The sequence below is a fragment of the Hirundo rustica genome, chromosome 8 (genome assembly GCF_015227805.2).
Source record: "Hirundo rustica isolate bHirRus1 chromosome 8, bHirRus1.pri.v3, whole genome shotgun sequence".
NCBI lineage: Eukaryota > Metazoa > Chordata > Aves > Passeriformes > Hirundinidae > Hirundo > Hirundo rustica.
This window is the reverse complement of record NC_053457.1, coordinates 26,430,509-26,574,687: the sequence shown is the minus strand read 5'-3', so window position 1 is coordinate 26,574,687 and position 144,179 is coordinate 26,430,509. Positions and strand designations below refer to the sequence as shown.

Here is a 144,179-nt window from a genome sequence, read left to right as displayed (position 1 = left end):
CATGGGCCAGGCCAACAATCCCACTAAAAAAAAAGACTAAAAGTATAACAGAGAACACTCTGGGCAGCACCTCATTTGTCTTGACACAGCACAACACCAAAAAGTCATGCTGTAATAGTCAGCTCTTTTGATTGGTTTTCAAATCTGTCTATTTCTCAGTCTTGTATGAACATATTTTTCTGAGGACAGGAAAAAAAGAGACCCAGGAGCTTTGTTCTGAAATAATGCAGTATTTCCCAAATCCGCAGTGAGTAAAAATATTTTCATAAACTAACTTAATTAAACTTCAAATGAAAAATCTAAAAAAAAAAAAAAAATCCAAGTATTTTGGTAAGGTGGTAATACAATAGCTCAGTGAAAATTAATGTAAACTAATCAATATAAACTAAAGGGAGCACTAAAACAGATCCTCATCCTTACACTTCTGTTGCCAACACTGAATTCAAACAGGATCATGCTGGCAGCAATATAAAGAAAAATAACTTTTTATCCAAAAATTAATCCTAGAGAGCCAAAAGGCAGTATACATTATTGAAACAGAAGCTGACACATACAGAGCACCATCATTGGGATAATTTTATTTAATGTGACAGCATCTTGAATTATCAGAAAAACTATTTCAGTAGATAGGAAATTCCAAAACACACATCAGCTTCCTGAACTCTCACCACCTGTTTCTAAACTCATGAACATTTTAGACATACACAAGAAGAGTCTATTAGACTGACTGTAAATAGGAAAAGAACAGATTCTGACACACAGCTCTGTTTGCCATTTGTGGATGTGATTGAAAACAAGACCTCCCTTGCACTGTATTTGGCTGATTGAGTCCTTCAGTCCCTGTTTGTATTATCAGGGGTTTGGAGACCATTGGATCTGAATGCAGGGAATCATTTTCTCCCTGTTCAGATTCATTGTAGTTTAGTGCCAAGAGAGGGAAGGATAACTTTTGCATTTTTTTGCAGCATGGTAGAATGTTTTCACAACCACTTTCTACCCCTTTTTTTTCATCCCACGGTAGTGTTACAGCATTCTTAACTTTGATGACATCTTTTTTCCTTGCTGGTGGTGCCTGCTGCTTATTAATTTCTAGTTAATAGAAGACATTACACAAAACTAGCAGTGAGCAAATTAAAATGATCTATTAGTCCTTTCTGGCTTTATACTTTCTGAAGCCATTAGAGAGGCAAGCATACCTGTGCCATGGCAAGGGAAAAGATGCTGTAATCTTTAATCTGCTTGTGATTTCTGGGAACCTGTCCAATGATGTATGACTGCCAGGGGAAGACAGAATTGTGTCCCTGGGGACTCCACTGGAGCAGGGCTTCCAGATACCTCCTCAGCCTCCACTGCACAGTCCTCGTGCCCAAGGTGGCTTCCCTTGAAGGGAGACAACAGTGAAGGGACGTGGGTCCAAAGGAAGGTTTTGCCTGAACTTTAAGTCTTCAGAGATTTGACAGTTCAGCCAAAGGGCGGTTTTTTAAGTTTTACTTTAAAGGGAGGGAAAAAAAAAAAAAAAAAAAAAAAAAAAAAAAAAAAAAAAAAGGCATCTATTTTTCACACTTAAAAAAATGAACAGGTCGGGGGGTTTTGTCAGAAAACCGTTTTTTACAGATTTCTTTTGGCTGAAACGGTAAGTTCTTGGAGCTTGGGTTTCTGCAAGAAGCCATAATATTGTCTGAAAAATCAAACAATTAATAATAGTTAGCACATGGGAACAGCTCCAGAGTAAATTCTTCCTCCTGGTGTATGGCTCTTTAGAAGTTGTAGAGAATGTATCTCCTCCTACGGACAAGGGATCATTTCACTCCTCCCATTCTTGCCTTCTAGAAACACCCACAAGCTGAAAACTTCCAAACAGGGAAAAACAAACCTTAGACGCCTTTTTTTTTTTTTTTTTTTTTTTTTTTTTTTTTTAACCTGGTTTCGTGAAAGGAGCGGGCTGCTCTTCTGGCTGCTCTGCAAGCCGGCAGACAACACAAGAGGGCTCTGTGGCTGCACACAGCCGGCCCCACCACTTGACACTCGGCGGTGGAGTTCTCACCTGGTGCTTCGGAGCTGGTCACCGCTGGCTGCTGGCACCCCCTTTCCACGGCTCCAGGGTGAGCAGGACCCCTCCTTCGCTCCCTTCTCCTGCCCGCAGCCGGGCCAGGGCCGGGCCCGGGTGTCCCTGCACAGCGCCGGCTCCAAGGGAGCGGCCCGGCCCCGGGGGCGGCGGGCGCTGCAGCGGCCCGAGCTCGCTGCAAGTGCCTGTCCCCTCTTTGGAGTCTCCTTCTGTAGGAGCTCAGAACAGGCAAAGCTCTTGGTTTCGTTTCAGCTCTTCTGAGATCATTAAAGCTTCTGCTGCAGGCAGAGCTGGCCACGTGGATGGTGTCTGCAGTGCGTGACCAGAACAGTTCCCTCTTAGGCCTGATGCCTGTTCCCATCTCATCCCCGTCTCCATCCTGGGGTTTCTCCCTGGACCTGCAGTCACCACTCTTGCTGTAGGGAGCCACAGTCTGAGCTATGAGTTGGTTTTTCCTTTTTACCATTTTGCCACCAGTTTTTCTCAGGAGAACTTTCTGGAAAATTTCCCTGCTTATCTCAAAAATCTGTGGGATTTGTTACCGTGAGAAAAATCTCCCACTGACAAGCTGACATTTGCTGAGGGCTTACGCAGCCCCAGGAACATCAGGTATCTGCTCGCCCCATCACAGCTGTGGCATAGCTGGGTTCCTCCCTCTTCCTGCAAAAGTGCCACAGACAGCTGTGAATGCCCTCCTCAGAAAATTCCCCTGAACACAGGGCCATGGCTCTTGCCTTGCTAACTGCCCTTGCCTTTTCCAGCCATCAGAAGTCATATGGCATCAAAATGCCATAGATGGCTTTTTTTCCCAAGTCGCTCCTTTACTCTTTTGAAACTGACAAAAAAAATCTCAGCCTATTGCTGGAAAAAACCCATGATCTCTTCAGAGTGTGGAGAACGCTATTACAGTTACTGTCACTGTTTATTAAACATCCCTGGGCTGCCCCATGTCAAAGACAGGGTAACCCGAGCACATGTAACACCACCTCAGTTCAGACCACGCAGGTGCATCAATCCATGCGGGCAAGAGCAGCAGGAGCCTGCACTGGGGAGTCTGACAGCATTAACCAGCATTTTTTCTAAGGACAGACAGGCTATAACCACATCAGTGCAGGGCACTGACCTCTACTGAGCACTCCTCTGAGTGTGTGGCTGTCAAAACTCCTTCATTTCCTTCTGGTCTCACCTGAGCAACATGCCCAAAGGAAGACATAAACACCTCTCCTGCAACAGGTTCTCCAAGGACAACAACAAAACATTTCATTAATGTCATCCTTCTCCCCTGGACAAAGGGAAGTACAGCCCACATGGACATCTCCAGTTGGGTGTCTGTGGCACCAAATGGCAAAGTCAAGGTAGGGCAGGGAATCAGAGCTGGACTGAGCCCTGCCTGCCCACCATCCCTCCCACACATGCACAAGCCTTTTTCTTGGTCTGCTTTAGTGAGCACACTTGAATCTCTTCACTGCAGGTTTAAAAAGAGGATCCCTGGAGCCTGCTGCACTGCTAGGAGTCGTGCATCTTCTTCCCAACCCATAACATGTGCTAACAGTGTCCAGCAGGTGCCAAAGGAATGGGGAAAGGGGTAAGTTTGCCCCTTGCCAGCAGGGTGACAGCAGAGATGGCACAGCTGGAGAAGCGCAGGTCTGCCCTGCCTGCAGACACACATTCCCTATCAGCCAAGTCTCCAGGTAGCAGATCAGAGGAGCCAGCTGCTCCGATGGAAATGAACCTGTTTTCTCCCTCTCATACACAAATACAAGCCACAGATAAAAGAAGTCATGCTGGAAGCTGCTATTTATGAGGAGCAGTTTAACACAGATGACTTAGAGAGCAAGTGGAAACTGAGGCTCGGGCTGAGATCCCAGACAAGAGAGGCAAGAAGGACCAGGTCATTTCTAGACATAGATCTCAATGCACAATGAAGAGAATAATGTTGAGGCCAGCTCAGGTCTCTCAGAGGCAGATGCAGTATTGAAGGGTCTCCCCCCTCGCAGCTTGAAAGCCTGCTGTGGAAACCACAAGGAGAGAGATGGGACTGCAATGGGACACAGGGAGACACCAGGGAGGGAGAGGGGAACCCTGTGGTGACCGTGCCACCAAAAATCCATTTTTCCTGTGGCCAAGCTCCAGCCTTCCCTAGATCTTCTCAAATATTTCTAGACTACAGAAATAGAAATAACATCCTTAAACTTGATGGAAAGACCCTGAGATGGGGTGAATATTTGTTCAAAGCCAGAGAGGTAAAGCAAAGAGAAGTCGTCTTCATGGAACAAGTCACTGCTCTGTGCCTGTGAGCTACTCAGTGCCCAGTCCCTGCCACCCTCAGACCCGGCAGGGTCCCTTCCAGGAAAAAGTCTGATTGAAGCTTCTTTTCCTTGAACATGCTTGGAGAAGTGCTATGCAGTTTCCTTTCCTGAGTGACAGGATGTGGAACATTCTAGCTCAGAGCCCCCACAACCTGCCCTCCACAATGGCACAACCTCCTCCTCTCCCTCTCCTCCCATTCATGCTACTGTGTCCGTGACTGAGCTCTGCCTGCAAGAGACAATTCCATTTCAGTGCAACAGATTCAAACTCTAATTGAGTTTTCCCATTTAAATCCAGGCAGGAACAGCTCTGCCAGCCTGCAATCATGAGAGCTATTTTTGAAGAGAATTTTCAAACTAGCCAGGAAGTCAAATATAACATTTTTAAAACATTTTTAAGTGTGTGTGTGCACACGTGAGTGCATTTCCTTCTGCAAGCAAAGGAACAATTGCTCCCTGTGCATGAGAGAAGCCAGGTTGCTTTAATTGTGTGGCTGCTGATATGACTTTTCTGTGGCAGCCGAAAACAAAAAAATCCTCAGTTTATGTGTGTATTCCTGCTTTAAGTGATTCACTGTAATGGAAAAAGCATAATGCTGCTTCTCTTCTTTTAGCCCTGTCTCATCCCAGACACCATCTATCTTCATGCCTCTCTATGGCTGCTTGCATAGTGGTGTCCCTTCCCTTATGCTCCTTACTTCAAGTGCACAGTCTGGGGATTATTTGGAATGTCTTATCCCCATCTCTGTACAGCCCAAGGAAGGACTGTTTATGATGACGATATCAGATTAGGACTCACATCCAGATTTTGTATTCAATACTGATTCAGACTTCTCATGGAACTCGGTTTTTCATCTTCTATTATGCAAAAGTGCAAAAAAACTTTGTCTTTCATGCTATTCTCTTTCAAGGCAAAGTCCAAGCCATTTTCTCTTTGGCAAGTTTTAGCACACTGAACACCTATCAAGCTCCCATCACTAATTATATTGTAAACCTGTATTTTCTACCACTTTCCTTATATTATCTTCTAAATGTTGTATGGGTTTTTTTTAAAGATCTAAGTGAACGCTCTGATAGGTGTTTTGATCTCTAGTTTAATAGGCCTTTACAGCTGAAATAAGTGTCAGGAATAAAAGTTAACACTTGCATACTGAGATAGTTTCAATTTCATTGATCCTTTAGTAAGGACAGGAGTGCTTTGCAGCCTTTACCATCTTACAGATAAATTGACTGGAATGTTTTGAAAGTTCAAATACTTTAACAAAGATGTTTTTCCTAGGACAAAAATTTTTGCACAAAAGCATACATTTTGCTGTAGAACAATTAACGAGTAAATGATGATGAGCCCATCATCATTTTGTGCTATAAACACAAACTCTCAGCTACAGTGAAGCCTTGCTCTGAATTTCTCTCTAAGCAGAGCCAGTTTCACCCCATGTCATTTCCATTTATCCTTTCCCTACTTCATCAGCTTGTTTCTGAGGACATAATGAGCACTGTTTTCAGCGCTGAAAGTCAATCCCTAAAATTAAGATAACCAACATCCATCTCTCTCCTCTCATCCACTAAGCCAGTCACCTCACCGGGGAGGTTATCATCATCCCTCTGTGCAGTGAGGAAGAAGGTCTAAAAGCCAAGATCATGGCATGGACAGGCCAGTTTTATTTCCCCACTGCCTGCAATTGTTTATTCCTGGGATGAGTCAACTCTGTCATGAGGAAGGTAGATGTGATTTCTTCATTTCTGTTTTACATTAGTAGATATTGTTTAACCCAAATCTCAGGTATTTAAATGCATTGCAATATTCTGGGCCTTAAAATTGTGCTGTGACCTTTAAAAAAGGATCCTGAGGCTAAAATATCGGTTGTGCTATTCTAAGGACAGCTCATTTCCCAATACAGAGCTTTTTGTGTTGCTAACAGGGAGCCTGGTTTTTATGTTGTTCTTCACGAAAACAGAAGCTCAGCCTTGGCATCATCTCTCCTTGAAGTAACTGAGAAGTGAAATTGGCCCATGTTTTATGACAAATGCAGTTGAAAGCTTAGTTGAAAATTGGATTTGCTTTAGAATAGAATGCAAGGAGGACAAACGTCAGTGGAAATACTCTTTTTGGCATCCCTGTGCCTTGGAGCAGCTCTCTGAAGAGAGAGTGCCCAAGCTCCCTCTTTCCAGGGGAGAGAAACTATGATGAACTAGGCCCCAAAATTACTTCCATAGTCTAAACTCCTAAATATTTTACCACCACATTAAAGAGGAAGACTCTCCCTGCCACCCTTAGTCCTGGCAAAGCCAGTTCTCTGCAGAGATGTGAAGGAGCACGCAACAGATAATGCCAACACACCCACCAAGACTCATTCGGAGATCAGGAACTAAAAGTATAGAGGTGTCTGGATGTGGCCTACAGTGCTCAGAGCTCAGACACACCCAGTGTGTCACCTGAGCTGCATTAAGGGTCCCTGCTCACCACTGTGTGATAAGAGGAGAAAAGCACAGGGAATGCTCAGTCTGGCAGTGAGAAGCTTCAGGAAGAACTTGTTGCTGTCTTCTACTACTTGAAAGGGTTTTGTAAAAAATGAGCCAGGCTCCTCTTGAAGAATCCCAAGGACAGGATGAGGGATAAAGTCCACAAGGACACAAAGAAATAAATCCTTTCTGTGGACAACAATAACTGCTCAAACACAGGGCCAGTGAGTTAGTGGGCTCCCCCTGCTCAGCCCAAAACCCTGAGCGGCCTGACCTGCCTTTGGAGTTGTCCTTGTTTTGGGATGGAGATTTGGCTGGACAACCTCCAGAGGTCTGTTCCAGTCCAAACCACTCCTTGAGCCAGTCACTTACAGGGGACTTAATATAACTTAATTATCTCAGGCTAAGACAGAGTATCCAAACACTTACTGAGATTTAGAGATGCACAAGCTCAGTGGGAGTCCTGTCTACATCAAAAGATACTGAAAACTTTGGTTAAAAATTCTCTCAGCAGCAGTGAAGTTTCAGCAAGTCCAGGACTGCTACTAATATACCTAAACATTGAGATTATATATACATTTCAAATAAGCAGAAAATTTCAAAATTATTTGTTTACTCTTCACTTAGTTTCTCTGATAGCAGAGTAGTTCTTCCTAAATATGCAGGAATTCCTTCACAGAAGCATAGTCTAGATACACTGGTACATTTTTCTCTTGGGAGGTATATTTTTCAGATATTCATTATGGATATAATTTGAGAAAAATGCCTTTTTTTTTTTTTTTTTTTTTGTCAGCAGTCTGTGGTATCACATGAAGCATCAAATGCTAGGAAAGCATTCTGATAACTGAATATGAAAGTTATATATATATGTGTCTGTGTATATATGTATATACATATATATATGTATAAAAATATGGAATATTTCAAAGATACCTGTTTTTAAAGTCTATAACATCTGTTTTACAGACCACTCTTCCTTTGCATCTGCTGCTGCTTTCTCAATAATTTATCTGTAATTAATTATTGAGATACCTTTTTCTTAAAATTATAAGTAAAATCTTCACAGCACAAAACACAGAGTCATGAATTCATCACTGAACTGCTCAAGCAGAGACAGAGTAGAAAGGCAAAAGAATTGTTATTAGCATACAAATAGATGAGATAATGGAAAAGGGGATATAGAGCTCAGGAAGCAGCTTTAAAAATGTTATTTTTCAAGTGTTCTGCAGGATGGAAGTCCCCATTTAATAACAGCATTTAAAATTGTCATTAAAGCCTTAATCCTTTAATGTGCCACATGTGGGTGGCTGCTGTCCAAATGCCTAGTGAGGCTGGGGAGGAGGTGAGCTTGATGAGAAGGGGGAGTTCTTCAGATAAGAATCATATTGTCCTGCAGGCTTACAGATCCTCCCTGCAGCATGCCCCAGAGACCTCTGAGAAGATTTTCAGCGAAGTGCAACAAGAGAAATTTAAAAAAAAAAAAAAAAAAAGGGAAAAAAACCATATGAAGTGCATTCCTTTCAGCAACAAACTCAGATTTCTAAGGTTTCTCTATCACTTGTTAGCAAAGGTACAGTCACTGGTCCCCAGAAATCAACAATGATTTTTAATATTAATGTCCATTGATACTAATACATATTTAAAGAATTTATGTACCCTTAGCTGAACCACAGAAACTGAAAGCTGCTGGGCTTCCTGCAACCTGCGATGCAATGTAAAATGGATTATCTTAAACAATCTTTTCTGGAAATGGTTGGCACAAAGGTATGCAGAAAATTGCATCCTCACACCTGAGAGATGATTATTTCATTGCTAGCAACTATCCGACCATAATTTTAAGGAATTCTTTGTGGACCTCAAAAGGAAACTTGCATTGCACAGTGGATACAATCTGAACAAGAAAAATCCTTATTAAAATGGCCTTTTAAAAAACAGCTGCATATTCCCCCTAACATCTTGTATTCTTGGCCCAGTCTAATGAGTGTGGCCCGTATCTGAATCTCAGGAAACTGTTTAGATACCTGTGGGCGAATGTCGCATTGGCAAGCACATAGAAGAGCTAATCACTTTGCAGGATATTAGGCTAGTTTTGTCTCCACATATAAGTCATTGAAGCCATTGTAATGGAGTTCAGCAAGATGTGTTTCAGGCACAGAATTGTTAAATTATGGCTACTGCTCTCAACATTAGGGAAAAAAGTACAAAAGGATACTTCAAGGACCTAAGCTCTTTATAACCTTTGAAGCAGCAAATTTCTGACAATACTTCATAGAGTAAGTACTGGAAGATAAACAGCTGCACCAGTACACATTATTATCAGTTAAATTATCAGGTTCCAGCTGGCACAAAAGTCAAGTCAAACAAATAATTAAAACTTCCAAGAGGAGCTATGTGCCTATGGGGTTCATCCTGAGAGTCACTGGAGTGATTCACTCACAGAAGTCCTGATGCCTGAACATCTAAAAGAATATATTTGTAACTCGAGTATTCATTGCTCAGATTTTGGTCAGAATATTAAAAGAAAATTGGGACTAACAGAAAGCTCAGCAAAATAAATGTCACATGTCACTGACCTGAATATTAACAGCTGCACTGTATCTTTGATCTTGTGGGTGAAACACAAAATGTTTCAGGTTTTCTTGATCCTATCTCTAATGTTGGTATTAACATCTTTGTTACAATTACCCAGGCACTGTAACCTAGAAATGTGCAGTTAAAATAACTGGTGCTATTTTATATGCCAAAGCTGCTTTACAGTTGGTGTCAATAAAAGAAATTAAACAGTGTAAATAGATCAAACTGCCTGAAAGGCTACAGAAAAGGCAGCTGGGAAGCTGCTGAGAACCTGCGAGAGCAGAAGCTTTTCTGTGTTGCTGGATGATATGGCAGCATTCAAAGGAATCTCCCTTTGAGATAGATCATTGCCAATCCTGTTCCAATTCTCACCTTTTTGTTGAAATATTTCTTGAGCTTGAATCCCCTCCCAAATACAGGAGTGGGGAGTGAGGAGAATCTGAAAATTGGGGATTTTAATCTTCTGTGCTCTCTGTGTTGTCACTGGAGAGACATCTTTAGTACTTCTTCCCATGGCAACCTGGAGGTAAACTGGCAACACAATACTGAAATAATCTCTTTTCCACAAATTTTCACCTACATCTGAGATGACATGGACTGTGTAGTGGACAGATTTGGAGGCTGTAATAAATGAGGTTCCCAGGTGCAGAGCCCTAATGCCCCACAAAACAATAATTCAAAAAGATGTCCACCAAAACCACCTGAAATTTGTGCTGAAAAGGATTAGATGGAAGAAAGAATGGAAGCAGAAGAAAAAGGAAAGGGGAGAAAAAGCCAAAATAAAAGGAATAGTGAAAGAGAAGAGGAGCTCAACAGAAGAACCTCTGAGTCACTCTTAAGTGACTTTCTGTAAAATTCAAAAACCCTACTGCATTTTGTCTGTGAGCCTGAAAAGATGAAAGGAACAAGGAGCAGAAAGTTGTAACTTTCATGTTTACACACAAATGCTTGGAAGGAACCTACCTTTGCCTTACAACCTCATTGAGTACTTGGAAGTGCAAACACAAATTAAGCAAAGTCTTTGAAGTCCTCAGCTATGCAGAAGTCCCAGCAGAACAAGGAGTTCTGAGCTGAAAGGTGCGGAAAGGTGCCTGCAGTGTTGGAAGAAAATTACTTCAAGGAGGCAGAGACAGAAGATACGTCTTTTTATCCTCTGAGTTTTGCTTGTGCCAAGAGTCTCATTGAATCCAAAGGGGGAGTTTGTCTTGGAATGCCAGGAAAGTTGCTGGCCTGGCCTGTCAGCATTGTCTGAAGCCCCTCTGTCAGCCTCGGGTGCACTTGGTGAGCACACACTTCCCAGCTGGAAGCTGGGAGTGAAGGCAGCAGGAAGGGAGAGATCAAGCAGAGGAGGCTCTGCTCACATCCACAGTGCTGCTGTGCAAAGGAGGAAATGCTGCTGCAACCAAAACACCTGAACTGTCAGTGAAGGTACCAGATACCTCTACATCAGCTTTTTCTGCACAAAGTATCATCAGCTGAGAAACCCTCCACAGCCACAGGGCACCAAAAGTACCCCAAGAGAGTCCTCCAAGCAGAAAAAAACTCAAAATACTGGTATTCAATGCACTCTCTCCAGGATAGAGCATCACCATGGGCCATCTCTACTCCTTCCCTCTGACTATGTTCTGTCTTTGGTTGGCTTCACTCAGCACACTGCAGCACTGCTCTGCCCATCCAGACTTTACCCTGAAAGGTCTACTGAGCTTTCAATGGCTGTTAGCACAACTAAGGAATTAGAGAAAGGAGAAATAACCAACAACAGCAGGGATGCACCTTAAGTATCCAAGCTGGTAGAGAACACTGAAGAGAAAGTCAAATTATAGTAAAATTGTGTTGCCGTGCACGCAAGAACAAAAATTCTATGTCCCTTATGAGAAGCTAAAGCAAAAACCTGCAGAAAGTGAGTTCTACTTCTTGGAGCCTGAGGACTCCCTGTTTTGTTTATAAAGGGAATATTGACTTTGGCAGTACAGGGTACATCCTACAAGTCTCCAAGTCTCTTAAGCCCACTGCTCCTACTTCTTTACTCCCAGAAATTCCTCTTAAGAATGAATGAACTTAATTATTTTTTAAAAAAAATCTGCTTAATAAGTTTTCTTATATATGGCCAAGATGAAAAAGCAAATGTTTGGCCTCTGAGCTCAAGGCTAAATGAAGGCATGGTAAGTGATGAGGACCTGTTGCTCACTATTTATTTGCTTTAGAACAGTAACAATGTCAACATTTCCAGCCAGCACTTACCACTCCTGCTGGGTTAGCACTGAAGGGGTTTTTTTTCTCAGTGGAATCAAACAGTTCAGGGTTTTTCCCCTCAAGTTTACAAGATATCTCTGTAAATGCAAATCATCAAATTCCGGCTGATCATCCAGATGTTGCTGTTAAAATACATGGTCATATATACACATGTGAGTGTTTATATATACATAAATATATAAATATATAAATGTGCATATATAAGATCTATTCATTTAAGTTTGAAAAGTATATAAATATTTCTATGTCTGTTTGAATGTACACATGCAATGGAAGAAAACAGATCCTGCTGTTGGAAATACGGAAAAGTCACCTGGACATTGTCCTGTGCAACTGGTTCTAGGGGGACCTGCTTGAGTAGGGGGGTGGATAAGAAGACCTCGGCAGGTCTCTTCGCATTCCATACATTCTGTGATCCTGCAATTCTATTTTTCTACCTAAAAGCAATTATTCAAGTTGGCTGTCTTCTAATGGCATCCATCTCTGTGAGCATATGAACAATTTAGCAGCCTGTTTATCCAGCTCCTGAGGTCCCAGAGGTTTTTCTTTATATTTCTTTGTTTTTCCTTTCGGGACCTGCTGTGAAAAGTTCATTGTTTTACTGTCAGCAGTTCAATATGCTCCAGGCTGAACGCTGAGCCCAATGACAAAAGTTAAATATTCCTACATTCAACAACTTCATGGAAGATTTTAATCTCTAAAGTAAAATGCTTCTAACTGCTTTGCCCAGAAGGACAGAGTCTGCAAACATAAATTTTAGAAAAAAGTTTTTCTTCCACTCAGTGGAGAGCTTTTCTTCCTTACAGCTGTCTCTAGGTTAAAATTAGATGGAAGAGAAAACTTTTCTAAGCTTGTCATGAGAAATGTTGTATCCCAAGTTACTGAGAAATATTAATGAGTGTACTAATGGATAGAATTAGGAGCTTTAATGACTTACATTCAGCTGCCCGGAGCCTTACAATCTATGAAGGACTGAAGGAAGGCTCCCAGAGGGTCTCATGATGTGCTGATTCTCATATCAATCCTTGGATCGGTTTCCTGGGAGTGCTCACAGACTTAGCAGTTTCAGGCACCAATTCAAGAAAATTGTCTTATTCACTATCTGCCATTGCAGATACTCCAGAGTTTTCAGCACCCAGCAACTAAAACAGGGAAAGCTCCTGATTTCTAACAATTTTGTAATGTGTTTAAACACACGCATAAGTTTTTAATCCTCGGATTAGGCCATATTCCCAATAGCTTTCCATAGTTTGACCATTTTTGGGACAGGGTTGCACAGTCCTAAATCTGGTATATTATGCCTCATAACCAAGTGAATTCCAGATTCTTGTCATTCCAGCTAGGAAGAGATTTTAGGTTGATTTGGGGGCTTTATTGCACAAACTCTATTTTGTGTCTACTTGAAGACAATTTCGGTTTTAGTTGCTTTGTAGCCTCAAATAAGATAAATAGTTGCCGTTATTTACTATTGACTTTTTTCATAATTTTATTGCCCTCTAGCAGTAAATGCATTTTGCTTAACCACAACAAAGCCCCAGGGACTCCACTGCAAGATCCCTGAAACCTTCAGCAAAGATCCCATCTTCTTCACATCTAGAGTAGGGTCCAGCATTACAGTGGAGAGGAAAAAGTGACACTTTGCATTTTTAGGAGATTTTCATGTTTCATCTTAGCCGTTTGAAACCCCATTGTTCTCTGTCACAACAAAAGGGTGTCTTGAGTTCCTACAAAAGCAGAAGCCTGATAGGATACTTGAAGGGAGAAAAGCAGGTAGTCCAAATCGTGGTCTTGCAGTGAGTGTCAAGAAAGAAATCACACAGCTGAGAGGAAAGCAAGGTAACCTTTATGTGGTTGAAAGGATAAGTCTGGCGCCGACTGCCAGAGAATAGTACAATCAGTGGCACCACCAGCCTATGGAAATGGAAAAATTATTTTCATTATGCTGCATAATGATAAAAGACTGGCTGGATTTGCTGCTTGTGGTTTCTTATACTGAGGAACATAAGAAATGCCTCGACATTTTCAGCACTTCAGACAGAAGTCCAGGTCATGGCAGACAACAACTCAGCTAATTATGAGGAAGGTAGGGGAAAACAAAAAGAAAGGCTCATCCCAGCATGTCACAGCTTTTCTCACTCAGGAGTTATTGTGACATGAAGAAGGTGGAAGAAGCAAATTTTTCTCCCTCAAGTGTCTGGTCTCTGAGCTGGCAATCCTGTTACAGGGCTGTGGTATCCCTCAGCCACGCTCACTGCTTTGCTGAAGCACTTTCTGTAGCAAAATAAAGACATAATTCACTATGGGAAGCTGCCAGCATGCAGCCATTACTGCAGGTTTGCTTTCTGATTCCTGAAGACCAGAGTTTCAGAGTCCCTAGGAGGGTCAGCAGAAAGCTCAGCCCCAACATTTCCTCTATTCCTGCTCCATATCTATCGAGATACTGGATGAATTCCCTGCAGCTTCACTTCATGGCTCCTCTGACATCCACCCAGGCTGGAGAAGATGCTCTCAGTTAAGTTTTCAATCAGCTTTTCAAACCTCTGTATCTTTCTCCAAGCCTTGAGATATCTGCTACTATATATCGTCAAAGAACCAATTCTGAAGGCTTGTAATGAGGAGAAAATCTCTGAATTATTCTTTCTTGCACAAGATGAGGCATTTAATATGTTCCTTTTCTCCCCAGAGGCAGTACAGACAAGGGAACAGTGACATGTAAAATGAAAACAAAAATACAGAGCAATGTATTATCTCCATGAGGTGGAATCCACTTGGGTTTTTTCAGTTGTTCACATTGCAGACTGGTGGGATCATCAACAGCCACTGAGCTCCTACATGCACATGCACATTTGTATATACAAATATACAAATATTGGTGACTGCACAAAGGCTGGAGGTGCTCACTGGCCAGCACATCTCCCTGGCTGCTATTTAAGGACTGAAGGTGTGGCTGACCCTGGTTAGGCTGTGCCGCATTTCATTTCGGTGTTACATGGTGGGGTTTGCTCCTTTTGTATTAAGTTTCTGACGTTACAGAGATATCTCTAGTGGAGACCATGCTCCCCTTTTACTTCATTTCTGTGGTATTTTATGAGGCAGAATGTTGGCAACGTAGAAAAGCTGTGATTCAAATCATCTCACAAGTAACATTGCTCTGCCATTGAGGTGACTTTGGCCCATACCAGAGAGCTAACCCAGCTCTAATCCTCCAGTATATCAGCTTAAAAGCGAGTCCTGAGGGCTCCTCATTTCTTCTGAAACTATCCTGCAAGAAATATACAACCAAGGAATAAATACAATTTCTCAAAGTGCTTAGTTTTCCCTTTGGCACAATCTGTAGGTGCTGTGTTCCAAAAACCTCATAGGAATTGAATTATCCCAAGTCCTACGGTCCTGTAGCCCTTCATCTGAATTAGCTGAAATTGGCTAATATACTTGGAAGTATAAGATATAAATACAAACTATACTGAACCAAGCAGCTGTTGTCCTTCTGGGGTTCCTTTTAGTGACTAGGATTGTCATTTTCAAGAGTCAATTAAAAATGTTAGGGAAGTCTCTTCTAGAAAATCAGCATCTCCCTCTGTGCTCCCTGAGTGATGCTTAGTGCTTGCCACAACCACCCCATCTGTGAAACATCCTGACACCCTGATTTATGTGAGAAATGGGTAAGTAGGTCCTTTGGATCATGACACAATACAGGATGAATGTGGTTAACCCAGCTCTTAATGCTATTATTATTAGAGTCTATTTACACAAATCAACGTCATCTCTCTCAGTCCTCGCCATCTTCCACCGTACTGTTGGCACAAGGCGTCACCTTCCCTGTAGGAACCCCCAGGAGACAAAATATGCTATCAAGAGGATAAAAAGAACACCCCCCCCCCAAAAAAAAAAAAAACCAAACAAAACAAAACCCACTCCTGAAAACTTCTGCTAAGGCCAAAAAGTGTTTGGGGACTGTGAATCCACACTGAAAAAAACCTCTGCCTATAACTCTCAGTTCCACCTATCCCAGGCATACAGTCTTTTCCCATGGGTTTCCCTACTTTTGGTAATTGTCTGGATACTATAAAATATAATTAACAGCATTAAAAATATCAGCTTTAGTTCAGATAACACCTCTGTCTTTTAGTTCTTTTAAAAATTGGGCAATAAAAACTTGTTTCATACTTATTCAATTAGTTGAATTCCACCATGGAACTAGAAAACAAATTGAGTTTCGTTTTTAATATCTCTGCAGTTGCCAAAAAGAGGGCAAGACAAAGAAAACACAATTTCATAAAGCAAAACTTTCCCAGGTTCCATGTTCAGTAAGCATTTTTTCATAGGAGCTAATGGAAAAAAATTTTGTTTGCTCCTCCATAATTGCATAGAATTGACCTAGATTACCATCAACCTGAACTCTAGAGAAAACTGAGCTTCTGACAAAGCAACCCGGATTTTAGCCCAAATAACATGTACCTGGAGGTACCCTTTGGAAACCACTGCTGCCAGTCTTCATGAACTGAAGGATAAAAGGCACTAAGTTGACTTCTAACAGTTCTGAAATATCAGGGAAGCGTGGGTGTTTAAATGACAGATGCTTTTGGTTAGAAATACATCATCATCATTCATTTCATCAGCTGCAGGAAAAATTTCATAGAAACCCAACAGAGATGATAGTTTAATGGTCTAGCAGGATGTGTATTACAAGACACTGAAAACACAAGCATTGTTTAAATATGGAATGATGAATATGACCTTATCTTACTCATGAAGAGTCAGAACAGCTGCATCCTGATGCCAAATGTAAACAAAAGCAAGGCAAGATGTGCAGTGAATAATCTGGATTTGCTTCTCTATTCAGCAGTGGAAAGTAAAGTACAACAGAGACATCTCAGTTTCCCACTTCTCCTGTATCTATACATAAATATGAAAGAGCACAACCCACATGTTTTTAAACATAAACTCAAAAATGTTTGAGCTTCAGGGAAGCTTAAGAGATGTCCTAGAGATTCTCTCAGGGAAAAAAAAAAAACTTCAGAGCTCATTTATACTAAATGCACAAAATTCCCAGCTTTATAGCTTCATTCAAAGATTTTTCATTCACAGGAGGGTATAACTTGTGAGGGAGATCCACAAATTTCAGAAACACTGTGATTTTTCAAGTGATCTCTCCATGTCCATTCTTCCGTTCTTCAGTATATCCAATACTCTGACGGAGAAACTTTTTTTTTTTTTTTTTCTTTTTTTTTCTTTTTTTTTTCTTTTTTTTTTTCTTTTTTTTTTTTTTTTTTTTTTGGAAAGGACTGATTTTGGAAGTAAAAATACATGTTGACTCTAGAGAGCTCTTCATGAAAGAATGAACTGAAAAGCAGGAAGGTCAGTGAGTACAAGGTAAACTTCATCGCATTTTAAAAATCATAAAGGCAACAAGAATATGAGCCTTTTTAGGAAGGACGAAAACAGAAGGAGGTAACTTAGACGAATCTGTACATTCTAAGAAATCCTAAGGTGAGAAGGGAAAAAAAAAAAAAAAAAAAAAGATATTTCATCAGAGGAACATGCTCAGGTATCAAGGAGCAAATAATTTGGAGGGAGGGGGAGTGGGGAGGTGTCTAATGTCCCGACACCAGCTCAGCAAGGCTTTGAGAGATCTCTGAATAAGACAAGAAACATAATCATTGTCATTTCAAAGACAATTCTGTAAAGAGCCTTGAAGAGAAGAGATATTGACAGGAGACACAGAAATTCTGCCATCAGCAACCACTCCAAAGCAGGAAAATCTACTCATCAAAGTATACAGAATAGTGCCATAAGCTATGTAAGGGAACAGATTGACAGGCAGCTCAGAGTCAAGATTAATGATGAGTCTCTAACCATCTAATTGCAGCTGAATATCTGAGTGCAGCAAATCACACCAAATATAGTGAATATAATCAAATGCACTTCCCGTGCTGGAAAAATATCTCTCTAGTGCTCCTGTACATGCCTGGTTCCCAGATGAATCAGTCAAATTCCTGTTTCAAGCTTGCAAGACCCAGTCAGAGATGCTGTCTGTGTGAGGGTGGTTATTCACAGAATAACCCATTTACCTGGGCTCCTGCTGCCCTGGCTGATCCATGGCTGCAGTGTGATGCAGGATCAGAAGCCCCAGTGTGGGCTTTTTCAGCAGAGGTTTCTCCTGTACTGTTTTCTCCAGCATTCTGATCAACACCATGAATTCCCATCTCTCTCTGTGCCACCAGAACACAAGATATAGTCCTGCAAATGACCCACACATAAGCTGGAAATAACTCTGTAAAAGCTGCCCCTTATTTGGGAGGACTGAATGGCAGCACTGACATTTTTCCGGGGAGAGACAAAGCTCACACACTCTGACTGCTGATCCCCACATATTGTAGCAAATTAAACCTGACATGCACTCCTATAAATCCAGCCTGGCAGTGGAAGAGCTGGATCCAGAGCTCCTCAGCAATATACTATAAAATAAATAATATAATATAAAAATCTAAAGATCTGGTAGCCCACCTGGAGAAGGAGGATGGGATGGGACAGGACCTCTGCTACCTCTGCTGCCATCTTCTCTCAAAAGAAGGGAAGAAACTTTCCTATTGCACAATTCAAGGAGTATCAGAAGGGTTACAGGCAGCTTTGTCTCCAGGGTAGCCCTTGGCTTTGGGAACAAAACTGCCAAGAAAACATAATTTTATTGCCACAGTTTGCAACACAGTGGTGAATGCTAAATGACGCCTGTTCACACTCAGGTGCCAAGAGAGTGCCTTAGGTACATTACCTGTCTGTCCTCTTCTAGGGAGCTAAGAAAAATAGATATTGGCAGTTACTTCGTTTTGTGCAAATATTCTCATTTGTGTTTCCCTGGTATTCAGTGCATTTTAGAGCCATGAAGTGGTTAGATTTATCCTAGAGGTATTCTGTCTACACTGGGTACACTCCTAAGCTGCTTCAACACTGTCTTGAACTCAGATCTTCAGCAAGACTCACCACACCCTGGATGATCAAGGCAATATTATACTCAGTTCCTAATGCCCATCTAAGGAGACTGCTGGCAGTAATCTTTGCTTTGACCCATGTGCAGCTCCAAGGTAGCCCTTATTATTGAAGAACCATACATAGCCCCTCTCTTATACAAAGCAAAACCCACTGAACTCTTTTCAGTTCCTCCTTAATTCACATTTGTCAATGTTATAGACCACCCTCAGAAAAATTATTGCAAGACAAATATACACAGATGCAGTGATATTTGCTACTGCACTATTTTATGAGTGTGTACCGCAGAGCCTAACTTCAAGGCAAGAAGACTTATGATGCAATTACTTTAGTATATTGTTGTACAATTTGCAACTAATGGAAAAGAAATTTACTGGCTCCACTTCAGCTGTCAGAAAGTCTGTCTGCAGAATAAGAATGGAGGGAATATATGCTTCTCCCCATGAGTGAAAATGTTAAATGACAGGCATCGCTTAACCCGATCAAACATTTTAAACCTGATCAGCTATCCATATCACAATAAGTAAATTTTCCTGTAAAGAAAATTAATTATTCTTCATAAGGAAACAAAAGCATGTGATATCAAGAAGCAAATAAAAAACTGCCCAGCACACCCCCTCCCAGGGGAGTCAAGCCCAGTCAATCCACTTTCTAGCCTAGTGTAAAAATTAAGAATTCCCTGTCCTTTTTTAATTGCTTTAATTGGTGGTGTTTCCCAGTGGACTTTCATGTTTCACTTAGCCTTTTTTTCCCCAAGTTGAAAAAAATGCATCTAATTAATATCATGTAATTGGATTTCCAGTTCAATGTTTAATGTCTAACATCCCATAATTAGGAAGAGCAAAAGCAGAGACTTGTCTTCACTTTTGACGTAAGACCTTTTTGATGGAGGAAAAGATCATTCATATCACATGTTTTGCAACTTACATTTCTTAGCAGCTTGACAAATTTGTTCAAGTGAAACGCCTGGTAGTAAACATCCCTTTCATTAGAAACACAGAAATTGGAGGCATGAAATTGAATGGAGAAGGACGGAAGAGTTCAGTGGCAGTTTTCACTGGCCCTAATACTCAATTTAGAAGGAACCTAAACTCAAGTCCCTTGGAAATAAAACCGAAGTTTCCTGTTGCAGCAGAGATGAAAAAGCTGATGTAATCTGATGGATATCTAAGCCTAAAGTGAATTTAGCCTATATTAAATAGCAGTGAATGTGAAGATTTTTGTTTGATCTTTATATTTGGGACACTTGCATGCTGTCTAAAGCAGAGAGGCTGCTGTGGCTCTCTCTCTTCCTTTCCCCATTTTCTACCCTTTGCTCACTATGACTACCATTGTTTGGAGAATTCTGATTAATAGTTCTGGACTCCTGTTATAGAGATAGTGATATAACATGTCTTCATCATAAAATTTTCCTTTACACAATTAGAATTAGAGCTATTAAAAAAAATGAAAATAAAGAAATACCTTTGTCCGTTATCGAAAATGCAATGAAACCAAGGAAAACTTGAAATGAAAATAAATCAGGCTGCCATCCAACATCGTACATAGTGAGCAGGTCTTCATATCCTCAACTTCAGCCTATTTCCTGGCCAATTTAATGTAATTATGAAGGTATTAAACAAATCTTGAAATAAGGCAGGGTATGAAGCCCCATAACCATGTCCATATCAGAAGGAAACCATGCCAAAGTTTCCAGTCCCAAATACTTCAGAAAAGCCTTTCCTTTTAAACAGTCAGCTATCAGCATCTCATCACAAGTTCAGCTAATGGGAGCTGAAAACACCGAGGTGCTGCCATGTTTTGAACTGAAGTATAGTGGTGATGATCTGCTCCTTGATAAAGTCCTCACCCTACTCACTAGTTTTCAGTCAGGACCCTTCAAAAGGCAGTGAAGTGTTTACCTTGACTTCTTATTTCTTGTTCATCACCCTGCAAGTTTTCAATCTCTTCCCACATATGAACGTTCCACCAGCCATCCTCTGCCCATGCCCTGAGCTGGGGGTCACACCTACACAGGAACAGAGGCGCTCCAAAAGGACCCAGTGAGGAATTCAGTCAAGAATTCATAGGTAAAATAAACTAATACCTGGTAATAACTATAGCAATAAAAATCATAATAATAACAAAATGTCTTTTTATTGTCTCTGGGCACATATTCTGTATTCCCTTAGAACATCCTGAAGGCACATTTAATTGACATACACAGAGGTGACTGTACTACTCCAACTTCTTGCCTCCTCCCAGAGTGATTTCAATTTGAAGGCATATTTCTGGAGCAGGACTACAGCTCATACAGAAGAAATCAAGGCAGTACAAAGGTACCTTACCCTGCAGTATGAGACATGGATATTTAAGCATTTTTTGGTGTGCACAGCACATTGCAGGCAAGGGGCAGCCAGTGACCCGAGACAGTCCAAAGCCCAAAGGACAGCCTCTTTTCTCATGCTTGGTCCTTTTCCTCTGCTCCTGTGCAACTCCAGGGTGCCTAGAACATTGTTCTCCAAGGTCACATCTGCCAGTATATCCCTCTCATCACTACTGTAACACAAACCAAAATAAGTAATTTAACCTCTTCCTTGACTGATTTTTCCTTTTGCGTAAAAAAGGCAATGGTATTGATGTCTCTTCTAATATAATGAGGGGAAAAAAAAAAAAAAAAAACCACTCAAATGTTTATGCAAAAGAAAAGGAAATATTTTTGTAGTAAAATGGAAGATATTCTATAGAAAAGAAACTCTCATTATGTAAGTAAAAGGCAACCAAAAATTACAGGACCCTAGTGGAAAAGGCATGAAACAGAAAAGCCGAATCATTTCTTACCCCTAACAGTCTTAACAATAGCTTAGGGAAAAGAATTTATGAACCAATTATAAGTCTCCATAGCTCTATAAACCTAACTGAGATGAGCATTGACTAACATATTAACTTGGTAGGGATTGGATTGTTAATGGGGACACCAAGATACGGCCACACCGTTCAGCAGCCAGGACTGAGAGACTATTGTGGGCTGCTTTTCCCTGATTTAGCTCCCACCTGTGTGCTTGGTTGGGTTTGGGTGAGGAGCCGTATCTTTTTCATGCTCCACTGAGCTGGAGACAAAGAAATTACAAATGAAGTTAGACCCTCCCAAAGGGTTACTTTTTTAAAAACTGCAGATTGGCTGTGAGGCAGCCTTTTATATGTGCAGTCTTCTCTGCTTCCTATGAATTGAAATATGGCTTTTAAAATTAATGTGAGTTTGGGGGTGAGTAGATCTAATAATCTTGCCCTGATGAAATTATTTACATGACATTAGTCAATTCCTGAGCATTATACTAACAAGCAGTGTGCAAAAACAGGGAATATCTATGTATGACATATTGACCTGAATACCAAATACCTGAGATTTCTACATTAACAGGGTGATGGGTACTATTACAGCAATTATGTCAAATAAACCAGAGCTGACTTTGAAGGTCTGCCTACATAATGAGAGCCAATAACACAATCATTGATGAGTCTGCAGCTGTGCTGAAGCTTATTCTGTATTAAACACCTCATATACTTTTATTTTGGAATGGCTTGTAGGATATCTCCAATACCAAAAAGTTCTGCTTGTCCCATGATTCAGAGCACTCTGGCTGGTATAAATGGGAGGGCAAGCAAGGAGAAAACTGTCCTTGGCTGGGATTTTCATGCTGATGTAGCTTCTGAGCCAGATCTCAGGGGTACACTTTGATGACCCCATTTGCCCACAACTGTCCTTTACAAGTTTCCACATCTACACAGTGAAGAGGTCAACAAAACTTTTTCATCTATGCTACCTCCTGGATTAACCTGGGCTGTAAGACTCAGAGAGGGAATTTTCTACCTCAGGAGAGGAAACAGCTGCCCTGGCTTCTTCTCACGAGCAGGCTGCCTGGGAAACAAACTCCTTGAGATGAACCCTGGGGTGATGAAGAGTTAATAAATCTCCTGACCACAATGGCTGTATCTCTTTAATGTAGCTGTGCCCACCAGATAACGCTGTGCTCCAGGAGGAGCAGCTTTTTTCTGCCCCATATCTGATCCAAGCTGACTTACCAGAATGGGTCTGACTCACACGTACCAACCAGCCTGCTCTCCTGCAGGAGCGAGGGATGAAGACAAAGCTTCCCTCAGAAGTGTGTTGGTGGGATTGGAGCCATTTCAAAAATATTGGGGTGCTAGAGACATGTACTTTATCTCATCCTGCATGCAGTTTTATTTTGATTTTCTGTCAATTATTCAATCCAGTAACCCCAGGGCAGCATACAGACTCTTTCCATGAAATTCAGGTTTCCCATTGGATTACTGTAGCTTTACAAACAAAATCTGTCAACCAAAAATGAGCCCTTTAATCCTTTTTTTTAATTATTATTTTGCTTTCCAGATTGCAATACTGAAGGCCATGCTGTTGCCTTTCTGTTTTATCTGTCCAGAGTGAGTCTGAAGACAGCAAATGTGATTCCCATCTATAAGAAGGGTTGGAAGGAGGATTCAGAGAACTACAGACTTGTCAGACTGACCTCAGTCCCAGGGAAGGCTATGGAACAGAGTATCTTGTCTGTTTAGACTAGATATCAGGAAAACTTTTTCACCAAAGGGTTGTCAGGCATTAGAACAGGCTGCCCCAGGGAGAGGGGCAGTCACCATCCCTGGAGGTATTTAGAAGGCTTGTAGATGTGGCACTTAAGGAAGTGTTTTAGTCCTCTGCTTCTGTATATCAGGCTCTAGATTCGCTTTGTGCTATTCTGCTGTTATCCAAGTGACATGAAGGCTACATTGTTTTTTACATTAGCTGTACCCGGGAGAGTCTGATACACAGAAATGTAATTTAAAATCAGGCAAGAGGAATTCTTGATTGATATTCTTCCCTCCTCTTTTGTATGTACATTACTTCAATTGCAAGTCTGGACATTGCCCAGTGTTACCAGGATCCCTGCAGATTTTCTTTACACATTTAATTGACAGAGACCAGATTCTAACAGAAGAAACAGCAGTGTGCCATTTGTCATTCCACAAAGGACTTTGGGAAAGCAAGAGATGTGAACCGTATTCCCCAATAATTCAGCAAGACTGCACAGTCTGTAACTTCCTGCTCTGTTTGCAACTCACTCCCTTTTGTAAGCATATCAACATCCATAAAGAGCTTTGTGATACTTTATATAACGGGGGACACCATACAAAGGGCTCAGTTGCATGTAGCCAGTTTATATCTCCCTTTTTTTTTTTTTTTTTTTTTAACACTGGCTTTCCCTCCCTTTTTCCTGCTGCTAAATCTGGTCAATATTAACACCACTGATGGTCAATGAACCCAGAATGATCCGAACTGGTAATCTCATTCACATACACACAACAGCAAAACCACTCAGCCACCAGCCCATCTTTCCACAACGTCCCCAAATCATTCAAGTCCCCCCAAACCCAAGCAGAAATTACATTTCCTAATTAAGTGAAGCCTATTACTTGTTTCTGACAAGGTAAAAAAATGCCCATGAGTCACCATCTGTTGCACTTCACTACTCCCCACTTCTCACTAAACCATTCCTTCACACAGTTTGAGAAATCTGTCCCAGGTCAAAAGTATCACAAAGCTGGAAGAGAAGCATTAAATTGATTTTCCATGACAATTTAGGTGAAGGTCTGCTGTGGTACGTTTGCACGGCACTTTGTGTAGCAGAGCCATGACCTATTTTAATACCGGATAAACTGTGATCAAAAAGACAGGTAGCAAGACAAAATGCTCCTGGGATTCCTTAAGTTTTCCAGTCTGGTAACATAATACTACTAATAATAACCTTTTCCATCTGTTGGTACATCGTACCTATAATTGTGGTATCAATAACTGACATGATACAAGTTCATGAGAAAATAGGAAAGAGAATTTGCCCAATGCCTCTTTTCTCCAACCTTGTTCAGATGCTATTGCTCTCTCTGATTTCTTCTTTACCTTCATATGATACATCCCAATTGATATTAAATTGCTGTTTCTTCAAGACAAAAAAGCAAAACCTGTGGCTTTATTTCTACTACTCAGTACTACAGCCTTCCTGTTCAAGACAGCTCCAAGAAAGGATCCTCCTTCACGCTGCCCTGCCATTAGTCCCTATCAATCAAAGCCCTGTCTGCACTGAGTGACCAGCGCTGAATGCCGTGGAAAAGGTTACAAAACTTCCATAATTGTGTAATAATTCACCTTAGGGAAGCTTGTTCCTAGTGACAGGATGCTAGTGGGCAGCTTAAGCACTCATACGCAGAGCTAATGGAATTAGAGGCTATCTGCAGTGTTTGGGAGGCAGCAGGCAACACAGAGAAGAAGGAAACAATGACATGATTGAAAAGGATCTTGGACCGCAGACACATGTTCTTGTTTTTCATCAGTCATTCTGTTCCTTACAATAATTCATGCCAAGGTGATCAGAGTGCTCAGAATTTGTATAGCCAGAGATGAGGGGAGCTGTAATATGTACAATCTAAGCACCATAGAGCAAGGACATATATTTTAGGTACTTATGTCCCCATAAAAGGTCTTGCTTTTCCCTTCCTGAGGCTGCCATATGCCGCCATCACGTGAGCTGATAGCCAAACTGGTTTGGAGAAATAGTCCATCTAACACTATAGGCTGTCACCAACAGCCTTGAAGTTTTCTCAGTGCACCTTCACAGCCTCTGGTAGTTTGGTCCTGAATGCATGTACACTTCCAGACCTAATGACACCTTACAGCAACCAGTCCAACAGCAAAACTCCTCTAACTTGTTACCTTTTCTTCAGTGATGACAGGCAACTAAGCTAAGGTTTTCAAGGGAAATTTGAAAGGCTCAAATTACACACAAACTATAAAATGAGTGGTACACACTTATGCCTCTTAATAGGACTGCCAATGGCCAATTTGTTGCACTTTAGACCCCAGGTTTCACAGGTAGCTGAATAAAATTTACTTCCCTGGAGTGTAATAACAGCAAAAGAGGACTGACCACAGGTGAATCTTTTTCATCCGAGTCACTCAGTAACACGCAACTACCCTGTAAACATAACAGTAGATGTTGCTTCATCAGTTCCTTCCAAGCTTATCTGCTGTAGAAAAGGTTAAGCATATTGACCAGGTGTTGCCTTTTGTGATATGTTTATTTTATTAGTGCATGTCCTTGAACTAACGCTCCATTTCATGTACCTGCCAGATAAGTGACTGAAGGAGCTCAGGGGAGAGAGGACGGGAGGCAGACGGGTGCATTTCAGTACAGATAAGGAGTTCCAATTCTCATGCTCATGCAAATGGCAGGGACAGAAGTGGCTCACCTTGTAGAGGACAGATTTGCAAATACTTTACTCTTCAAAACTGATCTTGGAGTACCAGGAATCAGGTCCCATTTCAAATTCCCCCCCTTTTATTTCCCTAATAATGCTGCCATCTACTTTAGCCTGTGAGCTATCTCTGTTAGGTGGGACATTCAGGGATAATGAGCAATCTCCCAAAGGCTTATCCATGGTCTTAGACAGACAGGTAGGTAAACCTGAGGAATTCCTTTCTGTGAACTGTCACTGATGGTACTAATCCCAGTGTAGACTGGTTTGCCATCTGCACACACCACCTTACATGGATTCATTGCTTCCAGTGGAGCCTTGGACTGACCTGGGCTCAGGCATGTGCCTTACCAAGCTTAGAGACAAGAACTACTCTAGCACAGTAAAGGTTTAATTAAAAGTTCTCAGCTATAGAGTTGAAGACTTAAAAAAGAGACTCAGAGCCATTGAAAAGCATGTGCTTTGCACTGACCTCCCTGTCCTGTGGTCCCGCTTTGAGCTCCAAGGCACTGCTACAAAAGGAATTCAGCATCCTCCATCAGCTGAAGGGTCTTCGGGTTCAACCTGGCAATCAAGGACCAGGTGGGTCCAGCCCCACACCAAGAGGCTCCCTGCAAGTCAGCTCTTTGTCCTCTTGCTCAAGACAGACTTCTCTTCCATTCTTGACTTCTGCCCCTTTCTTCCTTCAGGAATGCAGCTTCAGCAGCCCCACGCAGCAATGACAGCTGCAGCTCCTCTGGTCTTTTTTTTCCTTTTGTGTGTGTGTTGCATATGGAAGCATAGCAGGGGAAACCTTCTCCTCACAAGTGTCTCTCAAATTGCTGCTTTGTTCCAGAACTAGCAAAGGCCTTTTGTTTTAAGTAGCCTTTTTGTCAGACACATATTTTAAAGGACGCTGCAACACTTTGTGGTTTTAAATTATTTCCATTGCACATGCCCAGTTGGCCACCAGAGTGATTTTCTCCTTCCTATCACTCCAGTTGCCCACGCCTACTGGCCTCACACAGATTCACTCTCACTTTACTCTGAGGGCTTGCTTTCACAACTCTCCAGCAGAAATTAAAATAGATATTGAGCAGATCAGCTGGGAATTTCAGGACTTCTGGTTTTGCAGCAATTCACTTCTGTTAGAAGGTGGAGACAGAGACCATTGGTTCATCTCCTCTCTGTTACTAAATGTCTCAGTAGGAAAACAACATTCCCTAACAAGTGCTATGGAATCTGTGGAATGTGTTCTCAGCTCGTCTGAATGCAGATGCTGAGGTTTGATGCTTATTATAAACCGAGCACAGTTAGCACACAGGCATCAGGTCTGTGATCCTGCAGCCTCAATAACTCCACAGCTTCTCTCTGGTGTTCCTCTCTTTTTTCTTCCTCTGCCTCCGCACCATTTTCTTTTCCTTACACTTTCTCAAACCTTAAAGGGCCTCCTGTTTTAGTATTTCTGTCTGCTTTGGTTTTCTTTATCAGGGATTTGCGCTCCTTCTCTCAGTTCTTCTCTCCATTTTCCTCGTGTGAACCAAGAAATCCCTGACAGCTGCGCTTCCCAACTTTTGTTTGGCCATCGTCGTCATTTTGTTTGTGTGCATGTAGGAAGAGCGTGAGAGGATCCCAGCCAGCCAAGTGACATGGTTTGAATCCTACAATGACTGCAGGTGGAGCCAAACACTCCATCCATCCTTACGGCAGCTGCTTCCCTGGAGAACAGCAGCCACAGCTCGGAGACAAAGACCAAGCTCAGAGCTCCAGGAGCACCTGGGAGAGCCCAGAGCTCCGTGCCTTGACACACACATTTACCACCAGATTTGTTGAAGCCGTGCAGCTGCACTTGCCCCTGCGTGGATTTGCTCCTGCTCTGCTCTAGCTTTTTACTTTTATAGCAGACAGCTGTGGTCCATGAAGAGACTGGACAGGATTTAACCAGTAAATGTTAGAAAACTGACCATTTTCCCCCTTATTCACTCTCCAGACTCTCAGCACAGCTTTTCCCCCTACATGCACTGCCTGGTTTTTTCAGTCTCTCTCTCTCTCCTGCCCTAAGACCTGCACCAGCTGGTGCTGTTGCTGTGACAGGGTCAGATTCTCCCCCACACTGATCAGAAATTATAACTGACAGTGATTCTGGACAAGCACGAAGCATTGGTGATATATATCGATGATTTTGAATAAGGATAAATACTGAATCCGACAAGCTCTATCCATAATCCATTACCTCTGAAACATCTCTCTCTTTATGACTCAGCATCTGGTAGTCAGCTGAATCCAAACTTTTATAGTATTGCATTAAAGCCATCTTCAGAATGATTTCTTCATGTTCCTAGAACGGTACAAAACCACAGGAACAGTCAAGTAAAATATGCAATAATTCGTAATTATCGCAGCAGCAATGGTAAAATATGTGTTTCCTGCTTGATTTGGGGTGGGGGTTTTTGTTTGTTGGTTTTGGTTTTGATTGTTGTTTTGTTTTACTTTTGGTTTGATTTTTTTTAATTAAGAAAATTATTCACATGGCATCAGATGTTTGGAAAGAAATCCATCTTGTGGTTTGTTAATCAGAACAATATACTCTAGACTATTGAGAGAGATAACCCAGGGCTGAAAGGCTCTGCCTTATTTCCTATAGGAAGATGATAAGGATCTACGTGCGTTTGTTAGCCTGAAATTTGATGCTGCCTATCCATAAACATTTCCAACCCGAAAGCACTTAAATATATGGTTAATTTTAAGCATATAAGGAGTGACAAAAATTTCAAGCTGAGCACTTATGACCTGGAACACAAACTGGATGAGTTGCTGAAAACCCTCAAAAACCCACAGTGGCCAGCATATCTCAGAGATTTCATTGGGAAGTTTTATAGAGATTACTTTTTTTCTCATCCTCTAATATTACGCTAATATTTTGCCTTTATCATTAGCACATGCATGTGACATCCCCAAGCACTACAGTGCCTCCCTTGAGGCATGGCTGCATTTCAGCTATCTCTGCATAGCTTATCAATTTTGGTGTTCCTCTAGGGCTCCTAGTAAAGCTGTTCCATAACAGTGTGATCTTGTAAATAATCCATTATAAATTATTCTTTGTCTGCACGCAGGCAAGCAAATGTCTCACACCTTGCAGATGTTGTTAGCTGAGGTGAAAAATCACCAGCTGGCTGTTGGTTTTAGCAGAACAACCAGCACAAAGTACCAAAAGGTGGCTGTGTCTCTGCCCTATTGTGTGGTGTGATCAGCTCGAGGCTGATGCGTTTTTTAGGTATGTCCTTTGTTTAGCAAAACGAGACAACTGAGGACAGGATGCAGTCCTAGAGGCATGGTGAGCAGATCACATCCATCTTGTTCATCCATTTTTCCAGCTTCTAAGAGATCCACTGGAACACAGTATCACCAGGAAGATACATGTTTTATAAATAAGCAATGACAGGCAAAAAGCAATTGAATTAGATCCCCAAAGCTTTACTAAGACAGATGATCCTTGAAAGCACAGCTAGGATATTAAACACAGTGAAAGTATAATTCTTAATTTCTAGGCATCTGTGAGAATAATTACCATTCTTTTGGGAGCATTGTAGTGACTGTGGCTGGTAGATGTCTAAATGAGACAATATTTCCTTTTGATATTGCACCATTAAGATAACTGATTCCTATACCCAGACAAATGTTTCATATATCTCTTTCCTCCCTTTTCTTAATGTGTGCAATTGTGAAAGAGGAGCACTGTGGGGATTTAGTGGCTGTATCTCTTTATGAGTCTGAACTGTGACATGGTGGACTCGGTGAGTTTATTGATTTTAATTTCTTATATTTGGGATTTATCTTCTCAGCTTTACTTAACAGCTGAGAATACTCACAACGTTGATACAGAAGGCTGGCTACCCAAGGGCAAATTTCAGATCCTCATTTCTTTCTCCACCTGTGTACTTATTTTTCTGCTCCTGGATGCATACTGGCTGCCAGGCTTTGATCCAGACTTTGATCAAGAGTGGCTGATGGGTACGCTGTGAGAGAGCATTCCCCCCTCTCAGCCTTCATAACCAGAGCTGAGAGCATCAGGGGACCTTAAGTGGATTTCCATGAGTATCAGAGGGAAAGATCAGGCATTCCCTTTGAAGATCTTTTGCTATTGAAATCTAGATTATGACCTCAGATTTGGCTTGAAAACCATTGACTACAAGGCATGCAGTACTTCTAGGGGGTAAAAGGGTCTGAAAGGCAGGGATTGATAGCTGGAGGTGCCAAGATATTTCTTTTTCCCAGGAAGACAGACAGAATGGTCCTGAAAGCAAAGACAGAGAAAACCTGGTGAGAAATCCCCTTTTCCAGGCTGTTACCTAGAACCACCATCCTGCTTTGCAGTAGTGAGGAAAAATTTAGAGTTTTCATTTTAAACCAGACTCAGCAAATCTCAGGCTGTTTCAGTATAGGAAGGAGTGCTGAGTTAGGTTGATTTCCTTACTCGACCATTTAACGACCAAGCTAATAAAGAGCTTTGTGACTGAAAAATCATGTGACAACATAGGAAAAGTAAAGAGATATGAAACAATAGATGGAGCATGTCTGTCATCCTCAGAAGAGGTGTTTCCTCCTGTGGATCACTGAATTTTGGTGCCAAAAGAAGCAATACCTGTCAATGATTTGTGGTTCCCCTTACTCACTTAACCGTTCCTTTCCCCATGGCACCATTTTTATCTTCTTCATCCTCCTTGCCATCTATGAGGAAAGTATTTGTGTCCTATCATGCATTCCAGCACTCAGAGCCATAGCTTGGATATTCCTCCAACCTTAGCTATTGCTGCCAAAGAGAATTAATGGCCATAGGCTGCCAGGGGTAATGAACTCTAATGACTTCTCACGAGCCTGTCTTGGTTCAGTAACGCAGGGATTGATGTAAAATTTTCTTTAGAAGGTATTTTACTTACGTGATTCCTCACCTTCTTTGGTGGCTCCCTTCCTTTCCCTTCTCTCTGCCAGTACTGCCAAGCCTGGCAGACCATTAGTGCTTTCTCCATCTCCTGTTTTGAGGTGGGATCAACACCAACCAGCCACAGCACAGGGCTCTGCCCAAAGCCTTTTCCAGTTCTCCCGCGTGCGAAGGGCCAGCACGCATTCATGCCCATAACGGTGCTACAGCGGACTCATTCATGGGCTCACTTATTCCTGCTGTGAGATTGCCTTGCCCCAGTGCTGTTTTCCTTGGCACAATCCATGAGACAAGAAAGAATTTTTGCATCGAGATTGCTCCATCTCTGGGAAACATTTCCCCGTGCGCACGTCCCAGCAAGAGATCTGCTGCATCCGTAATCACACTCAGCACTTGGAATGTGGTGACGTCTCCACATTTCATGACCAAACATAGTCTTTGCCCTTGCCCAAGGGTGGAATAGGCTCTACCAGCATTACCCTATGGTCCTCTATCTCCTGCATTCGTCACGCTCATTTTTATGTATTTGGAGGAAAATTGCGTTGTCTGCTGCTATGATGCCCCGCTGCCTGGCAAAGGAGCCTTGCTGTATTTGTGGTATTTCTGCTCTTCTCCTTTCAGCTTTTTAGGCAGCAGCAAGTCAGCGTCCTGCTTTGTGGTTCTCTCCTTCTCAATGCTTCTGGTCTCATGGAAGTCTTTTCTAAAATTCATGAATGCTCATTGCAAGCTGGCCCATAAGAGGCTCAGCGCTCCAGCTTTCCTTTCTTCTGAGACAATTTAAGTAAGGACAAGACACTGTTTTATCTGATGATAGGATAATGCACAGGGGTGCAGTTCTACCACACAGTACTCAAGCCTGGATGCCATGCCAGCTGAGACCAGCGTCACAGTAAGTCTATTGTCAGAGGTGCCAGAATGCACTTTTGTACAGTAGCTTCAGATTAATCCTGGTATTAGTGCGTCCTGAAAACAATCACAGAAGGTTTCAATCAACCAAAGCACAAATAGTTTCCACCCGGGGGGGGGGGGGGGGGGGGAATGATAAGGGTGATGTCATCCCTTCATGTCTAATGCAGACTATGACAGATGGGGGAACCACGGAGCATACAAATAAAACGGGATAGGAAGGAGAGCCTTCACGGTGGGAACACCTGACTGCTGAGTTATCCTTCATCCCAGGTGCCTCCTGGGTGTTTGAACAGGAGTTGCTTCATTTGCAGTCATGAGCACACACAGTTCCTCCCACAGACTGGTCATGCACTGACTCCTGTCCAGCTCAGTGCCTCTCACACTCAGTGCCTTTCCTTGGGTAAAGCTACTTCAGGTGTCGCCACACTTAAAAGTGAGATTCCTATTTCCAGCATCAGACTGGACATGTTCACTGCCAAGGGCTCTCTTATATCTCTGTGCCCACAGCAAATAGACCCCACTGATTAACACAGATGCAAGCTATCCTTTTTTTAGCACTGTGATTAGTAAAATCAGAATTAAGAAACAAGAGCTTTCACATTTTTCCTTTTTTCCCTACTCCACGAATAAAATCGATGGATATAAAATATGAATAATTCTATGGAGGGTGTTTGGTAAAATATTAATAAATCTATGGAATTATGGATTTATTCAGGATAGTTTTTTGGTATCTTCTGGAAACTGTAGCTCAGCTTGAGTTTTGGATGAACATATTCATTGCACCTACCAGATTAAGATTTGTCTCTGCTGATTTTCTAAAGGGGTAAATGAGACCTTTAGCAGCCCCATGGCAGCCTGGCTAAATTGCTGATTGTGCTAACTAAATTAGTTATGTTAGTTTGATAAATCTCCACTACATCATGCAATATAGATAAAACTCAAGACAATGGAGCGGTACTACCCTTTAATAACTGCACTTGAATCAGATTGTAGGTGAGTTCATGAGCTGCAGTCCAGGAGAAGCAGTTTGCTCCAGGCATCTCTGCAGAGAGATGGAGGTTGAATATGAGAATAGAGGTAAATAATTCTGAAAGAGTTTTTAGAGGGGCTTCAGACAGAAGGAAGAGAAAGGTTTGGTAGCAGAGAAGATGTACAGGTGAGGGCTGAAAAAAGAAGGCAATCACTGTCAGGAATATTCCCACAGCCCAGCAGTCAGCATCAAATCCTAGTCTCTTTTTCCGCGCTCTCAAGACTCCCAAAAAAGCAGCAGGAGCTGTGCACTGACAGAGATGTTTCCTTGCCTGAGCACACCAAGGCCTGATCCCTGCACAGGGACTAAATCCTGCAACAAGGGTGGGGCAGCCCAGAGGTTGGAGTAGAGGAAATGTCCTACAGGGAAGGACTGCATCACTAGATCAGACCAGCACTCGTGCAGGAGGCATAATTAAAACACAGTGCATTGACAGATAGCTGCTTAATGAAAAAATTAACGGACCAGCTCTGGAAGATACAAATCTAAGGAAAAACAAACAACACACTGGTGCCCAGCCTGACAGTCAGGCTACCATAAAAAATTGCTTTTGTTATTTAACCACTGTTTTGTCCTTCCCAACACACACTGTGCTGCGCTTTTTTTTTTTTTTTTTCCCCATTTTTCAAGCAGTTTGCACCCTTGAAGCCCAGTTCCATATGGTTCTGGGGAGAAAATGTTCAGCCCAGGCTCCACCTGCAGTGACAAAAAATTGTTTCCAGGCAGAGGGGGGGAAAAGGGCACACATTCCACTTTTCAGGTTACTTGCCGGCATCAAAAGAAAATCTGGAAGAGAATGATACAGGAGATGAGCTAAAATTGGAGATGAGAATTAGCACCATCTCACTGGGGAAGGAGATTTCCAGCTGGCCTATGCAAACAAAGCCAGGGGTAACTTCAACTCATTAACTCAGCATAAACCATCTACCTCTTTTCTGTTGCACTCTTTTTTCTGCCAGATTAGTGAGCTGAATCAGCATAGAGAGGGTCCTACAGGTGCCAGAGCTTGGATAAATGGCAGGATCTTAAAAGACTGGGGAGAAAAGAAGCTTAGTGAAGAGTAGGCATCAAGGAGAAGATCTTACCCCATCTGAGGATAATGGTAGTCTGTAAATTTGGTGAGACAGGGATTATACTTCAGCACTTCTGTGCACTTTTTGATCTGTACTTACATGTCTGGAAGGCAGAATTTATAATACCACCAGAATAAAGTAAAAACTATGACGAACACACCACCACCTCTACACAGGAGTATAATATAATCTCTACAATATAATTCGTAAGTGGGTGTGAAAATGGTGACCAAGGTTATGCACGGGAGCTGCTGTTCCTGCAGGACCAGTGACATTTGTGAATTGTGCATGGATTCTCCCATGTCTAACATCTGGTGGGTTGGCTCCAGTTGAAGCACAAGCCATTGCCATTTTCTGCTCCTGTGGTTACAGCCAAGTGTACTGGACAGAGATCTCCTCCAGCCTTCACAGAGGACACCTGGCCTGCCTAGGACCAGCTCAGCAGGATTGTGCTAATCCTGATCTCCTGCCTGCCAAGGGGAATGGCACTGTCCCCTACAAACACCTCCCCTACTTACTGTACCTACTGTCAGTGGGAGAGAGATGCCTCAAAGGTGCACAAAGGAGAACAGGCTGGTTCTCCAACACCAGCTCGACACTCTCACACTGCCAAGCTGCCCTGCAGACTGGCCTGGGGCAGGGGCCACAGCCACACAGCCACTTGCATCACGAAACCAAACAGCCTCCTTGGTGCCACCCAGCCCTGGTCACTCAGGAATGAGTCACAGCGGTGGCCATGGCTTTCCCCTGTTCCAGACAGTCCCAGCATACACATTTGTCACTTGCTGACCATAAGCTCAGAGATTTTCTGGTTTTCCGGGGGTCTTTTGTTTGTTGGTTTTTTGGTTTTTTACAAGATAGGGAAGCTTATGGTGTATCTGATTTGCTAACATCTTCCTGGTGCCTGTGGGAATTACTATATCCAATGCTTTTAGGGAAGGTATTTGTTCCACTTTTACCTGCCACTCTCCATATCGATCAATTGCTGCTTTCAGGAATTTATTTCTACCATATTGCAAAGATCACCTTAGTTCAAATCCACTCTGTCTCCTAGATACATGTTCGCAGGAGAAGTATGGCTTGTGTTGCATTTTCTTAGACTATTATTCTATATTAAAAGAAGATTAATTATAATGACTTTGCTTAAAATGTCATGGTACAGTGAGATGACTTTCAGTTCCTCTAATTTAAGGTACTTAAGGCTACTCCCTCTGTTGTATCCTGTGTTTGCATTATTTATATTTTTTTGTTCTTCAGTAATTTTTCCTTCTCCAAAGTCTGCTGGGTAACAGCCCTGGAGCCTGCAGGCTCACATCTGCAACCAGCTCTCTCACCAGTACTCTGAGTGTCCCCTGGGCAGGGTGACTGCCAAAGGAGCAGCCTCTAGGAGGAAAGTGAGGAGCTTTCTCCAGGTCCAGGACTGGCCCCCACCCCTGCCAGCCTTGGGCAGGGACACACAGACAACTCAACACAGGGAGAAAAATTCAAAATGAACCCTCTGCCAGGTAAAACATTATAAAGAACAAATAGTAAACAGTCTGCTCTCAAGTATAAGAGAGAGAAGAATGCTTGTTTATGATCTCGTCTGGTACAGAAATAATATATAGTGTTATACTGCGTGATATGTAGGATATTTCAATGGGGTTTCAGTGTCTGGAAACAAAACTTCAAAAGAAGAACTGTTTTCCAGAACTTTATGATGAGGTTCATTCTTCCCTTACAAGGTCTCCACACCTAAAATCCAAGTACTGATCAAAAAGCATGGTAATTTAAACTTTCTGCTTCTCAATGCATTCTCACACTGAAATTTATAAGCTTCTGCTCATCTTTTTTTGCAAAATAATAAAAATTTGAAAGTCACCTAAGCACAGTCATTATTGCTGGGCTGCTTGCCATTTTAGACAGAAATCTGCTCAGGAGGGAAGACTGGAGCATTGTAGTCACACTAACAGGAGATATTTGTCCATGGTGAAGAACTCCCTGAAGACAACAGCAATACATCATTGGTAAATTTAATCTATTGCAGCAGTAGTTTGACCCTCCCAGCAGGCACCTGCAGAGAGTTCCCAGGGACTCGGTGCTAGCCCAGCTCATCTCCTGCCTATATCCATGGCAGCATGCCAATCAAGGGTGAAGCGGGAAGGAAAGCTTGGGAAAATACCACCACATAAATAGAAAAAAATGGAAAATTCCTAGCTTGGGTTAATTTCAGAAATTGTCCAAGAATCTAGTGTCAGCAAACTTTCAGCTTGATGATGAAGGAAAAAAAAAAAAAAAAAAAGACAAAATGAAAAAAATAATACTCCTAGCTGATGGAAAGGGGTGTGTGTGTGTGTGTGTATATATATATAATATATATATATATATATATATATAAAAAATAAAATTCACTAAGACATAGTAGCTTCCAAGTCAGTTACTGCCAATAAAGCTAGTATCCAGGATATGTTATTTGTTTATATTAATGAAAAAAAAAATGTAAATCCAACAAATTGGGAGCATGGTGCAGAGAGAAACTTCCTTGGTCATAAAGTCCAGACTACGAGTATCCCAGGCACCACATAATTGACTCCTTTTCATCTGAGTTATCTCTGGTCTCCTAGACTGATGTGGGAAGAATGTAAAACAGGAGATATTAACAATCAGAAAGTAAAAAATGACTGTATCGTAAACAAAGCCACACCAGCACTGAGAGCAGCCACAAACATAACAAAGTGTAAGGCTCAGACAGGTAAGACAAAGATTAAAGTGTAACAAAAAGTCTGATTGATTGTTGAAATGTGTTCTCAACACACCTGTACCACAGGAGAGGCAGAAGGGCTCCTGGGCAGGGCATGGAAGGAGGGACCATGGATGGGGAGCTGTTTGGTGCCTCAGTCCTGCTGTGTGCTGGGGTTTCTTCCACTCCTGCCTGATGGTGTGTGAACACTCTCCACCCGCAGTGTCAGCCCGTGGTGATGAAATGCTCAGCTTAATATAACCAGAGGTTGACAGGGATGGGAACACAGCTGTGTCCTGCAGGGATAAACCACGTCTCTGGCAAAGGATGGTCAGAGCTGCTGATTCACTGCTTTTACCAAGTGCTTTACCTTCCCTGTAGTACACATCAGCTTCAGTCCTGTCTTCCCTGTCCTGCGGCGCCCACTAAGCTACAGGGCTGTGTTTCCATTCAGTCTTCTTGTCTCCATCGTCTTCAATCACCTCTAATTCACCTCTGTGAAAACTGAGATTTGGATGCTCAGTTCTCCTTGGGTAGAGGCAGAAATCAAAGCCTTTATATTTTGTCAAATTAAAGCCTCATGTCTTTCACAAGAAGGGAAGGAAAGGGGGAAACAATAGCAAACTACATGAGGCAGAGGGAATTGATTGCAACTGGCCATATGTAATTGCATTGTGGAGGACATTTAATATTTCAACTTGATCTTTGCTGTATCAGGAGAGCAAAGAAAATCAACATATGAGGAAGAGAGAGGCTGCAGTGTCTCTTGATTTGGATTGTAAATGCCCACAAGCAAAACCATGAGGTTCTTTCAGACAACCTGTACTGCTGTTGACTGAGTGTATGTGGCCCAGACTGCAGGGACAACCAGAAAGCCACTGCGCCTGCTTGGAGACAACGGAGGCCCTAAGCCATCATGGCAGGTCCCCAGCACAGCAGGTATTTAATCCAATTGTAGCAAATTATTTCTCTCTCCCCTTCACTCCTGGGTAGCTACAAACACACTGGTGAAGGGCTTTCAGACCCCTGCAAGGAGGAAAGAGCTTTGCATCCTACAGTCTTACATGACCCTACCCTCAAAGCCAGGCCTTGTAACTCTGACTGGACCAGCTTGTTTGTAGCGCTTTGGCACCCACAACAGAAATGCAGCTCCCTGAGGCGGATCAGAGCTGGCTCAAGCTACAGTTTACATTGCAGAGGGAATAATTGCCCCAAGAGCTCCATATGCTCATCCTTTCCCACAGCCTGAAGCTGCCAAACACCTCTCTGTTTGTCCTGATCACTTCCACACTCACTCAGCCAACTGCAATCCAGCTGTACATATTAATCTTTGCAAAAGAGGGGGAGATTTACTCATTGCTCCAGATGATTAATCAGCTAGTCAGGCATAACACCACCCATGCTATTGTAATTGCAGTCAAATGATAATGTTATATGTACTGCAATCATAGCCATCATCAAACACTGGAGGAGCCTGGTAATATAAGCAATGTCATCTGTTCACAGTCTCTACAACCTGAAATTATCTAGAATCTGGAATAAATTCTTAAAGACAGCTCATAAGATCAAGGTCTTGGTACAGAGGAAGACTGGGAACAGACCAGTGATGGAAGCCACAGCAAGAGAGTATTTTTGGACAGCGGGACAAGGGTGCAAATCCCTTTAAGTTTTGGTTTTCCTGACCTAGTGGCACATATGTGCAGACAGGAGCTGGTCAAGAGGTCAGTGCACTACAAAATGCTGTTGCAAGTACTGCCCCACTCCCTGCTGCTGGGACACATTCTCCCAGCCCCAAGCACGCTGCTCATCCCAGGGTGAGGGTGGGAGCCACCCCTCACCATCTAATGGAGAAGAGACAGGCAGGGCCAAGCTCAGCAGCATTCCATGCATCCAAAATCTTCTCTCGAGAGTGACCACCACAAAGGTGATCTGGAGAGAGAGGAGAGAATTCTTGGCTAATTATTCCCTTAAAATAAACTGCAGTCTTCCTTTTGTTGTCCACTCTGGTTTTGAAGCAGCCTGTGAATAGCCAGGACAGGGAATTTGTTTAAAAGAATTTACCAGCTTTGCATCCTTATTTATAGCTCTCCCTGGCTGGCTGGCTGAGCACCCCAGCTGTTAGGTTACCTTCTCAGTAATTCTCCATGCACAATTGGTCCTCTCATCTCACTGACCTTGTCACTGAACTTAACCACAGTGAAATATCTCCACTAAGTTTCTGCTCATTCATTCTCTTCATTCAGATCTCAAACTAAAAGCATAAAAATATGACTATTTAGCCCCCAATCCTATTGCTCAGCAGCCACAATGTGCATTTTTTTTTCTGCATTATCCATTTCAGGTGGGAACAATACCTCCTCCAACTTTCTAAGCTAGCAAACCTCTAAGAAGGGATCATGGTCTTGGATCCTGAAACTGGCCTGCAGCAAGGAGTAATTTTCACTGCCTTTATATTCATATGAGTAGCCAAAGTATGTATTTACTAGGAAAGGCAGGTGAGGATGCCCCCAGTCCAGATCCTGCATAAACACAGTGGCCAACAGGGCAGTCCCCAAAGCCACACACACACAGAGTCGGCAAGGGCACTGCTTACTCAACTGCCTCAACACCTCTCAGACTCCAAAGCTGCTTTAAAACTCCTTGTGCGCTTACATAAATGTCTTGAACTCATCATAAGTTTGGGCCAAGCACCTGACTTCTCTCTCACCACTCAAAATAGGCTCAACAAAGAAATTTTTGGGTATCTGTCAGCCTTGCAGCACTACATCTTGCATCTTAGCACTGAAATGAAAAGACTTGATGATGTAGCCAGAGCCTAGGAAAAAAGATATAATGAAGAAGCAGCATGAGAACTTACAGTCATCACAGCAGGTGTAAAAAAGTGTCTTCTGTGCTGTTACTTTTTTTTCCAGTGTGTATTTTGTCCAAGGCTGGTGGCATTCACTTGTTGAGCAGTTCTTTGGTGGTGGTCTGCGGGAGGCTGATCGGTCTTCTCAGTGGGGCAGTTTTTGTTTGGAGCAGATAATTTAAGACAAAGCTATCAGCCTGTTGTCTGGCTTACAAACACAGGCTGAGCCTGCTCAAGGCCTGCCTTCCAGTGGAACTGACACAGGGATCTTTTCTCGGCTAAGTAATGAGCTGTATTGATTTTCCTCCAAAAGAAAATTGGACTTTTACAAACAACGCAACAAGCTGCTTGAGTCAAGATGTTGCTGAAGGGATCTTGTGACCACCACAGACTCTTGTGCTTATCAGGAAAGAGAGGAAAAAGAAACACCTCAGCAGGTTTCCTCTGCAAGGGCGGGTTACACAGTCAAAAGCAAATTTCCCTCTTAATACCTGGGACAGGTACCAGACCAACAAGGAAAGGAAACTGACGTTCACTCATTTGAAAAGCATCTGCATGAACAACTTTGTGCTTGTTCTTGTGAGTCAAGGCCAAAGACTGCACCAGGAGGCCATATCTCTCTCCAGCCTTTTCCCAGTCTCATGGAAATGCACCCACTGCTGGCTGGACACCCCAGCAGCAAGGAGCACTGAGCCACTCCATTTAAGCCACCTGGTAGATCACTGCTGTTCATCTGGGCAAAATAACTCCAAGGGTTGAGCCCCTGGCAACATCTGTCTGCTCTTCCCTGAGCTGTTGAGCATTTTGGACCTTCTGAGGAAGTGCCATCACATGGCAGAACACATGGGACTGCCCTCTTCATTTACACCAGACTGTTCAGGTCTGGACAGAATAGGTTTAGTTCTTACCTCCTAAAGCTTAAAATGATTAGCTATAATCTCCATTCCAATCTCCAAACCTACAGCATATTCCTGAAGCTGATCTGTGAGGAGAAGAACATTCAGCCAACTTCTAAACAGTCAGTGGAATACGATCCTGCCCCAGCACCTCTCCAAAGGTTCTGGTGGCCTGGTGCAGAGCACAGAGCTGCACACCCAGCACCTGGCTGTGTGCACCAGCTCGCTCAGGCTCACCTGGACACCTCTGTCCCCTCACTCTGCTCCCCATTGCCAGCACAGAACACCCATCTCTCTTGCAGAGGGTGCCACTCTCTGTGCACCCTTCCACCCAAGCCCAGGCACCCTGATGGGCCAGGAGGCAAAGGCAAATCCCCTTCCTCTACTAGAAGTGATCATTGCAGAGCATCTGAAAGAAGAAACCTAACCATGATGTGACAAGCTGGTCTGACGAGGTCAGGCTGCTCCCAGGAACCAAACCCCCGCGGGGTTTGCGTTGTGCCCCAGCCCCTCGCGGCTGCCACATCCTCAGTCAGCACCAGTGCCACCTCCAGTCCCCAGCTACGTGCTTGCAGTCCCCCAAGAGGCACCACCAGCACCAAGGCAGGCAGGAAGGCAGGGAGGGTATTCCCTGGAGGTCCCACTCCCAAGGCTTTGCCATGCAGTGCAGCCTCGAGCATCCGCTGCTTCCAATGGCCCCAGAAGGCAGCAAGACACCCACGCAGAGCAGGAGGCAGCTTCAGCCTTGCTCTCATCTGTGATGAGGCAACACCCAAGAGCCCAACTGTTAAATGTCATGGCATCCAATTGTTCCCTGCAGTTTGACTCACAGTTCACACGCCTCCTAGCTCTGTCTTAAATTACGTGCCTTTGGACTCCAAAATTAAGCGCTTACGGGCAATAATCTCCCTGAACAGGCGTGGAGACATATAGAAACCTACAGAGAAAAAAAAGAAAACCCTAATCAAAGTTTGCAAAATTAGAAAACTACAGAAAAAAATCAATAGCAGTAAGCTCAGCAGGGACAAGAAGTGTTAATTTTGTGTTGGTAAATGGGAATTACAAGAAAATGGAAAATACATAAAATGTTAATTCAAAGTCACAAAAAAACACAATTAAAAGAAGTAGCTGACACGCTTACCTGGACCAGAAAGGAACGCAATTAAAACCACAAAATAGGCTTTTCTAATATTTTCCGTATCAGTCATTTTTGTGTATTATTTAGAGCATTATAAAATCCGGAGAAATATTCAAATCTCTCCAGTAAACCAAGGTCTTATTATTTCATTTTAACATGCGAAGGGAAGAAAGTTTTCCAAGACCTCTGGCTTATAAAATGAGATGTTTTCCTTCCTAATGGGATAAATAGAGATCAGGGCAATAAGCAAACTAGAAGTAGCTATATCTGACCTAACTTGAAACACAAGAGCTTTGGTGATGTGTGTAAAGATGTGTGAGCACCACAATGTAGTGATGTGCTCGGGTCCCAGCTCTCTTCCTGAGGCAGCTCCTGCATGGTGCATTTTCCCCAGGAACCAGGAGCAATTTGCTGTACCCAACCCCACTGGCAGCACGTTGAAAGGAGGGGTGGAAAGGTTGAGGTGATCAACAGCTCAGAGCAAGGCACAATAATCCCATTTTCCAAAAATTCCCCATTTACAATCCCTCCTCCCTTTAATACAGACTGTGTTCTTTTAATGATGAATGAGCTTCTTTTGACCTGGTTTTGGGAAGTAACAGGAGATCTCCAAAGCTCAGGCTAGCAATGCCTTTTGCAGAAAAAAAAAAAAAAAAAAAAAAAAAAAAAAAAAAAAAAAAAAAAAAAAAAATTGACAAATTTTCCTCTCTGCCTTAATATGAGATGCTGATGTCACCTAACCAGATTCACACAACACCTAACCTCCTTCTTAAAAATATATTAAAAGCAGCAAAATATCTCTTCTAACCTTGTTATCATCCCTTCAATAATTCTGCAGAATTAGGCTGAATGTGCTGATTATTTTCCACGTGCATTAATCACGGCTAAATCATGCTAGAGAAGAAAAATGTACAGCCTGCTGTTCCTTCTCAGCATCCTCCTCTCACCCTGCTCTCAGAACAGTCTCAGCCTGGAGGGCATCCTGCCAGTGTGATTAACAGTGCGAAGTGGGGAAGGGAAAGAGATGGGAAGACGAAGGAAAAAGACCTTTCCTTAAAACTTAGACATTGCTTTTGGCTTCTGAGAGCAGCAAACCGGTGAGAGCATCATGTACCTGCAGCCAAGAGCTTCCTCAGCCCATGAAATCCAGATGTGGTGGACTGCTGTCATTTTCTGCAGTCTCCTTCCAGCCCCTGTCCAGAGCCCCACTCCAAGCTTACATATCCAAACATTAGACTCATGAGAAATGCCTACCAAGCTTTTCTCTTTTTCTGCTGTGGCTGTGCTTATTAAAATATTCAGTAAAATGTTAATAAATTATGAAGAACTGTGAATGGTCAGCCTATTGCAGCAGAGTTGGATGGAGCCCACCAAGGACAAAGGGCAGAAGGAAAGCACGTTATCCCCTCCTTCACCAGATTTCTCTCTCCCAGTGCTGCAGCTCTAGAGCAAGCGTTTTCCTAGAGCTGGCCAGGAGGTTCCCTTCACCATGGACCAAGAGAAATTGAGTGCTCAGGGTGACTCAGCTGTCCTTAATGCAGACATTTAAACAGGCTGAATCTATTGAGTCCTGGACTGGTCACTGCACTGAGGAAGTTCCTAGAGTACCTTTTGGCAAGCATTGGAAGACGCTCACATTCACCTGCTTGGGCTGGATTCTGGAGTCAAAGTGAAACTGCATATACCTAATTAGAGCTGTGAATGTCACATTTCAAGCTTGATTTGGCTACCACCTCTCCCTGCAAGGAGGCAACTTGTGCTACCAAGCAGGGAGAGAAGCACAAGCTCTGATCCTCAGCCTGTAAACTCCTCCAAAGAGGATCCCTGCTGCTGACTCTTCTCCACGGCAGCTGCTGCTGTCTCAGAAGAATGGGTCCTGCCAGGAAGATTTTTCCGTTTTGCTTTTCTTTTGCCAAAGTCCTTGAGGGCACTGTCACTTAAAAAAAAAAATTGCATCCAAAAGAAAGCAGATCTGAAGTGGAGACTACCTGGCAGAAGGAATGGATGACAGGGCCAGGAAGCAAGCAGTTACTGCTGGGCTCTTTCCAGAGGCGCTGTGGTCATGCCACACATTAATAAGCTGTGACAGGCATAAAGGTGGGCAAATGTCTGCCTACAAAGCCAGCTGCTTCACCCACAGATACTGTCACTGAGGAGCTCGAGAGAAGGTTTAGTTCTGTCTTTGCAGAGCAAGGCTAGAGAGTGGGGATCCACAACAGGGGAAACCCAGAGTTCAATTATAGAGCCTCCAAAGACTGTTGATGCAGCTGGGGATGGAGAAACGCACTCAAGCTTCATGTACCATGGCAAAAGGATTAAGGCGCGTGTCAGAGCACTTGGTGCACAGTGCCTGAGTTTCTCCCGAGCAAGTGCAAAAGTCTCCCCTCCTGCAGTGTCTCAGAGAGACAAAAGCAGGGCCTTGCAGAAGGGTTTTTGCTGCAGGATGTTTTTCCTCTGGCCTGGAAACCCAAATCCTCTAAATCTTTGCACTGAGATTTACATTCTATATTACAGCTGTTTCACACATAGTGCAATATTTTGGGTTGCATCCAAAACACTCTGAAAATTTTGCACTGTGAGGTGGATCAGATAGCAGAAGGCATGGAACACGACCTGAAATTTCAGATTTCCAGTGGTTTTGTTCTCTGGGAGCAGAGAGACATGCAGCAGTCTGCTGTGATAGCAGGTGGCCTGAGGAGAATTTACTGAAAGATGGATTTTCCTCCCCATCGTGTGCAGAGAAACGCAGTCGGGCAAAACAAAACGATCACAAAAACTACACACAGTGACAGAACCAAAACACATCACAAGAAAAACACCGTCTGGTGTTGTTTTGATTTTGAGGGGGGCATCCCTGTTGAGCACTGAAAAGCTCCCAACACTGCCATCAGTCATTCAATCAGTTTCAAATCCGCTCAAAGAAATATTGCAGCTTTGGCCCTGCGACATCCCGGCACAGTTTGGGCTGAAGTAGCCCCTCTCTTTAGTAGTGAGAACTTGAAGCCATCCAGCTTGCAGGACATGGGATGTTCCAGCTTGCAGGGTCTATTGAAGTGTGGTTTTGGGCAAGTCATCTTGGAGATGGGGCTAGCAAGCAAGGGCCAAGAGGGTGCTCTGAGCGTGCAAGGCGGAGAGCTTGCTTACTACCCTCAGCCCAAGGGACTTGGTATACAGCTGTCCGGCCCTCCCTGTGCCACCTGACAGCTCTGTCATGCCAGAGGATTTGTCTGATGGGCCAACAAAGGTGAGAGCAGCTGAGGCCACTGCAAACCCCCTGGGGAAGTACAGCTGACCCCTACGGACCTTTTCCATTAGATCACCTACTGCTGACTCCTGCTGTGATCTTGTCCTCTCAGTCCCTTCATTACATCATCTACATTTTCATACAGACACAGGCAGATGAATAAAACCCCTGTAAGGAGATCCAGGGGAAAATGTTCCCTCCAGAGACATACTCTGATTTATCCTTAGGAAAGGTCCAGTGCTACCCAGTACAAATGCTCCACAGGCTGGTGGTCCCAGTCCCTTATCATTGTGTTCTTCACATGTCCCCTGACCCCCTGCCTGAGGGGCAGTGCTCTGATCAGTACATTTCACATAAAACATGCTCACAGTCGTCAGCTCCAAAGGAAAAAAAAAAAACTTCTTGTAAGCCTTTCACAGAAGGGCCAGAGGACAGCTGGATCACTGCTTGGAAAGGGCAAAGTTGGAGCAAAGCTTAATATTAGATTAGTGAGAAGTCTGCAAAAACACTCCAAAACTGCTTGTATGCTGTCTGAGTTAGTACTGAAGGGTACCCTGAAGGTTTTCAATCATTTGCAAGGCTTTGGCACCAGCATTGATGTTTGCAACCTGAACTCACTCTGAACACAGTGTTCTCAGCTGTTGGCTGATGAAAAAAATCTGCTTGAGATGCTGAGGCAAAGACGTGCAAAAAGAAGAGAAACCTACCTTGCTGCTTCTACAAGATTCTCAGGAGCAGTGAACCAGAGAGGCAAGGACAGCCAAAAAGAGCCTGAAATAGCTGAACAGAAAGACAGCTCTGATGTGGCCTCTCTTGCAAGAACCATTCCTTCTTCTGCCCCATCCTTTGATATTGCTCCAGCTTCTGCTTAGAAAATTAAAACCATCAGAAGTTAACGGTGGGCTACTCCTTTTCTTATGTGAATGCCGTTGTGGATGGGAAAGCATGGCCATCCTCACGCCATCCTCCTGACCCTCAGAAACTCTCACATCCTCTCAAAAATCCGCCCAGAGCCATGGCTGAAGATGGCTGCTAACACGGCCAAGTGTGAACCTGCAATTCAGCAGCCTGTGGGCAAATGCTGCTCGCTCACATCCACGCTTCCTTCCAAAGCTGTGCCTTGGAGCCCACACAGTCTGGTTTCTGCTGCGCCTCTGAGAGCCTGCAAGCACATCCCCTGCCTCCAGTGAGAGGTCTCCATCCCTCCTTCTCTGAAATGACAGGCTGCATTAGACCGTTCAAAATCACATTTGGTTCTCATTTTCGAACAGACATCCAAGATATTATTTTTAGAAGAAGCTATACTGGTATTTGCAAAAAATAGCCGCCTTTGCTTTTATCCCAAATGGGGTCTTTTCCAAGCTTCTTTTCCTACTTTAGTCATTTCTCTAAAGCTGTTTGCATTAAACAATCCAGTTCCAGAAGCACATTAATCAGACTCTCTTTGGGCTCCTCTTGCACGTGCTTTTCTCTGTGTCACGAGGCAAAAATACAATCAGCTCCGCTATCACCTAAATCGCTTCCCCAGCAGAGGAAGCCCCAGCTTGAGGGCCATATATGAGTGATAGCAGGTCCATTCAGCGTTGGCCTGGTGCCACTAACATCCATGCATCAAGAGAGCAGCCTCCCCAGACCTGTGCCCAACCGTGGGGAGTCAGCCCCCACCAGTCCCTTGCAGTTAAAAATGCAGATCAAGAGCCTGGTGCAATTCATCAAAAGGAGAGCAGAGCTGCCAGCGAGGGCTGGCTTTCCCAGGTGCTGACCTGCCTGCCTGGCTGTGGTCCTGTGGGGGCCCTCAGAAATCTGCCCTGGAAATGGTTTTCTCTGCTTGGCTACGTTTACAACTCTGAGAAAACCTGGCAGGATAAGAGAAAAGACATTCCTGATGGGTATGGGGGTTCTGCTGCCTGCTGGCAATGAAACTCAAGGGAATTCAGCAGCACAGAGATAAGCCATAAAAACAAAGTCAGGTTTGTTCGGGTTTTCTTCAGCAGATTCCTAGAAAAAGACCTGAACTTAATGAGGTATTGCTACAGCATGCAGAGGCAAAGCAAACATGGAATGCTGGTGTCTGCAAACAGAGTGCCAGCCAGCCTGCAGCCACAGGAACAGGAGGGCAGAGTAAGGCTGGAAGCCCCACAGTCTGGCTCCTTCCTCAGGGTCTGCAGGCGCCCCTCAGGTGATGCTGTGAGCATTGGGGATGCACACACCTCAGGCAAGGACCATCATCATGGGCCTCGGTGACCCTGGGATCCAGGCTCCCTTGCATCCCAGGCACCATGGACAGCATGGACTCACAAGCCCACCCAGACCAGGGATGCCCTTTCCCATTAGGAAACCAAAAGGGACCCTAAAGACACCAAAGGACACAGAGAACAATTTCCACCACCCCAAACACAAATTCGCCATCCCCAACCAGTCTCTGAGGACCACAGTGAGATTAGTAATGGGGTGGGCAAAGGTGCCCACACAGCAGGAGACACCCCTCCAGAGGACCTCAACATCCCTTACCTCCTGCCAAAAAGCTGGCCAGGCACAGCTTCACACCAAGCTGAATGAGATCAGCTTTCTGGTCCTGTTAAGCTTCATCAGCTGGCCCATGCTGAATTATTTAAAGCCATCTTTTATTAATCTACCACAGCTTTTTTCACTCAACCTCTAGCAAGTCACTTAACCACTCTGAATGGGTTGCGCTGGCTTCATCCCCGTGCAGTGATGCTGGCACAGGTGAGAGGCACAAGCCATTACTCTGCTACTGATTCTGAAATATTCCAGCAGACCAAAGTGGTCTGTTGGACAACAAGAACACTGGATTTACCCTCACTCTTGATGGGAGCTCTTATCTAAACACACAAGTCGTTTTCCTGGGTTATGGCAATACTTTTGAGTAGAAAACTCCTGCTAGGATAGTGTACATACTTTTAAAACAAGCTCAATGTAGCCAAAACCAAGCAAATTCTGGCTGCAATACTGCCAGTGCCAGCACAGGGGTCCAACACCAGCACTAGAAACTGGGCACTGAGGGAAATGTATCCCCAGCCCCACCCCTCCCAGTGCCCATCATCACCTGACCCCTGGTCCATGACAGGCTCCATGCCTGTAGCTCTAAGCCATCACTGATTGGACCAAACCAAGGGTCATTTTTTCAGTCTCCACTCACTGGGAGGTGGATTTTGAGAGCAAGACCCTTTCTAGCCAAGCATTTGCCACCAATGCCAAGCAGCTGATTTGTGACTTGGGGACAGTGGCCCCACTCCTGCTCTGGTGGGGGATACACAGCACCAGCCTGCACAACTGGTGAGGAATTAGCTGCCCTCCTTCAGGCAAGATGCCATTTTTCCACATTTTCTTCTTCAGGAACCTAATTAATCTGTATGAAGCAATGCTGTTTTCTTCTCAGTTTGCGTCCACTGCCCTGATAAATGAGAAGCACGGGAGAAAACCCTCCCCCATGAGGCCTCTTTCCCCACTGAAGATGAATGTGGCAGGAGAACAGGGAGACAGCCTGCACTGAAGTGGTACCTGAAGTCCCAGCAGGTCGTGGCTCAGTAATCCCAGGGGAAGGAAGACCAAGTTCCCACATGGGCTGCCAAAGACAAGGATCCAAGAGAAATTTAATTCATATCCACAGATGATACTCCCATGTAACTCTGATCTCTGAACACACACTGACATTCAGATGTTCTAGCTTTACTGCCCACATAAACATCCACTGGGGCTGCTATCTGGGGGGAAGAGGCATCTAAATATTTAATTTCAGCCTATTTCATCAAATATTTAATCTATTTAATATTAATTAAATCTTGGTCTGAATAAACAACAGCTAAAAATTCACCTCTTCCTCCAAATATCTGATAACTTGAAGATCTCAGTCTGTGCAATCCCAAGTGAGATGTCAATTAATAAGAGGGGAGGGTCCTATCTTTATGCTCTTAGTTGCTGGAATTGCTGTGGTGGATTGTTTGCCTCCCATAGCATTTCAGGCTGAATCCTTTTGCAGATGGGTGTACAGTAGCATCATCTGGTTTACACCAACCATTTCCACATCCAGCTCCCCTGTGTCTCGTTTTCCATGGGCTTCATTTGTGCATCCCCAGGTGTGTGCCCTCATCCCACTCCCAGTCACTGCTACATCCTCAGCTGTGGGAATCCCTGAAGCTCAGGTGATGAAAACAGCTACTGGGCTTAGGGCAAATAGAACCCAGGCCCCTCATGGGTGGATGTCACTGGTGTGAATCGTTTCCTCATCCTTGACCACCCTCCTGACACAGCTGAACATCTCTCACATCACCCAGCAGCACGGTCAGGAACAGGCATTTCTGGGAACAATGAGCAACAGCTACAACAGGAGCGGATAATTTCCAATGCAAAGGCTTAAGCCACTTAACACTGGGCTTTAAAGGCAGCTGCCACCATTGGATCTGTTGCTACAACCATCTTATTTCACTACAGAAAACCGTGTTTGGACCAAATCCCATCCATACCAGCCAGAACACATCCTCTAATTAGCCCCCACAGAGCCAACAGTGATGAAAGATTGCCCTGCATCCAGCACTGCTTACCTTGCTCTCCTCGGTGCGTGCCCAACTCAGCAGAGCAGCATTTAGCTTTTCCTTTCCTCCCTGCTGCACTGTTTAAAAGCCATCTCACCCAAACACTGACTGGTGTTGATGAAAGCAATTATACTGCTTCTCAAAATGTATCGGATGTATCTTCATTATCCGGAGACAGCAATGCCAAAGGCTTAGATGGTAAATCTTTCAAAGTAAGCAAGTCAGGTGGATTTCATCTGAACTGGACATTTTAACCCTTCTGTCCCCACTAAATTGTGAGGCTGGTTTAAAGCCACAAGATATTTGTTTCAAAATAATAAATGCAGGATTACTTTTAATTAACATCTCTGAAGTATAAATATTTGGGTTGTGCTTAGGTTACAGGTCAAACCCTTAACCAAGAGAAAAGCAGGGAGACTCCACTCCCTTTTCATGTTGGCCATGTGGTCGACTGGCATCGTGCCACTTCTGTGTTTTGGGTACTCCCTGGGGAAAGGAAGAGCTCAGTGCTGCATGTGCTGTCCCCTGTGGAAGTGTGCCCTGTCTGGGTAACAGCACGGAGAGACGATGAGCATGGAGAGCTGTTTGTGCCAAGGAAAGGCTGCCTAAATTAACAGGAGCTTCATTCTGGCAAACCCTGTCCAAGGAGCCATTTCAGGTCAAATATCTGCATCGTGGAACCAAGAACAAACTCAGCCTTACACAGAGAGGACTTACCACTAGATTATCCAGGAATTGTGACTGCAGGAATAAGCTGGGAAAGGGGGCTCCAGCATAAATCAGCATCCCAGCAGCCAGGCTGCCTGGGCTGCCACACTCGGGGTCCAACCCTGCACGGTTTGGTCTGCAAGAGGAATAGTTTGTCCAAATTTTTCTAGTGCCAAAAGTTACCCTGGAAACAAAAGACCAGAATTCAGCTTTGCACTCTTCAAAAAAGTTCAGTCAGTTCAGAAAAGAATTTCGGGTGCAGCATCCTAAATATTTATCTATACATTTATTTCATTTTTTACTCGGGGAATCTTTCAGTAACACTTTAAAGTGTCAAACTCTGCAGCAATGTCACATGTACAGGTGAAGAAAAGGCAGCCTTCACCATGAATTATTTTATCAGAGATGTGCAGCAGGGAGGAGCTTGTTCTTTTCTTCTTTTCTGTGGAGAGCAATTGAAAAACAAACAAGAAAAAAGGCCATAAAGTCATGGTCCAGCAAAACACAACTGCTTCAAACAGCAACAGAGCAATCTATTCCTCCATGTAGCAGCTGACTTAAAGCAAATGTTTCTCATGTCTGGAGGTGAACCCTGCAGCAGGTCACAGAGCTCTGGAGGACCTCAAGGCTGCTCCTGCAAATCCAATATCCTGGGCTGTGCCCGAACCAATTTGGGCCAAAGGCTGCAGGCAGGAAAGCAGGGGTGCTCAGGTCAGCTCATCTCACCTCCTGATAAAACCCATTCACCCCATTACTCTCACACAGACCCAGCTGCGGGCTTTTGACTCAAACACGCTTTTGAAAGCCATCCAGGGCTCCCGCTGCAGAGCGTTGCTGACAGGAAACACATGTCACTGGAATTTCTGCACTAGTGCAAAAGGCACTGCTGGCCCCAGGAAATCCCAGAGCACCTAATGACCCCTGAGCCTCCTGGGAAGGGTCCTCACTCTTCACTATTCCCTAAAATCTGCTACAGGCCACTCTCAGAGCCACAGGAGCACTGCAGGACCTTAGATCCAAGCCAGCACGGATGCTCTCTCCAAACTGATGATCACGGTGACAGACTAAACTAGAGCCAGCTTAAGCGGTGTTGGGCTAGTTCAAGCCAACAAGTTTATGCCTTTGTTGATGACACCTGTGCTCAGGTGAGGGCGTTGTCTTCCTGCTCTCTTTCGTGGTCTATCCTCATGTCTCCCTGCTGGATTTGGGTGCCGAGACCCTCCTCACACCCCCATACTCCTGGGTGAGAGATGGTGTCCTCAATATTTGTGGTCCTCCTTGGGAAATGAGTTCTCAGCTGAAATGACCAAGAAGTTCTCCCAAGATGGAAGAATGTTGAATGACCAGCTCAAACATCAGTATCTCCATCCAACACCTCCCAACAATCCCTGCTCCACAACAGCAGGCCTCCTCCTCCTCCTCCTCCTCTGCTGGCATGACACCTCCCTCCCGGGACTAGCTGTGGTCTGACACAAAAAAGGCATGGATTTTTGTGCCCTCCACAGGCCCTGTTCACCATCCCCTCTGCTAAGCCTTGAGGATATTTGGGATTGTGCTGTGCATTCCTGCACTGTGACCCCCAGATGGAATTTCACCTGGACTTCCCAAGGCTCAGACACTTTCTGTTCCCAGAGGGGCTGGGATCTGGTCCTGAGCATTTGTGAGCTGAGTACCAGTGACTGCTGCAAGGGTTGGGCTGACTCAAATTCTGCTCTCTCTTCACTCCATTTCTACAGCTTGAGATAAGGCACAGAAATCACAGCTACTACAAACATTTCCCAAGTCACAGAGATGTTCCTATAAACCAGCTGCAAAGAGCAGTTAGTACCAGAGATGATGAGAGCTGCAAGTGGAGCCGTCTGCCAGGGCACTGGCTGTAATAAAGGAGCAATCTCGACAGACTTTGAACTTTTCAAAAGAACAGGGAATGTTCAGAAATCAGCCAAAGAGCTTCAGCTGGTGAAAGCTGCACAGGCAGCGGGGCCACCACCCAACACAGAGGGAACCTTCCCTGGGACAAGGGCATGTAGGGTGGGACTGGGGGTACTTACAGCGCAGGAAGGCTGATGGACATTGTGTGAAATCCACCAAGGCTCCTCTGGGTCTGGAAAACTCATTTTGTGTGAGCAGAGTGACTCAGGCCAAGTCCCTCCCTCCCTGGAAAGAGGCCCCTCTGTGTGACCAGCTCCTTGGCCCCCTGAGAACGTGGACCAAAACCCCATGGAAACAAATGAATACATCAGTAGTTCTGAGGAGATCAGGGACAAGCCCTGGCAGGCGGCCACAGGTCTCTGCAAGGGCACCCCTGCTGCTCATGCAGCTGTCCCTGGAAGCATTTTAGGACATTTGCTCCACCAGACCAACTCACCTGAGCCCCTCCTGCACATCCCTTGTCTGGCACCACTGTGCCCTCCTCGGGGGTCCTCACACAAGGGGTGGCATGCAGGGTCACCCCACAGAGGAAAGTGGTAGAGAAACATCTCCCAAGGCAGAGCTGGCAGTGACATCTCTGCCTGGCTTTTGCTGAGCCAGCCTGCCTAGCTCCCACCCAGCTGGGGAGACAGGTCCTCCTCCTTCCCCTCACACCATTAACCTTTCAGCCCCAAAATAAAAGGTTATAATAAACAATCAAGGTTCATTACAACCCTTAATGCATCATTTGCAAGGGAATGACCTGGAAGCAATGATGGGGAGGGAGTCAGGAGGAGGAGGAGAGCCTCAGTCTCCCAGCCCCAAACCCACCAAAATACTCAACTGTCCTCACTAGAGATTTGGCAACAAGGACAACTGACAGCCAGAGGGGTGGAGCAAGTGCAGTCAGTGGCTCTGGATCACCTCGTGTCCCAGGAACTGATCCAGAGTCTCCCATGGGATCTGCTCTGTAAAACCCTCCAAGGCCATCAGGGTCAGCCAAGACCACAGTGGGAGCAGGACGTTTCTACCCAAACCAGGCTCAAGTGGCCTGCAAAGGCCACCACGAGGTGAGCAAGGTGTGCATCTCTGGGCCACCTTCAGGTGCCCTACAGCCAGCAGCGATGCTGCCTGCACACCCTGGCCCCCCACCACCTTGCCAAGCACCTCCAGCTGCAACCCAGGGGCACCGGCAGAGCGGAGCCGCTGCACCAGCAGCTCCCGCGCGGGGCTCTGGCCATTTATTTTCTCACCAGAAGCAGTTCCACATTCGGTGGGACAACGTTCCCCCATCACCTCCTTCAGGGAGGGTCCTGGCAGCGCTGGTGGAAGGGCAAGCAAGCTCTAGCTCCTGGGGGCTGGAGACAAAGGCCCACTCAGGTGGACACTCCTGCATCGATCACAAAAACACACACGTCGCCTTCCAGCCTAATTGCTTCTAATCCCGTTTGCCAAGTGATGATTAAAACCCCTCACAATAGCTGCAAACGCCAGGCAGGCGTCCCCAGCAGTGGTGCCAGGCTGCAAATCACACCCTCAAACCCTCCGCTCTTTTCTCTAACAAACACGTGAAAGCTCTTACTGTGGCACAAAGAGCGGGGTGGAAATAGCCAAGAAATACCCAGGACTCGTTTGTTATTATGCCACTGCACAATGAACAGAGCCATTGTTCCTGCCTGGGCTAACAATCCCTTTCAGACAACGCAAGTGGGTTTTTTTTCCCAGTGTGTTCTTCAAAAAACGGTAAGAGCAGAGCTACCGGCGGATCGGTGAACAGTTCAGAAAATGAAATACAATGAAATAAAACAAAACAGCTAACATTATTCAGAGGATTTTCACACTTGATCTGTAAACGCTCTTTTATTTAATAAAAATAATCATTCATTATAGCAACTTTCTGCTTGTGGTTTGGTTTTGTTGTTTTGTTTGTTTTGTTTTGTTTTTTACATTAAAGCACAGTTTATTTGCTTTCCTCACCTCTTGAGGATTCAGTTCTGAAAATGCAAGTGAATGTAAACACTGCTCTCCAACTCCCAGGATGCATCCGGGGACACTTGGAGTTAATTAGAAAGTCAAAAGAGAGAGCAAAATCAACAAAACACTTCCCAAAAGTAAAAACATATTTTTAAAATCTCCTCCTGTGTACCATACAACTCCAGAGAAGGCAAATTCATTTATACATTGAACGTATACAAACTTTGCTTTCTCCAAACCATTTCTGTGACTTGTCAGCATTTGATAAAGCTGTTCTCCTGACATTAAAAGACTTGCAGACTCATTTATTTATTGTGATAAATCAATTTTTTTTTTCCTATAAATGTTCTCCAGAGACTTATTCATGGCACAAGGATGTTAGTTTTGTTCTGTTCATTTTTGTTTTGGGTTTGTTTTTAGCACAAAGAGCTGAAAGCCATTTCAGGAAAGAGTGTAAAAGCAGTATTAACTCTCTCTTCTGCTCCAATCTCACAATATTTACACTTCAATAAAGAAAAAAGAAGAAAAGCTTAATTACACTATAAAATAATGGAGAAACCTGAAGTTAAGTTTCCCATTTCAGAGTTTTGCCTCGTGTAAGACTGAAAGAGGGATGCTTCCCTATTTCCTAGGAAAGATGAGACTGGCAGGTTAAAAACTTGAACTCTTAATTGAGAAAGACGAACGGCCACTGCGCACAAACCCCTTCCTCTCTGCAGGAAATCCTGCAGGAGTTAAACCATCACAAATCACCACAGATGAGACAACACGATATGCAGAGCCCTGCTGTTTGCTTTGAAACGTTACCTATTTACAGTTGAGGTGGAGGAAGCAAGTGAGCATCGAACACATTTCAGTGCTGCAGAGTGGGATAATATCAAAGAGGATTAACTCGTGGGGAGCTTGGCAGGGTCCCAAGGCTCACGTTGCAAGGGAGACAGTCTCCGTTGCCTGGGACATCCCTGCCTGCACAGCAAAGCCACCGCTCCGTCGGGCTCTGCGCTCATGAGTGACGAGATGGCAGTTGCCATCTCAGCTGTGTTGTGTCACAGGCAGCACAGAAATTAAACAGAAACAGGTACGACAGAAAAAAATAGCAACAAAAATAGCCAGTCTGGTGAGGTCTGTGATCCTAAGCTTTACAGTCGAAACAACAACAACAAAAAAGAGACAGGAATTTGGGAATTTTGGGAATATTATCAAACTGTCAGGTAGAGAGATGGCTCTAGTTGTTCAGTGGTTTTGAGTGAGGGGGGCTTTGCAGGGGGTAGGAAAAGAAAGACTTTTAAGGTATCAAAGATAATTAAAGCATTCACAGTTTCAAAGCTGCTTGCCTTACAAAAATTAAGACATTCAAATTCAAGAATACAATACTGTATTTTACAGGGGGGTCCAAATTCATTACATATACAACAGGGGGAAAAAAAGACACAACAAGATAAAAAAGCCAACACCTCTGGTGTGGCATACCCCCTCTTTGTTGTTCCTCTAGCAGAGCTGCACGATGCTCGCCTTTAAAGAGTCAAACTGAGCAGTCATACCCACTGAGAGATTCTGGCAAAAGAAAAGAAAAAAAAAAAAAGAAAAAAAAGGAAGGAAAAAAAAAAAAAGAAAAGAAAAAAAAAAAAAATGGAGAGAAAGGAAGGGGAAGGAAAAAAAAAAAAAAAAAAAAAGAAAAAAAGAATAAACTAACAAAATAAAACAAGCAAGTCAAAGGCCATCCTCCCCTGGCAAGCCGAATGCCACGGCTCGGACCTTCACTTGCCTGCTGCTTCTCACTGCTGCTGCCCGGTGCTCGACAGGCTCATCTCAGGTATTAAAGGCTTCCTGCTCACGAGCTGAAGGAAACCATCCCATGCAAGCACAGCCTGAGAGAGACATACTTTACACTCCTACAAAGTCTTGATTAGTCCTTCCGGTAACAAAGGGTCCTTCAAACACTCCTTTTCCTCTCTATCCTGCAGAGGATCCTTTTGAAGGCCCGTCTGAAGTCATGGTTGAAAATGGTATAGATGACGGGGTTCAAGGAGCTATTGCAGTAACCGAACCAGAAGAAGAACTTGAAGAGGGTTTCGGGCACGGAGCAGCTCTCGCAGACAGCCATCAGTGTGTAGGTGAAGAAGAAGGGGAACCAGCAGATGACAAAGACCCCGATCACCACCGCAAGCACAAAGGTGAAGCGTTTCTCCCGGTTCTGCCTGCCCCTCCAGCGGGACCCTTTGGTGTTCCTCTCCTCCTCTGTCTTCCTGGGCAAACTGTCCCCGGGCTTAATTTGGCTCAGCTTAGTCTTGGTCTTTCCTCTCGGTGGTCTCTCTGACTTCTTACACTGGTCGTTCTCCTGGTGCTCGGAGGAAGAGGTCTCCTCCATGTCTATGCCGTTGACCTCTCCCTCTTGCCCGCCGCTGCCTCCTGCTGCCTTCTCCCCGTTGAGCTGCGCTGTGGCTGGCAGGTCCTCCTTGTCAGTCAAGCCATTCTGCTTCTTCTCGGGGCGCTCTGCCCGCTTGTTCAGCGGGACCCTTGTTCTCCTCTTGGCTATCTGGTAGATGCGCATGTAGACCAGGATCATGATGAGGCAGGGGGCAAAGAAGGAGCCGATGCTAGAAGAGATGATGTACCACTTCTCATCGTTGATCTTGCACCCTGCCACCCCCTGGTCAGCCTGCTGCCCGCTCTTCTTCTCGATGGAGATGAGTGGTGGGAAGGAGATGACGGCCGAGATGACCCAGACGATGAAGATGATGCATTTGATGCGTCGCGGGGTGCGCTTGAGGTTGTACTCGATGGCTTGTGTGATGGACCAGTACCGGTCCAGGCTGATGGCACACAGGTGCACAATGGAGGAGGTGCAGAACAGCACATCCAAGGCCAGGTAGATCTCACACCAGACTTTACCGAAGTACCAGTACCCCATCACCTCATTTGCCAGCGAGAAGGGGATGACCAGCGTGGCCACCAGGATGTCAGCTGAGGCTAAGGAGACCAGGAAGAGGTTCTGGGGGGCTTTGAGCGCCCGGCTGGTGAAGACAGCGATGATGACGAGGACGTTGCCAAAGACGGTGAAGAGCATGAGCAAGCCGGCCAGGCTGATGAGAGTGATGGTGGTGTGCAGAGGGTACGGCGCGCCCCAGCCCGGCCCGGCCCCGCTGTCGTTGAAGGTCCCATTGGCGCCGGGAGGGGGGTAGCCCTCCTCCTCCTCCAGCTGCCGCTGGTACTCCATGGAGGAGAAGAAGTGGCCCCTCTCCGTGAACGGGCGCTCCAGGTTAAACATCAACCCCGGCTGCGCGGACACCCCCGCCCTTCGCCCCGGCTCCACCCGCGCCGCGCCCGGCTCCGAGCGCGGCTCCTCCGCGTCCTACTGAGCGGCCGGCCGGGGCGGAGCGGCGCGCCGGGGGCCGGGGGGCTGCGGGCGGGCACGGCGCATGCTGGGCGCTGCCGCCGGGACCCCCGAGCGCGGCGGGGCGGGCGGAGCGCAGCCGAGGCTGGAGCTGCAGCCGGCCGCCGCTGCTCTGCCTCGCTCGCCGCCGAGCAGCTTTATAGCCCCGGATCGGGCCGGGGCTGCCGCGTCAGCCCCACGTGGGGAGCTGCCCCCGGTGCGCGCACACGCACACACAGACACAGACACACACGGACAGGCAGGCACACAGAGACACACACGGACAGGCAGGCACACAGACAGAGACACACACGGACAGGCAGACACACAGACACAGACACACACGGACAGGCAGACACACAGACAGAGACACACACGGACAGGCAGGCACACCCGGACGCGCACAGCCCGACTCGCACACCGCGCAGCCCTGCGTCCCCCGCACGCCTCTGGCTCAGCTCTCACGCCCGCTCCGCGCACACACCGCACCCGCTCGCACTGCCTTGTATTTGCGCACCCGCTCGCTCCCCGGCACCTCCGCGCACACTCCCGCGCCCGCTGTCACGCTGTCCCCGTCCCACGGTCTCGCCCAGCCCGGCTCTCCGCGCCGCCCGGAGAGAGGAGCGGCCCCGCGGAGCGAGCCCCGCGGTCCCCGGGAACGGGCGTGCGGGGGGCGGCTGGAGGCGGCAGCCGTGCGGGGCCGGCCGGGGGTGCGCAAAGCCAAGCGAGGGAGAGAAAGCGGCCGCCCGGTTCCGCGTGTGCGCCGGGGACCGGACGGGCTCCACTGCCGCTGCCGGGAGCGCGGCAGTGCTCGCTGGGAGCCCCGAGGGCAGCGCTTTCCCCACGGCCCCGCGCGTCAGCCAGGGAGCGCCGAGCTGCCGGCCCCCAGGGCGGGGGACCCCGCGGGGACGGAGGGAGCCGGCGGGGACGGAGGGACCCCGCGGGGACGGAGGGAGCCGCGCACGGAGCGGAGCGGAGCGGAGCGGGCGGAGGCCCCGGGCAGCGCGGGGGGGCAGTGGCACCTGGTGGCCGCGGCGCCTCACTGCACCCGCCGGCCCGAGCGGCGTTCCCCCGGCGCAGCCTCCCCCGACGGCCGAGGGAAGGACGGGGCGGCGGGGCAGCCGGGGATGGGGCGGCCCCGCGCTGCCGCACCGACCCCAGCCCGGCTCAGCCCCGCTGCACGGCACCCGCGGCGGCCCCGCGCCACAGCACAGGCTCGGCGCACTCGCTCCTGGCAGCCCGGGGCTGGGCAGGCACCTGCCCGGGGTGCCCCGCATCTGGAAAAGCCTCTCCAGGCGCTCCCCGGCAGCGCCGGGGCTGGCATCACCCGCCTGCACGGCTGCAGCAGCAGCGTGGGAGCTCTGTAAGAGCAAAGGAACAATAGCGACGCTCCAGCCATCCCACCCAGCCCCGACGCTGCCGGCTCTCGGCACGTACAGATCGCTCACCTGCAGAGCACGCGTCCTCCAGCCACGATCCCATCGCTCGCGGCCTCTTTCTCCTCGGTTTCAGATGGCTCCAGTGATGCTCGCTTGGCGCTCCAGATTCAGGCTGATCTCTGTTGCCGTGCTGAATACTCGGACCAGTGAACCGATTTCCTCTGCAAGAGGAAAGCCTTCAGGGAGGGAGGCCTGTCATCTTTGTCCCTGTGCCACACACCGTGTTATAAGCCAGGCCCAGGAGCAGTGACGCCCAAGAGAGGGAACAGGAATGGCAGAGACAGGGTCTGGGAGCCAGAGAGCACAGCCTCTGGGACTGGCACAGGGCTGAGTGAGGGAAAATGAGGGGGAATCCCATTGCCAGAGCAAGTGAATGCAGGGCCCGCTGCACTGGTGTGTCCGGGAAAAGGGCAAAATGCAGGGAGTAACTAAAAATCTGTGAACTGAACCCAAGATGACTGACATTCCCACAGAATATATCTCTGTCTGAGAGTAAATGTGATGCATAACCACAGACTTCACTGCAAGGATGAGAGGACTAAGCCACCTAAGTCTATGGCAAGGCCAGGTGAGAGGTCAAGGATATGCTGGACTTTGCAAACACCTCCTGCCTTCTGTTGTTTGCAGAGGACTGCTGTGCTCTGCAGGATGCCTTGCTCTACCTGGCAGAGGGTCTTCCTCAGATGAGGAGTCTTCATCACTCTTGGCAGAAGCCTCCTTGGTCACTGCTTGGGTGGAAGAACCCAGACAGGGAAGGGTGCAGGCTGTGCCCTGCCTGCATGATCAACCCCTTCTGTGATCAGTTTGATCCCAGATCTATCAGCTCACCTTCACTAAGGCCACCAGCGACTGAGAACTTTGCTCAGACCTGGGATGGTGCCTTTCTGGAAACTCCCTGCCTTCCCTCCATGCTCTCTGCATTCCCCAGCACAGACAGAATGCCGATCTAAATGACAAAGCATGACCAGCTGCCTTGATTTTCTGTCTCTTTTTGTAGCTGGACACCCTCAGTCTGCCTGAAGCTAAAACACGGCCAACAAGTTGCTCCTGATCCACTGCATGGCAAAAGCAGCTTTGATCAGTTCAGTTTGCTGGGACAAAGAGCTGGAGGGGAACAGGAGGCCAAAGGTCTGAAGGCTTTGTCCCAGAAACACCACTAGAAAGAGAGCTCTCTGCAAGTGGGGAATAGCTGGGATGGCATTGTGTTCGTCTCAGAGAGGGAGAAAACCTGCCTCATCAAAGGCACTTACCTCTCACTGCCACCACTGGTGTGTGTGTGACATCTCTGTGATTTTAGCGACGCCAGAAGTGCTCAGCACCGTCTGCAAAGTGACTGGGAAACACTGGGTCTCCCCTTGATTTTCCCTGCAGGTTATCTCATGGCTCTGCCCGATTGTTGAGATGAAGGCTGGTCAGAAATTGCGAGGGCTGGGGAGTGCCCTGAAGGCCTCACATCAACCCGTGGCACACCTTGTCCTACGGGACAGCTGTCTTTACAAGTCTATACCATGCTTGATGAGAATTTAATATTCATAAAGCCTTAACTCCCAGACTCCTGAAATTAGTCAAGAAACTCGAATTTTTAGCCCCTGGAAGACTGTAGAGAAAAGTTTCACAGGGACAGAAAAGCAGCTAGAAAAGAACATTTCTCTATCAATTCCCCAGTGTTTGCATCCAGACGCTCAATTTTTGCACGCGTGCTGCTGACAGCGTTAATATGAGTAACAAGACTCTGCAGATCAAACTCAGCCGACAAGTGCCTGACAAGACAGCCCAGAAAACAGCCTGTTCCCTGCAGCATCCCACACCGAAGCCCTGCAGGAGCCTGCCCTTTCCCCGGAAAGCAGCCTGGTTTCTCAGCAGAGCCCCGCGAGGGATGGGGCTGGCCAGAGGAGGGGGGACAGCCTGGGTGCACGCTAATGAGTGAGGCTGGAGGCTGTCTAGCCCCCTGTGGGGGCTGCCCCTCTGCCAGCCGCCGTCCCGGGAGGGCAGCGGCGCCCTTTGCCAGGCCGAGCTCGCGTTCAGCACGCGTGCCTCCAGCGCGGCCCCCGCAAACAAACTGACCTTTACGGCTGGTTTCGGGTCATTAATTAGGCATGCTACCTCCGTGTTTACACAGCTCTTCCACTCCTCGAGTGCAGCATCGCTTCCAGCATCGTCTCCTTTGCGGGGAACCGGGACCACCCTCCCCTGTTGCCTCTTGGGGGGAAGGAGATGAGAGACGTTCGCGCGGTCTCGGAGCTGCTCACAGCACGAAGCGAACCACATACGGAGAGAGAATCTCTGGAAAGAATCGCTATGGTAATAAGGCTGCAAAATGTGTGTTTTGAGCAAGCAGCCCCAGGAATTGTTTATTTCCAGAAAAGCGGTGAGATTCTGGCAGGGGAAAATTTGAAAAATACTGGTGAAGGACCGACGCTTGCTTTTTAGACAGTCTGGTTCAGGCCTAAAGAAACTGGACAAACTCAAGACTATGTCAAGGCACGGCAACACAGACTCCTGGGGGGACCACATGAAAGGGGCAACCATTGGAAAAGGTGCAGAAATTATTGCTCAGCAGAAGCTTTCAAGAGCAGCTTGACACAAGCATAAAAGAGGGAAGCCTTGTAGCTGTGGGTGCTGTGCACCCGGAGGTAAACAGCAGTCACAGTTTGCTTTGTATGAGGTCTGTGATTTGCACTGATCTCACAATATTTGCATATCCGTAGCAGGAAGCCCTTGTTGTAGCTGTGTATTTTGATCATGCTACTGGGCTTATCTGAATGTATCGAGGCAGGGTATCTTTCAGGAGGATTTGCCTTACTGTTCACTTACCCTTGGGAGTGAGGCACTGAAATCCCATGGCTTGTGACACCCTGTGGACTAATGACTGAGTGGCACTTCACAGCAGCTTCAACTTGGTCAGTTTTCCTGCAGGTCCGAGACAAGCCAGCAGTCACACAAAAAAAATTATTTTCCCTTTTATTGTGTTAAACCCAGGAGGAGAAATAGTGCAGGAAGGGAAGAGGCACAGATGTTCTGCAGGCAAACCCGGCATTGCTGGGTTTTTATGATGCTGCCACTGCACAGTAATATAGCAAGCACACCATCCATTTCCAGACAGATGTTTCTAATGTTGTGATTCCTATTTTCCTTCTATTTCTAAATTGAATTGAAAAACTGTCTAGTGTGGCCACCCCTTCAGCTGCTTTGAGACCCCAGGCACTTTTCCTCCTACACACATTCAAACCCACAGCCCTTCCAATTCCCCACCCCTGCTGCACGTGAGAGTTTGGGGTTTGCTTTTTTCACAGACCTCGCAGCAATAGCTCCTGCAGAGCCAAGCATGTTTTTCAACAGAGTTTTTCTGAACTCAGCTGCTGGATGTACTTTTCCAAGTTATTTGAATAAATCATTAGGAAATGGATAGCTGCAGCAGTGGTCTGTGCTAGCACCTAATCCCCTTGAGAGCAGGGAGGCTGCCGTGGTATCAGATGTTCGGAGGGGAAGGAAAGGAGACACACTGAATATTACCTACATTGGCAGTTCTTCACTCCCCCCATCTGCAGACAGCTGGCTCAAAACAGCACAAGATGGATGCTGTGTGACCACCTGCTCCTCAGGTGGCTTTTTTTCGCAAACAGCTTGAAAGTCCTTCTTGCCTTTCCTCTGCTGTTCGGGTTGCCTGCCCTGTTCAGCAGGATTTTAACTACCAGATTTGATTGCACAGCCCTAAACCAACAGCCAAGGGAAACATTTCCATGCTACAGATTATAGCGTGGCAGAGTCAGGGGTGAGGCTGACATGGGGATTGTGCTCATGCAAGGTTTATTCCGTATTTTCCCTCTAGCTTCTGCCTGGTGTCACGGTGGCCTCTGGAATATAAAAGGTTCATTTCAGCACTGCAGGAGGAGCAATGCACAAAAACTTCCCTGCATATCATTGGCTTGTGCCCCTCAGGCACTTCAATGCCTGTGGGAGGCGAGTGAAATGTGCATTTTCTCTCTGCAGCACCCACAAATACACATACACACACACACCTGTGCCAAGCACGAGGTGATTGTGTTTTTATGAAATGTTGTTTTCTTTATTCAGTTCCCTGTTTGGGAGTTGTGCTTCCTTGCTGCATCCTGCAACATGGCCAGAACTAAACACCAGGGGACCATCCCTCAGTGCTGGGGAGCAGCTCCATTCCCCTCCCCAGGCTCCCCAGCCTGCCAGCTCACAAGATAGATACCACTGAAATTAGCCAAGAACAGTGGAAATATACTAAAAAATAAACCAAACCGTCTATGGAGCATTCCGAATACACTACAGGGACCTTCCATACTGCTCATTATCTCGCTCAGGGGACTGATTCATTGCCTCTCATAAAACCCTCTACCAGACCACAATGGGCTTTTCCATACCTAAGGACCACACAGCCAAAACACGGTGAAAACACAGCCAAATCCTTCCAGCCCTGGCCAGACCTAGGGTAGGTGATACTCTCCTACCTCTGGCCCCTCTCCTACCTGGAGGTTGCCCACACACAGCCTCGCTTCTGTGGGCACTCCCTGATCTGCTCCTGTGCAAAGACTCTCCTCAGCAGCAATGCCCAGCAAGCCAGAGGCACTGCCACCCTCCTGGAACCGGGGCAGGCAGGTCAGTGCTCCAGCCAGTCACAGAGGGAATGGCTCTCCAAGCCTGCACTGCAACAGCTTCTCCTGAGAGGTGGTCGGTGCCCCATTCCTAAAAGTGCTCATGGTCAGGTTGGTTGGGGCACTGAGCATCCTGATCTAGCTGAAGATGTCCCTGCTCATTGCAGGGGAGTTGGATTGGACTAGATGACTTTTCAACTGCCTTCCAACCCAAACCATTCTATGATTCTATGAAAAGCAGGTCATCCTGGGCATGCAGAGTGGCACCCAGGCCAGTATTCAGAGAGCAGAAAGGTTGGGCACCTTTATAACTTTCCCTTACATGAAAGGAGTAAAATTTCTGCAGCTCAACAAGCAGAGTCCTGAGCAGAGTCAGCCTATGTTTAAGACAAACTTGAGACCGTGTCCCTTTAAAGCATTTAATTTCCCAGCTGGGAGACGCTGGCATTCAGTTACTCAGCTGAGCAGTAACTCATTCCTTCAAGTTCCACTCCCCAGTGCCCAAACGTGTGTACCTGCCCTTTCCCTGCCCGTTCTCCACCATCTACTTTGCTACCTCTGGGGCAGGGGCTGCTGTCACCAACTCATTCAATCCCTCTTGCGATGGCAGACGTGCCCCAGGTGAGCTGGAACTCTCTGCTCCATCACCCATCCCCAGCAACTCCCCCAGCACAGCCAGAGCAAAGATTCCAGAGAAGCAAACAGCTCTGAAAAGAGAAGGCACAACAGAGAGCAGCCACTTTGCAGTGATTGCAATTCCCTGCTGCCAAGGTGTGGGTCTCACGGCAGGTTCAGGTCCTCGTGGGGAAGGGGAAGCAGATCACACACCCCCTTCCGAAACCAGACCCAAGACAGCTTTCTGTACACCCCTGGCAGCTTTGCCATCCCTGTCTAACACAGCTTGCCACGTCTACAGCAATGCAGGGCGGCAGCGCTGGAGTTAAAAAGATCAAAGAGTCGGGGTGGCAGCAGCAGTTCCTGAAGGCTGAGCTGTGTAAAATGTCCAGGGAATAATTGCCTGAAATTGCTGGGTTCCCAGAAAGCAGAGCACGTCAGCGTGGTTTCACAGGGAGGGAGGCCGCAGGGGAACACAGCGAGGCTTCCTGCGTTTTCCCTTATTCCTTACTTCACCATCTAGTGGCAAAAGCAAACAACACCGAGGAGCCGTGCAGGAACTGCAGCAGCTCTGGAAGGAGACTGTGCTTTGCATCAGCTCCTCCTGCTCACATCAGCCGCCTCGGGTGGGGACAGCGAGGAGGACACGGGCATCATCCAGAGCCCTGCAAGCCCCCCAGCCCTAAATCACGGTACAAACTCTCCCCTGCACAGGCAGAGTCCCCTCCCAGATGGAGCCGCCGTGTCCCTGCTGTCCCCATCGCGGCTGTGGCCGGCTGGCTTCTGTAATTTCTCCCCCAGGCAGCAGTTCTTCCACCCCCACTCCTGCCCCAGCTCCAAGGGGACAGTGAGCACGGACAGCAGGGCAAGCCCAGGTCTCCTGGCAATCAAACCCAGCACAGGAAAAGATGTCATGGGGAGCAGAGCCCTTCCAAGCTGAGACTTTTCATTCCCCACCACAGATGAACTGTTAGCCAGGGATGCAGTGAGTAGAGGGAAAAAAGTTGTAAAGGGACACATACCTCCAAGGAAAACCTTCACAGTGGACTCAGCTGGGTGTCACAAGTACCTGGGGTGCTGGGGAGAGCTTGCCTTCATCAGCTTTCCAGAGCTGCCCCTCTGCCATCAGGCCATGCCAAAGGGGAGAGTTCCATCAAGGCCAGGCCTCCTTTCCACATCCCAGCCATAATCCACCCACCTGGACATGGCAGGGATGCTTGCACACAATCTGCTCCATGAGAGGGAAGGAGGGGACCTGTCTGTGCAGGGAGACTGCCCAGAATGGGGAGGTCACAGCAGATTCAGACCCCAGAGCAGGGCCAAGTGCTGCCCCACATTTGAACTCCAGCTGGCCCATGGTCTAACAGCTTCCTGGCCTGTGTGGTGATGGCCAGGCAAGCCAAAACCAGAGCAAAACCATCTTCATCTGGTGGGCAGAGGATGAAGAGCTCTTCTCTCCAGGGCCAGAGTTTTCATCCTCACGGTGGTTTGCAGATTCTGCATGCATCATCATTCCTGCGCTCATTCCCACACTGCCTACAAGAACTACCCCATGCAGATTGCACAGGGATGTTGCAAATTGCAAGGCACAATCACAGGAATATTGCATAGGGATATTACAGATAGCAAGGTACAACTTGTTTTTTTCCCTGAGAGGCTCAAATTAAGTTTAAACATCAGCTTTTGATGTATTTGCTTATTCAGCACTGTCAGCTGCTTTTCAGCAATACAAACTGGCTCTCTCCCCAGGAAACATTTATCCTATCTGGGAATCAAGGGTGGTAATGTGTAATGAGGACAAAGCACTTAGAGAAGGCAGACTGAGTGAAGCACTGTATCTCCACTTGCACTTTTTCAACTCAGATTTTCCTTTTCACTGGAAGCATCCTAGGTACCAAGGGAAATTCCTGCCATACAAAATTCAAGAGCAAAATAATCCATGTCATTCCCTGAAGTGTAACAGAAAACAGAGCACATGTCAGTAAGCATTAATCTCTGCTGCTGCAAACTCTTACTTTTTTTTTTTTCTTTTTTTTTTTCCCTGAGAAGTAATTTTCAACCCTGAACAGAACAATGGCAGATTCCTCTGCCACAACTGTCTTTGCACTCTGATGGAAGATAACAGCAGGTCAGTGGTCCCATTCACACCATCCCCATTTTCACAAGGCTTGATGTCTTTAACACCCTCTGCCACTCCAAGGAAAACCAATGGAAGCCATAGCTGAGGGAAGGGAAAGGAGCAATCTCTGCTACTTCATGTATGTTCTGCTGTTCAGCTTGTCACACCCAGTGAAACACAAGGGCAGGAGGAGCCAGAGGCAAAGCAATCCATGAGAAACACTGGAGCTCCCCAGACAGGGAGCACTGAACCCAACCTGAGATCTTTCTTTCCACTTGTTGAGGCCAAGCCATTTGCCGGGCAACAACCACAATGTGGAAATTGCCATACAGCATCCAAGCACTTCCAGAGGCTCTCAGACACGCACAGCAAAACAGCACAACTGGAATCTCAACACCCTTTCATTCTAGCTGGGCTAAAAGCATCCCCCAGATCTTCACTGCTACTGCAACTGGCTTAAACTAACAGCACATCAAAAGCATTTTGTTGAGGAGCCCTTCTGGTCTACCCACCAGCTGCCAGGCTCACGTGCTTCCTAGGAGGGTTCCTTGTGTCCCTAAGCACTGGGACACCTTGCCAGGCCAGCAAAGTCCTCTGGAGCTGAAGTCACTTAAGATCACGATTGATTCCTCACTACAATCCAATTTCAGTTTTCCTTAAGCAGAGCAAAAGACAAAAATGGTAAAAAGCAAGCGTGGCAACTTTAGCAAATATATTTTAAAAATGTATCTTTTAAACATTTCAGGGGAATTAACATGTCTGTATGAAATGAGAATGTCATTTTCTTATTAATACTTCACTAACAATTTAACTGGGGGAGCATGTGGGTTTTCCTAAAGCAGAGGGGATGAATATTATTAAGCATTACACATATTTCAGAACTCTTTCCCGGACTGTTAAGCATTTTGCGTCGCTTCAAAAATTAAACCATCCATCCTTATTCCTAAATGGTTTGGGGCACAGATTGGCCACAGAATTGCCATTTAATCAAAATTCATTCCTTTCTGTCTTGACACGTACCCCAAGCCAAATCTTTTATCTGGCAAGTACTCAGACATCCATCCCTTTACAGCGACTCTGAGACACAAGGTAAAAACCTGGCTGTGTCCAAGGAGCCAACAGAGAAGCTGTACAGCAATGCACAGCTGTGCCATGTGCAGCTGATCCATCTTTTTTATTTTTCTCTCCCAGCCATCTGTTCCCAAATCCTGTTTTTCTCTTGGTGTTTCCACTCCGCAAGAGAATTGGAGACTTTAAAGGGGCTCACAACCAATACAAAGCAAGTTCAGAAGCACTGGCTGCACCAACAGGTACATGGGGCAGAAGTCACTGGTCCTACACCATCTTTTTGCTCTCCCAGCCTTCCTCCACTTACTTCAACTCAGCAAAGTGTGGGAGGCACAGGGGTGAGATACCTGGCTGCTGGCAAGAGTGAAATCTGAAGTAGGAGAGTTGGCAGGTAAGAGAACGAGTGGAGAGGCTGAGATCAGAGTTGACAGGAGTTGAAGAGCTCACAGGGTAAAAAGAAGCAACGCTAGAGAGCCCCCTCCTTCTCATGGGGGATCCTGCTACTTCCAGCTAAGGTTCTGTTTTCAAGTGGCATCAACCCTCCCCAACTTTCAAAAGCTTCTTCAGAAGAAGCAGCAGCCTGGCCTCAGGACCATCCATCTGGTGGAGCCACAGACCCAAGAATCTTGGCTGTGCCTGGAGCTGCAGCCTGGGCTCCCCATAGCATCAATCAGGAGAGGCTGGCAGAGTCCCACCCGCTCTGCACTTGGCTCAGTTTGCTTTTAGGGAATTGCCTCCAGTGCCTTTCAGTCTTTCCAGGCAAACCTCTGACTCCCTGGTGCTGCTGGGACTCTCTCCTGGTCCCCCACATCAGAGCCACATGGCACTGTCTCATGTGGCTTTTTGGGAGGTTGGAAATGCCTGGCAGGCCTAAAAAGAAGTGCTTGACTTGGAGATGATTAAAAAGCCTGAAATCAGAGCTGCTTCACTGACCAGAAGCTCCATACCTAGTTAAATCTCTTACCCACTTCTGCTCTGGCAAGGATAGATAATTCTAAGTTAGTTATAACTTTCCACTCAGTTAACGTTACTTGGCAGAGACCAAAAAAAGATTAAATGTGCCCAAAAACCTTGGGTCATATGGAGAGAAGAGTTTTACTGCACTGTCTTTACCACAGCTGTTTTCAAACAACATCTTAAGATTTTCAAGGAAAAAATGTATTTCCATTAAAACTGACCACATGAAGTTTGGAAATCACTTCAGGCAGTACAGCTGTAATAATGTAGGACAAAATGCAAACCAGCTACTACTAGGTCAAAAAAAGCCAAGTACCAAACTACAGCAAATTAAGGATTCATTATGAGTCTTAACAAAGAAATACTTTACTAATAGAAAAGAAAGAGGGTGTTGTGGAAAGAGCTTTTAAAAGGGAACACTTGTCTGCAATTTTGCAGATAGCATCTTACTTGGAGGCAGTGGGGTAGATTGATCTCTGAAGACTCTTAAAAGGTTTTGCACAGGAAAAAAATAGTTGCAAGGCACATAGTCAGATCATTAACTGTGCAGCCCAGGCTGCCAGCTGCTCACTCAGAAACTCCAGATGGCTCCTCCTCTAAAACATCATCATTTGATCTTGGTAATCAAATTATCTCCTACTCTTACAATCCAAAGCGAGGCAAGGGTTGAACGAAGAGATGATGTATTTTATTTGACTGAGATGGATTGTGAAAATGAAACAAATTAGCTTTCAAGGCCTCAGCCTGTTCTAGTTGTATCAAAGTTAACCATCTCCAGCCCTCTAACACCTTTTTTTTCCTACCATGGCCACCATAAAGAGTCCACAGCACAGGGTATGCTCTATAGGGCTGCCCAGTGTTCCGATTTTATGCAGTATTTGTACACTAAACAACATACAGAGGGTATCTAAAATGCTCAGCTGCCACAAGTGGAGAGCAGGACCTGTCCCTGGAGAGCAGCGCTGGGACACTGGGTATCCTGAAGCACTTGGGCTGGATGAATTACACAAACATTTCATCTGTTTGTCTCACCAGAGACACACAAGACACCGTCTGCATATTTCTGAGGCCTTTCGTACAGCCTTAAGGACATGGGGTGGCAGAAACAAGACACATTCTTCACTTTTCACTCCATTAGAGCCAAGTAACATGGTTCTTGAGGCCAGGCTCATCTGGGGATGCTCACTTCAACCATCTGAACAAAAAGTGGTCACAACCAGCAAGCACCCCCCAGCTCAGGTGGCTGCCGAGCTCTGGCTGACACCAATTGTTGGCAGGATGCTCCCTGTCATAGAAGGGCCAGGGAATATTCCTTTTCATCTCTCTTTTAACTATGTGAATTTCTTATGTAGCTTTCTACAAGCTTTCTTCAAGGAAGAAAGTAAAATCCAACCAGTGCAGTCTCCAATTTCTCTTCCAAAAAAACAGTAATGCCAGAAATTTCCCAGTACTTTCAGAAAATGTTGGCCTTTGGCAGGTTAAAAAGGTCAGCTGAAATATTCGAAAGTCCCATCTTCCAAAACAATGAACTCTTACTAGCATGAATATTTTAAATCCTGGCATTACTTAAATCAGCACACTATGAAAAATTTCGTATTAATTCTGTTTTGTATACCTAGTTGCAAGAGATGATAGAAGACAGTTATAGCTAATCAGAAAAAACAATTAATTATGGCAGAGGGTGGCCTGCATCTCAAATATAAATCCCAATCTGATCCTTCCTAGTGTGATTATTCCTCACCAGAGCTTAGTACTAAACTTTATCATCCACTCAACTTTTTGTAACAGAACTGTACTTTTATTTCACAAAGCAGAAGTACACAAAGAACAAAAGAGATTCCTAAGGGCAACAAATTAGGAAAAAGACTCAGAGCTGGGACTAGAAAACCACAGAGAAAGGCAGCAAGAATTATCAGAGAATGGAAGAGGTTTAGTTTGAAGAGAAGCTAACAAACTAGAACTCCATGACTTGGAGAAAAAAATGCTGCCACTTATGAAAATAAACCCAAAACCTTCAAGAGTGGTGAAAAGCAGATGAACAGGAAAAAAAAAACTGTTCATAAATTTCCAGTTCTGCAAGAACTAGGAGTTACCAAATGAAATAAGGTGGCGTGGTTCAAAACAAACAAAAGGAAGTACTTTTTCACCCAGCACATAATTATATTGTAGAATTATTAGACACAGGATGTCGCAGAGGCCAAGAATACAGAGATGTAAAATTAAAAATAAAAAAAAAAAAAAAAAAAAAAAAAAAAAAGGAAAAATATTTTTTTTCTGTGAATTTGCTTCATCTATCAAAACTACTAAACGCAGTGATACAGATGTCATTTCCTTTTTGCAAGCCCTTCAAACTGTGGTTGGTGAGGTCTGGAGCAGCACAGCAGAGGAACTGCACATCCTGCCCTGGCAGACAGGCGTGGAGGGCAGGTGGTCCAACACCACAGCACAGGACACAGCACTGCCATGCTGGTGAGGAGACTGGCTTGTTCTCAATTGTCAGAATCACCTCAAAGACCAAAATTCAGGTATTTTGATCAGACCCTCGACCAATTTTAACCAGCAGGGATTTGATGAAATGACAGAAGCACTCATTACTGCACAAGTGACTGCTGCACGTGAGAGCTGGTTCCAGCTTTTTAAAGAGAGCAGCTACAAGCCTTTTCCTCTTTCCCCACGTCCAAACTCCTGAGGTCTTGCTATTCTGACTTCTAAGGACACTGTTTGTTTGTTTATTTGTAAGGAACAATGTAAGCAGGACTTTCTTGAAGCAGTCTGTGCAATGAGCTTCACAGAGCTGAATGGTATCAGTTTAATCAGTGCCATGGCAGCTTAGCAATACTGTCTTTTATTAAACCTGAAGATTAAATGCTGGTGTCTGTCTTTTAGGCATCACAATTCTATACCTACTTGAATTTTGTTCCTGCTGAAATGCATTTTGCACTAAAATCCAAGATTTATTTTCCTCATCATAGAGAAAGCTGTGGGATTTTTTTTTACTACACACCCTACTAAACTATAACAAAATGAATATAATTTTTTTTTTTTTACCAATATTTGCTTTACAGAAGGTCTCCAGTCTACATGACTGAGTGAAGAAGTTACTATCATTCAGCTTTTGAAGTTCCCTGTAATTGCTCTACATGAAAATCTGTATTTTGAGATCTTTTGAAGAGTGGCAAGTATATAATGAGAAAGCAGTTCTTAATTTCAGGTGCTGCAAAAGTAGACTTACATTGAGGTTAATGTCAGACTAGAAATACTACAAAACTTTGAAAAGACTCAGTGGCAGCTTATGTACAAATATACTATTTATAATGAATGCATTGATACAGAATGACTCTTATAAAAAAGCAAGGCAATATTTTATATAGACAGAACAACATTACAATAATTCGGATTAAAAGTACATTTTTGTAGACTGTTTACACTCTCACTTAGCTTTTAACCACAAAATTAGTGTGGTCTGATATATTTCCACAGCAAAGGTCCTGTGCAGTCCTGGTTAAGATCTAAATCAGAAAAATAATAAACATAAATTTTGATATTAGCTAATGGGAAAACAAACCCACTCGTAGATCCTATCATTTGTTTGTAATCGTCCTTACTGCGCCTTGAAGTTTGTGTTGTGCAAATTACCACCAACTGCACATTTCTACCTAGAAGCTATTCTGGCATGTATATTTGATACAACTGAGCTGTGACACTGACAGGAAAATTCTTCATTGCATACAGATAGGAAAAGGTTCCTAATATGGATTTGTGCTGATTCAGAAGCTTAATTTATTTGGGGGGGTTAAAATAAAATAATTTTTTTTAAAAAAAAAAAGGGGGGGGGGGGAGAAAAAAATAACTTCTCAAAGATTTCTAATTGCTAAATAAAAGATATTTCTCAAACTCAGAGGATTGAAGATGACACTTGAATTCCAGGTGACACAATGGGTTTAAGCACTAACCAGTGAGACAATCTAGGTACCAATTTTCTAAATCATGTACATGGGCAAACACAACCTTCAAGATGTCTAAACATGCACGTTCCTAAAAATACTAAATCAAAGAGAGGCACTGAAGCAAATATCCTACAATCCAGATCTTTCTAAAAAGGGTGCATGAAGGTCTACATTTCCATTGGCATCTGCCAAAATGAAAAGTCCCAATTATACAACTGTGTGACCCAACTTTACAAGCAGCATTTCCACTGCACTTATACCAGACAATTTTGGTGACAAACTTGAATATGGGACAGTGAGAGACACAGATTAACAGGCTTATGCTAAAAGACTTTTGCAACAAATTATCAAACAAATTCCTATTTAGTAAAGTAAAATGCAATATGTGACCAACATGTGTCACAACAGCAACTGTTCCTTCTTCTCATGGTTTAGCAAATCTCTGATCTGCTTTATACCTTTACAGACTTTCACAATACTACATATAATTTAGCTAGTAATTTAGCTTGTTAAATCAAAACATGATTCAGGATAGTGCCTATGGGGCACAAGTATGTTTGTACACAGGCACAGACACATACAAAATTGATATTTTGGCTATGGACAAGCAATCAAGGTCATGATTTTCACCCAAAGTAAAGATTGTCACATTTTTCAATAACCGTTCTAAATTATTTCCCTCAGTATAGCAAGAAGGATAAACATTTAATACAAGTATCTGGGAATCGCTTGTTTCTCAATCTTATTTCCAAAAATGCTCTAAATAATTAATTTCTCTACCTTGTCTATGATTTCATACATGTATTGATACACAAATACGTTTTTTGTATTTATGTATACATACAGTTGTCAGAACGAAGAGTTCTTTCCATTCATACTTTAACTGATTAGGGCAAATAAAATTCTTAAACACGTGTAAGCCAGTGTGTGTATTCAACTGAATGTCACCAGGCAGTAATACCATTTAGAAACTACACCAGTTAACAATCCAGCATCCTGGGAAATGCAAAAGTCTTTTATTTCAGGAGGTAAGACTATTTTGAATTATCAAAATGGCTGGATTTATATGGACCTATGTATAGATCTGGATATAAATCCATGTATTGTACTTATACAGATTTATATGCGTGTATTCCCAATCTGTGCCAGATGTTTAATACTTAAACTTTCAGACCATTTTAAAGAACATTTCAAATTCTTCTGACTTGATTTCTCCTGTACCAGAACTTCTCTCACACTGCTCTTATTCAAATCTCCCTTGAGACACTGAAAAAATAAGCATCCACCTCAAAGTGTACAAAATTAAACTCCTAAAACAGGGCTCCGGATTCTCTGGCATTGCAACAACCATACTAGTACAAAGATCGTTTGAAAAAAATATCCTGTTTTTAATATAGTAATGAATTAAAACATAGCTTTATTTATTTCTATGAGTGTACTGAAAAGAATAGCTTGTTTTGAAGTGAGTGTAACAAGCACTATTTTGGTAGCCAACTTCTCCACAGGAATTTATGTGAGAGAGGGTCAGCTCCAATCATACAGTCATTAACCATGTACCTTAACAAGGTGAATAATCGACATATTTACAAACTAAACTAATTCAATCCCTTGAACTCTTATAAAAACGGGATTGAGGAGCAGACAGGGAACGAGACCAAGACATTTGGAAACACAAGGGGTCGCCACTTTTGCTTTAAGGAACCATATTAATCAAACCAGTTTCCCTCCAGTGACCTGAGGGCACAAACACGGACTTTGCAGTATATTCAGAATTCAGATTACAGTCTCGATACTAAGCATTTCAGCATCTCCATATTTTAACGCCTTAGGGCTGAGAAAGATTAACTCAGGCAGAACTGTAAGGAACTAGCCTTTTATAAACTAAAACCTAAACTGAAAAGCTACAGTAGATGTAAAAAAACAAAAAAAAACCACCCAAAAAAAAAGGGAAGGGGGGGAATGACAGAGAAAGCGTGTGAGAAAGAACAGAACATTACTTAGTAAAATCCAGTGACATCTACAATAGTTTTACAGCATGTTTAAGCCCTCTAAGGTTTTATATCTCCACCTGCCTTCCATTTAAAACTTACTCCTTGTTAATGAAAAGACATACAACAAAACAAAATGCAAGTAGATCGAGGAAATATGTCTAAATAAGCACGCCTGAAAGCCAGAAATAATATTCCCGAACTCTGCATGTGAAACAGATTTCCCATGGCATCCATTGATTTGGTTTTGTGCAAAAGGTACAGTCCTGTAAGTCACACTACCCCAGCAGCAATTCCAGTGAATATAAACTGAACAGTTCTTGGGTAACCATGGAATGTGACTGCCTCAAGTTCTTACCCTCCTGAAAAAGGACAACGGGCCCTGCAAGTGCAGCAATAGTGTAAATCTCCCTGAAGCATCTTCTGCCTTCTAAACAGCCAAGAAATTCATGATAAAACTGCATGTCCACTACTTACAGTGTTTCTCTTGAGCTATCAACATCTCTGCACAAATGAAAAAGGTGCCTCTTTTTTAATAGATCGGTTTAATACTGAAACAGATAGGATGAAGTTAAAAAAGAATAATCAAGATACTGAACTGAATATTTTGAAGCAAGTGCCCCAGCTGTGGGGAAAAGTGCATTTAGTTCAGCAGCAAAACAGCACAGTGTGAAGATATTGTGCTTGGACACAGAAGTTCCATAATGGAAGGAGGTACAAGGCAAGTCAAGATATAAAACCATAGTACATTGTTAACCAACCTTAAAACTTACATATATTGCAGTGTTTAAAAGTAAGACACATTCATTTATTGTACAAGGTCTATAAGGAACCCTTAAAATTGCCTGTTGTAGTTTATGACTCAACATTGTAATAAAAATGTACATATATATTATTTCCTTGTCACTTAACTGTACTGTTAGACCTCATGGACTTGTTACTTCACACAATGAAAACCGCTCTTCACTGAGGAAAATCCACATTTTTACCAATCTGAAAAGGTTTACTTGTGCTAGAAAAGACCAACTGCAAAAGGCTCAGTTCAGATATGTTATGCCTGCAACTGATAACTCAGGGAAGCAAGACTTAAAGGAATTCAAGCTATTTTTCTTTTCTTTTTGTTTTGACTGCATCCTTTTCACCTGCCAGTTGTTCTGATGAGTATGTTTTTAGTATACAAACTGGTTGATAAAAATTCATCAGCAGAGGCATATAAACTCTAGATATGATTGATTAAAACAGAGCAAATCAGAATAAAACAAAATCCAGTGATTTACTCTGACTGTAAACAATATAAAAACACCATTTGCTTCAAATCTCAAAATAAGTTAAAAGAAAATCCCAACCTCAGGGCACTTGACCCTTTCAGGTTTTGACACAAAAAAAATAAAAGGGGGGGAGAGCAAAACAGAAAAGTTCATTATATAGAGGTTATACATTTCTCTTAACTGAAAGTAAACCTAAGCAAAACTGGTTTTGTCCCTTAAATTTAAACTTTGATTTCATTGGCAATTGCTTTAAATGAACTGGCATTTTCAGATTATTCAGACAACTTCCATTGAGTTCAGCAAAGAAAACTTAGACAAGCATTTTTACAGAATAAAAAAAAAAAAAAAATCTAAATGGCTATGATTCCTCTATTAGCAGAAACACATAATGCAGTCTTAAATTTGCCTTTTTATATTATTTATATATTTATATATATATAATATAATATAAACCACATATATTATATTATATATACATATACAGACAATTACAACATTAATGCAGTTTGTATTTTGTACAGTGTATTGGACAAGTCGATGAGCATCAGACCATGGCACGATATGGTCCCTGCATTTTTAGGAACTGAATGATGAAGGAGGGTCCTCCTGCAACAATCTGAGGTGGAAGGTGGCTGAGCGGGCAGTTCTCAATACTCATTATTGACAGTTTGCTGCAAAGAGCCAGCTCAAAGGGAAGGCTGTGCAGATTGGGGTTGTCATTCAAATACAGTTCTTCCAGATTCTCCAGTGTACCTGGTTAAAATAAAATAATAAGTAGTAGTAGTGTCTTTTGGATTCATGAAGTTTGTAACTTTTAGACAGAGGCTCTGAGTCCACTTGAAGACTGTTTCCTACACAGAACCTTGAGTCAGTGAGACTCCTGTTCTCAAGCACAGCAAGTTCTGTTCACCAGTACCTAAGCAAAAGTCAATTTGCTTTAGTTTCTCTGTAAAAATATCCATTAGTGCATCTCCTTTAGATAATAAATACAATGCAAATACAGAGAATAAGAACTGAGAGAGACTTCACCATAACCATTCAAGAGCTATGCAAGTGCAGGCAACGTGGAATGGCTATCTAGTCAAAAAGGACCTTGGAAATACTTATACCATACTGGATCTATGCTCTCTTTAAAAATATCTATGTCATTCCTTTTATACAATTAGAATCCGTAATTAAAGACCTGAAGCCGTAACTGTCATGTGTCACAGGAAAAAAAGCAGAAGAGTGTGACTTCTCTGCACAGAGAGATTAACTTACAAATTTATCAAATAGAACTAACAAGTGTGAAAATTTTTTCCTGAATTCAAATTCAACCGTTTGCCTCTACTACGGATACTGAAATGCAGGTTAACCAGAAGCTGGAGAACAGAGCAATTTCTTCTTCCATTCCTTTCCTCTCTCCAAGAATAGATTTATGAAGTTGAGTCAGGGATAACACAAAAATTGTGGGAGAATTTGGAGATAAGGAATGTCACCATTACAAGTTGGTGTGTGTTCACCAGCTTTCTGCAGCGGAACTGAAAGAGAATAGTGCATCCTTTCCACTACAGTTCAGCAAGATGAAGACTGTACACTCTAGCACTGTTCCTGTGGCACATGCTTCACATCAGGCTGGACATATTTAGAAGTTTCAAATTAATTTTGTGGCTTTCACAGATAAGCAGAATAGCTGGCTATGGCACATGCTTTGCCCAGACACACTGCAGCAAACCAGACAATGGGATCTTACCAATTTCCTCAGGAAGGTGTGTGAGAAGGTTCTCTCCGAGCCCAAGGTGCGTCAGATTGGTAAGGTGACCGATTCCTCTGGGAAGGGTGGTCAGCTGATTGTTAGTCAGAACCAATTTCTAAGGGAAAAACCACATTTTTACAAATAAACTTAATGATTTTTGCTTGGAATGACAGCAAATAACAGGATATGTAGCTGACAAATGAATGGGGTCTACTCTCCTGAATTTGAACATGAAAAATTTCAACCACTCAGCAACACTTCAAGTCTCTATTAAGCATCACTGAATGTAAAAATAAAAATGTGCCTAATAAAATACATGCCTAAACACAGAAGATTTCATGAGCATGACTGAAATAATTCCTGCAGTGGTATGGCAATCATGGTACAGCAGTTAAAAACTTCAAAATTTTTTTTTGTTCAATATTAGCTAATAAAGCTGGGGAACAGTTAATGGGGACTGATTGTGGGTGGAGTTGCAAAATACTCTGAACTTTTGTTTCTATGTCCAGTCTCAAATAGTTTCCACTCATCCAACAAGCTGCAATTAAATCAGCATGGTGTAAATAAAGGACGTAAGATGTTTATCTCGACCAATTATTGTTTCACCTGCAGATCCTTGAGGTAAGCTATTTCATTTGGCAAGGATTCCAGTTTGTTTTCCTCTAGATCTAACTCTCGGAGTTTCCGCAGATTTCCAATTCCATGGGGAAGTTTCTTTAGGAGATTGTTTGACAAGATAAGAACCTCAAAAAAGAAACAGTAACCAAACACAGAATTTAAGCAACACAATAATTAAATAACAGATTAAGATACTTTTTTAAAAACATATTTTCAAGTAATGAAGTCCAATATTAGCCTACATTTACATTGAGGAAGTAGTTGAAAATTAAAAAAAAAATAAAACAAGTCATTGAGTTAATATATTTTTTTCCAAGTCTTTAATCATACAAATACATACATTTAGGATATACTCCTTTCAAATATAATTATACAAAATAATAAATGCAAAGCAAAAACAATAGAAATCTTATTTCTTGAAATTACCAAAGAAAAACAGTTTCTTCCTGAATTTGCCTATCATTTTGCTACGCTTCCTTATAGCCATCTCATAATTGTGTTTTACATTACTTGCTGTGCTTGCCAAGTTCCCCTTAAAAAGCTTAGTACTTCCTCTTCTCCCTATGTCCCTTTGGTCAGGAGCAGCAGCAAATAAACACACAGATGGGAGCACCTAAGCAGAACACTGGCTTTCCAAAACGGGCTGCCATCACACACCCACGCCTACTACAGCGCTGTCCTCTTGTTTTTCTCCTCCTTTCTGAGTTGAGTTACAAATACCCCAGGTTCAATAAGTGTATCCTTATTTGCAGGGTCAGTTAACAGAGTCATTCATTATTCCACAGCAAAGTTAACCAGGGGTTACACTAATACACCATTTTTCCTCCAGAGAAACCCTGCAGTTCTTGGAAGTCATCAAGCCTCATAACAGCACCATGAGTAATCAGGTAATTAATTACTGATTAAACCATGCTATTATCTAGTTCTTTAAGAAGGCCCATTGAAACATGAGGATGTGAAACATCAGCCAGCGTGGACCCTCGTGCCAGCCACACACAACCAGCCAAGGTTGCAAGTGCCTGTCTTCTACCAATAATCCCAACTCTCACCGGCTTCCTGTAATGTGAAAACACCACAGGCAGGAAGAAAATACATGGTGAGAATCAAAGTGAAAAATCAAAGTGGAAAAAAGCCAGTGCCTGAGGACTAACAGAAGCAGCATTTCAGTGACCATCCTTTATGCACTACGACATGCACAGAGCAGTGAGAACAGTAATGTTTTAATCACGTATCAAGAAACAAAGGCAGGAACAGACAATATTACCTACATGCAATGCAGCTGACTTAGCACTGCTGTGGGAACCTTCACTTTTGTGTAAACACCGCCCAAACAGCCCTTTGTATTTGATTTTTTTAATTACAGAGAAACACAGAGGTAACAGGTCAGCAAACCAAGCAGCTTCTCCAGCTTCAGCAGCTGACAGACCACCAGCAAACCCAGTTGTTAGAGGTTACTAATTTCCCAATCACATCAACCACAGCCTTCACTTAAAAGGGAACTGGGCAATTAAGTAACTATTACTCTGTCATAATTTTTGCCCCAGACTACAGGAATAATTAAATATTCACAAAGAAGTCACATTAGAAATTCACAATTTCAAATATGCCATTTGTTATAGCTCTTTAACAAATTTTTCCCACCAGCTCAGAGAGCCTACAAAGTCCCCTCAACTGCCCAAACAAGTACCTCCATCTTTCTGTCCCTCCAAGGCAATAATTTGTCTCTGCTGATGGTACCCTGAGAAACAGGATGAGGGGACAGAGCAGGTTTAGTTCATGCTTTTAACCTACGAGTTCCTCCCCCTCAAAGGCTGAGAATTCCCACCTGGCTGCCTACAAGGTTCACAGAGCTACACTCAAGCCACCCCTGGCTGTCAAACATTTCATTATGTTTTTCTGATCTCTGTTGCTTCTAGGCTGGTCTCCAGGAATTGAACAGAGTTCAGCAACATTGCATTTACAACACTAATTCCTGTTGAGAAAAAAATTCTTTCTACCTGGCTAAAAATATACCTGTATGTAGTGGTTTGTGCACGCTCATCGAGAACCTAAAGAACAACATTCAAAAGCTGCTGACGACAGCCACAAACAGATGCAAAAGGAAATTAAACAGCACAGTATTTATTTAGTTTTATTTGATCCAAAAATAATATTACTTAAACCTGAAGCAGAGAATCCCTATGTTGCAAGTATTCACTTAGCTGTCAATTTATACTCTTCTCACCTCAAGAGAAACAAGCCCAGATACATCCTCAGGGATTTTTGTGAGCTGGTTAGTCGCTAAGTTCAGTTCTACCATACTTGTCCAAGTCCCAAAGTCCAGGGGGAGAGATGTCAGCTGATTGTCCTGTGATTTAACACAGCAAACATTTAGGGTCTGCCCTTGCAAGAAGTTGGGAAGGCATCTGACAGATTAAACGAACTGCTAACAGAAATACTTGATAACAACATAGTCGATAATGAAATCAGAATAAAATGTTGGTAATTGGCCAATTTTTTCAAATTCCAACAAATATTAGTGTTACCAATCTAGAGTTACAGAATTGACTCTCTGTTACTAATATGAAGTGGACAATTAGAAGCACGTAATTCTCAAGATCTGACGCAGCGATTAAAACATTTTTTGTCCTATTTTTGCTGAATACAATGGATGGTGGGTTCAAAAAAAGAACAGAAAGTTGACCATAACTTACAAACGTGCTATTGGCAAATGTTTGAATCCTAAATATGTATAGAGTTAAAAAAAAAATCCAAACAAACCAATCAAGAGAATAAACACCACCACTAAGAAAACCCACCAGAACCCCGCTGAGGGGAAAAAACCCAACAAACCCACAAAAAAACAAAAAACCCAAAGCCACCATATACTTTAATGGCTCTGAGTAAAAGCATCTGAAATTACTCTGACCAAGTTACTGCTCAAAATGTTTCTAAAATATTTGATTTAGACCAGACACCACAAAATCTTTTTAAAAATGGTCATACAAAGTTCTGGTAAACAGGCAAAGTTACAAATGGATATGTGATAAAAAATGGACTTAATGCAAACCAGGGATTTATTTGTGTCAAACTGTATTCTAAAACAGTAGCTGAGCTTAGCTACTGCTCAAGCATTTATTGAAATAAAACTATTCATAGAAAAATATCATCTCTTTTCCCTACTTTAACCATATTAGCACACTTAAAAGTTCTCTTGCTGTGCTCTTCAACTATTGCCAAAAGTCATTAAGTTTTGAAATACTATGTTAAAAAAATTGTTTTACATAATTTTGTTTATAATGTAAACTGTAACAGTGTCTGAGGGAGAAATAAGCTAATCTACATGCATGTGTCATGTCCCATGTGGATATTCAAGAACTCTGCAGACAGCTTTCTTATTTTCATCGTTCAAGCTCAAGCAAATGTTACAAAATCTTAACTAACAAACTTAAAGACAAAGTAGTAATATCTTGATAGCACAATTTTAGACTAATACAGAAATATTTTTATATGTGATAGCAGCAGCATCCACTTCAGCGTGATAAATTCATTCCTTACATTATTAAGTCTGCCAGAATTCATGGAGCAGCAAACAGTGCTCCTCATTGATTTTACACAGTAGCATGTTTCTGTGCCTCACCTTCATGTTCAGCTTACTTAATACTTTAGCTCTAGAGAAAATTCCGAAGGGGATTTTATTGATGCGGTTGTGCTCCATATTGAGAGAGTAGATTGTGGAGAACTGGGACGGGCCACCCACAGGATAGGACTGGAAGCAGTTCCTGGCCAACGTTAAACTAGTCAGTTTGACAAGGCTGGATAAAAGACCCTGTAGAAAGAAGAAAACCACCCAAGAACTTAGGACAGATTTATTTGAATGCATCTCTTTTCCCTTATGGGTCTAATTAGGAATGTATTTCCCCCCTCAAGTCCACCCCCTGAAGAAGTGTTGCAACACACAAACCAGTATTAAATTTGATAAAACTTCCACCAGCAACAACCTCTGCTCATAGTCATCAGCCACTACCTTATTTCCCCCATCCACCCTGCATGCTGACAGATACAAATAAAGCAAACATACCACATTTAAAAGCACAACTTTGGGAGGTTTGGTAATTCTTTTCTCCTCTGAAAGCAATTTTTCTAATGACACATTGCTCCAGGAGGGCAGGGGCAGCATGTCCATCCCCGGCAGCTGTTTTGGCTCCAGCATTGCACCCACATCCAAACAGGGCCCAAAGAAATATCAACCCCACGAATGGCTCCCAAAAGCACCACTTGATAATTCCAGTACAAATCTTTGGTAATTTCATAAAAATCTATATTGTGATCACAACCTATCAGTGCCTTCTAATTACACCATAATAGTTATTATAGTAATTATACCATAAGAGAAGAATAGGATGGGTTTGAAAATTCAGTCATTTTTCTCTTTTTCCAAAATATTCCTAAGTAGTTACTGCTCTATTTTCCCTCCCCCCCTTAAAAAACGAAAAGCAAGAAGCCTGTAGTTAAACTGGATAGCAACAGCTGTCCTTTGAATCCAGATTTTCATTTCTCTTGACAATCTAATTAGACTCTGAAATCCCAGCAGCCCATATCTCAGTTTATCTGTTAGTTACGTGCCAAGCACGTTGCTGGAACTGTGGAGATGAATAATGAGATCTAAATTACTGCTGAAGTGTCACCTTTGCTTATTACTACACCAACTTGAATCCAGCCCTGTTTGCTTAAGTATTACAGAAATTGGAGATTTATGCATGGTATTACATACCATAAATAATGCAACATCTGCAATCAGGAATGAGCAGTAACAAGATAATGATTCCAAGCATATTCCTAATGCCAGTATTTCTGGATTGCAATTTGACCTCCATATTCACTGTAAATGCTTTAAGAACGTGGCTTTGCTGTTTCACCAGAAAAGCTTTGGCTACTTTTATAAATTGTTTATTAACATTATTGTATCTGATAGGGACTTATCCACATGCCCTGGCTAATACTTTAGACACTGGGGGCATCTCAGCAAATATCAGTGAAGCATTTTCACCCCTGCAGATAAAATAATGGATCTTCAAATCGGTATTAATCTAAGCTAATCATTAATTAGTATAATCTTTGGTTGGAAATATTGTTTCTACCCATACTTTAATTAACAGATATTAGTCCTAGGGTTAGGCAGTCCCTGAGCTCTAACACATTTTATTGCTTCAGATGGATCTTGGCATTTCAAAAAGCCGATTTTGAAGTCTGCTTGTATACCAAAAAAAGTCTAAAATATGTTAGCTAGATCACTCTAATAGCCTAGAGTAATTAAATGCATTTGAAGGGAAGCAAGAGAGCTTTAGCAGTACAAAGAAAACAATGCTCTTACATCTATGAGAGCTGTGGCAGTGATGCCTTCTTCCAGCCCATCCTTTTAAGATAAAATATTTATTAGGCATTGTGTCAGCAGCTTCAGCTATGTTTTGAAATTCAGAAATTTCTTCTACAAATACAGTTCTTTGTCTTATAGCACAGCATGTTTTATTTTAAACAGATTACACTATAAACTATACACTTCTGCAAACTTAAGTGTTAACATATCGTTGGCAAATATATCTGAAGAAGGCAGCACAGTCACAAAGAGGTTTGTATTATTACTGAACGTGTTTTAAAGCAAGTAATCATCCCTCACATTAGCTTTTTGTAATTACACCACTGTTGCTTTTGTAACATGTCTGGGTGGGGTGGGCTAGCTTAGTTCTCATCCTGAAAGCAGCCTGGTGGCTTTTCACTCTAGCATTTTCTTAAATTACAGTCTTGCCCAAACATTTATTAAATTCTCTGCTTCAGTCTATCATTTCTGAGTTCAGAAATTTATCTGTAGAAAATCAGTTACTTACTGCCCTTTGTTACTGTAAATGCTTTGCCTAAGTCCGACTGCATTTTTTTTCTTCTTAGTTTGCTATCTACATCTTTAGATAACCTTTTAACTCATTTTATACTAGTACTTTAGACACTTGGGGTTGTGGGGATGATAGCTTAGGAAAGCAGTTTGACCATCATTAGAACAGAAGAGACTATAAACTTTATGTTGTGTCATGAAGTCTTCATCTTAAAAGGTTCTAAAGAAATTGAATAAATATCCAAAATATAAAGCAACCACATCAGATTTTTTTTTTTTTTCTGTCATATGAGCAATTACTTCCAGGCACTAATGCTTCATGAAGCAGAAACACTGAGAAACACTTATCTGGCTTGAAGTGTGGGAATCTGGATTCATTATTTAAGGTTTTCTAAAGATACAGGACAGCAAATACAACCACATGAGTTGCTCCCACCTTTGACTCAAGTTGCATGACAGTAGTCCTTCTATACTGATTAAATATACCTAATATTTACACAACTGACATAATTCACATTACTTTTGGGTTAATACAAAGGGTATTCCTCTGAGTTAAGATGCAGGATGAAATAACTTCCCATGTTCCACTCCCTTTACAAAACATCGATGCCCTCCAGCAGCATTCCCTCCCCAGTCCAGTCCCTCTACTCCTCACCTCTGGTAAAGTAGAAATGTTGTTGTTCTCCAAGTTCAGCTCATCAAGCTCACTGCATTTTGCTAAAGACTTGGGAATTGCTGACAGCCTATTGTACCTCAGGCCAAGACGACTTAGACTGGACAGATTTCCTACGGGTAAAAAACAGGTGTTAATATACTGTGAGACTCACACAAATGCACAGAACAAGGTGTGACTTCTGATTCTTCTGTTGTTGCTCGCCCTACACTTCAAAATTTCAAAAGATGAAATGGAGTTATCATCCCAAAACAGCAGATACACGGATTTCCAATGCTAAAGTCAACCATGCAGTAGATTGTGCATATTAAATATTATTCTGAGGTTTTTGCATAATATGATAAGCAAGCAAGGCTTATGTCCTATTGTAAAAGTCCTTCTATCCTGATCTTTCTGTCAACAAAACATACTATCATTTTCCAGATGTCCCCAGAATGACTTTTTAAAATTAAACAGCATCATTCAATGCCATGACTCATATTACCAGAACCTGGGCATGCATCATACAACTCAGGTCCTGGCAAAACAATTTCCTCTGTAGGGATAAAAAAAACCCCCACAGCCTTACCATCCTCCAAAAGCAAGGAAGCCTTTATTAGGTGATAGGAAAAACCCCAAAATTTCCAAGTTTTTGAGTTATATTGAAGGAAAAGTCTGGAGGAAATCTACAAAATTCTGGGCAGTAGCGCATGTAAAAATATTTCTGAACCTTGCTAGGCTGATGGTCCCAGTTGAAATGTCTTTCTGTCAGGGAATAAAAATCTTGAGAAACTTGCAACTTGAAAAATTCCCATCTGAAGCTGCCTTTAGCTCCAACCTCTACCATCTTACAAGTCCCAAAGACCAAAACCAAGTGCTCAAGGATGCCGTTGAACTACAGGGTGCTGGAGCATTTAGTCTCTGCTGCAAGTAGCAAGGCCTTGAACTTCACTGAAAAGCCAACTGTCAAAGTGTACAAAGAAACCTGACCTCTGCCTCATGCTACAGTCAGAAAAGCTGGCTGTGCAGGACTTTGCACCGGGGAGGCTTGGGAACAGGTTCGCACAACCAGCTCCTTGCAAAACATTTGATGTTTTACACTCGCTTTTACAACCATCCATGGCACAACACTTTTGTTCTGCAAATTGAAGTACCAGACTGACACATTAGAAAGGAAACAGAATGAATAACCTGAAGTAATTTTAAAAGACGAAGGGGCCTTAATATGTACAGTCTAACTGCTCGTTAAGTGAAGGCTGTATTAGTGTCGCTGTGTGTGCACTTACACAAAGGTACTGGAGCACAGCAAAGGGAGAAGAAATGTATAGTATGTCTGCTAGACAGAGAAAAGCTTTCCAACAAAGCAAGTGGCAAAATATCTCTTTCCTGAACCTGGTAAAAATATATAGTAAAAATGCCCCTACATCACCAAGTAGTTGGGAATGTAGATGATAATAAAAACTTGAAACTGGAAACGATTTATGATTCACTGTAGTTTTCGAAACAGGGAAGTCACAAGAGCAGTGAATGTAAAACAAAAATAAGCACCAAAAAAAGAGCAGAAAACAAAATATCTTAGCTCCCCCACAAAACTGCAACTGAAAAAAATCCAAAACCTACAAAACCCTTAATACAGAACAAAAATGAACTACATCTTACAAATCAAGAACAAAAGAGGATGAGTTTTCAGTGCATATCTGATAACTATCTAACAAGCTTGGTAACAAGTTTTACTTAGTACCACCAACAACTAAACAAAAATCAAAGCAGATAGCTACACATCGTTGCTTAACTAGTAATATCTTCAATTGGGATTTTGAGCTCTATTTTTTGAAGTGCTGGATTTTAAGCAAATATAAAATTAACTTTTATAGAAGCAGCAAAGAAAGTCTTCACTTAGTCAGAAAAAGGCATTTAAAATCCAAGGTTATCAATGTTGCACTCCAGTGCACTAATCTTCATCTTTTCATGTTAAATCCTGCCATGCATATACACACTAAAGAGAATAATTAACACATATTCTGATCCTACAGTCCACTAGTATAAAGACAGAGATTTGTATCCAACTTAGCTATTTCATCTTGTATTTGTGACATCAGGCATTTCTGTCTGAATAAAAAACTGGCCTCACTTCACACAAAAAACATTCTATTGCAAAGCTCCGAGATCATTAGGATTTGCCATCCTATGGATGAACAAAATACACCCTGACTCTATTTCTCTGAATCATTATTTAATATTTTACCAAAGAATGAACAACAGACTTCACACAAAATAAATTATGAACCTACTATTCTTTTCACTACCTAAAACATGCGCTAGATGCTGATCTGGATTTTTCAGATGAGAAGGATGACAGCGTGATGCCAACTGTTGCTTAGCAATACAACACTGCTGTGCCAGTTCCAGATTGTGAGCACAGGCTGTATGTATATGGCTCTCTTCCTACCACCAATGTGGCATTTCAGAAAAATGAAACAAGGCAGCCACTAGAGAGAGGCAAAATGTACCACAAAGAGGAGAATGACACACGTTGGCGATCCTCATGACATTATCAGAGAGGAGGCATAAATAGCAGCTCCCTTAGTAATTTCTCCTTATCATAAGCAGCATTTCTTAATAGAACTTTATCACTGTTTCTTTACTAGTTATCTTTCTCCTCCATGGGAAAAGCACACAAAGGCATAACAGAAGACACATTCCTTATGATTGTTTTACACACAACAGCACTAAATACAATTATTCCTGAGGACAAAACCAGCAAGATTTCAGCTGGAGCTGCATCAGTAGCACCTCTCCCACTGCTCCTGAAGGACAGTCCTGGGCCCAGATGATGCAGGCATCATGAGCCACTTTCTCATTTCCAGCCAGAATTTATTCCCAGCCCATTTACAGCCACTCAGTGTTCTGTCAACAAGACTCAGATATCTTTTCATCCTCGGGAGTGCATAGGCGCACCTCACATCGAAGTGTGAAACCCTCATCAGCTTTTCTCTCCACACGCTGGACAAGGCAGATCTTAGCCCCACCTTCACAAAACAGGGTGACCCTTACAGCTCTTCCCGCTGCCCAGCGTGTCCAAGTTCACTCTTCTTTTTAACAGGGATGCGCCACTACAATGTTAACATTTGCCTCCAAGGCCCAGGGGCCAGCAGCATGAAAACAAAGCGACAAACTGTTCGACCACAGAAACTGAGTCGCTCAATTCCACCCTGGTGCACTGAACCATCCAATGATCCCACTTAGAGCTCCCTGAGCTCAGTACCTAGCTGATCCTCGTATCTGGAGTTGCTTTACAGCCCTTGCACCCATCTCCATCATTTCCAGCCCAGCTACTGTTGTGTTTCTCTGAGGAATGGTTTTTCCCCTCGGAGTCCCCCTGAAACCTGTGCTATGTAGTTCAACCCTTTTTTCCCTATCATACCTACTCCTGACCCTATTGGCTCAGGGCCAATATCTTTTCTTGGCCCAAAACTAGATATACCCCTGTTTCTTCCTGGTTCACTCTCTCTCTCCTCGGCCTCCTGGAACATCACATCCAGAATAAAGCTTGGACGGAAGCTGGGGGTGAGAGCCAGTCTTTTGAAATCTCTATTCTGTCTCTCTGAAGTATATTTCCCTAAAACCCCTGAATAACTGAGCTAGCGAGAGCCAGGGGGTGGCTAGAGGGAAGTATATTTTCAAGCTACTGCTTTCCAAGCGGGAACAGCACTAGGGGTCTGCTGGGCTGCCGGGTTAGCTCTAAGGAATGAGGCAAGGGAGGCAACAACTGCTCACGATGAGCTCCGTCAGATGTCATCAGGACCATCTGCAGTTGTACTTTTGTACCTCGGCAGCTCCTCTGAAACAGCCCCTCACAGATAATGACTCAGAAAACGCTAGATGTTCGAGTACGTGACAGTTTGATAACCACAAGTGAAAAGGAGATACCAGCAGAAAAAGCAACAAGCAAAACCCCTTCCAACTTGTTTTCTTGAGAGCCCATTATGAAAACCCTTTTAAACTCAACTGCCTTATTCATTGGTATTTCTGAGAATAAGATTGCAAAGCCTGAGTAAGCCCTAAACTCACACCAGGCCTAAGCAAGTCACTGAAAAATTGCTTTAGTTCAACTTTTGCCAGAAAAATCCTGGGAATAAGGTTTCACAGAGACCTTGTCTCAGGTCCATTTTCTCCCCAGTACAATATTAACACCTATGAGCAGATCACAGCTCTCAGGGTTGAAGCAACCTAAGCACAGAATTAATAATCCCTTCACACGAGTGACTTTATGTCTGTCTCAGGATTAGTTGCTTCATTTACACAGAAGTGAAGTTAAAAATCCTTGGAAGCATGCAAATCCAGAAATATTGAATTAAACTGTTACAATAAAAGGGATCCAAAATAGATGGCTTAAATTAGTTCTTTATTAAAGGTACTTCAAAAATATTAATCAAAGGAAAACCAGGTGTTTGCCAATCCCAAAACAAAGAGAAGACAGGAAATAAAGCAGGAAACTATGCTAACAAAACAATATTTTTTTACAAAGACCACCTGAAGTAGTCTCTACATCTCTTTTTAAAGTATTTCAAAATCAAGAGAAAAAAGAACTGGTAACATGAATAATATAAAGAAATACAAAATCCTAATTCAAAGTTCTACCAGTGCTTTTTAAATGGAGTGATAAATGCTATCTTCTTCTGAGGTTTACCACACCTCTTCCTTTCCCTCCCTTAGTTAAAATAATCCTTCAAATTCCCTGTCCTTAGATGAAGGGTCATTATTAATTTGAAACTTAGTTAATTGAGCTAATTTGCTATCAGGATCACTTGCTTTCTCTTAAATAAACCAAAAGCATCAGATCAATTTAAAAATCTGTTCACTAGAAAAAAACTTCTACAGATAACGTTAAAAGCACAAATTTGACTTATAAGAGCTGCGCACATCAAAACCTCATAAGATCATAATCAACAATATACGTGAGCTTCAGCACACAATAGAAAATTGAAGGAACTTGCTACAAACAACAGGGCACTATTAAGTATTTCGGATGGTCTAACTTGTATAAATATTCTTAGATTTTTATTTGACTCAACTTGACACACAACGAGCACTCACCTACTAAAGAACATGTTTTACATGGCCACATGTTATCTCACAGAGTGCCATGTGCTTTATTCACTGAGGGATCTTCTCCTAGCAAAGAAATTGGCTGGTTTGCATACAGAAGATACCAGGTGTCATTTTTAACTAACTGAAAGCAAGAGGTACAGCCAAAATTAATAATACTTTTTTTAAAAAAAATCAAACTTGATGTCAGTTTAAAAAAGCCGTAAGTGAATTAAATTCAACACGCCACATGGTATTAATCTTGCAGTGAGAATAACAAAGATGATAATATGAAATAAATCTCAAATTGTATGGGAGATAGTAGACATGCTAGAGATGGGCCGTTGTGGACAGAAATTAAATGCTCTATTCAGATATTTCAACAGTGATTCCTGGTCTAAAATAGCCCTGAGACAGAAGATGTCTGTACCACACGCTGTATTTACCACATACTAGTTTTCCAGATGTCAGCCAAACTCTGTGACATGTTTTTAACTGTTTAACAGATTTTTAGGTGAAAGGAGCTGTTGGGGTGTTTAATCTAATCTCTTATCAGAAAGCAAACTGTTCCCCTGATAGCCGTAGAGTAAAAGGAAAGGCTTCAGATAAAGCCTTTTAACCTTCAGTTGCACTCCACAAGCCGAGAGCAACAGCACAAAGTGACTGGTCCAACAAGACACCCCAAAAGAGATCTCAGTGATCTTGTTGCAGAGGAAACAAGAACAAAATTGTTATCCATCATTATCAATCTGGTCTGGGGGCACCTTTTTCCTACAGCGAAGCCTGCAGGTTTGTATGAATTTAAATTTGTGCCACCGATCATCATCTGAGAGATGACAAATCCCTTCTACAATCCCTACATCCCTAGTGTTTAATATACTCTGGCTAAAGGCTGATGCCCTAGAAAAAATTGGAATGGGGACAGAAAAGCGATGGGGGTGAGAGGGCATCCACTCTTTAGCAGAACTGCAGAAGAGAACAGAATCCCTCCTGATCGTTGCTACCAACTATCAGAGCCAAAGCATGAAATATAATTATTCTGTTCCAAATACAAAAGTAAAGCTAAACACAACACAAAGCTTGACTTCATTTTACTGGTTTAACAGCAAAGTGACTTTTCATATATTTTAATTTTTCTTTTCAGCCACCAATACCTCCTGTTGTACCAGGCAGGCCAGGGTAGGAGGCAAAATCAAATTCACAAATTACCAAAGTCAGCAGGGTTCATAATTTTTTGCCCTCCTCAAACCAAAGCACAGTATCCTCCTTCTGCAAAGTCTAGGAGGTCTGATGAAGATGTTCTCTATTAGAAAGCTATTTAACATTAATTTAAAATTAGTCTCTACCATTCCTATGAGTTCAAATGACATCTGAAGAGAGCAAAGAGCTCTCTCTACTTTCAGTCTAACGGTATCGTCCAAAGACAGGTTTTCCCTCATAATACCAATTTTAAAATGCTGAATTGTGACCATATCAGCAGTCAGTTATTTTCCAGCTCTGATTCCAGACTGTAACATTGCCAACTGTACGAAAGATGCACACAAGGTACTTGGAAAACCTGAGAAACAGAGGCTCAGGTACCCAACATGCACCACACACAACACCTGCACAAGGCTAGAGAGCACAAGCTCTTAGTGACATGTTTCTGAAACTGTCTAAGCAATGAAAATTCAACTTAAAACTCATTTATTATGCGTTCATCAAAATGCATGTAACTCACAGACCTGCTCGTCTCAATTCTGATGCGTTCCTTTGAATCACTCTTCCCTTGTGCCTGCTTCTCACATAAAGAAAATAAGATTATAGGCTTTTTCTTTCTGCTGTATACTAATCATTCCAAAAATGCTGAGCTGCAGTTATAATACATCCGTACACATTGGTCTCTGCATCTAGTTACTGTGTGATGGTACACGCATTCACTAAAATCAACTGGCCCCACTCTAGTCTTACCAGGATGAATATCCAACCAAAATACAAAATAAAAAATATTTTCATAAATACATTGAATCAATAAACTCAGAATTAACTAGCCACTAGAAGCTATCCTAACCTTTAATGAAAGCAGTACGTATGCATTTAACTACACTGAGTTTGCATTGGAAATGTATTAATTAAAACATAAAAAGGAAATTATAACTAGCTGAAAATGATACAAAAACACAAAACACTTCACATTGAAACAGAGACAAAAACAACAGCTGGACCTTATTTTGAGCTATGAATGAAAGCATTGCATTTTACTCAATTCACACTGCCTACAGTAAGACAAAGCAACTAAAATTTATTTAATTTAATTTTTCATTGGTAGTCTTTTCTTTTTCCTTTTCAAATGACTGTTTAAAGCCTTTCTGGGAAATTAAAGATTTATACAAATGTAAATCATACTGTATGAACAGTTTATGCCTAACTGGCAATACAACAAAAACATTAACCTTTCTTAAGTGAAAGATGCGTTTAATTTTTTAAGTCTGCCCTACTATATAAAGCAAACATATAAAATGTACAACACACGAATATATCTTCACAATTTTAGCTAATTAAGCAATGTGAGAATTTTTTTATGGAGACCAGGGCTACATTTTATATCTTCCCTGCAGCTGAATGCTATCCAACAGCAGATACTGGGAGAAGAACCTACAGAAAGGGGAAAGGACACCCTGAAACTTCCTGAAGAGTGAGGGAAGATTCAACAGTGACTTCCCAAATGTAGAAGCAACTGTTATGATTTTTTTCTGCATAACTGCCATGTCACAGTGTGAGCTTTTAGCATCTACATTGACCCGTGCAAACACTGAGAGCCAAATGTCCCCTGCCCATCACACGCAGTACTGTGTGATCTTCATCGGTGTGAGGCAACACCTCACAGCCTCATCCCCACCCCTCTGAACTTGGAGCACAAAATGAGCAAGTCACTTCCCGTTTACCCTCCACTTGACATTTTCCAGTCAATTTTGCTACTTTGCATTTACTAAGTCTAGAATTGAAGGCAACAAGAACCAGAAGTCTTCCTTTATGAGACCACCACGAGAACTATACAGGGCTTACAGTAACACAAAAATTAGAGTATAAGAGTGGGAGCCACTGCTTTCAATCAGATAAAGAAAAGGCTGAACTTACGGCAATTGTCCAATACTAGCAGAATCCAATTAAAGAAGTTTAATTAACATCATGGTCCAAGAACAAAACCTTGGACAAAGCACCGAATGTTGATCAGCTCTCCCAAAGTGAGCCTATGGAAACAGGCTTGATGCCACAAAGCACAGAATGCTCACTGACCAAAGCACGAGGTCATGCTTAAATGTTGAGAATATGAACATTGCTGTGAAAGCTGGAGCAGAAGCCTCTACACTTTGCTCCATCACAACAGTGAGTAATTAATAACATCAAACCAATTGGTTGCATCTGAACTTTGCCCCGATCACTGAGGGAGCTGCAGGTGCTCAGATGTTTCAGAACAAGACTCCTGCTTTTGCTAAACCTGTCAAATTTAAAATACCATTTTAAAGTAGTTTCACATTTCTTCAGAAATATCTTTACTTCTAGGGACTTAAAGCTCTCAACCACAATTTTGCATAATCTGAGCCGTACCAACTTCATACATCTGGTTCTGGTCACCGCTTCATGTTTTATCAGCTGTAGGTTTAAAGAGCACAACAGTGCTCTCAGGGGTACACTGGGGTTAAACAGGTTAGAAGTGTGGTTTGGAGCACAATTTCAAATGGCAAAATCAATCAATAAATACTATTTAATTTCATGAAAGCTGTGACTTCAGCTCCTGAGCTCTAGTGCCACAGAGAAGGGCAGGAGGGTAGTGCAGAGCTGTAAATACACCTCCCATTTTCCTAACCATCTCTTGGGAACTAAGATGGAACACAGTGCTATGTCAGACACTGGAAAGTGTGTCCATTGACAGAATTTTTTGTGCTTTTAAAGGATAATTTTGGAACACTTACAACTGACTATTCTTTTTCTTATTAAAATTTCTGTTGCCTTAGATGTTTGTGGATAAGGCACATTTGACTATAATCAAACTGCACGTAAGCACACATAACTAGAAAATTACAAAGTAGATGAAGAATCTGGTAGAATCTGGTATTTTTAAAAGCTGTAACTCTGTTTCTGTTTTATTTTTTCTCAAATAAATTTTTCTATGCTTTTACATATGAAATTGTAAAAGTGAGCACATTTGTACAGAATGCTAAAATTAGAAGTTCAAAGAGGGAACACTCAATGTGGTATTTGCAGGACAAAATTATCTAAGCTATCTTGTAATCCTAAGAAAGAAATTACTCCACCCAAAATTTGTTTTCAGTCTAAAAAGTCCAATTAATAATTTTAATATAAATGGCATGTTGTTCAACTTCTTCTATATAACTTTTGAATATATTACAGTGTGTAAATAAAAGGAGCTAACAATTCCACCACCCTCCAAAAGGAAAAAAAACCCAAAAACCTAACAACCCACCAGAACATGGGGGGGTTGGGGGGGGGGGTACAGTCTGCAAAGAAAACACTAAACAGCTACAATCCCACTATGATTTTGATTCTGGGCTTGAGACTCTCAGAATGTGCTAAGCCATTCCACAAAGCTCATTTTTCTTACAGGAAGTGATCTAATATAAAAAGTACTTTACAATTTTCAATCAACAGAAATACAGATATGAATGTATTAAGCCAATATCTATAACGCAAGGCATTAGGTCACTTCCTGACAACGAATATCTAAAATCACATTTGTTACTGCACAAAAGCATGCTTCTACAGCATTAGTTGAGAGAAGAACTTGGTGTTTTTACAGAGTGGATATATTGGCTCTGCTACCTCTGTAATCACTGCTGATGCACAATCCCCTCCCTGCCACTCCCCTGCATGTCACCCTCACACCCCTTTCCCACAGCTCCAGCACATTTCAGTACGTGCTGTTAGTTACCAAACAAGCTTTTTTTAAAAATTGGACAGATTCTGAAATCTTTCTGTGATAAAACCAAAACTTGTTTAGATAGTCCAGCAGCTACTTTAAGAGGGTTTTTTGACGGAGAGGAAGGAAGGGGTCCTTTCTGAGGGGAGGGAGAAATAGAAAGCACAGTTTGTTTTTCAAAGCAGCGTGACAAAAACATCCTTCTCAAGAAAAAATGAGGCCTCCATCAACAGGGTGTCAGCAGGGGAGGAGGGGACAGACCCGGCAGTAATGGAAAGTCTGGTCCATAACAGGAGGCTCATGGGCTCACGGAACATCAAATATTTATAATGAGCAAATGTGCTTGGTCTGTTCTGTCCCCGGTACGTAACCCAGAGTTTGACTGAACTGAGAACCAGTAACAGCACTCGTACTGTGAGCGCCCTGACACCTGGACTCGTGTAAATGTTGCAAGAAAAGCCAGTCGTGGCAAACACCAGGCAGACACCCAGGAGCAGGGAAGAGACAGAAACTGCAGCGAGAGCTGGAGAGGCCCAAGGGCCGCCCCCAGCCGCGCACGCAGGCGGCCACGCGCCATTGACTCGCCGCGTTGTTCTCCGCGCTCAAAGCTTCTCGCCGAACAATCCCAACCGCAAAGCAAGCTGTAATCTAAAAATCATGCCGCAACTTGCTTTAATATGTTGAACCAAAACTGCGATGACTAAGAAATAAAGCCGGTGTTGCTGAACTGGCTACGGCTGCCTTTTCTGCAGCATGCATAAATGTAGGCTGATCATTATCATTTAAGATGGAAGCTAAAGTTTTTCCCTTCACTATTAAATTCTGTTAGTGAACCACACAAGGCACAAACACAGATTTCTGTTTAAGTTCTTATTTAAATATTATTTTTTTAAACTTACTGTTTACAAGAGAGATTTTCCAGTGGAGCAAAAACTGAACTAGATTAAGGTTAACGACGCAATGGCTCACTGCTGTCTCCTACCATTATTCAGCTGTCTTTGGTGGTTTCTTGAGCTCTAAAACATTGATATTCAGCTCAGATAAGCATGTAAAGAGACAGCTACCAACATTTAAAAACAAGTAACTTCTGAACATTACAAAGACAATGCAAGGAAAAAACTAAACAAAGAAAATAGAAATCCAGTCCAACCAGGTGTGAACCTGTCTCAAAAGAAACCACCTAAGCTTACAGAAACTTTCTGAAGAAATAGGTGAGTCCAAACTATCTTGATTGCAGAGTGAGCGATTTCCTATCTATCACAAATGACTTAACTGCCTAATAACATTGTGCCTCTCCTACCCAAAGACCTTTCCCTGTAAATAGTCTTGCAGCATATTACAAGTGAAATTTTTCTGGTCCTTTGTGAACCAGGCACTAAACAACATAGTAAATCATTCTACTACTCTGCACAGGAATTAACAGCATTAGTCTGTAAGCCTTGAATATGGAAATTTCACACTTGCTTAGGGAATTTTTCCCAAAATTAACAGTTTATCCAGGGAGCTCACTCCCTAAATGTGACACATACACTATACATAAGTGTTATGTAAAACAACATTCAGCAAGATTTACGAAATAGCAACAAAAATAAAGGCTGTGCTTATGAATGGTCTAAGTTAGTTGCAAACTCCAGATGGAATGGGATCTCCAGAGTTTAAAAATATCATCAATCCAGGAAGGAAGTTTAGTTCCAGTGGATACATCATCAACGTAAACTCTGCTCAGGTAAAACTTTCTTAACCAAAAGCCACGGTAACTTTATCCTCAACAATTTACTGCTAGAAGAAAAGCTGGAGTGTCATTAAACGGTTCATCCCTTTAGTATGCATTAAAAGTATACTAATAAATGCTCAACATTGAATACCATTAAACTGGTAGTGTTCATTCTTCTGAGTATGTTCTGGTGACAGAGCTTAAAATCATGATGGCCTTGTTTTCAGTCTTTTTAAATCACAGCAGCCATCTTTTTCTGCCATCTGTTTAAAACTGATTTAATGAGATAGAAAAAAATCATATTTTGTTTCTTTATCCCATATGATATTCTGAAACCGACCAGGACTGTGTTTATCTTACTCTATTTTTCTCAAAGTAAGTTGAAAACTCTCTGTATTCTATTGCATAAGAACATGATGACCTTGTGGACTTTGGAGATTTTTCAGATGTCCCACCCAAGAACATAACATATACACAACTAATTTAAAACATTTATGATGTTAGTTCTATTTTTCTTTAGGCAAAGATGTAAGTTAAAATTATCTGCCAAAATACTACACTTCAACTATAAGTGAGCCCTTCATTTCTTTATATGCTCAGTTTCATCACAGAATGAACAAACCAGCAGTAGATATTTGCTTATAACCACAGAACACCTTAAGATTTAGAAGTAATGGGTCTGGCTTTTCTTCATTGTAACTCTCATTCTTAAATTATTTAAGTTAATATTTAAGGTAGCAAGCACACCTTGCTTTAAATCCCAAGTGAGAAGCTGTGTTATGCTGAGCACCAGTCATTCCACAGCCACCAACAAATACTCATTCTCAAATTTGTTCCCTTACTGAACATTTTGAAATTTTTTCAAAAAATTTATTGATTGATTTATTTATTGATTGATTGATTTTCTCTTCTCCAGCCTCTTCACATACCTATGGTTTCTGGCAGGTCCAGGAGCTCATTGTGCTGCAAGTCAAGGTTGGTGATCTGTGTGCAGCTTCCAATCTCTTCTGGAAGATGTTCAAGCTGATTGTGCGCTACATCCAGCGTGATGAGGTTACACAACTCACCTAAAAGCACACAGAAAAACCAAAGCATTAAGGACTTTAATGTACAGCTCCCAACAATGACCTCCACACAGAGATTAATAGAATCAGACGGATTTGGGGATAAGCTGAAAAAAAGCTACTGCTACCATAAAGTTATACATATAAAATAAGGTATTACAGGATCATAATTTCATCAGTTAGATCCAAAACCTGATCAACAGTTTTGAAAAGCTCAGATAAAGCTTTAATAGATTCTCCGAATAAATGTTACTTGTGGATTGATTTTAGTCTGACAGTTCAAGCTGTGGAATAGAAAACTTGCATCTTACACTTGTTTCAGGCTGACCACAAGTTTAAAACATCACTAAATAAATGAATTGTATTAAATTCTATGAAATTAAGATCTGTTTTTACATCATTAATTACTTTCAGGCACAAAATAAACAATTAAGGGACAGCAAAATTATCTGGCTGACAACTTAGATAATCCAAAGTCCTGAATGCTATTTTTAAACATTTTTAGTCATCACAAAAAAGACAACTTACGATAAGTAAAGTGTATGCAAGCAGACCTACAGCAAATAAAAGTTTGAAATAAAAAGCTTATCTGTTAAGCATTTTAAAAGTTTGGATTTGCTTGGAGTTTAGAGCCACTCTACACTCAACTGCTTCATTTCTGACTTTTACAAATTAATTTAAAAGCACAGCTAGGCACACCTCTCTGAACAGTAGTTTCACCTATTTTTATGTCAAACACACTGTGTTCTGAGCAAAAAAAATCATTGGGTTTGAAAAAAAGAAAAAAAACAACTGTGTGCATGAATACAGGCACATGTATTCACATTTTTTTGGTCTGATGGAGGTGACATTAATGCATACAATTTGAACAGCTTCTACCCTCTCCAGTACAGATGAGGTCACTGCATTTGTATATTAGAACATGACTCAGTGAGTAACAAATTTGGAAGAGTAGCAAATTCCTTTTGAGGAGCAAATGTCTATTTTTAAGCTTTGGCATTGTATCTTTGACACAAGGATTTTCTCAACAGGCCTGGAGGATTATCCTGGGCAAGTTCTGACGTGTAGAGTGTCTACTCATTAGGTCAGCAGATAATCATAACTAGTGATTTAATAAAACATAAAATTCAGAGACATCGTGTAGCCACAACACTCACCATGTATCACGAACAACTGTGAAAGGCCAATAAAAAAGTCAACCAAAGCTTCAGTATTCTGTTTTTCTTAGGTTGTTAACATATAACTGATATGTTAACATATCTTATTTCCTGCACTAATTAACCCAGAATGAGATGTTTTTCTAAAAACTAAGAAGATGGAAATGTAAAGCAGGCAGCTACTCCATCACTGTGCTTGTCCCCTCTCTTACATCAGCAATCGAGTGTAGTCCAGGCAACCAGAGGCAACAGGTAAGTGTGCGTATCCAGCACTGCAAAACCCACACATGTCAGTGCCACTGTCATGCAGAAGAAAGCAAATGTAAGAAAAAATTGAGCAAGAGTTAATGGTCTGTGGCAATGGCGTCTTTATTATTCATGGAAAAAGTGGGCAAAGTGCAGAATGCAATAGGAGGAAGAAAAGCTTGAGGAAGACTTAAACGTCCCTCCCTTTAAGCAAACAAAAAAAGAGCCTCACAAAATTTTACTAAGGTAACTCAAGAACCTTCACACACTTTGGGGCAGCAGTTTCCACTTCATGATTGCTGTTTTCATTTGTTTTCACTTCAGACCTTAACCAGCGATATCAAATTTGAAATATGGCATAAATTCCATTTCATCATGCTGAGTTCTCATTTACTTGACTCTTCCCACTATACATCTGCTGAAGTCAAAGAAATACTTGGGGATTTTGCAGCAACATGTGCTTCATTTTTGCACCTGCTGATACCTTTGACAACAGCAAGCTAAATGTTTGAAAGAAACATCTTACTACCTAATCCTGAGGAGGAAAAATAATGAAAAGTAATGCCTATGTCTCTTTAGAAAATTAAGGGCTACCAAACACTTCTGTTTAATTTGGATAGCTATACTTAATGTTCTTACATTAAAGATGCAGGCACTATTTTAAAAAGTAACACCGGTGAGCATTTAATAAAAATACTGAATATTAAAACAGATTGAGAACTGCCCAACAAATTTTAGACTTTAGAGTAGAAATCCAAAGTTGAAGCCCTATCATGAAGCATAGTGACTTAAGGAAAGGAATTCAAGAGATATAGAAATATTCAGCTTTTAATTCACATCTCTCAGTAAGGAATCTCATTCTTGGACATAAAGATACTTATAGTTTGACAGCATTTCATCAAAATGGGTTTATTGCCCTCTGTAAGGCTAGAAAGAGAGGGGGGAGATGAAATGCTGTTGGCACTAAATTTTTTTCAATACTTTAACTTGAATTATTGAGAAACAACAGAGAGCATGCAATCAACAAAGATCACTCAAGGTACATTTCTCCTGTTGCTCTCCGTGATGTATGGCAAAAAAAAATACCCTTACATCCAATATGCTTAACAAGGTGAAAAACGTTTGGGTGATGTGGTAGAGACTCAGATCACAGAAGTGAGAAGCATGAACCCAGTCTATCAACTTAAACACCCCATCTGAGATAGAAATGAAAGAAAGTCTCAGAATTACCTCACAACCCTAACAGTACACAAATAAAGAGGTTCACTCAGAAACTAAAGATCAAGTCCAGCCCTTTAGTGAATGGCCCACAGGGAGACCAAACCCACATCCTTGGTGTCATGAGCTCCATGCCCTAATCAACTGAGCTAAAAGGTTTTTTACATTTTCACACGCAAAGGCATACAGAGGACCAGCTGTGGCCTGAGAACTAAAACCCTGGGTGCCCAAGTACATGTGAGACCCAACATGGTGGGTAAATGGAAAGGCTTTTCAGAGCACCTCGCAGACCGAGGGCTGTTACTGCATGTAACAGGGGCTTGAACACCTCCTAGGAGGTAAAAGGAAGAGCAACTAGGGGTGGTAAGAGTTGCCACGGAGTCTTTAGGGAACAGGAAAGGGAAGAATCAATGTAGCATAGAAAGGCAAGCGTAGAAAAACAGAGGAATAAGGAAATAAAAGAGTCCAGGCCCTCACAAACCAATGCTTGCGATGTCCTGTGGCCAACCAGCACCACCTGGCCCATCTTCTCTTTAAGCTCTATTTTCCTGGGTGAGAAGCTCTCTGGTCTGAGATGTGAGTACCAGCAAGAGCACAGTTAATGTCACCAGCACCACTGAACACATCCCAGGCCGTGGCACGGGAATGGCTCTGGGCACGGCAAGCACAGCCACACACCAGGGCAGCTCCTTCCCCGGCTGAGTGACCACACTGACCACAGTGAATGGCCACACTGTGCACAGGACTGCTCACAACAGCAGCTCTGTCAGGAGGAACACCAGCACAAACACATGGCATGAGCAGTCAACACAGCAAATAATGATCTGCAAGCACAAAGAGGCCAAACTGGAGGCCATCTGCATAATGCTCTTCCCAGGAGCTGATGTTTCAGTGAGTGAAAGTGTCCCTCCTTATTGTCTGAACAGTGGCAGTTGTACTGAGGAAATGCTCCTCAAAAAAAAAATAAAAAAAATAAAATAAATGAAAATAAGTTTCACCAAGATACAACTGAAATCTGGCATTTTTGCTTTGCCAGGGTAAGAAGCATATGTCAAAACCAAAAAGAAAGTTTTCCTAAAGCAAAGATTTGTTCAGGTCCAAAAAGAAAATGTGTGTAATGAATGAGGAGGTCATGATCTTATTCTTAGTAAAAAAATCAACATTTGCAATTTTTTCTGTGTACTACATAAAATTTGCTGAAACGCGTTTTTATCTTGATTTAACAGAAATAAGTCAGCTACAAATGTGCAGCAGATCAAAATCAGCCTTAACCAGAAAGCAATTTCCTGAAGAAAAACCCGTTCCTTTTCATCATGTGGACAACTCCTGCATCACTTCACTAAAATACTAACACCCCAAATCCCTACAATAAGGCAAGCACCGCTATAGGGAAATACTAACCAGAGGTCAAATGAACTAACTCTTTTTGCCACAAGTAATGTCCAAAACAGACAAGTTCTAAGCTCACAGTAGTGAATAAAGGATTCTCTATAGATTACTTGCAACTGCATTGAAGGGATAAGCACCCTCACAGCAACAGAAAAATAAACTAAGAAGGTGCTAGGGTTTGGAGTTAGTTGTTTTCTGGGGGAGAGGGTTTTTGCCTTTTTTTTTTTTTTTTCTACTATATTGCACTGTGATTGCAAAGGAAAAAAAAGCAATTAAAGCTCAAAGTCTGCCAAGAAAGCAGACAGGAATTGCATGTACTAGCTGGCTTGACAATAAAAGATTTTAAAGTAGGAGCAATGCCCATTTGAAAAACATAAAACAGTTTCTCTATAAATAACTTTCACAAAACAGTCAGTTACACCCTAGCATGTAATTTTTAAAAATGTTAAAATACTAAAAAAACCCCAAACACACAATTCAAATGCATTTTTCAGAAAAGATAGTTTGTGAAGACTCTAATCACCTCCCATTTAAAAAAAAATTGTTAAAAATACAGCTAAGTATTCACCTCAACAATCCTTACAAGAGTTGGAGTGAGCAATCACCTCACTGTTGCTCTCATACACACAAAGAATAAATGTTAATAGTATGACAATGCTAAATAAACCTGCTTTTAAAAAAACAGCACAATGAAATGACTAATATTTTCAGCATAATGAGGCAGAATTATAGCCCCATTTCATGGCCAGCTTTAAAAGCCTATTATGACAGGAGGGCCAGGTTACATACCCTGACTTACAAAACTCCCGAAGTTCTTTTTGGCCATTTAAAACCCAAAATACTGCTTCATCAAAAACATCACTGAAGTACACACAAATTAACAGTTGCAGAGAGTATACAGGTCAATAGTAAAGATGCTTCAGTGTCTCCAATCACTAGTTCAGGCAGTGGGCACCACTCTTGGAGGGAAAACAAAATTTGTAACATAGACTGTTTTCCACTGGATTGACATGCCTGCCCATGCTTAAGCAGATTGAACATTATGAAATCCTTCACAACATGATAAATCCTAGGCCAGATGACACAGCAAGAGGATCAAGACTCTTCCGGAAAGTAGAAGGAAGAGGAGAATGCAAATATTAGTGGGACTTCAGGCTGGTGTGTCAGAACATTGGTTGTAAGCTAATTTGTAAGTATTAATTATCCAAAATCAGCAATGCTGGGAACAAGTTATAAACAGTTCCCATAACTTTCATAATTATTCATCTTTCACTTGGCTCTCGGCTGGTAAAGGAAAAAATAAAAAGGAAAAAGAATTTGCAGTCTACAAAAAGTCTTTGGGACAAATTTCCTGATTTGAGGAAAAAAAGTTAAACACAAATTTACAGTTTTGGAATATTTTGCCTCTCTATAAGATCCAAGTACATCACTGTGACAGACAGCCTGAGCTCTTTGTTCTGTATTACCAACGGCCAAAAGAACAGGTAAGCAGAGATATTTTGAATTATATTACTGCACAACTGTAACTTACACAGAAGAGCTACCAAGCAGAAGGAATGCAATTTTAATATGGTCTTGAGTGACTTAGTGACTACCAAAGTTAAAATACTCATACAAGTAAGAAATAAGCACAGTAATATAATTCACAATTTGCAGAATGCACACCAGGATCTAGTTGTGGGAACCACTCAAAAACACTGAAGTAAAGCTCAGCGGAAAAGACTCAAAATCTGCTCTAAAACAAGCTTCAACAAGACACAACAGCAGACTTTTTATTTATTGCTTATAACTGAAAGCAACAAACACAAATAAAATTAAAAACATGTTCAAACAAAATCCCAAACACGCAAAATGTAGAAAAATGTCTTAGCAAGGGCTCAAGACAGGATTTGAAGTGGACAGCAGAACCTCATTTGAGTGCCCAGACAAAGAAAGTCTTGCACCTAGCAGGGAATAACCCTGTAAAGAGAGACAACCTAGCACCAGGAGGTGAGAAACAGCTCTGCAGGGAAGGACCAGGGGGTCCTGGTGATGCTGAACCTGGGGTAACATCTGGAACCCCTCCATTCTGAGTGTGGAACAAGCTCTCAAATAATAAAGGCTAACCACTTTCCACGCTGCATTAGCAAGGGCAGCCTGAGGGAAGTGATTTTTTTTCCCTCTGTTCAGTACTTAGGAAAGTATTCAAACAGTTAAAATAAGCAACATTGATTTAAAAAAAAAAAAAAAAAAAAAAAAAAAAAAAAAAAAAAAAAAAAAAAACCAACCCAGAAAAAAACCCAAATAACCTGGACTCCTAACAGGCTGTCAGTATCTACTGGAATTACACTTGGGGCATCATCCCAGTAAGCTCTGCAATTAGATCAAAAAGGCAGGACTACTTTATCATTATCCTAAAGCCAGTCTGAAGAAAATGTAATCAGAAGGAATTTGACTAGCTGACAAGACAAAACTGCATCCCCACAAGAGCTTTCACAAGCATCAGAACTAAAGCTGAAGCTGGTCAAAAGGAGTTCTATACTTTTCCTGCAGCTCAAGAAAACCACCAGAACTAAATCAAATAAACAGTCATTATCTCTGACTTCTAGAGAGCAGCACACATGCTTCAATGCCTATATTTATTCCACTCCTGTTCAAAACTTCATGCTTTATCACATAAAAATACAAATAAATAAAAGTATTCTTAACCATTGTTTGCAGACATTACCGTGTCAATTAAGCCCAGAAACACAATTTTATTTTTTTTCTTCAAATTGATGGAACACAGGAAGGTGTTCTTAGATACAAGTAATGTAAACAAATATTTCTCTACATTGTCAGGTCTGCTTAAAAAAAAAAAAAAAAAAAGAGAAATGAAATTAGGGGCATCACTGAAAAGCTTTGCAACTAATGAGTCATTTAACAAGGAGGCACCACATTCAGCATGGAGTGAGTAGACCTGAACTAATGTGGTTGCACACATCTGGCCCACTGTCTATACTACTGAAAACAAAACAGGTGCAAGTGTTATGAAAAAGAGTTTCGAAGCAGTGAAGAAACCACAAATGATCTAAATATTGGGTAGATGAGGGAAGAAAAGAACAGAAGAGAGTCTCAAAGGCATTCCTGGTCTGGTGTAGGCAGATTCCCCAAACTACATTCTAAAAATATTTCCCTTGCAGAACAGCCCTGACCAGATTCTTCCCAGAAAAAGAGTTGCATTCACAGACAGAAAACGCAATATTTGGAGTCTCAAGAAACTTGCAGAAACTATGTAAATGTAATTTCAACCACGTTGACAATATTATTTCTATTTGAGCTGTGTGCTCTACCGCGACAAAAATATTCAAAACTGGTACAAGATGCAACCTTGTCTTCGCAAAGAAAATATTATCAACTTGACTGTGCAAAACAATTCCTTCAACACAACATGGAGGAATGCAATAAAACTCCAAATATAAGAAATTCAAAAGGCTTGCTTAAGTAACAGCCTGCAAACTGAAACATTTGCTTGGCCTCATCCCAAGACAATTCCTCTGGTTTTCATCCTTCTCATGCTGACTGCCTGACTCACCAAAGCATTCACATTCTTCCACTCGAATCTTCCACTTTTTGATCTCAGTGGAATGGACAATTTACCAGATAAGGAGATGAAGCTGGTGTCCACCTTGTGAACTCATCCCCACAATTATCCCTCCAGACTGTCTTTTGGCAAAGTCTCCACATGGAAACCTTTATGTCAAGGTTTTATTTCATGGATGCTACCAGAAATTGAACAGCCAGGTGAACAGGTGAGTTCTGCCTTGCACTTGGTGTGCGTGTGTGTATGTGTAGATATATATGTGTATACATATATATATATTCAACATCTGTGTAACAGTGACCTTTATGGTCATGAGCAACATTCAAAGCCAACTTGCAGACCTTGCTGAAGATGAAAGGCATTTATAGGAGTTTAAAGCAAAAACAAAAAGGCCAAGCCTTTGGAAGACGAGTGCACTGAGAATTACTAAAGAAACAAGCTGCACCAGACTCAGGAAATCCCTGATACGAAAATAGCTGGATGTGGGCAAGGAGTCAGGTTAAGCCTCATATATAAACTTACTCTGTTTCTATGCACATTTGCTTAGGGCTAGAGTCAGAACCAGGATACAGGGCAAGATGCACTCTGAAACGATTTACCTCTACTGTTAGGTATGATGCAATTTGTCAGAAAGAACATAGAGTAGCTTTACCATCAAGAAACTGCCATCAATGGATCCTCACCACTATACATAAAAGGATTACAAAAAAATGTTTCAGGAAGGTGCAGCTGAGCTAATGCTACCGGGATTCCACTAAGCTACACCAGCTTCTGTGGTACAAGACATGGAAAGCAGCAGGAAAGGGAGAAAAAGCTCCTGAAAATGTAATTTGATGGATTTTTAACAGCTCTCTGCAGACAGCAATCCACCCTTCCTCAGAGCACCTGCAGTGCACTTGACATGCTTATATACAACAAGAGCAACCCTACCTGAGAGGCTTTGCAGCGAGCTGCAGCGAGCCCAGCCGACCCCAGGGCTCAGTGCGGGCCAACTGCTCTCCCTGTTCCAGTTCATGCTCTCCCACTCCCCCTCGCACACCAGCTCCAGGCTGATCTGAAACCACACTGATTTCAACTACCCAAAGTAAGAGACAACAAAAGCAGCATCTGGGAAGCTGCCAGGAGGGGAGTGGATACTGCCAATTTCAGTATCATGAAGCTGTTCTACATCAGCGCGTCCATTTCGTGAAAACTCCCACTAATTCACCTGCAAAGCTTTCGGCTAAACATGAAAAAAGAACCAAAACAAAACAAAGTATTTAAGTATTTTTACATCTTATTCAAACAAATATGTTTATATTTGAAAATACAACAATGCATACCAAGAGCTCGGCTTATTACACAGTCGACTAAAATCATTTCAAATCACATTAAAGACGTAGAAGCAATACAGATGTTGCTAGAAAAGTGTTAAGAGAAGCCTGATAAGCAGAAATTTTTTAGTATATATAATAAAGCATACCTATAATAAAGCAAGTGGATGCAATGGAATGAGAGGTGCTTAATTCTGGGGGAAAAAAAAAAAGACCAGAAACATACATATCTGTTTACTAACCATAGATAATAACACTTCCTCTTTCTCACTAAAATGCTTGTTTTAAATGCAAAGCAACTTTTCCTCAACTGTAGTCACCTAATTAAAGATTGTGTTGTTTAACTACTAAATACAGTTGAAAGCCCAAAATAGAACCAAACTTCAGCTTATTTCCCAACAGCTCAGAGCTGGCAGGTTCACCTCTTCCAGGTTTTTCCACAAAACAACAAACACCTTAAACAGGTCAGTTGTAAAGCAGCTTCCAGGACCATCTGAGAACAAATGAAGAAACAGAGGGAAAGTGCTGCATCTAAGAACAATGGAACATCACTGGCACAAGAATCAACTACTCAAAGACATACTGGGTGTTGGAAGGAAGGTCTTAATTATTTGAGCACTTAAAAGTCCCTATATTCAACTTATTTCAAGGGGAGTAGAAGGTAAATAAACTTTATTTTATAAGGCTGGAGACTAAAGATTGCTAGAAAAGCAATGGGATGACTGCTTACAAATCAGGTAATCCTTTATTTTAAAGCAACAAGGTCCTAAAGTTGGAATGCCATTTATTCTTATAAAAACCTGAAAATTTTTGTTTAATAACAGTGAAAGCCTGTCTGTAGCACCAGGGTAAGACTTAATGCCAACCCTCTTTGAGGGAACAATAGCGACATTTTTCAAACTGAAGTCCGGATCTTTCATTTTCTTTTTGTCCGGACCAACCTTTTGTAGCACATGTACTTTCAAAAGACAAAGTAAAGAAAGCCCAGGATTCTTTGCACAGTGTGCACCAGATCAGCAACGTGAGCACATCCTAGTTAACTGCTGCAAGACTCTTCCTTGCTGGACAAGTCAGCAGGTTACACAAGCTTTGAATTTTTAAATATATGAACAAGCACACTAGCATGCCATTGTGAGCTTTAGGCCTTAGAACAATGGGGCATTTTTTAAAAGAATTTGAAATGCTCCACATGATATTGCTTTGTAAAAGATAATGGCTTCATTTTACTTCCCGCTCTGCAGCAACAAAACTTTCTGTGTTATTTACAAGCTGATAATATGTGTGCTTGCTAGTTTATAGTATTTAGATACTGTATTATAAAATATACAAGGGATTAAAAGCACTGAGACTTAAAAGGGGGGGGTTTTTTTGAAGTGCATATGTGAAATGTAGAGAAATAGTGTTTAAAGAAACAGAAATTCCATTGGAAAGTCAGTTGTCTGTGGTTTCACTTTTCAGCTGAGTTTTCAACTCAATTATTTCATCAAAAAAACCCCATGAAAGTGAGTGAGTAGAAATAAATTTCCGAAGTTAAACTATCTGGTTTTACTCCAATGAAAAAGATTTTCAAGTGCTTGTACTATGGGTCTTGGCAGTTTACATTATTTGTGTTACTTAAACACCAAATAATTTTATTTTTCACCTGATTCAATTTCAGGCAATCTAGTCTGAGAAATTTACTTTGAATAAAAAAGGATGCTGTTGAACGTGACGGTTTCCCTTTGAAATTCTTCATAGGGGTGAGACAGTTGTCTTGCATTTGTGCTTCTAAAAGGCCTTCCACAATGAGGTGCTGACCCGTAACAAGGAACATGAGCATTATCACAATTCAAATAAAGGCAGGACTAACTGCTGGATACAAAGACAGAGGTAAAGTAGTTAATGTTCTCAAGCTAGGGTTTTACAGACAACTGAGAACACTGCCTGTACACATATCCAGACAATAAAAAATTACAAAATAAACAAGTCACATGCTCATGACAAAAGTACCTACTAATTTTCCCATGAAGCAGTTGCACATGATCTCTTTCAAGACTGTTGTGAACAAACACATAGACATTTACATACTTCAGTGTAAACCATATTCAACAAAGAAATAAGGAGGTTGCAGCAAGAGTAATGTCTGCATTAGAAATTTCTAAAGCACAACAAACACTAGGATCCAACATCTCACATAAGTTTTTTCTACACACGCTATTTAGTATTACTTTAAATTTATGCAGCACTATCCCCAGCTGAACCTCGGAGGATGGCTCTTTGCAAGATTAACTAATAACTGAGCCACAAACAGAACCAGGTACGATATTGACAATTGTGTAACAGCTAAATTGGCCACAATTTCTTCAATGAATGTAGAAACACGCAGTATGCTGGGTTTTCTGTAAACATCAGCCCTATGGTTTTCATTATGATTTGTTGATCAGTAAAAACTTCAACGAGACCGTTGAACTTAAACTGAAGTGCCAAAACAGATGAAAATTTTAATCCTTCGTTCTCCCAGGGGAAATTCAAAGGATTGCTGAGATGCTCATGACAACTCAAAAACCACGCAGAACAGAAAACATACCACATCAACCATTTCATTTCTGCCCAGCAAAAAGCGTTCCTGTGGCTCCAGCAGAATCCATCCCCAGCAGCTGCCACAGGGGGCCAAAGGCTCAGACCAACAGCTGGCAGCACCACTGCATTTCTTCACTCCTGCTCCCATGGACAAAGCTCTCTGTACTGCCGTTGCTGGTAACTGGATTGGCAGTTTCAGGCACGTCCAGGAGTTCCCGCCATCACAAACATGTTATCTTGTGTATCTTTCATATCAAAGTGCAAGATAAAGAGCAAACACTGCTGGCTTGACAGAGATCTGTCCAGTATAAAAACAAGAGCATTTCCCAAGCTTTGCAAAATTAGTGACCATAGGGGCCACTTCAGTAGCAACACTCACACACTGGCTTGGACAACAGGAAAAAGTCCCACAGCAGCTTTTGGAAACAGGGCATGGGAATTATTACTCACAGTGTTACAAGGGCTTTCACAAGGTTGTTTTCCACATTTGAAGAAAGCCAAAGTGGTTTCTTAATTGTGTGAAGTTTATGTTCCTCCATCCCCTAAAAGGGCTAAACTATACTTACATTTTAAAAATTGGTGATATATAGGAAGAAAAAACCAAAACATACTGATTAAGAGAATCCCACTTTTATAGGGCACACACATTGTTCAAATATTGCTAGAGAACAGGGTTTTAAAGACATATTTTCCAGGAAGCAGAATGTATTAGGAGCAACATTCTTGCTATACAGCTTGTCCAGCACATTTTGCGTAACGAACCATTTAAATTGATAACACACTTTCATACTAGTTCATCATATATTGAACTTTTGTAACTACGTTTGGAATAACAAATACTATTCATTACAAAGTCATAAGGATCATCAGCCACGTGTACAACATTTGGTCACTTCCGAGTCCATATATTAATATATTTATGACCTATAAAAAGCAGACACCTGCACAAATCATTAACCTAGATTATTAACTGTTACAGCACCCAAGAGCTTGCTCATGGTAATAACATGTAGCTACCTATTCTACCTTGTATAATTGTGGTCACACCCCTCTGTAACACGCCCATAATGTGTTTACAACTTGGAACAGTTCATAAATGATTTATAAAAAAATCTTATAATAAACAATACCCCTGTATATCTTTTTTTTTAAACCATCTGGGCTCTCAAGACACAATATGTGAAAGCACAAAGCAAAGATGAAAACAAGACACAACTGATTTTGAGATGACAGATGAAGAAAAAGAGCTTTTGTTGTTTAAAAAAATATATATACAAGGTATTGACTATCCTCAAGCTAACAGTGGAACAGTATGATCAAGAGCATCATTTTATGTAGTTTTAAATGAAGTGCAGTTGGAAAAGTGACAGTTTGTGTATAATTAACTGAACTGCAAAGTGAACGTAAAAACAGCATCACGCTTTCAGTCAGTATAATCACTTACCAATTTCAGCAGGTAGTTGCTTGATTTTGTTCTCTCGTATGCTAAGCATGGTGAGTTTTGACAAGTTTTTGATATCCTTTTCCACAGTAGTTATACGATTAAAGCGTAGGTACAGAGTGGCGAGGGAGCTTAGCCTGTACACCACCGAGGGGATTTCTCTCAGTTTGTTATGCCGCAGGTCAAGCATGCGCAGTTTCTTCAAGTTATCAAGAGAGTCAGGCAAACTGGTGAGTGAGTTCTCACTCAGAGCCAGCGTCACCAGGTTCACAAGACAGCCCACCTCTGCCGGTAGGCACTGCAGTTTGTTACTGTATAAATAAAGTTCTGTCAACTGCGTTAGCTCTTTGATAGCTGATGGAAGCAAGTGTATAGACCTCTTGGACAAGTCCAAGCGCATGGAATTCTCTTCCCGGCATTTATTTAGCTCTTTGATCACTTCAGCATTGCTGGATTTTTTGCGAGTACCTGTGGCAGGATTAGGTCTTTTTATCGTATTGTCCACTGAAAAAGCCACCCCAGGCTGCGTGCTACTGGAGTCCTTCTTTCCATCTTTGGCATCTTTCCCTTTGGTCTTAGGCTCCTTTTCTTTGCCCTCTTTCCCAAACCCTCCAGAGGCCTTGGCCTCCTTCTCCCTTTCTTTTGACGATTGGACTTTTGGATCCTTCTCTTTACAGTCCTTTTCTTTTCCTAGATTACTACTCATGGTGACTCAATGTTCAGCAAGCACCACATGAAATCTGTTTCTGAAGTCCACAAGAACAATTCAATGCTGAGGCAACAAGGATCCTTAAAACACGCAAGCGTTGAACCCAGGGAGGAGCTTCAGAGGTGTGACACCCATTTGCTACATATTGGTTCTGAAGGCACTCTGTCCTAATCCCACTATCAGGAGATTCAGCTGTAGAGATCAGGTCAAATGCTCCGTATTAGTATTTCTGGAACACAGAGAAGAGAAGCCAAAGTTAGTGCAAATATAAAACTTCCAGTTAAATATTGAATGTTTCTACATCAAGCCTGACCTCAGTAACTCAGGTTAATGATTTGTCCTTCTGTTCAAATGTCAATGAAAAAGCCAAGGCTAAACCAAAAATACTACACATATTGCTCGCAAGACCCACTGTGGTACAAGAACTGTATTAATTAGTATACGTGAGGGAAGAAAAATCACAATTCTTAAACATAATACTGCCTTCAGTACTACATTTTAGTCACCATCTCATGTCTTACCTAGTTCTCACAATAACCCCCTGGTTATCAACATGTACATTCTCTCTTCCTTCAATGCCCAATCAGCCAATAAATACCTGCTATAATTTTAAGTGCCTGCCTCTTCAAACAAACCCGTACAGGCTTATTCTTTCAGCACAAAAGAATCTCAGTTCAATCTACAGTAAAATCTAATATGCTACAGTAACACAAACAGTTTGCCTTGAGACCTCTCTTCTGACCAGCTCTGAACCACAGGTCCCTGCTTTTAATGTGGAACAGGACGTTCTCACCAGCTTCACGTGCTTTGAAGAACCAAACACAAGGATTTTTAAAATATACCCATTAAAAAGTCAGTCGAAAGCCCAGAGGAAATAATATATTATCCTTCAAGACAAGCGAAATTATGAAGAAATTTCTCTCGGGAGTAGGATACAATTTATTTTTACCATATCTTGAATTTTCCCCCCTCAATGACTACAATGCAGCATAATAAGTGAACAGATGTCTGAAACCTATAAAGACCCATTTACACTTTTACAAAATCATCATGCATCATGGAAAGTTGCTTTTCTTCATGTTTCAATTCAAAACACATGACATGCCCAAGAACTTCACGATTCTGAGTAACATGGAAAGGTTTTTGAATGTATCTTTGTGGAAGAAAAAGAAAAAAATCAATGGCAGCAATAATTTCATGTCTCCATATTACTCCACCTTTTAGCTTTGATATGCAAGTATCCACTGCTGAAGAAAGTACCCTTGTTTTCCAGCCACCTTGTTTACATACTCTTAAAACCTCCAGAGGAGCTGTATCACTGTCCTGGCACTCCAACTTCTGTGCAAGTTCATAAAGCTTGTAATCAAAATCAATTAAATAATACTTCGCGTACTTAAGCCATCAGCAAGCATTATAAATACAAACATTTTTTAGCAGAGCTTAAGTAACCATTTTTAACTGCAGTCACACTGTGTATGCTTACCTTCAAATACAAAAATGTACATGGAGAACAAAAAGCTGCACACTTTGCTCTCTCTCTATATATATATTCATTCATATTGTTTTGAAAAGGTAAAGAAAATTTATTTTAAAATTATCAGAAGGACAAGGCACTTTACCCCAGCTGCAAAACCAGATGTTTAGTAACAATGCTCAAAAGAGAACCTGCCTCAGGAGGTGCCTTCCAGCCCTTCACCCTGATTCACTAGTGCTGCAGCATCACCAAGTGTGCTACAAACACTGTAATAGGAAAAATAAATAAATAAATAAATAAAACCACCAAAAAAACAACTCTTCCCCCAAAAGAAGCCTAAAATTTCCTCCAGTCCTGTGTTCTGGACAACTCTATTGTAATGGGCCATGGCTGAACGCTAGCAGCAGCAAGCAAAAACAGTTTTGAACTTGGAAATTTTCTGCACTGTTGAGTTTTCTAAAGCAGCACGGGACAGTTCTTTACTGTATCCTTAAGACTTCCACACCATTCATTAATTTGACCTCTCCTTGAGATTACTAACCTCACCAGATTATATTTAAAACTTCGTCAGCAATGTATAATCTACACGCTTGTAAAACACCAGTAATAGGAAATGTAATGACTCCCGATGCAAAAACACAGCTGACTGAAGGGTGGGAGCCCCAAAGGCTTGACAGCATGTTTTTCATTATGAAACAGTAACACAAAGGAATCAAGAACTAACACAGTTTCTGAATTCTGAAAATGCACAGAAAAGAGACGTGTAGCAGTGCCAGAACAGCTACTGCTCCTCATAGAGTCCCCAAAGTGCGAAATGCTCAAAGGGCTGCTGCTCTCTTGAGCTTTCAATTTAATCAAATTCAGGACCCACCAAGAGATTTGCTTCATTTCTGATGTGCACAGCAGCTGGAGGAGGTTTAGAAAGAGCCTCAGAAAGGAAAGACTGCTGGAGATTAGCGCTGCTGAAAGCAGCTCGGCAGTGCAAGTGCTCCAAATAATCTGCACGCATTTCACTGCCTTTGTTAGCAATAACTTTAATTGCACCTAGCAAGAAATTAAATGCTAAACTTCATGTAAGTTGCTCTGCACGATGTCTGCTGCAGATCATTCGAGCCTTAGGGTTACTCATATACATCAGGTCAAACATGTATGTAAACTTTTGGTGGGCATAAGTCTAATTACATATGCTACAGAGGAAGTTAAATGTGTTTCAAGAGGTTATGCATATTTTTCAAGCCCTTTTGGTTAAAGGACAAGAGTCACCATCAATTCTAAACTACAGTCAAACAAGCATTCATTGTATCTCAAAAGCAGAGCTTCTTTTAGAGATATTTTTAGCAGAAGGAAATTCAGTGAAATTAGCTAGTTCTGCCAACTACTTCCATTTTCCAATGCTGTTCAAACTGACTTCCTGTCAATATTAATTGACATAAAAACATTTAACTATTATGTTCCAGAGAACTTGGAAAATTTAATAAGACTCTTGCTTGGCACAGTATGTGAGGGGAAGAAAAACTTTTAGAGACATTAAGGAAAATAATCTCTTCCCTGTTCTGAATATTTTTTTTTTAAAGTAAAATATTTGTAAATAGCTATAAATAACCAGCTTCAGAGTTTTGATTCACTCTTCCTGATGTCTGGTGAACATAAACCAGATGTATTTCGGTTTTTCTGTCATCTGTAACTGATGAAACTTCAGAAACAGAAGCAACCTCAGCCTAAACTGTATCACCTTCCTTACTGTCTGGAAAAGAGGAACACATTTACCTTGTACATTTTAACGATTTTTTTTTTTAATATGTACAAATAATTGAAAAGAGATTTCAGTTTTTCTGAGCAACACAACCTAAAACATTTATGCAATAAATGCTTTATTAAAAGTGTGGTAATGTAGGAACATTTTGCCGTTCTAGGAATAGCACTACACTAATCACTGCAATTTGGCAGTATAAATACTGATGTTTCCTGGTCACTATCTAACACAATATGAGGCTTGAGATAAAGGATTTCAGCCAACTACTATACAAGCAAGGCTGTAAAAGCCTTAACTGTCTCCTACCCACTGCTGCAAAGTGGTGGGACCCCCCCAGACCAGGCTGTTCACCGCATGAATTACTCTCAGCAGTCCCTCACTTCCCAGAGGATGTGTTCAAGCGTCTTGTGACTCGCAATTATATGAAAGTTGCCTGTGAGTTCACAGAGATGGCTTGAAGAAGAAATTGTTAAATGAAATAAAAGAGTCTCCCACAGCTGAAACATCTCCCTCTCAAGTGATGAGGCTAAGCAACAGCAGTCTTCTCTGCCAAAGGGAAATCATCGCGGCACGTCATCTCACAGAACGGTCACTTTATAGCTCCACCTAAACCCTTACTGGTTCCCCTTCTGTGCTTCAGTGGCCAAACCAGGCACTTCAAACCATAAACGTTTCTGATATTCTAAGCATGTAATATCTAAGGCACCATTTTCACTCAAGTGTAACACATTACACTTAAGTGTAACAGAATTTTACTTCTGTAATGTAGCAAGAGACATACAGTCTGCATTTAGAAAGATTTTTTTTTTTACTACATGTACAACTTTTTATCACAATAGGAACAAATTTTCTCTTCATTCTGTGTTTGTACTAAACTTAACCCACACCACGACTAGGACTTTTCAACCTTAATAACAGCAGAGGATTGCTCTGAATATTAAACAAGTTGAAGAAATAAGGAATCAGCTCATACCTAAGACTCTGGAGTAAGCAGGTAACTATTCTACTACATAATGGTAAATAAAATGTTCTGAGATTGCAATTCTGATCTAGGTATTTCTGATTAGTCAGCCCTAAGTGATTCTTAACAACAAGGCAGAGTTCAAATGCTATCTGGTAATTGCAGCAACACCTCTTGACAAACAAAAACACACTAAAAAAAAAAAATCTACCTTGCTAAAAGTATTTACTTTTTAATTAGAGCAGCATGGGATACATCAAAAGCATTTCATATTCCAGTACACCACAAAGATGAACACATCAATAAGCAATGGATGAAATTTAAAGCTTAGCCCAAGTGGCTACAATGAACTTCCATTCTCAATACCACGTATGGGAAAAAAAAAAAAAAGCCACCCCAAAAAAACCCCAACCAGTCACTACTTTCATTTGGTAAACCAAATAGCTTAAGCCAACAAGTCACTTGCAAACGAAGCACATTCTCTCCTACAATTTCCTAGCTTCAAACATCTGACCTACAGAGTTTTCATCTGCATAAGTACATTTCGGCTTCTGCCACTGCAGCCACCACGGAGCAGCTGGGAGCAAACTGCTGAATCAGTCACTGGCAGCTGCAGAGCTCCTCTAAACACAAAACCTCATCCAGAGGTATGGAGACAGGGAACAACAGCCATCACTCCACCAGAGATCAAAAACTGCCCCATCTACCTCAACAAAAGCAGTGGTCCTGAAATATGCCAGCTAGACAGCTTCTCCTCTTTGGGAAGAAACAGGTTATTCCAGAGTACAGGGTGCTCAGTGGCAGCAGGCCAATACTGCCACGGTTCACCGTGCCAGCTACCCTGGTTGGCTTGCTCCATGGAGAAGGCCAACCATTAAATTCATCTCAGTCCTGTAAGTGGAAGGCCAGCAGATGGTCATTCACAGACTACCAATTTAGCCTCATTTCAACACCCCAGGATGTGGCACCCTAATCCCCTCTCACGCTGAGAGAGCGGCTTGCTCACAGCCTGAGCCCCGAGAGCTGGGTAAGGAGGAGGCCTGGGCCCTGACAGCCCTCCAAGCCCTTTAAACATCTTCATCTGCCACAGGACTGCAGCCAAGACCATCCCGACTGCTGCTCCCACGGCTGCCAAACAGCCGAGCATAATCCAGCCTCACATCCGAGCAAAACCCAGGGGTCGAGGGAATAACTGAACAAATGTCAGTCCAAGGGGTCAACAACTCCATTTAGACCATCTCTAAAGGCTTCCCCACGCTTCACTTGTGGTGCCTTAAATCTGCTGCAAGCACATCTGTAACTATAGGCACCTAATTCCAAGCCTATGTGCAATTACACTTGGAGTTACTATAAATAAGCAAATGAGTTTTTAAAGATTTGAAGGCTGATCATCGTGTGCTTGCAGAGCCAGGCAGATCTCCCAGGCCATCCCATCCCAGCTTCTGCCACAACCACGCCCCACCAGGGCAAACGGGCAGGCACATGGACATCACTGCTGGAATGAAGCTTTGGAATCCATCTTTTCACTCGGCGGTCACTCGCAGCAGCTTTGCTGCTCTCTGGAAGTACTTCCCTGCACCGAGTGCCAGGTCACATACCAAAGTCCAGAGCAGTCAGGACAAAAAGGTTCTACACTTGCAGACAGAAAGTCACCTATGCTTTAAGTTCCTAGGAGAAATAATCTTTAGTGCCCTGCCTTTGAACTCACCTAGCAAGTACAAAAATATACATACTGTGATTCATTCTGTGCACTCCAACATTATTTTTACAAAGTACTCTCTCTTCTTCTCCTTTGCGGGAACAAAAACCCGCCAGTTTTTTGGCCAAGTTATAAAATACCATTACATGTTTTTGTAGAAATAGACTCCAAGAGCAAAGAATTCCGCTAACTCCATTCAGCAGCTTATTTTAAGATGTAAAAAGGTACTTTCTGCATGTGTGGCCCCCCAGCATGCACCTTTTGAGCTGCATGTCTCCATTTCCATGGCAACTCACTGTATCAGCAGGCTGTGTAATCCTGCATAACACAAGAAACTTGAAAATCCTAACTTTCTAGATGAAACAAATTTCCAGGATTTAGTGCAGGTCCCAATACCTCTTAAAAGGGTCATTCTAAATCGATAGATTATTCTAGGGACACCCAGTTCTTGTTTCTGTGGCCATACAACTTCTCTACCTATAGTGGCACACAACCTTCTACAAGAGCAAGCGTTCCCAACCCACCCAATACCCTCCTCTGAATAAAGATCACCCACTCGTAGCAAAACTTTAATTTCCAATATAGAACAACCCTTCACTACATGGCACCCAGACACAACTATTCAGATCCCTCAACAGCTCCCATAAACAAAAGAAACAACCTGCCAAACACTGTTTTATTACAAATTCGACAGAAAATGGCACTGGTCCCACCAAAGGTGATGATACAAACTAGCACCAAGTATTTTTCGTTCATTCATGGTTTCTTCTGAGCAATAAAAAAAAATTGTCAAAACAAAACCTACTAAAAAGGAGACTAAACATGAATAACAAGCAAGTGAGGAAGTAAACACAAAAAGCATCAGCAGAGTTACATATTATCTACTAATTATTTGCATTATCAACAAATTAAGTTATATTGATCCTACAGAAACTGGGACAAAGCACACACAAAACCCCATCACAGCTAAACAAAAACATTGCTCAATTACAGCAGCATCCCATCCTGGCCCATAAAAGCAACGCAGAATTATCTACCAAAAAACTTGTTTATTGTAGCACTTCTCCGTTTATTTATCTCAGAATCTGATGCAGTAAGTTTGCTCACCTTCTTCAGCATGCTTTTCTGTAATAATTATGATGATTTCACAAAGTTCAGTGCTGGATGATTCTCAGTCCCTCCAATTTTCTGACCATAATTAGTGACTATAAGTCACTGGATCCTTTTGCAGAGAAACACTACACTTAAAAAAAAAAAAAAAACCAAAAACCCTGTCTAAAAATCAACTTAATGCGTTTTAACACAATTCTGTACATGAAAAGGAGTGATGACTCTTTACCTTCTACGTTCTAGCAGATAAAGCCACAATAACTACAATACTGTAGCTCAGCACTGAACAATATCTGGCCTCTCTTCAATCTTTTTATTGTTTTTAGCTAAAATTATTTGCAGTTCTTGATCTTCAGTTAAGACAACAAAAGCCTGGATATATTTGTTTTATTGAACACCTAGTTTAAATATTACTAATGCATTGAAAAGGAAATCTGCAGTAACATTTACTTTTCAACTAACATTGTGAGTTTGGAAGATATAGAAGTGTCTGTCAAAGTCCAAAAAAATACTTTAGCTTCATGTTTCCAATTACACATCTCCTCATCTTTCAAATCATTAACATTTTGAATCTGACCAGTTCTTAGAAAACAACAACAGATCACCATTCTTCCCAGGGAAAAGATAACAGCCCCAATCAGCAACAAATTTGGTCTAAGAGTACATTTCTGCTTCATTACAACTAAATTAAATAAAATTCATTTGAAAACTGCACAATGATTAGCTAGACTTGTTTCTTTATGACGGTATATTTTTCCAAAAGTTAACATTAAATATTACAGGAAACCAAAACAAATGTAGGCTATTCTGAATGAAAAGTCAAAAAAAATCTACACATCTCCCCCCATTACTGCTTAAGCAATGTTCTTTCCAGTGAGTTTTCTGTTTGGTTTTGTAATTCCACTCTTCCAGATAAATGCATCTTACCTGGTGAAAGCAAACTGACACAGGCCAGGTTTATTTATCTATCATAATGACAAAGAAATTGCTGTGTTTTAGCTAACTAGATATAAGTTAAAATACTCTCATCTCTCCTCCAGCAATCATTTGCCTAAACATGATGTGACCGACCATTTCTGCCATCCAAATACTCAGATGCAAGAACTAGAAACTGTCAAAGAGAAATGGTATTTTTCCTGTATTATGTGTGCCCACTCCAGCTGGAGTCTCATTTTTAACTGCTACATTTCTGAGCTTAATTACATTCTGCCCACTCAGCTTCAACTGGATTTTGCATTATTCCCTCCCTGTCCTCACCCTCTTATGCTGCATTACTGCACATGGTTAAGCAGATTACCACATTCCAATGGGCACCACATTCCAATGTATTCCATGTTCCTGCACCACTGCTTGAAATGATGCTCAGCCAGAGCTGGAGAAGCCAAAGGAGCTCCGAAATACCTTGGGGAGCTTCGCAAATTAACGGCACCATGGAAATGTAGGCTCATTATACACCCTGAGGAGGTGATGAAGAACAAAATTGCTCCCAAGCCTCTTTCAAAGCTTTCAACTGCTTCCCCCCATTGAGCATAACAGAATTAAACACGACATAGAGCAGTGAAGTATTATTGGAACAAACAGATGCATTCCATAGGTGATTCAGGTAGCCCTGTATACAGCCAGTGCTCTGTGGCAAAGGCTTCTTCAATCACCTTGATCTGTGTAAGACTTCACTCCTTCAAGCTGACATTTACCAGCATCTGCCTGCCAGCCCTCGGGGTTTTTTGGATTGTTTTGTGGTTGGAGAGAGGGGCCTTGAAGGAACATAAGAACAGAGGGGAAAGGTAAGATAATTCACTTGGTTCAGCTGTTTGCAAGACTAACAGCTGGTAAAAGCACATTGCTTTGTGGAAGGTAATCTTAACACCCATTTCATAACGATGGCATTTTGAGTTTAGATTAGGGACTTCAAATCTATTATAATGTCTGGTGCCACAGTGAATTTCACCACATATTCACTCTTGGCCACTCAAACTCTAATAAGAAAACTACAAGGAGATCCTGTGGTGACAAAGCTCTGAATATTTCACACAGCCTGAGCCTGCTTCACCTCCTCGACACCAACAGCTTCTGATACAAGGCATTCCCACAGAGCAAATCAAACCCAGAGGGGCCAAACAGACCTTTCTTTTCAGCTGAGACACCCTCCTGCTGTCCTCCCCACCTTCCTCTGGGTCACAGCAGCCACAGAGAGGAAATAGCTCCTGCCTGGAGCACAGGCAAGCTGAGAAACAGGCAGGAGCTGGAGCAAGAACAAGGATGGCACAGGGGATGGGCAAGAAGCAGCTGGTAAGAGATTCTACATAGGAGAGTATCACAGACATAAAAATACTGAGAAAATAATCAGTCAACAGGCTCCTGCTCCTACACACTGTGTGGAGAAGGGGTCTTGGAGATGGCAAATAATTGGAGAGGTATTAAACACACTGACAAGTATGGTCACCTACACCACTGGAAGCCATCTCGTTCACACCTCCCTAATTCTGATTGCTTTATAGTGAAAACTTAATTTTCATAACTTCTTAAGAGCATTTTTATTTAGCTTTTTACATGTTTTCTTCCCCACTCAACATTGAATGCATTAGCATTACAAAAAACCCCAAAATTACAGCATTTGAATTTATTGCAAGTTCATCCACATTCTGACAGATTCCCAAGATGATACCAGAGATTTCTTTCCCAGGATAGCAGATAAAAGTGAAATATGGATGAGAATGAAAGCTCTGCTCACCTTCCTGTGAAGAATCATGAAATGTCCAGACCTACCACGAATACTCTTCATCCTCATCCCCACTGTCACGGAGCCTGATGCACAAAACACCCTCAGCCCCTGCACTGAACACCATTCTGCTCATAACTCTGAGCCTGATTAAGAGATTATTTCACATATATTAACAATTCTGGAAAACACATGATAAATTGGGTCCCTTCACAGGAACAAGATGTTTTCCTTCAAAAGAAAAAAAACAGTAAAAAGAAAACCGCTATGATCCCTTCCAAGCAGATTCTTCAAAATCTGTTCAGATGAGGCATCCTTTTCTTTTCTTAAAAAAAAAAAAAAAAACACCAAAACATCTTCAATTACATTTTTCCTAGAAACAGTGAAAAACATGATTTCTGCTTGTCAAAAATCAGCTCAGTGGTAGACTCTTAGCACACTTGAAAGGCTTGTGTGCTGCAAAAGTAGAAAGCAGCAGCAGTGCTAACCTGAAAAATGACATAGAAAAAATTGAGATGCAATCTGAGTAAAACAACATTGTATAAATGTTGCAACAATACCTTTTACCTCACCGCTTTCCAAAAAATTAAATAAGATAATGGAAAGCCGAAAAAAACTGATGAATAAGGAGGCTAGCTTAGAGCTACACTAAAGCTCATATCACTATCCTAACAAAATTAATATCAAAACTGTATTGTATGCCTGTTTATACTGAGTGATATTTTTGTGCCTTACTGCCCTTTGTTCCAGACAGAAATCAGATGTCATAAATGTCTACCTAATTCAGCAAGAAACTGTCTGCTTGTGAACATTTAAAATGCAACCTTTACAGCAGCTCAGGTACAATAGTGTCTTGCCAGGCCTGGTGATCTCCAGATATTTGTGCCTTGCAGAATCTGTTCCCATTGAATAAATGGACCAGAGGACTGCACTGAACTTTTCAAGCTGAGAACAGGTGACTCCCTGCATTGGGATTGTCCACATCTGCTGCTCTCTGACCTGCACAGAGGTGAGGATGCTCTCAGCTCCTTGCAGAGTGACCCTGACCCAACCTCCAACAAACAGCTCAACAAAGTGACGGAGCCTTAATTTTTGCGCGAATGCACAGGGCAGGAGAGGACTATTTCAACCACCTAAGTGACAGTCACATGAGCTGCACAGGTTGAACCAACTCAGATTAAAAGACAGTGAGTCCTTTTCAAACCAAGTGTAATCCAAAAAGTATTAGACATATGCAGAAAGCTCTCAGAAAAAATACACAGCCTCCCAAATTGACTTGAAGGACTGAACAAATTTCAGTATGACAATATGCTCCAGAACAATATGTTCAAAATGAGGGTACTATATATATATATGAACAGTATGAGAATACTAGGAAAATATCTGAGGATGTGAGAACAGTGCTCCTGAACGGAAATAATAATTAGAAACTGAAACACTGTACCTGAAACTCCAAAAACAAGTAACAATTGGTTTAACAAAGAAGCTGGTTAACTAATTTTAACTAATACTTGCTACCTGCTTATTCCTTTTTTACTCAACCATTCTCAAAATAGTGAGGAAGGAAGAAAAAAAAAAAAAAAAATCACAAGAATGACACTTCCAAGGAAAACATAAAGGATGAGAAAAAAAGCAAACACCAGTACGGGTAAAAGGGATGAAAACCACCAGTATGCACCTGAAGTGAGACAGGAGTACAGGCTGCAAGGAACTCTGGAATAACCAAAGAGCAGCAGCAGATAGTCAGGACATCAGAACTGGCTAAGAGGATGTGTGGAGCAGGACCTGAACTGCTGCAACCCCTGCGACAGGGCACGGCCAAGCGCAGCCCTCCCAGCAAGGCACAACACGCCAGAGCTGTTCCTCCATCCCACCTCAAGCCTTGCTCCATCCCTCCCTTTGCTGCAAGGCAAGAAATAGTCCAGTCACATCCAGCCTTTTACTCCTGTCTGCGGCTAAAGGATCAGCACATGGCCAAGGAAACCTCCTCCCCACCAGCCCCCCCCAGCTCCTGTGGTTCTTGGACAGGAGGATGTGCAAACAGGGACAGCTCCTCTCCCCCACAATCCCTCCTTCCTCCCCTTCTTACATTCTCTGACAATAACTCTTGGAACAGGAGGTGGAGAAGTTGCAATCTGAAGAGCTGAATATCACTGTGTGTACTGCACAAATTCCTACCAAACCAAAAGCTCTTGTAATTCTTACAGAGTAGCATAACTAGTCTGACAACTGTCAGTACTGGCTTAGTATTAAAGCACATTTAAATGCTATAAACATGAATTATCAATTTTTAAAAAACGAATATATACATAAAATCATTTTATTTAGATCAGCATCCTATGGGGATCAAATTCAGACACGATGCAAAGAAGGAAATTTTAATTTTAAATGATTCTTGCTTTCTAAGGCTAAATTTGATCTGTGCTTGTGAGGATTACCAGTTGGAAACATGACTGAGAGAAAAAGGTTTTAACCACAGCCTCTGTTTCTGACACACTGTGTGTTGCCCTCTAACTCCTAAATTCCTCATGTCAGATCTGTGCAGATGATACTATTTCACTGCTCATTTTTCTCACAAGCAACTTTTAGCTTATTTTACAGAGCAAATAACACTACCACTAAATCCAGACCAGATGATCCCTGCCAACACTCAGACTCATCACTGTGGGCTGCATTACAGCATGATCTTACATAGCACCATCTTGTTCCTACTTCTAGCATTTATCAATAAATTATTACTTTGATTCAGGAGCTCTTCATCTCTCTCCAGAAGAATGTGGTATCTTCAATGCATGCTTCTATGGGTCCAGTTCTTCTCATATTTATAAACACACACATAACTGTAGGAATCTGTTAGAAAATTGTCTGTGTCCTCCCTCCTTCACCCATGCTACCTTTATGTCTAGATGGGACCACAAAGCGCTATCTAAGAAAAAATTCAGTGTTCAAATATCTATTGCCCAAATAGCCCTCCCACCTACCCTTTAGAAAAAGGAAGCAAATCATTGCCCTGCAAGGCAGTTCTGGCCTGTGGACTGTTTCCAAGCCATGCTGCCCTGCATGCTCCAGCATATTAGTCATGCCTGCATATACAATAAATGAAGTTGCTAATAGAGATATGAAAGACTGAACGTTAAACAAAAATGGGAGATAACAAAGCAAATCCAAATTAGGCTGAAAAAATACCATCTGTTCCAGTTAAAATTTCTTCCTCATCTGTATTATCATCAGGAGCTCTCAATTTGTTATTTATTATTTCTAGATGCTGTTTCAAATATTAGGAGGTTTGCATAAAAGCCACATTACTTAATTCAAGCACCACTAGCTGCCACCAGAAGTACCAAAATAAAGTTGGGAGTGATCCACAAGTGAGTTTGGTAAACTTCACAAAGTGGAAAGTAATTGTTCCCCCAGCTTTATACATGTGTGTATAGATATGTATAAATAATTATAATGGCATAATAACAACTATGCCAGCATATCAGAGCACCTCATACTGAAAAGAGACCCTTAAAGGCAAATGAAAAGCTTGGCCTAAAAGAACCACTTCCTTGCACTGGCTAATTACTCTGCTCTGTGTTCACCTGTTTAAGCTTTCATTCGTCACTGCTATTCAAGCTGGGATATTTTATTTACATTTGGCTGCAAGCACTAGGCAGTGGTAAAAGCTGCACATTAATAAAGATACTAATAATCAAAACCAAAGAGTAGCCTTGGATGAAAACTGCCCATCATCACAGGAGGTCAGAAAAAGGGCCGTACAAGCAGCCCCCCACATCTCACTGACAAGATAACCTACAGTGCTCACTAGCTGGTAATTAAAAGTTTTGGCAGCAAGCAAAATGAGAATCCAAATGAATCCTAAATGGTGTGATTCTGGGCTAATCATCTCTATAATGCATCAATAAAAACTTTATTTTGGAGTAGCTACCTGAAAAGTGATCAAAAACCGGTGAAAAGATTATTTTCAGCATAATTAATTCTATTAATCAGGTTCTGCCCATTTACTTTTGGTGACTGAAGAGCAGCACATTTGTAGTGGATGAATATATACACACACCTGAAATACTTATGGAAAATCCATCAAAGTGGAACCCCACAAAAGAAAATTTCTTCATTAGTTCCTAGGTTCCTAGCCTCATTTAGTTATAAACCAGGCTATACAAAACTGAATTTACATAAAACTTATAACTAAGATATACTCAGAGCTGTTGCCCATCTCACCCTCCACTACTCGAGAAAGTTGCTTAGACAGGCAAGAAAAGTTACTCTTGGAAGGGATTTAAAGAGTCTCAAGTAGTAATTTTACACTCTGCACCTAGACAACTTGAAATTCAGCCCACAAGCTTTTACAGCCACATACAACCCAAGCAGAACTTTTTGCTCTTTTTGCTCCCATGACATACCAGTCACTGCTCTCTCACTGGAAAAGTGTACAAGAAAGTTCAAATCATTATTAATTTCTATTTAGAAACAGCAATCTGAGAGTAGCACTCACATACAAATTTTCAATGATCTCTCCCCCCCCTACTTTTATTAGAAAACTTTATATCTCTAGACTTGCAAAGAGAGTCATTCAATGATGGAAGCATACCAGTTACTTGGAAAAAGCTCAGGCATGCACACATACCTGAATGTGTGCATTAAGATGGATGGAGGCAGGATACCTCATGTTACCTCAGGATAAGGGAATACAGACAAGCAGTAGCAATGAGCAGCTTTCACGCTCTGTACACCCTCTTACCTTGCATTAACTTGTTTCTGTGTCACAAAATAAGGCATTTACAGCCAAGATTTTTTTAAAAAAAAAATATTCTGGACCATTTCTTTTTGTCAGAAGGTATTTCAACTATTAATTATGTAGCTTCAAAGATGAAGAGGGAGCAAAAAGCATGTTGTAAAAGTACAAAGCAATGAGAAAATCAGTAGAATCAGCTCTCAAGCATACTTTGATTTCCACGGTATACAACAAACTGATCAGTTTATATTAAATGCTTCTGAAAGACAGACAGCAAGCTGGCCCAAAGAACTAACGGCATGCAAACTGTGAAAGTCTCCCTGCTAACATAAAGCAGGTTTAAGTGGAAAACACAAAATAAACCAGTTCCAGTAGACACTGAAAATCACAGGACTGAAAGCTGTGACAAACACAGATTCCTCATTCCAAGACTTTCCAGGTTGAGAACAGCACAAAGATTTGCCTAGCGAGTCTGAGGGTGTATGTCCATAGTTTATATACACCACGAGCTTTGAAGTGAAGATGAGAGCGCCTTTCTTTTAGTATTATTAATACAGAGGATCATTAAGAAAAATGAGGTCACATACAGACTACAACCATTTCAGGATCCTTTCAGGTCACACGACTGCAACATGGTGCTCTCCGTGGTCCCCACAGAGACCTCACAGAGCCATGGTTTTGTGCCCATTTGCCTTGCTTCACCTTCCACTTGGCTGGGAGGAGTGAGGAGTTTGGGGTTGGGATCCACCTCTGTTGCTTCACCACTGGTGTCTCCAAGCCACATCCTAGACCTGGGTTTCAGCTCCCACTGGCTCACAGAGGGAGAGGTGTGCCACTGCCATCGCTGCTGGTAGAAATCTCCCCTGTAATTTGTGCCCTAATTTCTCTAATGCAAAAGGGATAGTGCACATCACATATAAAAGCAAGAAAGCTCGAGACTTTAAAAGGCTACAAGGTCTTTTTGATATTGCAACAGGCAATTCAGAAATAACTATGACTTTCTCAGGGCTTCTGAAGCAGAACACTTCACCAAAGGCAAACGCACACCTTGAGATGTGAGCAGCTGCTCCAGAAGAGAAAAACTAGTTCCTTCTTCTCCTCGCTCTCTCTTTTATTTTTACACAACCTGATTTTGAGAAAAACATTTGGGTTTTCGTTACCACAGGAGGGCAGGAGCATGTAACGCTCCTGTCGATTTCTTCTTAGAGACAGCAGAACAAACAGTGGGAGCTGGAATGCAGAAAAAGCCAAGTCACAGACCCGGAGCGTGATGAAAATTCAGTCCTACCAGCGGAGTTAACTGCTTGTTAATGAAGGCGTATGCATCCCATCTGCTGACTACAGAAGAGCTGGAACGGTTTCAAAAACAGCCCAAGACAGACATACCATCAAATATGTGATGTGAGCGCTGTGATCTACAGTCAGAAGTTTACCCCACAGATTTTGGCAGGGCCGAGCGCAGACCCAGACACACACACAGGCACTGAGGCGACAGGGCACGAGCCGTGTCCTTGTCACGCGTTAACTGCCTGCCTGGTGAGAACAGGAATCCTTCCAGTGGAATTTGTTTATTCATTAATTCTGATTTCAGGAGAAAGTCCTGGCTTGCACCCAGCAGCTAATTGGTTCAATAAACAGCATCTCGGTTTAGAAGAAGAAAACATGATACTACAGTGAGAGCATGTAAATGAAACCTCGATATCTGGGTATGACTTAGGGCTTCTCCAAAGAGCACTGCAAAGAGATTAAGTTTTAAAAGACAAGACAGGATGCAGTCTAAATGCAGGAAACAACTACTAACATTTATCCGAAGAGTTCTTATGGGGAAAGGAGAAATTACTACTGTAAAAATGTCCCTAATGATGACCCTAAAACAAAGAAAATAAATTTATGGATGAAATCACGGGGGGAAAAAAAAACCATCTTGCATTTAAATTCTGAATTACAACTCATAGGTATAATATTTAAACTTTTCTTCCCTCCTAAGCTAGGCCTGCCACACACAATATGCTATAAAGAAAGCTGCCAAACAATTTTTTTTGCGTATTCTAAGAAGCAAAGATGTAGCCCACCGTGAAAAACAAATATGATTACCTGAAATCTGTGATCATCTGCACGCTGTCAGAGAGTTCAAAAGACCTGGACAGACGTACCAAAACAAATTCTGCTGCACAAAAACAAGCTCCCAGGTATTCGTTTGTGCTATTTACTAATACCAATTTCCCTTTTCATGAAATCTAGAATTTTAAATTCAATAAAACTTACACAACTGTCAGTATTGTAAAATTCTCTTTAATAAGTAATATTTTTGATTTTGTAAGTACTGAACAATAGCCATTAGATTTGAAGAACTATTAGAGAATTGTCACAGATTTAACATATTAACAAGAACATTTGAGCTGAGGCTTCATTTAACCCATACATCCCTTCAATAAGAAATTTGTGCAAATCACTCCAAACTATGCATATTATATATTCTTGACTTTAGACCCTTTAATTGTACAACCATTTCTCTACATGAACCATTTTTGAAAGTCATGTACTCTAAGTGCTACATCAGAAGCAACAGCAAAATGGGTTTTCACGGTAAATCTTTCATATTCTGCTATGATCAGCATTTTGCAGGACTACACAGATGAATTCTCTGTTAGCTCTTCACTTCCTCGTTCAGGTCACTTTTTGGCACTATTTCTTTTTATAAAGATCTATTTTTTCACTGCAGTGGACTTTTGTTTACGTATTAAGCCACCTGATGCCTCCAGGAGACATACAGTTTGCTAGTGAAGTCATTTTCTCTCTGCTACACACAGTGACTCTGTGTAACTACACAGAGTGTGTGTGCTTCGAAACAGGAGTTGGTATTTGCAGCAATCTGCAAAAGACTCCTGGCTGTGCAGTTATCCCTTGGAATTAAAAGAAATGCACAGTTCTGCTTTTCTGCAGTGGAGGGGGAAGGGGAATACAACAGAGCACAAAACTCTAACACCACAATTTCAGAAATACAACTTACCATCTAATGAAAAGAATAATGATCACTCGATTATTTCTTTGCCTTGGACAGTTGCAGGTTGATTAGGGGGGCGCTTGAGGGAGATTAAAGGGTGTTGGGTTTTTTTAAATGAGGATGGAATGATGCTAGATTAGGTCTAATACAAACAAAAAAAAAAAAACAAGACTGAAGCTAAGAGTCTGAACCTTTCCATAGCACAATGCACTTTACTCAGCACCTGTGGTTGCACTGTACACAGAGCTTTAGCTAATTATCTACAGATTTACTACAAGCTTCACTACTGTGCAATATAAGCTTTAAGTTGTGACATACTGAATAGCTTTCTTTTGTTTAAAACAGAAAAATATATGCAACGGTTAAGAAACAGTAAAAAAGAGCTTTTGCTCTAAGCATTTCAATACAACATGAGTATCTCCTCCCAGGACAATTCTCAATAACCACAATTACTGCCGTGTATTACAAAACAGATTATAACTTTCAGCATCAAAAAAATTTAGAACAGTCAGAAAGCTTATTATATATAGGAGACTGGACAGTTCACGTGCTACAATTACACAGACTACCACTACTGGCAGTCACAGAACAGAAGCCTCATAACAAAGAGAAAGCAAAATACCCTATTTGCCAAGATTTAAATGGCTAGGGCACCGGCGAGAGAAAGGAAAAGGAAAAGGGAGAAGTCTGACTCCCCATGATCATTGCTGCACCTCTGCTACAAACAGATATCGGGCCCTGGTTGTTTTGGCTGCCAGTCAGGTACTTCATAAAAGTCATAAATATACTTACTTTTCTTCCCAGTCAAGTCAACATGCCACACCAATGAATTGTTCTGACCATTCAAACTGTCATGAAACAACTCTTCGATTTCTGTTTTAATACTAATTCCTATTAGGATGGAGACACTGAAAACACAGATCTAAATACAACAGCAAATCCTGAAGTGGTTCTGCCATATTTTTGATGTACTAAAGCAACACTATCTGAAATACCTAATAGATAATTAAAATCCACATATATCCGTATGTGAAATATAGATACACTATAGCTTAGTGTTCACGGGTATTGGGGCTTCAAGATTATTTTTATGCTTTCACATAACATCGCTTAACCTTGTGTTTTCAAGCCCATCACTATAGTTATTCTCAACTTCTAACAGACACGTTTTTTTGACAGGATAAGTGTTAAAAGTACTGTATTACAGTAATACATATGTTGTTTGCAGCACTATGCAGAATACTTCATATGTAAGTGAATCATCAAATATCATACAAAGCCCTAAGTAAATTTAGGATTCCTGCAATACTACCACTTGCTGTTTCAGAAAAGAGTTTTAGTAATTTTAATTCTTACAACAAGCTCATTCTGCATATTCTTAACCTGAATAACTCATACTGCTTTAACACGTGCAAACAAGTGGAAGAGTGACAAGCTACTAACATCAGATAAAATTTTAAAAAAACCTAACATACCTTTCTTGCTGCAGTTTTCATACACTAAACCACATAAAATAGAGTGAACCCTAGGATTAAAACGGATTAGCCAAAAAATATAAATAATAGTTCCATGTACTACCTTTCCCAAAATTTGACATATTACATTAATAACAAGTCTATAGCCACAAGAAAAGCTAGCATCCTCTGATGATATTAAAAAGTCTCTGTGCATCTATTAATCACTAAGAGTCAAGTACGTGGTACTAATCACTGGTTCTGTTTAACAACTCTGGAGAGCAAACTTTTGACAGATAGGTGATGGCAGTCTGCCACCGGTTCCCAAAAAGAGTGTCTGCTTTCAGTCACATCCCTGTATCGACACTTTCAATAAGTCAACAAATGTTTCAGCACCAAAACGGTGGCACAATGTTTCACATTCCTTACGTAGAAAATATTCTCACAGACATCTATAGGATTTCTGGAATTAACACAAAAGAAAATCTCAAGCAAACATGTTTTGCAACCCCAAATATAGTTAGTTTAGAAATAGTTGGTGAAAAACTGCTCAAGCTTGAATTTTTCTTGCCTCCAAGTGCATGTATCAACCTGTGGGCTGAAAGGAGTGGGAGACTAGAACATGGCTAAGTTAAAATTGCACCTCATTACAAACATGCCTCACTATTTAATAAGGATGCACTTCAGAACCCCTCTCCAAAGCAATACCAACCACGAACAAGAACTGTGCCACAGAAAGAACCTATTTTAAAGCCTAGCAGTCAAAGCAGTGAGTGAATTGAGATGTGCTGCAATATTTATGCAGCCATTATAATGCAAATGCGGAAGGTATTAGAAAGGCTATTTGCATTGGTGCGCAGCCCCTTCAGTCTGCGCACAAAGCCGAGAGAAAGAACAATTAGGATGCACGCATAACAAAAAGCCTCCGACCACAGGGTAGGCAGGTCCACTGAACCGGATACAATATCCACGGGATCAACAGGGCTCCGTGGAAATACTGCCCGCTGGATCACACCGTCCTCTCGTCCATACTTAGAACACGAAGCGTCTTTGGGCACAAAGGCACGCAGAGGATTAGCACAGCAAAGGTGAGAGCAAGCCACGGCCGATTTAACGCGAGCGCCAGCCTCATGTCTCACAGGACAGCGACGGGGCTGGAGCACAGCTCGGTCCCCAGGGCTGCTCCTCTCGGCAAAGCCCCACCACCACTAACACACTGCAGCAAACTTTCAACTAGGCTAAAAAATAATAATAAAAACCGGGTATATACTTTCCTGTGGCAAAAAAAAAAAAAAAAAAAAAAAAAAAAAAAAAAAAAAAGCTCTGCAGCACTGGTTGAGACAGAAAAGGAGAAAGGGAGGCAGGCGTGCAAACCAGGATCTAATGCACATCCACTCTGAGAACAGACTGCGCTTTTGTAGGGAAAGCAAAAAGCAAACTAACAGACGCAAGTATTTCCTTTTTTTTCCCCAACATGTACACCTCGAAGGTAAAACAATACTAAAAGAACCAAGTATAAAGGCAAGCCAGATTGTTTTCAAAAGTTCTTTGACCGTGCATCCTAGTATTTATCTACACCAATTCACAGCCTCTTAATATATCTTCACACCAGTCAGCATGTCTGCAATTATGTGATGGGCTCTGTTCTCTCATTTCTCCTCTAGAGCATTACAGATAAAGTACTTCTTAAACTGAGACAATCTCAAACCAGTCTAAAATCACCACACGGCAGAAACTTACTTCTTTTAAAGAAATTAAAAGCTGTCCACAATTTCTGAACAAAAGATACATTACCTGGAAGTTAATGGTGGAAGAAAAAAACCCTAATAGTTAAAATTCCCTTTTCATCCAGAGACTTGGATATGCCTTTATTGAACCAAATTTGATGTTGGAGAATTCCCAGATTTATAATAGTACATGATGTGTATTTCGTAACAGAGTCAAGGCAAAGCAATGCAGTAAAAAAAAAAAAAAAAAAAAAAAAAAAAGAGGCAAATTAAGGTCAACAGCTAATACAGCAAACATTACCTTGCTTATTATTACAACCTGTTACATTTTATCCCGGTCCATTTTGTAACACAGCAAGACTACTGTATCAAACAGACTAGACTATATCGGCCAGTACAGTTTCCACGAAAACGAGAGTTCTTTTATCGGTACAATCAGTTATAACTGGCTTTTTCATCGTCACTACTGCGTCCTCCTCTCACACACACACAAACCCACCAAAAAGGGAGAGGCAGAAATATCTCCTCTGAGATGCAGTTGCATGCAGTAAAAATAAATACAAGGTATTGCGACGACAGAGCGGAGGAAAGCAAACCTCACCTCAATTAAAACAGTATCCTCTGAAAAAAATAAAATCAAAAGCAATGAGCCTCGAAGTGTTCTGGGTGGGAAATGCCACTGGCCACGCTGAACGGGAGGGTATGGCGGGCAGGACGCGAGGACACGGCACCAGCTTTTCCTGCACCCAGAGCAGCACAGACACCCCAAACCCAGGCGCTGGGGAGGGCAGGGGCAGGGTGGGCAGCAGGGACAGCATCCCAGGGGCTGTGGTGGGACACGGGAAGGGACAACGCCGCCTTCCCCTCCCGCGCACAGAAGTTTCCATCCTTCCTCGGACACAGAGGAGAACCCGCTCCTAAAGAGACACAGCTCCTTCCTAGCACCCACCCAAATTGCCCACAGTGGTATTTTGGAACCACTGGGGTCTCCTAAGGCAGCTTTATTTCCTTGCTTCCATACTAAACCTTCCCAAAAGAGAGCTTTGTTATTTACTGGGCTTCCTCAGCCTCGTCAAGAAGGGATGGCAGAATGCGATCCTTATTTCAAACACGCAGAGGATGCTTTGACAGCCCTAATTCAATTACAACACGCGAGCACCGTGCCCACGTGCGAGCACCTACATCCACCTATTTCACGGGTGCTGGACACAGGCTGGCAGCTGCCAGCTCGCACGGTGACAAGCCACGACTGCCACACACATGCTGCTCCAGCAGAAATACGCTTTTCTAGAAAGCCACAGCCAACTCAATCAATCCAAGGGTTTCCTAAAAGGCACGCACACAGCAGTGATCTTCCAAGCAATTAATTTCTGCACATAGGCTAACAGCGCAAGAAGGCAGCTGATGAAAATACTCCTCGTCTGAAGGAATCCCCTCAATCATACAAAATTCCAGGAGGAGAATACACCCGTCAGTGGATTTAAGTGTCAACATAACAAAGGAACGCCCCTCCCAGCACCTCCTGCCTTCCAGATACACCACACTGGAAAGGAAAAACTCCACCGGGAACAGCAGCTACTCGCAACCAGAACTGTTCATCGACCCTCCCTTGCCATCACCACAAACAAAAAATGCTGGGGATTGTTTCTAGAAAGGGCAGATAGAGGGACGTGGAAGAAGACAGCATCCTCTTTGAGGATCACTCAGTATTCCTCAAAGGAAGGCTGTGGACACAAGGAGAGCTTTGTCTGGAATCATCTTTGTGTATTATAAGGTTACATATAGAATTAGTTTTGTCTAATATACACGCTTTGCCTTGCCACATGTAAAGAAATGCTGATAGCTGACAAACGGCCTAAAATTAAAGGAATACGGCATCAAATTAGTAAAATAATCTCCCATTTCACTCATCCAGAGCAAAGAATAATTACACAGAAAAACAAAACAGTGAAATCCAAAATATTCAAGGGAAATTAAGATGATAAGTGTGTTACTAAAATTAAAATGCATGCACACTAGTGTAATAACAAATTCATAAGATACTGTAAATCTTTCCCAAAACCAGACTAGGTTTATATCAAGATCACCATACAACATATGCCTGAAATATGGCTGTAAGTAAGTGTGATTTAATTTGACCACCACCTACTTTACGCCCTTGATTTTATAAAGAGAAGTATATCATAATGACTAGTGATTACAAAAAAACCAAACAGTTTAGGAGGCAAAAAGAACAATATATAAAGTCAAACATGCAAACAAGAAACAGTAGAAAATTAAGATCCTGAAGGTAATTACCAACACCATCTTAATTTCTATTCTGGTAGTCCAAAAAAGAAAACCCCACCAAGTACTGCAGCAATGACAATACACACAATTACAACTCCTTGATCATGAATATTCTACCTCAGTCGAAGTCTGCACATGTGCAGAACTCAATGCTTCCACAGTCTCATCTCAAAAACACAACTTAAAAATTACTAGTACTATTTCAGCACTTCGCAATTGCTTTCTCACACACTGCGACTTTTTATTCCATGTTCGTGCCGGCTCCTCAACAGAACGGACAAGTGAAGCAGCAACACAGTTTCACCCAACTTCAGTTCTGCTGAACTGCTGCGTAGCTCACGCCCAGCCGCAATTTTAGTCTACGCGGCCGTTCACCTTACTAAGGTTACTACAGCTTTTGAAGCATTTCCTAGAGAAAGACACGAACGACTCGGCGAAGACGCCTTCTACAGCCACAAATATAGGCGGGAAGCTGTCACACCGCTTTCCTCCGTCACACCTCTCTGTTTTAAATACCGGGAAAATCACCTGGCTAGACGGGAAGGAGACGACTTTTGAAACGAGGCTCTGTCTCTGCGGCTCCATCAGAACTGCCACAATAAATACATCGGGTGAAACAGGAAAAGAGCTTCACGCCTATGCGAGAGGGTGGGGGACCGCACTGACACGGGCAGAGGCAGCTGTAACCATCGCCCGCACGCCGGCAATCATTACCCTGAGCGCCGCTGCCACTACACTCACGCCAAGCTCCCTTCAACTCCTCCGCGCCGGCTCCCGGCACCGAGAGCCGGCGGGGAGGACGAGAGGTGAGGCTGTAAGACGGAGCTTCCTCCTTTCTTTTTGTTGTTATTGTTGTTGTCGCGGCGGACGCTGCCATCGCCCGGCAGCCCCTCGGCCGAGCCCCGCGGGGGCGACGGCCGCCGCCGGCCCGGCCCTGCCCGCCCCACCTGCGCCGGGCCCGGCGGACCGGGCGGGGCAGCCCCGCCGGGGCGGGCACGGGCTCCCCGCCGGCCGCCCCGCCGCCCCCACCTGCGCCCCGGCCCTCCCCGCCTTTGTGCCCGCGGCCTCCCGCCGCCCCCGGCCGCCGCCCGCCGTCAGCCGAGCCCCCCCCGGCCCGCCCGCCCCGTACCGTGCGGCTCCGCCATCCTCCCGCTCGGCACCCGCTCCGCGCCCGGCCCTGCCCTGCCGGCCACCGTCTGTGCGCACCGAGCCGTCACGGGACCGCCCGCCCACGGCCCTCCCGCGGCACTCGGGGCGGGCCCGCCCAGCGCGGCCGCCGAGCGCTTCCAGGTTACGGCGGAAGCGCCGCGTTGCCCGTGGCGACGGCGGGAGCGGGGCCGGGCGCTCCCGGGGCTCGGGCAGGGCTCCCCTGCGCTGTCCCAGCGCCGATCGCGGGTCCCCGGCCGTGCCCCCGGCCCCCCACACCCCGCTGAAAGCTGTCGTCGAGCCAGCGCTGCCGGGATGTCCCCGGGGGAGGAGGGCAGCCCGTCGCTCGGTCGGTGACCCACTGCGGTTTATTAAAGCGTTACAACAACCGGGAAGTGCTTTCCTGCCATTCCGACGGCTGAACTGGCGAACCGGCCCCCAGCGCAGCCAGGATGGGGAATTCTGGTGGGATGGGTCGGTGTGGAGCAGGTCTCCTCAGTGCTCGGGGCACGGCGCCTTTAGCTGCTGAGACACCGCCGAACATATGGGCTTGGGGACCGCGACATTCCCGCGTCTCCTTTTTCGACAAAATCGGGACCTTCCCCAGCTAGCAGCTACCGTAACCTCGGACCAATGTACTGACTCGTCTTTCTATAGCAGATGTCTCAGGCGAAGCCCAACCAAGCTGCCTTTGCAAGGGATACGTGGGAGCTGCAAGCAAAGGCAGCACCCATGCAGAAGGTGACAACCACACCTCTGTGTAGACAAATACACTCAAGTGTGACAGAGCATCTGCCATCAGTCGCCCTTTCATTTAGGATGGGCTTTAAAAGAAAGTTCTTCGACGCCTTGTTATAATCTTTCAGTATTTTGCTGAGAAAGGTTTAGCTTTTTAATGCTAAGTTCTCAGGTGGTTGCAATCAGTTCCCCTTTCAAGCCTAGATTCTGCACTGCAGTAGTATCTCAACTTTATAATTTCTAAAATACGTTCAAATTAATAGGAGTCTATTGACTGATCTTGCTAGCTGGACTCGTCCCACAGGTCACGTTCAGCAGCTACTTCAGCAGAATCAAAACCACGGGTAAATTTGGGAGCCATTTCCTACATCAGATAGTCAAATCTGAGTGTCTGCTATTTCCATCAGGTTTTTTACAACTTTTGGCAATCATCTGGGATGGTTTCAGTGAAACAAGGCTATTCACATTCAATTATCAAATACCAAAATTGTGCCAATTGCCTTTGTGTCAGTCTTTGGCAAACCAGACAGTTCAGTGTGGTTATGTGGGCTTTTACTAATAAATGCTGGACAGCATTAAAAGCAGAACTGGATTTTTGGCATATTGGATCACAAGACAGAAAGCAGTTGAAATTTCCTAGTGACAAAATTTCTTACAATGCCTGGATGTTTATTTGCTGTTATTAATCAGTAAAACTTCATTGTGGACGGTGCAGGATCCTCTATAAGACACGGAAATACACACTTTGCCTTGAGAGCTTGGAGGCTGAAAAAAATGTTTCTTGTGTGACTTAATTGAACACAGTCATTTGCATTAAAAGGCTGGAGTGTTGTAGGGAGGATCTCAATGTTTTGTTGGCCGTGTACCTTTACGTTTCTCAGGCCCTTTGTGTGCAAAGTGTCTCTGCCCAGTTGCTTTAGCACTGAAATAGTTACAAAGGATACCTCTAAGTGTATTCTGGTTCTGTCAGAGATTCTACTTCTGTTTCTACTCACCTTGCTTTAAAAAATATTATTTGAAATATAAAGAAATGTTACTTTATACTCAGAAACCCTGATTTGTTCTGAAAAGCTGATAGAAGGCAGAGCAGGACAATTGTCACAAGAGATAAATCAGCCAAGAAATTTACACTGGTAACTCCACCCTTCTGCTGCAAATCCTTAAATATGTCATATGAGATTAGACTGGTAATACTTGTGCCAACAATGAGAACTAACAGACATTTTTGCAAAAGCAGAATTCATGCATGGAAGATTTGTTTTTAATCTGCCCAAATGGAGTAGTTAATTTTATACCCTCCTACTGGATGCTGGAAAGCTCAGCTCCAACCTACTCCCAGTCTCCATCAGCAATGTTTGTCCCCAGATCTCATTGGCACAGACCTGTCCCAGAGCAGAAGGTGACTGTAAGAGTTTACAATCCTTACAAGTATTAGTGAAGAGTTTCTCAGGATCAGGAGACTGTGCTGACAGGCCTGTATTTTGAATCTATGGTACTGTGACCGAGTACCTCTCCTTAAGATAAACCCACAGCCAGCAAGTCAGAGGTTCCTCAGTCTTTGTTGCCCCAGAAACCCCACAGGACTTTACAAGGACTTTGAGTTATTGCCATCCACACTGAAACGAGCAGGAGGAGAAATATAATTAAAGAGCATTTCATAACCTACATGGTCCTGAATTAAGGTTTCACTGGCAATTTCGTTCGGACATTGCCTAACTTTTAAAGGCTTGGCTTTGCAACATTCATAATGTTCCTGTAACGCCTGTAGCATTTCCTATGCTCCTGAAAAGGACAGCTGTTGGTGCAGGATCACACAGCATCACAGCACTTCCATGGGCCATCAGCTGTGTGTCCCCAGCCTTGTGTGTCCAGCACAGACTTCTGCCCCTTTTACTGAAAAAGAAACAGCAGCAATGAATTGTTATCCTCCATCCAGACCAGCAGCAGAGGGGGATGAGTGTTGGAATTTGGATTATTCAGAGGATTCATAAGACCATTCCTAAGGCTATTTAGTATTTACACAGTTGTTTCAAGCATGTTTCTACAAAACAGTGTGATTTATTAGGAGCTAGCTCTTACACAATGAACTAAAATAAAACAATTAATTAGTTAAGCTTGCTTAAGCCGACCACAAGATCAATCTAGCAACTTCAGAAGCATCTTTGACCGAATTCAGATACCTCTGATATATAGTCCCACTTGCCTTTTCTTCATTTAGTGGCTGCCAGACTAATGAATTGACCCTTTCTCCCTCAGTCATGTGGCCTTTTCACTACCTCCTCCCAACTGTAGAATTTTTGTCATCCAACTACCCAAAAGCCTGCTCTCCTCCCCCAGGCAAGCAGCTGCTGCTGCCTCGGCCAAGGACACTCAGCTCCAGTCATTTCTGTACTGCTGCTGGGGCAGGCAGCACAAGAGGCAAATTCTTCGCTGGCTGAGCCAACGTGAAGACCAGCCTCAGGGAAGCTCTGTTCTGTTCCAGCTCTGCAAGTCAGGATGTCCCAGCAAGCACAGCCCGTTGTGCCCCTTTCCACCCACATACCCCCCTGCTCTGCCCCGTGTGGGGCTGCTTCCCACAGCTCTCCCCTGCTAGTCCGTGCCCTCCCTGCTGCCTGTGCCCAACCTCCACTCTCAGACTTGGATCACCTGTTCCTTCCCCAGTCTGTCTTTCCTTTCCTAATCAACAGGGCCTCCAACTTTGGTTCCCCATGCCAGGTCCTAGTCCAGTGTCTTGTCTGGTTCTTCATGTCACTGCCTTTCCCTCTGACTTTCCACTCTCTTTCTTCTTCTTTCCTTGTACTGAAGTTCTGTTGTGTCTTCTGTCTGCCAGTTCCTTGCCAACCAGTCTCAGCATAAAACTCTAGTTCCCAGTTGTTGTTTCTTTCTTTCTGTATCTCAATCTCCCACTATCTCAAATCTCAAAATTTCACACTAGGTTTTACCTCTCATCTATGCCTCAATCTATCCAGTCCTTCCTGTCATATCCTATTCCTTTCCCTTGAACTGTCAGTTTACCAGAAGTGTCGCTTCAGTCTCTTGGCCAAGGGTTGCAAGGGGTGTAGTTATTCTGGGGGAGAGAAGCATGTTTTGAAGGCCGATGGCACAACAGATCCCACCTAATTTTGTGAGCACCATATCCATCATGGAAACAGTGTATGCCTTTGTCACTCTCTTCTGTCTTCTCCTCTAATGGCACCTTGGTTCCACTGCCTTGATTATGAGTAGACAAAATCTGGGAAGGCTGGACCACTTGGCAGAAGGGGAGAGAGGAAGGCACAGAAACCAAACCTGGAGGATGCACGTGGAGAGTCAGAGCCCTTGTCAATGTCTAAAAGACGACACCCAATGCTCTGGCTGACACCAAGTTCTGTCCCATTGAAATCAGACCCTGTCCCCCCAGAGCAAAAGCTTCTGCTTGGGGCAAGATGCCTTTGCAATACAAAGAAGGATGCAAAGAAGGGGAACCTCAAAATGTGGTTCTCTATTGAAGGACTACAGTACAGTAAGATGTTGCTATTTTTACTGTCACTTCCTTTTATATATTCAGAGCCAGGTCTGCTTACTTGAGTGGCAAGAAGGTTTTTTTGCTTTTTTTCTCCAATTGTTTTTACAAAGCAAATGTATGATAAAAGGACAGAGTACCTATGTTCTCAAAAACAAGCAGCACAATTTAGGATTTTAGAACTACCATGTAAAAACTAATTCTGGTCCCACCAGCTTCTACTTTCAACTCATTAGCCACCTATTCATGTCTGTTAGCAATATTTTAAACAGGCTTCCTAGGTCTTACAAGAGCTCTTCCAGGTGGAAAGACAGGACATATCAGCACTGAAGCAGCACATCCAGAATGTCATGCATGAAGTTATTTTCTTATTTACCAGTATGCACACAAACTTTTTCCAGTATGTGCTGTGTCCTAACTGCCCCAAGGCCAGCAGTTCTTCAGTTTGTTTAGTGCAAGGGAAAACTGCAAATCCAGCAGGCTATCAAGCAAGCTAATCTTCCATTATACAAACGGAGAGTCAATCAGTTAAAACAATTCATCTTTCAAAGTCAACAGGACAAACAACAGAAACAAGCAAGAGCTTTTTCATTCACAACAGACAATAAACTGTATTTTTTTAGTGTAGCTATTCTAGACAGGATAGTAACAGCTGTTAGAAACTCCTATTTTTCTCTGCAGTGAAAGACAGGGCAAATTAAAGGCTTCAGTTGCCTGTACTTTGAAAGGGGAGAAAGGCCAGAATGAAAACCCAGTTAAACTGAAACAGATGCTGATAATTCCAGCTCCAGTCAGGACAACCATGAAGAAACCAACCTTTCTTGATTTAATTTTCTTTTCTGGTACTTGCAAATCCATTTCTGACACGGACACTAGAGTAACTCAAAAGGACAAAACAAGATCCAACAGGACACTCTGTGCTCTGGTAGACAAGCTTCTCCTAGCTTTTGTCTGCAGCACCTGAATTTCAGTAGGTAGTGTGCCTTCCAAGGACTAACCTCATCCAGGTGTAGTATAACTCCCACAACTAAGGGGCAAAAGGGGATGAGTATTCTCGAAAGTGAGTTTAAATTTACAGAGGTTGAGCTTCCTCTGTAGTCAATAAGATAAGCCCTGTGCTTAGGCACTCTGAATCATATTCTGAAGAAATCACTTTTTCCATTGACCTCATGCAGACCCTGGGGAGTTGAGCTTTCCAAGGGAAAAGCCACTTCCTCCCCAGGAAAGTGCATTCAAGTCTAAGTGGCCCTGGGTTCACCAGCTTTTCACATGCCTCACAAGCTGCTCCAGTGCTGTAGGTCTGTGCCTGCAGGTGGTACAAGGCACCTTCTACCATTGTACCTGTCTCCCTTGGCTCTCATGGCAGTCTTCTAAAACTGGCTGGCACCAGTAGTGTGATGTGGTGTGGCTCAGATTTCATTTACACTGCGTGTTGTTTCATGCCTTCAGAGATCCCTGGAGATTAGTACCAGGCTGACTGGAATGGCACGGTGGGTAGGAATGTGAGTGCAGCCCAAGTTTTTCTCTGCTGAACTTCGTACAAGGGCATATCCTGACTCCATTCCACATAAAAGAGGGAGCAGGCTTCCACTTCCCCATTGTCCTCTGTGATCTTCCCGCTCTCAGCAGCCACAACAGAGTGGCAGTGTAACCCCTCCTTCTGAGACAGAGCCTGACCACAACCAGTTCTTAACTGTGTCATTCTTAGCTGATAAAGGTGCGAAGCCCAAGGAAGGAGGCTCCCGCAGTAACCAAGAAAGGGGAAAGGTCTCTGGGAGTGGTGACTCCAGAAAGGCAGAACAACTTTATTATAAGGTTGTTTGGGTTTTTTTGAGATTGCTGTAAACAACTCACCTGTATCCTAAAAGCGGCTGGGAGTGGCAGCACGTCCATGCTGAGCTGTGTGAAACGGCTGCCCCTGCCCAGGCACGTATCACTGCCAGCAGGTTAACCCAGGCCACAGGCACCAGCAGTTTTCCTTGGGACTGCAGTTTGTCACTGCTGCAAGATCTGCTGCCTGAAATGTGGAAGATGAAGGTAAGCTGAATAGGAGAGTCTCCAGGAAAACAAACAAACAAACACAACCCTCTCTCACATCCTCACAATCAGAAAAATATTCTTTAGGAGTGACCCAGGAAGAAGAAGTTGAGTTTGAATAAAATATTTGCCTGTTGGTCTTAACAGCTGCAGCTCTGCTATTTCTCTTCCTCTTCAGAGTGCCAGCAAGGATTGACTGATGGAGCCAGAGATGTATTTCCTGAAGGGTGACAAACAGCAATAAAGCCTAAAGTCAATTCCACACTGAAATTTTTACATAAATTGCTCCTTCTTGAAGAAACGAGGTGGATGAAAAATAAAATCAGAAAGTAGTATGAAATAAGTAATCCTAGAGTTCAGTTAGAGGAAGTGAAAAGAACAACCCCAAAAACTGGTCAGGGAGCCAGGCATTACGGGGAGTACATCTATAAAGGAAGGCTTCAGCTGAAGATTTCTAAATGAAACCCAGAAAACTAAATCATTCAGGTGCAAATAGATCTTCCAAAAGGACATCCTGAAACTCCTTCTGCCCAGAGCCATGAAAACCAGAACATTTATTATTATTGTGGTAGTGCACCGGAGCCTTGATCTTTGTGTGGAGGGGCTGTACAAGAAGAGTGTTCTGATTCAGAGGCTGAAAGCCAAGTGTAAGACCAGAAAAATGACTCACATTTGTCACAGGCACAGGGAGCATGAGAGAAGAAAAGCAGTCAGAATGCTGCCAAGTTTTCTATAGCCCAAACAGACAAGTAGAGTGTTGAAGAGAGCTCACAAAGATTATTTTTCAACACACATTATTAAGAGCCTGGTTGCAAGGATGGGAGGAAACAGAGATGTTTGAAATGGCAGAAGTAGGCAGTGGAACTGATCATCAGAAGCTGATCTCAGGAAAAGAGCTGATATCCCAATAATACTGTGGAACAGATGAACAGGGATGGGATGGGTTGGGGAAAGACGGATCTTGAAGAGGAAGGAGAGACACAGAGCAAAGGGCTAAGAACAGTCCTGCATTGTGAGGACAAGGGCTTGGTTATCCGAGAGTTTTCTTTCCCTCTCTTGTTTCTCAGGGGGAGGAGCAGTGTTTCAAGGGAGAATAATACAATCGTTTGACTGTGCTGAGAGATTTATGGTTTGGCTTTACCATGTGTTAAAATATTGATTCTCTTTCTAACATATGCTTGAGATATTGACAGTAGGGTTTTTTCTACAAAGAGGACTGACTTCTTCAAACAAAAGGTGGGACTTCATGGTAGGATGCGGTAAGGATGGGTAAAAACAAAGTGATGTAAGAGAAGCACAAGCCTCGAATTTCTTCCACTCAATTAAATAAAGATAGCAAGAGAGACACTGAGCAGTGTGTGGCGGTGAGAAGCTGGAATAATTAAACAATAATCTGACAGACGGTGCACTTACGGGCAATTACAGCAAGCCTCTGCTGGCACTCCAGGGCACGAGGCCAAAGACTTAAGCGATTCAAACCACACAAGTAGAGCAGTAACCTCCTAGAAATGCCAGTGTAGAGCATTTGGCTTAGGAGCCCAGAATGGGGCTTACATGGAGCCAGGACTCTGCATTTACCAGGTGTTAGCAGGAAGAGCAGCAGCCTGTCAAAAAGCTGCTTCTGCGTCTCTTGGATAATGCACTTCCAGGCACGTCTCCTTGCCTTTTGCATACAGCTTGAGGATCCCACTGCATCAAACCGCAAACTTAAGCATATTCAGAAAGCTCAACTGAAAAAAAATCATTTGTCTGTCAACTCCCTTTTGAAAACAAGGACTGGGTTAAACACCAAGCTATCAAGCTTCAGGCTCTGAAGGCATTTGGGATTCCTGCAGGGAGCCATGCCAGGCTTTCTGTTCCCTGCCTTACCCCACCCAGCAAACCCAAACCACCTTCCTCCTCCTGTCGCTGAAGCTGGGCTCTGTGTCCCATGGTACCACACAGCAGCTCCAGAGACAATTGCATGAAATCTGCAGGTGTTATTTTTAAAAGCACTGGGATGCACCGACCACCAAATGCTGCCACACTACACTTCTGATCTCATCAGCACACAGAGAGGTGAAACAAGCTCTAGAATTTTAGAAAGAAGAAAAAAGAGGGAGATCCAAGTGGAAAGCAAACACAGATCAGGTGCTGTTAAAAGCTTCTTAAACTGTCAACAAAGTATTTACTTAAACTCAGAACAGAAAGTCACCTTCAAGATGGGTAGTTCTCATCAAAGTGGCTTTATTTTTAAACACCCCCTACCTGGAGCTACTTGATTATACAGGACTCTGAACTAAATTTTTGCTTTTTAAAGTAAGGACTTGATTCCAGATTTTCTTGTCATATGGAAAACATGAACTTGAAAGGCTTAAAAAGCAGAAGGAAAATAAAAAGCATTTAAAATGTATAAAGACAAAAACCAAGCTTCACAAACAAATGGGACTGGCAACATTGCTTCACCTAAATGCTTTTTTCTTCTACTTAGTAGGAGATGTTTCTCAAGACTTGAAATAAATGTTGTTTTGTATCTGCAGGGCTTTCAGCAAGCAGTTGCCAAATTACGAAACCCTCTGGATTCCAGCAATGCACATCTCTGCTGTCTGCTGCACTCGGAGCATCTGGGAACAGGAGGAGGAAAACAAGCTTATCATTTATAAAATTATTGCTGGTTTTGTGGTTGTGAGGCTCTCTGCAGTGCACAAGGGTAACTTGTTTGTGACATCAGTAAAATAAGGATGTGCAACCTAGAGCGCGTTGTCCTCTCCATGGATACCATGCTTACGCTTTCTCAAACAACGCTGGGTTTCATCCCAAGGTCGAGTCTCAGGACTCTGGGAAGCTTCATGCCATGGGGACACAACTTGAGACCTGGGCACAAGGAGAGTCTTGTTCTGACTTCTTCAGCCCCATGGAATGACACCAAGATAATGCACTGACTCAGCAGAGTTCCATTGCAAGTGCATGGTGCTTTTCCCAGATGGCAAACAGCTTCCTAGCTATTCCTGGCACCTGGAAAGGCCCATGAGAGAAATGAATGGGTGCCTGAGCACATGTCAACCCCAGAGGCCAAAAAGGTCAAAAAATGGGGTATAATTATCCTTTCTTTAGCAGAAGAGATTGGATCCCTCACCTGTAACTGGAAAATTCACATTTTTTCTTCTTGGTTCTCTGCTAACAAAACAAGGGGAATTAGGTCCTCTGTGAAGTGCTTTTCCCTCCTCTTAACTATAGCCAACGCTGTTCTAGTGAGTAAATACCAGCCTTACTCAAAACTAAACCCAGTCCCGTTTTTAAGGCACTTTAGAAAGTAGGATATTAAGCTGTATG

General features: G+C 42.7%; 2 protein-coding genes and 1 long non-coding RNA gene across 13 annotated transcripts; all 3 read right to left on the bottom strand.

Moving 5' to 3' along the window:
* Positions 1-28,175: 28,175 nt before the first annotated feature.
* On the bottom strand, positions 28,176-47,315 carry LOC120756088 (uncharacterized). 7 transcript variants are annotated; one of them, XR_009208088.1, is made up of 8 exons: positions 47,240-47,303; positions 45,436-45,499; positions 41,177-41,283; positions 40,359-40,432; positions 39,460-39,849; positions 32,742-32,822; positions 30,882-31,834; positions 28,176-28,270 (listed from the first exon to the last, which is right to left on the bottom strand). It is a non-coding gene; the product is annotated as an uncharacterized LOC120756088 (long non-coding RNA). The 7 variants fall into 7 exon arrangements; XR_005702015.2 differs by lacking the exon at positions 28,176-28,270 and adding an exon at positions 28,838-30,226; XR_005702016.2 differs by lacking the exons at positions 28,176-28,270; positions 32,742-32,822 and adding an exon at positions 28,838-30,226.
* An 8,257-nt stretch (positions 47,316-55,572) lies between these two features.
* On the bottom strand, positions 55,573-57,144 carry ADRA2A (adrenoceptor alpha 2A). The gene has a single exon (XM_040071508.1). It carries the CDS (start codon positions 57,140-57,142, stop codon positions 55,808-55,810), a length of 1,335 nt encoding a protein of 444 aa, XP_039927442.1. The 5' UTR covers positions 57,143-57,144; the 3' UTR covers positions 55,573-55,807.
* Positions 57,145-74,783: 17,639 nt separating this feature from the next.
* SHOC2 (SHOC2 leucine rich repeat scaffold protein) lies at positions 74,784-134,689 on the bottom strand. Of its 5 annotated transcripts, none has more exons than XM_040071426.1 (9): positions 134,574-134,689; positions 109,811-110,745; positions 96,788-96,925; positions 84,142-84,272; positions 81,240-81,428; positions 79,845-79,967; positions 77,609-77,746; positions 77,000-77,117; positions 74,784-76,020 (listed from the first exon to the last, which is right to left on the bottom strand). In XM_040071426.1, exons 2-9 carry the CDS (start codon positions 110,511-110,513, stop codon positions 75,812-75,814), a joined length of 1,749 nt encoding a protein of 582 aa, XP_039927360.1. In that variant the 5' UTR covers positions 110,514-110,745; positions 134,574-134,689; the 3' UTR covers positions 74,784-75,811. The 5 variants fall into 5 exon arrangements, with proteins under 5 accessions (XP_039927360.1, XP_039927362.1, XP_039927361.1 ...); XM_040071428.2 differs by lacking the exon at positions 134,574-134,689 and adding an exon at positions 134,159-134,311; XM_040071427.2 differs by lacking the exon at positions 134,574-134,689 and adding an exon at positions 133,973-134,151.
* Positions 134,690-144,179: the final 9,490 nt, after the last annotated feature.

Coding starts and splice junctions, on each gene's coding strand:
- ADRA2A (XM_040071508.1), bottom strand. CDS start 57,142: ATGTTTAACCTGGAGCGCCCGTTCACGGAGAGGGGCCACTTCTTCTCC.
- SHOC2 (XM_040071426.1), bottom strand. CDS start 110,513: ATGAGTAGTAATCTAGGAAAAGAAAAGGACTGTAAAGAGAAGGATCCA. Junction 84,273..96,787: donor GGACCTGCCAGAAACCATAG/GTATGTGAAGAG, acceptor TTTTACCCGTAG/GAAATCTGTCCAGTCTAAGT. Junction 81,429..84,141: donor ACATTTCTACTTTACCAGAG/GTGAGGAGTAGA, acceptor TTCTTTCTACAG/GGTCTTTTATCCAGCCTTGT.